Source organism: Lontra canadensis, unplaced genomic scaffold, assembly GCF_010015895.1.
Source record: "Lontra canadensis isolate GAN:19392208 unplaced genomic scaffold, GSC_riverotter_1.0 scaffold5, whole genome shotgun sequence".
NCBI classification, from domain to species: Eukaryota; Metazoa; Chordata; class Mammalia; order Carnivora; family Mustelidae; genus Lontra; species Lontra canadensis.
In genome coordinates this window covers 27,708,788-27,852,966 of record NW_022630999.1, presented here as the reverse complement: position 1 = coordinate 27,852,966, position 144,179 = coordinate 27,708,788, and the positions used below count along the sequence as shown (strand labels likewise).

At 38.4% G+C, this 144,179-nt stretch overlaps 3 long non-coding RNA genes across 5 annotated transcripts; 1 reads left to right on the top strand and 2 right to left on the bottom strand.

Annotated features, from left to right (window-relative positions):
• Positions 1–41,254: 41,254 nt before the first annotated feature.
• LOC116864278 lies at positions 41,255–76,952 on the bottom strand. Of its 3 annotated transcripts, none has more exons than XR_004381981.1 (5): positions 76,928–76,952; positions 63,045–63,121; positions 59,255–59,327; positions 45,394–45,956; positions 41,255–41,463 (listed from the first exon to the last, which is right to left on the bottom strand). It is a non-coding gene; the product is annotated as an uncharacterized LOC116864278 (long non-coding RNA). The 3 variants fall into 3 exon arrangements; XR_004381980.1 differs by having other exon boundaries at positions 59,259–59,327; XR_004381979.1 differs by lacking the exon at positions 59,255–59,327.
• LOC116864277 lies at positions 76,947–112,820 on the bottom strand. Its single transcript, XR_004381978.1, has 3 exons — positions 112,289–112,820; positions 110,762–110,808; positions 76,947–77,075 (listed from the first exon to the last, which is right to left on the bottom strand). It is a non-coding gene; the product is annotated as an uncharacterized LOC116864277 (long non-coding RNA).
• A 6,451-nt stretch (positions 112,821–119,271) lies between these two features.
• LOC116864060 lies at positions 119,272–129,960 on the top strand. The gene is made up of 3 exons (XR_004381931.1): positions 119,272–119,416; positions 123,370–123,474; positions 129,897–129,960. It is a non-coding gene; the product is annotated as an uncharacterized LOC116864060 (long non-coding RNA).
• The last annotated feature ends 14,219 nt before the right edge of the window (positions 129,961–144,179 follow it).

Below are 144,179 nucleotides of genomic sequence, written 5' to 3'. Positions count from 1 at the left end.
GAAAGACAAATCAAGAAAAAGAATTAAAAATATATGTATCAGAATTAAAGTGGGTAAATTATTACAAAATGACAGTATTTAAAAACTTTTAAATGCTATGGAAAACTATACAGCAACAAACTGAAACCTAGACAAAAATAGATTTTCGGAATATATAAAATATCAAAATAGGAAAGCTGAGCAGGCCAACAGCCATCATAAAACTTAAAAGTGGTAATTATGGCAGTTTATTTATTTATTTGTTTGTTTTTTAAGTAGGAGTCACAACCATGAGATCAGGAGTTGCAACACTCTACTGACTGAGTTAGGCAGGCACCCCATGGCAGTTTATTTTAAGTTAAGCTAAAAATGATGTGTTAAGCTAGAAATAAGATTCCCAGAATCCTCTTCCCTGAATAGTTGAGTTAAAGCTGGCCAAAAGAGAAATGTGTAAAAGATTTGGAAGGCAGAAATGAAGCAGCTGCCATTACTCTCTGAAGGTTGTCATAGTCAGATGTGGTGACAGACTAGTGGTATGCTGGAAACAGCCTGTGCCAGTTCACAGGAGCTGATTATGCATATTTCTTCACAACTTCAAGTATGAAGACTTCACATTGGTAGCTTTAAATCAAACATGGTGGCAATATTTACACCAACGAAATTGGCAAATACTTAAATCAGTAAGCTCCCCCCTCCTTTGCTCCAGCCTGTTGTTAAATATTTTCAGCACAACACTGTAACAGATAGAAAAGTGTCAATGGGTTTCCTGCTAATCAAGAGTAACCCCTGGGCCCACTGTCTGATGCTTTGAAAGCAATGATGATCTTATTCAAGAAATTCTACGAAGTAAATACCCTGCAGTGTGATCATGGGATCATAAAGTAGTTCTATTTTTAAACTTCTGAAGAACCTCCATACGGTCTTCCACAGTGGCTGAAACTAATAGAATACTTAACTACACTGGAATCAAAATAAAAAACTTATTTAAAAAAAAGAAATTCTAGAGAGTATAAAAAGAATGTAAACTCCCTGATTATACTGCAAAGCTAAGTATTTACTTTAAACCCAATCTGGATACAAGAAATGACATTATAGGATCATTTCAACATATAAACATAGATCCTAAAATCCTAAATAAGATATGAACTAACTACTCTAAGTCTATATCATGACCAAAGAGGATTTATCACAGGAATGTAGCAACTGTAACATCAGAAAATCTAATCATCATAATGTACCACATTAATGAACTAAGCCAGAAAAAAAGACCTGGTCATTCCAATAGATGCAGAAGAGGCATTACACAAATCTCAACAGTTTATAGATTATTACAAAGAAAAAAAAAGTTAGAAAACCAGAAACAGAAGAGGACTTTCTTAATTTGATAATCATCTGCCCAAATTCCACAGCAAACACATAATCAATGGCATAAATTCAGACATATTCCCTATAATATCAGAAACACCGCCACTCTTAAACATGTATTAAAGGCCATAAGCCATTAAAAAAAAGCAATAAGCCAATGTCATAAGCCAAAGAAAAGAAACAGAAGTATAAGGATTTTAAAGAAAACCAAAATCTTATTTTTACAAATAATATTATCTCTTGCACAGCCAATCCAAGAAAATCAACAAAATACTTTTTTAACTAAGAGTTGAGAAAGGGTTGCAAATAAAATATTACTATGAAAATACATAGATAGATCTGTAACAATAACAAACTAAATAAATGTAAAGAAAACAAGATATTAACAAAGCCCTTACAAAGTACCTATCAAGTATCTAGGAATTACCCTACAGTAAAAGGCCATTTGCAGGGGAAAAAACTCTATTAAAAATGTTTAGAACTGGGGCTCCTGGGTGGCTCAGTGGGTTAAGCCTCTGCCTTCGCCTCAGGTCATGATCTCAAGGTCCTGGGATTGAGCCCCTCAGCAGGGAAACTGCTTCCCCCACCACCACCCTCGCTTGCCTCTCTGCCTATTTGTGATCTCTGTCAAACAAATGAATAAAATCTTAAAAAAAAAAATGTTTAGAACTGAGTAAAAAGTCATATTATGTTCATGGATGAAACAAATAGTTAAGATACCAATGGTCTCCCAGACTACTATTCAAATTTCATGTCATTCCAAGAAATAATGAATAAAATCGATTGCAATTTAATAGGAGCTCTCTATAATTTATAATGAAAACAGAATCGTTAAGTGGGTAGACAATTTAGAAAAATAAGAAAAAAATGGAGGACTTGCTCTAGCAAATATTATAAAGCCAAAAAATAAAGATAAGTGGCAGAGAGATTAGACAGATAAGCAGACAGACAGACGGTAATTAATGAGTTCAAGAACAGACAATCAGGTCAGAGGAAAAGAACTGAGGAGCGTTGTAAAAGATATAAATCAGTAGGTTTGGGGTGCATTCTGGGGGTAATTGTATGGGACAGTGTCTCAACATAAAGAAAAAACAATAATGCAAAAACATAAAGCTAAAGAAAGAATATGTAGAAGAAGGTACTTGAGACCTTGGGGTAGAAAAGGAAATCATTTTTTAAAATAATCAAGAGTATATACCATAAGAAAAAATTAATTTTCATGTAAATTTCATAAAATGTTCCTGTTCAGTGAAGAATTTCACAAATTATGAATGACAGATTGAGGAAGGGATTCAAAATAAAGAGAGTCAAGATTAATCATAATAAGGTACATGGAATCCCTATACAAATCATCCTCCCCAAAACTGGAAATCTATAGGTAAAATGGGCAAGACTATGAATAGACAATCTGTAAAAACGAAAACCTTTAATGGCTAATAAGTGTACGATGCTTGACCTCATTAATAATCAGAGAAATGCAAATTAAAAGGACGAGATGATATTTTAGCTACATTAAAATAGCAAAATTTGAAAGATCAGATAATACCAATTGGTAAAAGCCTCATGAACTGCTGGTGGAAGAATGTTAAGTATGAATACATCCTGACACCGAACAGTTGTCGTCAAGGGGACACCTACAGAGATAATTGTTGAAGCATTATCTCTCATACCAAGATGACAGAGGCCTCTAAGTTTCCCATCAGTAAAAGAATGGGTAAATGAAATATAGTAAATGTGTGTGATAGAAACAAAAAAAAATCAAATAATATACTGTAGTAACAAAATATTTTTTAAATGGTGAAAGGGAAAATTAGCCATGCATTGTATAGCATAACACCATCTACATAAACTAGAAACACACATACACAAATAGCGGGTTTGTTAAGGAATGTGAACATAAGAAAGGCAAATGTTAAATTCAGAAAAATGGGTGCTTATAAACACAGTGAAATGACTGTTAAGTAATGAAGACAAAGGGGAGGAATCAAAAAGAAGACAAAAGATATTAAGCAGTGAGGAGACTGCCATGAACTGATTAAGATTAACTCAATTCTTACACTTGAAGTTCACACTAAGAAAAACAAAATGGTCTATGGGCCTCATCCTCAATATCATCACATATTAGAAAAGAAAGACCATCTGTGTCCTGCAACTAAATGCCAACTGACAGATTACATTCCACCCAACTGATTTCTTAGGTCCAAATGATAAACTTGCACATCCAAACAGAAGGGGAGAATGTTATTTCTCCCTTCCGCCCCACCCACCACATGCAAAGGAAGAACTGATAGTGGCTTAGAAAAAAGCTGCCATCTCTAAATAGTACGCAATTTTTCAAATCATGATTTTATTATCTCTCTACTTCTGCAAACTCCCAAATCTCCAAAGAGGAATAACTCATAGATCCCAAATTCATTCAGGGGATAAGCCTAAAACAGAAATAAAATAAGGCATAGCTTGTCTAGAGACTTTTTCCTAGAAAACATAAACTACTCTATGCAATTATGTTGAGAATTAAAAACTGCTACAGATGGCTTACTAAGACTATTAATACCCTAAGACCATTATATGCAATTCTGTCATTAATTGCTAAAATCCCATTGATTTTAATTTACAAAAGTAATAAATCCAACATACCATAACTGCTTGTATTTTTAAACCCTAAGAGATTAGACATTTTAAATCTTGTCTCTGCCCTTAACTAGGGAATTTAAATATCAGAAAATAAATTTGAAGTTTCTGCTTTCAGGATGAAAACATAAATTTTGTCAGGAAAAACATAAAACTAGATAAATTCAGCGTGCACCACTTGCCTCACTATAGGGTTTCCATAAAAACAGAGAAAACAAAACATTAGCACAATTTAACATCCTTGACTCAGAGCAAGATCAAACATGGTTCTCAGGTCAAATAATATTGCAATCTTGTTATACTTTAGAACACATTTTCTTAATTGTGATTATAGTTACATATATCTTATTGTACTTCTGTTTTAAAATATTATTTTCATAAAACTTTTCTCAAATATACAGTCACAACAACATAAAAACCTTTTAGTAGGTTTCTCTTTATAATTTAACACTAGTCAAATAAAAGTCTTAAAGGGTTCTAGAACACACTGTACAATGTTAAAGAATATATGAAAGTGGGGATTGAGAACAAAGAGCTAAACATTTTTAATCCTAAATTATCGTGAATTATGTTATTTCCATATATTTATATGTACAATTTTGAAAATCAAACAGAGAAACAAAACTGCAGTTTATAGTTGTATCTGGGAAGTAAGATTACACGAGATATTTTTTCTCCTTCATACTTTTATATATTTTTCCAATTCTCTGCCATGGAAATATACTTCTTTTTTACTTAGAGGGAGAAAAAACCTTAAAAGCAAAACAAATAGGGGATCCCTGGGTGGCTCAGTGGGTTAAAGCCTCTGCCTTCAGCTCAGGTCATGATCCCAGGGTCCTGGGATCGCTGCATTGGACTCTCTGTTCAGTGGGAGGCCTGCTTCCCCCATCCCCCTTCTGCCTGCCTCTCTTCCTACTTGTGATCTCTGTCTGTCAAATAAATAAATAAAATGTTTAAAAAAAAAAAAAAGCAAAACAAAGGACTTTCACTACCAACAATATAGCCAACCAGATATATGGTGTACAGACCACTTAAAATTCTAGGTAAAATATTTTTTTAAAGAAGATTGCTTTTTAAATCTTTCACCTTTTACTTTTAAAAAGACTGTTTGTTTGTTTTTTTAAATTTATGACTAAGAATTTTTTAAAAAGAAAATAGGGGCACCTGGGTGCTCAGTCAGTTAAACATCTGCCTTTGGCTCAAATGATGCATGATCCCAGTGTCCTGGGATCAAGCCCTATGTCCAGCTCTGTCAAATAAATACATAAAATCTTAAAAAAATTAATAAACACTTGTTCCCATCTAGTTTATCATCGTATCACCAGTCTTACTGAAAGTCTTATGATCTTTGTACCTAACTTTGTCAGGCACATTAATTTCTATAAATCTGGTAGATATGAAATGGTATCAAGCTTTTGATTTGAGTATCTCTAATGAGGTTTAACATCATTTTACATATTTATTGACCAGTCATGTTTGCACTTAAGTAAATTGCTTATTTTTATCTTTGCCCATTGCTTGATTGGGTTGTCCTTTTTGATTCATAGGAGTTTTGAAATATTCTGGATACTAATACTTCATCATTTTATATCTCAAATATCTTTCTGTTGGTCATAATTTTTCTTACCACTCTGATATATCTTAGAAGAAAGGGAGCTCATATTCATTCATCTTTTCATTTCTAATTTTTATTTCTATGATTTGTTTAAAAAAATTCTTTCCTACCCAGAAAACACAGAATTATTTTCTGGTATTTTTCCGCCAGAAGGGGTTTAATGTTTTGTCTTTAACATTTAAGTTTTTAGCAGTACCTGGGTGGCTCAGTCGGTTAAGAATCTGCCTTTGGTGCAGGTCATGATCCTGGGGTCCTGGGATAGAGCTCTGTAGGCATCAGACTCCCTGCGCAGTGGGAAGTCTGCTTTTCCTTCTGCCTCTCCCCCCCAGCTTGTGCACTCTCTCACTCCTTCCCACCCACTCTCTCTAATACATAAATGAAATCTTTTAAAAAAATTAAGTTTTTCAGTCATATTAAAATTATATATACACAAACCTACATACATTTTATTGTGGTGTAATTCACATAAAAGAAAATATACTCAATTAAAGTATGCAGTTTGGGTTTTGACAAAAGTGTACACTCACTTCACCACCACCACAATCAAGATGTAGAACATTTTCATCACCTCACAAAATTCCCTTGCATCTCTTTGCTGTTAGTACCTCCAGCTCAACCACTGATCTGTTCTATAACTAGAAAGTAGTTTTATCTTCTCTAGAATCTCCTATAAATAGAACCATACAGTATGTATAATTTTGCATCTGGCTTCTTTCACGCAGCAAAATGCATCTGAGATTTATCCGTTATTGTACGTAGTAGTAGCTGGTTTCTTTTTTCTTTTCTGCTGAGTCCTATTCCTTCTATTATGTGTATAGTCTACAATTTGGGTATCTATTTACCTATTGATGGACTGTTTCCAGTTTTTTGACCATTGTGAATAAGGCTGCTATAAATATTTGTATTTAAGTCATTTTGTGGACATAGGTTTATCTTAGGAAAATATCTAGAAGAGGTAAATTTATGTTTAACTGTATAAAAACTGCCGAACTGTTTTCTTTTTTCTTTTTTTAATTTTATTTATTTATTTGAAACAGAGAGCGAGAGATCACAAGTACGCAGAGAGGCAGGCATAGAGAGAGAGAGGAGAAAGCAGGCTCCCCGCTGAGCAGAGAGCCTGATGCGGGCCTCGATCCCAGGACCCTGAGATCATGACCTGAGCCGAAGGCAGAGGCTTTAACCCACTGAGCCACCCAGGCGCCCTGCCGAACTGTTTTCAAAGTAGTTGTATATTTTTGTGTTACCACCAACCACATGTGAGAATTTCAGTGACTTCACATTCTCACCAATATTTGGTATTGCCAGTCTTATTAATTTTACATATTGGAATATGTGCATAGTAACATCTCATTATGGTCTTAGTTTGCATGAAACTGATTTATGTGAAAGATTCAATTTGATTCCTTTTTTCCATCTGACCAACAGCAAATGGCCTTGGCACCATTTATTGAATAAGGTAAAAAATTTCCTTTTTGAGGTAAAAAATTTCCTTAGTAAATGCAGTGATAGTTCTGTCATGTTCTGAGATGATACCAAAATATCTAAAATCTGGTGTGAAAATGGGTACTCTGTTTTTTAGAGCTTTCATTAAAATATTAAAGTTTAGCATGTATATTTAACTTTATGCTTTGTCAACCAGTATTTTAATAAGCTTCCCTTCGAATTTGGAAGGCAATCAGTTATCCAACCCCACTTTACTGTTCTCTCACCCACTATCTTGTTTTCTTTAAAAAAAAAAAAAATTATTTATTTGAGACAGAGAGTACAGGCAGGGGAAGGAGCAGAGAGAGAAGCAGACTCCCCGCTAAACAGGGAACCCTGACATGGGACTTGATCCCAGGACCCCAGGATCATGACCTGAGCCAAAGATAGACGCCTAACTGACTGAGCCACCCAGGCACCCCAAAAAAGTGTTTATAAAACTATTTAGCATACCTAATAAAGTTGAGTATGTCCATACCCTGTGACTTAGCAATTCTACTCTCTCGAGTAAAATATTTTAAATTAATACAACCTAGGTAATTTGGCTACACTAAATTTACTTTAAAGCAGTAGTTCTCGATCTTAGCATGCATCAGAATCTCCTAGGGAACTTCTGAAGACACAGAGAGATCCCTGGGCTCATCCCACAGTTTCTGATCCAGCAGGTCTGGGATGGAGCCCTAGAATTCACATTTCGAACCAGACTGCAGGTGATGAAGATGTTACTGATCTGAGAACCACACTTTGAAACCACTGCTCTAAAGTAATGTGCTGTCCCAAATTTACACCTTGAACTGGCATACAGAAAAAAAAAAAAATTCTTCTTTTGCTTGAAAGAGCTCTTGTGATATTTCATGGAGAAGCATTATCTTTGAGAAATTAAAACAAAACTGAATAAACACTGACACAAGTTTACTCCAAAAAGTAGTCTATCTGAAAGGAACTGGCAGCCTCTTTGATTTTAACACACAATACATACTCCAGGTTAAGTTAGCTGCTTTAAAGTCTTAGGATCTGAAAATTAATGACACTAATACTGTATCTGCCTTAACAAACTAATCCATCACTTTCTAATTGGGAGTTTTTTCTGTCAACATTTCTAGTTTTTTACTCATCTGTATACTGTGTTTTACAGAATATTTAGTTAATTATGCAAGAGATCTAGTTATACCTATTTTTCAGGAGACGAGAGGAGTAAACCATGAACTTAAATAGCAAGAAATGAACATCTGATTTTAATTTACTTGCTCTCAATAACAGGAATATGAAGAAAATTCCAATTACAGATTACACTGACAAAATCTAGTACAGACTGACAACTAAACAATTTATTTCAAAACAATTGTTCTGCAATTCCCAAAGATATTTCCCCTGGGATTTTTCACCTCAGCTTTAAAATCATAATATTATATAAAAATTACACAAGACATATAATGTGAACCATATTTGTCATTTTAAGTTATGGCATCATCAAGCAATTTAATAGAACCTAATAACCTTCCATGACTAATAAAACAAGATACATAATTATTCAAAGAGGTTTGAGATTTTTTTATGAAGAATTATTTTATCATACATATGAACTCTTTATGTGTCTGAATATGAACAAACTCATTCATATAGGTTGCTAGGAACTATTCAATTAAAAATTAATGTAATAATTATCATCTAAACCTAATTTCCACTAAAAAGATAAATATAATTATACTAGGTTCCATGAACAAACAGTAATCATAATAATTAATAATATAATAACTGAGAAAATTATTATATGTGAATAAATCAATGAGAGAGATAAACCTGAATAAGCATACGAGAATGGGTAAACAGATAACAGGAAGGAAGCAAAACCTGATGAGGAAATAAATACAAGGAATTGTTTAGTCAATGATGAAACCTACCAAAGTTGTTACTGAATAATATCCTGTTGTCAAAAGCCAAGATATGGGGTGCCTGGGTGGCTCAGTGGGTTAAGCCGCTGCCTTCGGCTCAGGTCATGATCTCAGAGTCCTGGGATCGAATCCCGCATCGGGCTCTCTGCTCAGCAGGGAGCCTGCTTCCCTCTCTCTCTCTCTCTTTCTCTCTCTCTGCCTGCCTCTCCATCTACTTGTGATCTCTCTCTGTCAAATAAATAAATAAAATCTTAAAAAAAAAAAAAAAAAAGCCAAGATATGCCCCCAGCTATATAACCATGAATAGGTCAATTCACTCCTCAAAGGTAATGTTTTCATATCATAAAATGGGAACAGCTGACAAGGCTGCCTCATCCAGATGCAAGGTTGATGGACCCCGTAAAGGGGTTCAGTTTAGAGGGCTTTCTTTTTCTACTTCACATTAAGGCACAATATAGACTAGAAGCAGTCCTGTTGATACAATCTATCCCATCCTGTTGTTTCAAGAATTAAACTATGTATGTCAAATATATATGGAGGTTAAAAACAGTTAAATATGTCCAATAGTGTAGTAACTAGCACATTTAATAAACATTAACTATTACTATAATGTCAGCTTTCATTAAGATCTCAGGATCAGGACTATGAAAATATCATCATGGACAAAAGGATTTTAAGACTACCAGTTAAAAAACTACTCCACCTGGATCCATTAAAAAGAAACATCTCCACTTTTTTGGAATGAATAAAATGTGTCATGATTATGATGTTGATTACATGACTGTACCACTGTCAAAATTTAATTTGTACCCTTAAATTTGCTAAATTATAAGTCAATAAAGCTGATTTTTAAAAATAAAATAAAATAAGGTGTGCCTGGGTGGCACAGTCAGTTAAGTGTCTGACTCTTGGTTTCAGCTCAGGTCATGATGCACCACAAGGTGGTAAGATCAAACCTTGCATGGGGCTTCACACTCAGCATGGAGTCTGCATGAGACTCTCTCTCCCTCTCCCTCTGTCCTTCCTGCTCGTGCTAATTGTTCGGTGCCTGACAAAAAGCCAGGAGAACATAAGGCGATGTGCCTCCCTTGCCATCCTAGCAGATCTTCTTCTTCCTACCTTGAACCTGGTCATGTCAGGACCAGGTTCTATATATTTGGCACCCATTTGTGACCAGGAGGTAATACACCCCAGAAAGGAACTGGACAATTGTAGAAAAGATGCGGAAAAGATATAATGCCCCTTTAGTGACTTCACTGAGCTATCAAAGCCTCCGTGTACTTCTGTTAATGAAATAGGCAATGATGTTAAAATCTGAATATTCTGTGACTTGCAGAACAAAGCATTCCAAACTCAGAAAGAAAAATTACGTAGGGAATATCAGGTGTTGCAATGAACATAGTCTTCAAATACAGAGTAGTGGGAATTTACTGTTGTTTCTTTCTAGTACCTTTCCTTCTTCCAGAAACAACATGTCTTTGCAGACTTGGTCCTCTTCCACTGGACCAGCGCCCTCACCACTGTGTAAATTAACCATTCAACAAAGTTTTTGTATTGTTTTTACTGTACTTTAAGTTAATAGTTTATCTTAATCCCTCAAAGATAAATAGCATTTTTTTTTTTTAACCTGGAGAAACAAAAGGAACTTCCTTGGGTCATTTCCTCCTAACTATAGCTGAAGCAGGTCCCCCACCATACAAGTCTAACTAAAGCTGCCTCCCCCTGAACTTTTCAGCATTTTACTACCTATGAACTATGTGTGCAGAGCTGTATATGTGTGAGAAAGTCGGTCTGAATGCTGATACTGGCATGACAGCTAATGATTAAAGTCTGCGACATAACTTGTTGTAAACAATGTGTAATTTCAAGTTAAAATAAATAATACCATGGACAATTCCTAGTGCAAACTTCATATTTACATTTCTACTTAACTCAAATTCTTCCCATCATTCAGGATGTAGCTTGAGCCTCCTTTTTAAGGGAATTGACAAACCATATGATTTTCCCTTATCTTAAACTCTACATATATATCTGAGCTATGCATATCAGTATTTTGATCATTTCACAATTAATTTTATTTCCCAATCTCATTTCCAAATATAGCATGAAACACTTGACATATAGTAGATTCTTGGTAAATACTTGAAACTATCAGTCTATCATCTATCTAGATAATGGATAGCATGGTAAACACAGACTATTAAATTTATATTTAGTACTTAAATAAATATACCAAATAATAAATTAACTCCTCCTTTAAAATCTTTCTTTTTAAATTAAAATATCAAATCTTAGAAATAACACAGTTTAAAACTTGTAAAATATTGATCTTCCAAATAAACCAATGGGTTTCTCCAAGGCCTATGACTAACATATTAAAAAGAGACCTTTATGCATTTTAAGTATTCAAAGATTTTTTTTAATTCTGATTTCTCACATATGCTTTGAGAGACACATGAGATAGAGATTATTAAGCCCTATGACATGAGAAGATACTGAAGCTATATGAATAATAACTGGGCTTTCCTAAATCTCAGCTCTCTACCTATCTCTCTAGAGACAGAGCTATAGAAATAGGATTCTCTCATCATCCTAAAAAGGGTTATATTCTCAATAAAACACAAGGGATACAAAACTACTAGGTGCTAATAAGTTGTAATCAACCTAATGAGTTAGATAGCATGTCCCTTAAAAACTTCCAGTTCTTAAAAACCCATTTTTCAATGACAAAATATGATTAAAGTAATGTGTGAATAGAAATAGAAAAGAGAAAATCAATTCTATATATTTACAGTAAAAACAATGATACATTCAGAAATAAAGCCGCAAATTTCTACACTGGAGGTCCTATTAACAATCAAACTGTTAAAATTTTAATGTTATAGGACATACATGCCCATCAGCATTACTGAAGAAAACTGAAATGTAGGTGATGTGTTCTAGTACAAATATCTGCTATCCTCCTCATCTGGAATAATTACTGTTCAAAAATAAAAGTAACAGCCCCCAAAATGCCTATCTCAAATCTTAATTTCTCCTTAAATCCTAAACATTTCATCCAGATCTAATCTATGTTCTTCCCACTAGTCTTAGAAGAACTACCATTATTTTCTAAAAAGAGACTTAAGCTTTTTTTTCCCCCTCTCTTCCCACTTGCATATTCTCCTCTCACTCAAGTCTACTTTTCTTTTGCCTCCCTTCCTCTCTTCACCAACCAAAAGCTTAAAGAACAGCTCATACTTGCCCCTACCACTTAATCCCAGCAATGGATGGCAACTATCATCCCCAAATCACTCCCCTGAAGGTTTCTAATGACCACTTCATCACAAAGAATCCTAAATCTATTTCTCAATCCTCCTGCTCTTTGATCCCTATGCAGCCATTCATAGTCTTGATAACTCTCTTATCTCATGAGACCATTATTTTTCTGTGTGTCTAATTCAATGCAGGTCCTCCAGCAGCTCCTTCACTAAATGTGAGTTCCCACAGAAATACCTTGATGCTCTTCTCTGTTCTCTCCTCTTCTTCAACTACCTTTTTCCATTTCTTGATATTTTAATACAGTGTCATAGCTTTAAATACCATCACATGCAGAAAACTCTTTGATCCATATCTCATCTGTCTCTTTCCAGCCCAGACTCTTCTATCAAATTCTAGTCTCTTTCCTGATCTATTCAAGTTTTAAACACTTCAGTCACTATATACTATAGTAAATAAAACTCTACTTTGAGAAATATATACAATCATGTTTCTGCTTTCAAAAATCTTTATTAACATAACTACTGAATATCTTATTTTGATAAATACCGAACATGTCAACTTGGTTAAGTCTAAAGATGAAACCATCTTCCTATTGCCCAGACCTGTCACCTTTCTCTTCTCCCTCCTTCTGGGCTCATCACTTTGGTTAATGACACTGCTCTTCTTGCTAGTTTAGACTATGTGAAACAATTTCCTCTCCTCTGCTTCCTACTAATACTTAGTTTTGGAATCCACTCCTCCACTCTACTCCCACTAGAGCCTGATTCAGGTGATCACTATTTCAGGGAGGCAGTGAAGGACAGACTTTAAAAGTCTAGGTACTGCAATCAAAATGCCCAAATTCCTCACCTTACAGTGGAACAAAGCTGGAAAGCAACAGTAATGAGGAACCCACAAAAAGAGAAGGAGCAACATTCATGGCCAGTCTCTTGAAGCTTAGGACAAAGAGAAAAATGATAGGTGGAGATCATTCTTAACAGAATAAGGGCTCTGATGGGCACTAGGAAGATGTTTGGGTTGTTGTTTTTTTTTTTTTTTTTTTCCAAGATTTTATTTATTTATCTGACAGAAAGAGAGACAGTGAGAGAGCGAACACAAACAGGGGCAGTGTGAGAGGGAGAAGCAGGCTTCCCACTGAACAGGGAGCCCAACTCGGGCTAGATCCCAGAATCCTGGAATCACGACCTGAGCCAAAGGCAGATGCCTAAAGACTGAGCCGCTCAGGCGCCTCATAAGAGTGTTTCAGTTATCAGTGTACTCACCAGTGAAAAGGCAGGGAGTAGGAGAGAAAGAGATAGAAGGGAGGGCACCTACTCCAGTGACTGAGGCTCAGAGTGATACTATTTTCATCAACTTTTTTATTAGCATGCACAATACTTGCCTTCTACCATAATTTCTCTTCCCAGTACCTAGCCCATATATAATAGGTATTCAAACATCAGTTGAGTGAAAATTAGCAAACAGCAAGCATCTATTAAGCACTATCAAATTTATTAAGCACTAGTTATCAAACACTAGTCAGAAAAAGTCACTTCATATATACTGGAAATTATGTCATGCTACTTAGATTATAAAAATGAGATTCCAGTAACTAAAATATTTTGCCCAGCATCCCATATTTTGTAAATGAGTGAGAATTAAAACCCAATTCTATTCAACACGAAAGTTGTTTTCTTTCCACTGTATCATACTTAATTCTTTGAAGTATTAAGTACTTCAAAGTACTTAATACTTTGTATTAAGTATAGCCCCTAGAGGAGGGCTTTGACCATGATTTAATGTTTGCATGACACTTCATCATAAAAAATAGAATTCCTCTTGAAATACATAAAAGTGGGGCACATGGGTGGCTCGGTGGGTTAAAGCCTCTGCCTTCAGCTCAGGTCATGATCCCAGGGTCTGGGATTGAGCCCCACATCGGGCTCTCTGCTCAGCAGGGAGCCTGCTTCCCCCTTCTCTCTGCCTGCCTCTCCGCCTGCTTGTGATCTCTGTCTGTCAAATAAATAAATAAATAAATAAAATCTTAAAAAAAAAAAAAAAAGATTGGGCACCTGGGTCACTCAGTGGGTTAAGCCTCTGCCTTCGGCTCAGGTCGTGATCTCAGGGTCCTGGTATCGAGTCCTGTGTCAGGCTCTCTGCTTGGCAGGGAGCCTGCTTCCTCCAATCTCTCTCTCTGCCTGCCTCTCTGCCTACTTGTGATCTCACTCTGTCAAATAAACAAAAAAAATCTTTAAAAAAAAATTTTTTTAAAGAAATACATAAAAGTAAAGTTATTGTGTGAAAGAAATGTTAAATTTAAGTCATTTTTATTCCTTTTATTTGTAGGGGGGAAAAAAACAGAGAAAGGGTTATATGAGTAAGTAAAAAGAAGGTGAGAAGATAGAGCAAGACCGAGACTATCTAAGATTCCTACCTCAACATACTTTACAATTTTGCCTAAGGCTGGCCCTCAATTATCATCTCACATATCCTAGAAATAAGACCTAACTCAAAGAACCAGCAGCCTTCATTAAATATAGATGAATAGGAAAAGAGAGTATGTGAGAAAGGACTAACCCAAGTTCTACTTGCCCAAGGCAAAAACCTGGGAGAAAAACAATATGAGACCTTTTTTTTCTCTGACCTGTTAACATAATTCCAGATGCATGTATTTTAGCTCCAAAAAATTTAAGATCAATATGTTGAATCTTACCATTTTAAGTAGTTATGGTGAATTACTTATACCAGCTACCCCCTTCGTCTCCAATACTTCATGTAGAAAACAACACTAAAGCACAGTGGTTCTCTTTGGACTAAAAGCCTCACCATGTCTTAACTACATTCTAGCAAGTAACTTATTCTCTCTATATCTTAATTTTATTCTCTGTAAAATGTGGATAATTATAGGATTACTATTACTGAATGATTTGTTAACTGTAGTAAAAGAAGAGGGTTTAGCATATGGTAAGCATTCAATAAATATTATTTTCATTATCCCCACCCCTGCAAAGATTAGTCTCCTTTTTTGTTTTGCTTTGTTTTGTTTTAGGGAAGAGGTGACACAGGGAGAGAGAGAATCTTAACCAGGCTCAGTGGCCCATGTGGATCCCAACATGGGGCTTGATCTCACAACCCTGAGATCATGACCTACGACAAAAACCAAGAGTTAGACACTTAACCAACTGAGTCACCCAGGTACCCCATGTTAGTCTCTTATACACTGCTATGTGCCTTCAAGCCTGTAAAATGTCTGTCATAGGGAACATATCAATAAATTTGTCCATGAGTGAACTTTAAAAATAATAAAGAAAAGTGAAAGTTGAATGAACAAGTCAGTCAAGTAACCCTACTATTGCTCTACCAGATTACTGAGTACTGCTTTAAAGTCCTCTGGGGTAACAGTCCTCTGTTTCATAATTAGAAGTGTTTTCGGCAACTTCAGCCCTCCTCCTCATTTATCCTCTTGGTACTTAATACCTCCCATCTGTTCATCAAGTTCATCATATCAGCTGTGATCTCTAGGGAAAGAAAATACCTCTTTCATTTGGGGCTCTTTTATGAGGAGAATGCTGCAGGTACTAAGATAATAATAATTAATGGAGATAAGTCATCATCATTACTTGAGTTATGAATCCCTCTATCCCTGACTGGCCAGGTGTTTGATGGGCAGTCACTTCACTGCTCAAAACCCCACTGCCTGGAAACTCCTACAATGAATGCAAATATGTCTCTACCCGCCTCCTGGAGCAATAGGGAAAGCAATTAACAAATGTTCACAAAGTACTTGGAAAAAGATAATAGCACCATATAAATGTTATAGATTATTGCATCATGGAGCTTAAAATCATAATCAACTCTAAGATGGGTTAATTGGAAAGGTAACAAAAAAGTCTCTTGAGCCTCCTTTCAAAAGAATTTCAAAAAGGTATCACCTTCCTGTGGCTGAGAAATCACCTTCTGACCCTTTGCCCCTCACCCACATCCTTTACAGAAGAATGATAAGAAACTACTTGGTTATGACTGGGCTTGGCTGGGGGTGGGGGGTGATTAATAAAACCAAAACTAAACACAAATCACTTCCAATTCAGAATTAAGCAAGAGATAAAATTTGAGAGACCTGGCTTTAACCTGGGTTACAATTCTAGGGTACTGCAAACACAATTTTTTTTTTAAAGATTTTATTTATTTATTTGACAGAGAGAGATCACAAGTAGGCAGAGAGGTAGGCAGAGAGAGAGAGAGAGGGAAGCAGGCTCCCTGCTGAGCAGAGAGCCCGAAGTGGGCCTTGATCCCAGGACCCTGAGATCATGACCTGAGCCGAAGGCAGCGGCTTAACCCACTGAGCCACCCAGGCGCCCCTGCAAACACAATTTTTATTCAAGTCACAAACTGCACTTCATAGAAGACAGTGTTCACAAAAGTGGACAGAACACGCAATTTGGCTCTGATTGCTCCTAAACTTATGCCTCCAACCTGGGCCACCCATTCCCAGTATCTTGATTATCATCTCTATTGGATATCTAATGGGCAAGCACCTCAAACCCAATACATTCAAAACCAAGCTCCTGATCCTCCCCCAAAACCTGCACCCTTGACAGACACCATCCTCCTACTCTCTGCAAATAACAACTTTATCATTCCAGTTGTTCCAGGAAAAACCTTGGACTCATCCACAACTCTTTATATTATCTTACATCTTTCATTCGCCCCAACAGTAAAACCTGTTGGCTCTAATTTCAAAATATCAAGATTCAGACAACTTCTCACCGCCTTTACAGCTACTGCTCTAGTCCAAACTACCATCTCCTCTTGCCTGAATTACTGAAGCAGTCCCCTAATTGGTCTAAACTTTACTTCCTCCCTTGCTGTCCTTAGTGTGTTCTTATGAAGTCAAATCACAATATTCCTGTGGTCACAATTCTGAAAAAAACTCCTCCCTTGATTCCGACTAAAAGCCAGAGTCTTTATAATGGATTTTAACAATCTACATAATCTGGATCTCTAATCTTCTCTCAGCATATGACCTATAACTCTTCCTTTCTCTCCCCTTACTCTAGCTATGACAGTTTCCCTACTGCTCCTCGACCATGCTAAGCATGCATGAGCCTCAGGGCCTTTGTACTCGCTGCTCCCAACTACTCAGATATTCACATTGGCTTGCTACCTCACCTCCTTCCCTCTATATTAAAAAGTTACCAACTCAGTGAGATTTTTCCCAAGCCAATATTTTTAATTTCTAAAATTATAAGCCTCACCTCCCCCTGACGGTCTCTTTATCCCTTCTCTGCAATTCTTCTTAGTTATCTATCACCATCTGGCATTATTTGTTTATGGATTTTCTAACATCTCTCCCCATCTGAATGTACTCTACATGATGGCAGTAATTTCTGCCTATTTCTTTTCTCTTTTTATTTACTACTGTTTCTCCATCCCCTCAAACATCTCTGACATATAACGATGCTGAATACGTATCTGTTAATTTTTTCCCCTTTTACTTGTCCTTGAATCCCAGATGTTATATTTACCGCACTAATAATCTGTGCTAAAGAAATGGTACTGTCGGGGCACCTGGATGGCTCAGTGAGTTAAAGCCTCTGCCTTCGGCTCAGGTCGTGATCCCAGGGTCATTGGGCTCTCTGCTTGCAGGGAGCCTGCTTCCTCCTCTCTCTCTGCCTGCCTCTCTGACTACTTGTGATCTCTGTCAAATAAATAAATAAAATTAAAAAAAAAAAAAAAGAAGAAAGAAACGGTACTATCAAGTAAAGATCCCAGGAACATGGTCAACTTTCTCTCAAACTCCTAATTATACAATTTCTGGGCATGGAAATACTAATGCTGGAATTTCTTTCCATAGATATTAATATTGAACACTAGCCCTCTAATCATAAAACACAAGGCTGGTTTTTACTCATGCATCAGGCCAGAGGGGAAGAAATCAAACCAAGATGTGCATTTCATACTCTGGCACCGTCCCTTGGATATAAGAGACAGTTTTGTTCAACAACTAAAACAATGTTTTGAATGTGTAAATTCTAAAAGAAAATTAAAACTGGCAGCTACTTGATATTTAGGAGGGGAAAAAAAAAAAAGAGTTCCTGTTCAGTAATCATTAAGATCTGGAGCTGCAGTAATTCCCTCTAATAAAAAATAATTTATGATATTCTTGGAGCTGGGAAAATGATGGCACACCTGAGCCTCTGATTTATAAAAAATGCATTTCCAGCTCTTTTTTAAAACTGCATCTTTATTCCAGTTTTACAGTTCTTCAAAGCAAATCATAATAGTAAAGCCCTCTACAAGAAGGTAAAGGCCACAGAAAGAGGAAAGACAGATACTCTGAACTGCAAAAAAGGAGACTTCCAGAATTATCTTGGAAGGCCCTCTCACATGTGACAGAGGACTTTCCTGACCACTCAACCTGAAATGTGCCTCCCACCATCTACCAATCACCCAATTTTAATTGTTGGCAGGGCACTCATCTCTTTCCTGCTATGTATTACCCTTCCCCCAGTTTTAGAAGCTCCCAAAGATAAGGACCTGTCTGCTTTACTAAAGTACTCAACAGTGGCAGAAGTGACACCTGCCAAAGATTAGGTGCATAATACAAATTTGCCACATGAATGATTACATTAAACATCTGAATTTTCTCCCTCGTGCTAGATCCAAGTAGGAGGTATGATTCCAACTCTTGCCAGTTAATGAATTAATCTCAACAGCTAAGATTTGAGAGAAATACATTCTTTTATAAGGTCTAGGTCCTCCCCATAAAATTAGTGCCATATAAAAAAGGCCCATAAGAAGAAGCCCATCCCATCTCCCCTCCCTAATTCCCAATACAATAAATGAAATGTACATTTCCGTTAGCCTCTATTCGCTGGTAACATTTAGTTTTAATTTGAACTAGTCTTCATAAATTCTGGTACTGTGCACAACATCTTAAATGGCTCTATTCTTTATTCAAAATCATCCTTCTCATTCCCAGAATTGTAGTAAATAGATCTTCTAAAGGGGAAATAAAACTATTTCAACAACAGGCCTATTTCAGCAGTTTTTCAAAGGCATTTCTTTCATTCCCTTGGCTAGAGTTTTCTTTTTATGCTTGGAAAGTTGTGTTATATATACATGCAGTTTAGTCCAAATGGATGTGGCTTTTTGTTGTTGTTGTTATTGTTGTTGATTTCAGCTTTTCTATTTTCCACTTCAGTATTTTCACAAAAGCAAAACTTCATATTTCTCTTATCCCTCCATTTGTGAGTCTCCATTATTTAACCATGTTCTCTTTTAAAGAAAGAATACTCAAGATACTCTGTGATTCATATCTTCCCCAATGAAAAAAAAATCAAATTTATAGATCAAAATATTTATAGCATATAATAATCTCAAATAACCTTTCATTTTTTCTGCATTATTTTTAAGGAGTGACCTATATGCGTAAGAATCTTCCTTAACTTTTTTGTCCCATATACCCAAAATATCAATTAGGGGTCCTCTGAATTGTAATCTAGCCAGAAATGATTCCCTGCTATCCCCACACAGCTGGGAGAGATTATTAGAAGGGAAGAAAATACTTCAAGAGCCATGACTTCTGCCCTCCTCCAACCAACAGCTTCAATGTCCCCAATCCTAATCTCCAGCCCCATCCCCATGGTAACTTTAAAACTTCAGAGAAAGTTAACATACTCTTAACTCTTCCTAAGGAAACAGTAAGAGCTGTATAGAAAATGTACGTACAGAAGGGTTTATCACAGCATTATTCTATTATAGTAGTAAAAATATACACACAAGTACCCATGATGGAAAGAAAAAAAAAAGACTGGAATTAAATAAATCTATTTAACATTGACATATCTCTTAATTGGGGAACTATCGATCACTCTTGCTTTTACTTTATTTGTATTTCTAATTTTTTTTCAATCAACATGTACTGCATACAAAATTCAGAGTTTAGAAATCATTTTTTAAAAATTTCAAAAATAAGGAAACAGACTGCACAAATTACAAATAAAATTGAGATGGGGGAGGGGGGTGGAAATGTTTAAGAAAAATCTTAAAGTCCTCTGACCAAAACTGTAGCGTGCTTTTGTATCTGCCTTAAAATGATCAGATTAAAAGGAACAGGGCTTTGGCCTAAGAGAGAGTGAGAGATCCCATACCATATGAAAACATACCCCCAAAGGCCAACTACCACAAACTTGTGGATACAAACAGAAGGAAGAGGAGGAAAGCTAGAGAACAAAGCATTTTATAACCTTCACTCATTTTTTCTTTCCTTTTGTCTTAATAACCCTATGGAACAACCTGAGATTTCTGATTACATTTTAACAGTCAATATGATAAATGATTACTTTGCAGCCAAATTTTTTGATAGATAAGCACCAAATCACAGCTTTTTGGAAGCATTCAAAAAAAGATCTTACCTAAAGCCCTCTTTTCCTCCATTTTTATTTATTCTTTACTAGAAACATGCATCAATTTTACCATCTAACAAATCAACTGCTTTCAATTTTGTTTTTTTCGATCTTCATCAACCGACATTTCCATCCCATGGGGTTGTAAATATGTTAAGAGATTGTGCATTCTGTTCACCTCATTTAAATTTATAGAGGAGATTCTTACTTTAAACTACTGTATGTTTTTAATTCAAAGAGAAAATAATTCTATGAGATTTTGACTAGAGATAGATTTGACTAGAGAGATCTTCCCACCAAAGTATAAACCCTAAAAGTAAATACAGCTATTAAAATTAATTACACCAAATTGCTTGAGCAAGGTAAACAGCAAACTCAGGGCCAAGTGCTAAAAACTTGAGAGAGTCAATTATCAAGCCATCTAGTAAAAGCCTCCAAAAATCGATAATCCTCCAGCCTTACTTTTATGAGGACATTAGAAATAACATTTAATTTTTTATATATAAGGAAAGATCTCATGGAAACCAGTCTATGCTAAATCTTTTAAACCTATTACCAACATTTTATGCATCATAATCCTCACTAAACCAGAGTATATGTATCTATTTAGGTTCTCTCAACAACGCCACTTTCTAAAAGGGTCCCTGCCAGGCAGTAACACCATTCATTTACTAACTATTGCCTAGGGACCTAGCCATGCGTGACTCTTATAATGCAGATGGGAGTTTCAGTCATATCCAAGGTCTGTGGAACAAATGGAGTAACCCATTATTGGTTCTTCTCCCCTCATATCTATTTAACATGGATAATAAAAAGAATTTGGTCTGCTATGCCTTATTCAAATACCAAATACCACTAAGTTCACATTTTTAGAGTCTGTTTTCTCTTTGAACCCACGTTTCATTTATGAGTCCACAGGTGGAAGGAAATTTACACCTAAAGCCATTATCTTAAGAATATTTCTTGATCAGCTTCCTGTTGTTTTTTAATTATCTTATCAGCATAATTACAAGTATAGGACATTTGATACAGGAATTATTATATAGGATTACATATGTAGCCTAGTAACAGGAAATACTGTATATACTCACACAAAAGAGGATGACTGTTTTATAACAAAGAAAGATATCAATTTGATTTCCTAATGTTAATATTTACCTACCCAAGTAATAATGTTCATTTAGGGCATACAAACAATTAGATAAATGAAACTTTTTAAGTTTCTAAGCCTTCAACAATACGATAAAATAAAGTACAGTCTACCTATCCACCAGGATATGTCAAAGCTATCAAATATGACATATAGATCTCTATTGTCCAGGACATAATACCAATGAAAAAATAAATAACAGGTCATTATGGTATGTGATCCAATCTTATATCTTTACACATGTGTTAAAATGAATCACAGGAGAGTATACACTAAAATCTTATCAGTGGTTATTTCTGGGTGGTCAGACTGTAGATGAGATGTTTACTTCCTTTTACCTCTCAGTATTTTCTATAATGATAAATATAATTCTATATGCTAAAAGCCTTGGAAAAAGTGCTTTAAAGAGGGGAGATGGATGGGACCAATAGGCAATCAGTTTGCCCTTCAGTCTAATATCAGACATGTAAATGCTACTTCATATAAATGATAACTTCACAGATTTTTGTTATGAGTCCAGAATTGAACAATCAGTTTGCAACCACCAGGATACACACAGTTAAACCTCAGAATGCCAGAGTGTCTTTGCCATTCTTTGTCCTGTGCCGCAGTCTAGTTCAATTTCCTTACCCACATGTCCTCCATTAATTGCCTTTTCAATGGATTACTAATAAGTTTTTGATGTTAAGCAAACATCAATGCTCCTATTAAAGTGAGACCAAACACTGTGACTATTTGTTTAATAACACAGTCTGAATGAAGGACGAAGTTCAATTAGCACTGGAGCTGATACAGGCTTCATTAGGAAGGAGAGGCAATTAAAAAGTGGAAGGCTGCAGGAGGCACTGATGTGCACATCATGCAGCAAGCAGAAAAGGACAAGCAGCACAGAGTTCCTTTGAAAAAACTGTAACCTGAAGACTTCAGACAGAAAGAAGGATCATTAGCTCAAAATTAAGCACCTTAATAGGGTGATCCTTATCCCACTAACTCCAGAAGAAATATGAGGCCAAATCACGTAATCTAAATAAACTGCAGGGTGTTGGGACAATTGGAAGGAACAGGAATTATCTAGCAGGTAGAACTTGATTTAGCACAGAGCCTGGTTCAGAGACACTGTCCAATGGATGCTACTGAGCACTATTTGGGGAGTCAGAAGACCCACCTGTACCATTAACTAGCTGTGTGACCTTGAGTAAGTCACCTAATCTCTACAGACTTCTGTTTTCCTTTTTGTAAAATTAGGGGATTAAACAAATGAGATCTTCTAATTCAAAAATTCCATAATTTTACAATTCCAATTACTCACGTTATCCTTGTTATCCTAGTGACACAGGAGACAATGCAAATCACAAATTATCTGACAATTAACAGTATTCATACTATTTTCTTAAAAGGAAAATAGTAAAGATATGCAAAATACTTTAATTTTTAAAGATACATGTGGACATGGATTTTATTTTATTTTACTATTAAAATTCTAGGATATCTCTCTGATTATCCCAATTTCAATGTAAAAGAAATTTTGAAGCCATACAATAAATTGATCTTTTTTGTGACTTTCCTTTGTGGTATTGAGTATTTACAACTTAGTGCCAGACATTTGGGGAAAAATAAATGTGGCTGAAGGATGAAGAGGAAATTCTTTCATCTATTAAATTGTTTAATGACAACTCAGTCATACCCCAAGGTCACTCCTGAAATCACAGCCTTGTGAAGAGGCCCATGGGGATCAGACCAGCTGCCTAGTGCCTGCTTTTCCTCCAGAGCTCCCAGGAGGGAGAGAAAGCAGGCCAGCCTTCCACAGTAGAGATAGCAGCAACAGACCCACAGAACCACTTTGAAGAGAGGCATGAGAATACTAAAACCAATAGGCATGGGTGTGGAGGGGGGAGTCTAATAACAAAGGATTTTTTAAAAAGAAAATGTGCTCAGTGCAAAAGTAAGCAATCTCAGTTCTAGAAATTTATTATACACAAGCACTTATTCAAGTGGATAAAGATATGTTCATATAACACTCATTTGACAAATATGGTAAGAAAACATTTGAACAGACACCTAAAGGAGAAATGAAGGTGTGAATTAGATAAATATGGGGCGGGTGGGGAAAGGCCTGAAGTTTTCATGGTAGTGAAAACAAATGCAAAAAACCCTAAGGAGAAATTGTACTTATTACACTCAAGAGATAGCAAATATTTTAACATTGTTCATGTGTAGTGAATAAGGAGAGTAGTAGAGGTCAGTGTCAGAAAAGTAGTAAGATGCTGAGTCATAAGGCAGGGAGTGCTCTTAAAGACCATAGCAAATACTCTGGATTATAGTGAGTTAGAAGGGGAGTCACTGAAGAACTTTGAACAGAGGGATTTTTACCTGCGTTTTAAAACATTACTCTTACAAGTAGAGAGACTGCTAGAAGATGATGACATTAATCCAGATAAAAGGCAATGATGGTTTGGACTGATTAGTGGTGGTTGAGAGGTGCAGTGAAATGACTACTATCTGCATATACTTAAAAAATAAAATCAATATGATTTGCTGATGCATTGAACATGGGGTATTATAAAAGACAGGCATCAAGGATAACACTTAGGTTTGGTGCCTCAACTGAAAAATGAAAAATGCGATGAAAAAGACTGGGATACTCAATTCCATATAGTTTCCTATTTTCCCACAATTACAAATAATTTAAGTATCAATGATTTAAAATTATCAAGTAAATTATGGTATATTCATATTACATAGCCAGTAAAATAAATTAAGATAGACACATATCCTAGTATAAAAAGACATCCATAACACATAGTTAGGCTAGTCACAAGTTACAAAATGTGTTTTTTACTGTGATGTCACTATATATACATAATGTTATCTGAAATAATATACAACAAACTTTAATGATAGCTGTCTCTATGGAAACTGGTAGATGAGGGGAGACTATCATTATCAATTTTATCAATCTTACCATTGTTTGAGGTTCTAACAACTTAATATATCTTTGTTGTCATTAATGACTAGCAGGTATTACTTTTTTATAATTAAAAAAAAATTATTTTTTTTAGGTAAGCATAAAGAAGAGCACCTAGCCAGTGCAGGGCTATATCAAAGTCATTATAATGGATTCTGAAGTCACACTCAGAATTCAAATTCTGACTCTGCAGCTTATTAGCTATGTGACTTAGAGAAAACTGTTCAACCTCTCTGTGCCTGGTTTGTTCATCTTTAAAAAGGCGTTACACTAATACCTATCTGAGAAAGCAGTTATAAGGATTAAATGGGATAATGATTGTATTTTTTTATATTGTTTTTAAAAAAGTACTTGGCACGTGCTAAACAGAATTATGAATAAGACTCTACTCTGAGATAAATCATCATGAATTTACTGAGGGGTTTTTTTTGTTTTTCTTTTTTTTTTTTTTTTAACACTATGAAGGGGGATGTGTGTGTATCATTATGTTTGTACTTAACATTGGTGGGTTAAGATGGGAAGAAAAGGAACACTAAGAGTTTTAATTTCAGTCACAGTCTGTGTTTTGAGGAAGACATCATTGTAGACTCTAGTGCCCAAGGAAGATGTGATTTAATAACTTAAAAGGTCAAGAGAATGGGTAATGGTAAATTAAAAGGAAAAAAAAAGTCCTTGTAGGGACAAAAAGAAAAAAAAAACTGAAAGAACTATTTCAAATTATCAAGTTGATTACTTTAAAAAGATCTGGTCTTTAAAAAAATATATTGTTCGAGATATTATGACTTATTTCTTAAAACTTATTACCATGTCTATCAAAACAGATGGTGACACCACATAGAATTTTCCCCATTTTCTCAGGAAAAAGATTCATAAAATGTTTTTAGCCAATTTGAGTATATAAAGTTTTACATTAAGACAGAAGACTTAAATATTTACTTCTAATAACTGGTTTTCCAAGTTTTTATACTCAGGCTTAAAAATCACATCTTATATGAAATATATTAATTCAGAATTACTCCACCTTACTACCTTGATGTTACTTGAAATAATTTTATTCAAGTTCTTCAAATGCATCTTTGTCATCACATCTTTATTAACCATGAATTCACTCTGAGATGCCTTAACAGTCTTCCCGAGTTCATCATGTTCACTTATGCCTAAATTGTCTGAATCTGTATATATGCAATCAGTAACAATACTCTATGCCTGCAGTATTCATCAGAATTACACTAGGGCACTTCTCACCATCCTGTAGAAATATATTCCTAATGTCCACAAACCCAAATACAGAATTTTCCTTCCTTCAAGACTCTTCAAAAGTTTTGTTTACAGTGATATACAGTCAAGTTCTGAGGCCAAACCTCTGGGAACAATTCCTATGGCTGTGTTAAATTTTTCCACTTCTTTTTTAAAGCTATCATGGCAGATGATCTTTCTAAGTAACTAGCATTCACTGAGGTCGTCAGGACTTTCGTGTTTTCCACAAACTTTGACACCGCTTTAGAATGCATTCCTTATGAGAGGCTTCATAAGAACTTTTTATTAAATGCCATTCAATCTTCTAGAGAATAATATTTTGGGGAAAAGAAAGCCTTTCTTGTGTTTAAACATCAATCAGACAGTATGCAAAGAATCTTATATGCAGTGTCTTTTTTGTAAAATCCTCAGAATAACCCTGTAGGGTAGATAACATTTTTGTTGCCATTTTCCAGGTAAGAAAATTGAGGCAATTACATAACTTGCCCAAGGCAGTTACATAACTTGCCCAAGCTCACAGGTCTAAAAAGTGATGGGTATTTGAAATTCCAAATCTCGAGCTCTCAGCCACTACTTTGTGTGGCACTCCCAGTCAAGATTACTGGCATAACAAACATTTTGAAGAAAGGCTAAGAAACCTGAAAGTGAAAGAGCCAGAGAAAAGCATGAATCTTTTAATTATAAAAGACCAAGAATTCAACAGGAAAGGAAAATCTGGTCAAAGCTATGATTTTTAAAAATTAACTTAAAAATTAATCCTTCATGGACCAAAGAGAGAACAACTTTTCAGAGATAAAGACCCACAACTGTTTCAAGATATTTTTCTCCAGAGGACATTACAGAACCACAAGGGATTAAATTTGAGTGAAATTTTCCTAAAAGTGCAATTTGTTAGAGCCTGGAAGCTTTATGTAAGTATGGGAATTTATTCTTTCTGGTTTCTTTTAAAAAGATAAAGGGCAGGGCTAGGGAAGTGTGGTTTTTCCTATGACTAGAGTTGCTCCATAACAACAGTCTTTGACATCAGTAGGCAGAAAACTTCATATTGGACAGTCAGCTGTGTAAGAAGAAAAGAGGAAGCTGAATTAAACAGGCAAGTCAAGAAAATATGATTCAACTCCTTTGTAAGTTTATTCAACGGTATTTTTGTGGAATGCACTTGACTATTCAATAAAGGTACCTTGAGTATTTACTACTTGACTAGCACTTTAAGTTTATAAAAAAGTGGTCTCTGGCCTCAAGTCTATTTAAAATTTAAGAGTATATAATTATGGTTGCATGATAGGATTATGTTTTTATTTTCCCTTTTGGACTATATTTTCCAGCTATATCAACATAGGCAAATTAATCTCTCTATGGCTCCATTTCCTCATCTATAAAGCATGAATAATAATAGCAGCATCCATCTCATAAAGTTCATATGAAAAACAGATGAAATAATGATACATAGTAAATGTTTTCAATAAATATTAGCTATTATTTCATTTTTATTGTTATTTTAAATGCTTACTATTTTTTAATGGGACCTCCACAATCCAACTGTGGTTGAGGAAGACTATAATACTTATCCAATTCTAAATGTGTCTTATTTATGTAATTTATTGCTATCACAAAGCAACTGTAATTAAGTACCTAATAAATGACAAACAGAACCATAAACTGAGAGGAGAGATCACTTTTGCCTAGACTGGTCAGAAATAACTTGAAAGACAATTCAAGTTTCTATAAACGAAGAGAAAGCAGGACAGAACACAGACAACCAACATCAGAAGCCAGGAAAACATTGAAGTTCAAATCATGGAAACTGGAATAGAAGCAACCAAATGTTAATAAGGAAACAACAAAGAGCACAGAGGCCATTTGTTCATCCAAATCTAAGATCACCAAAGCCTTTCCCTTCTAAGTTTTTTCCATCCTGATAATGGAACATTCACTTTTTAGTTGAAGAGAAAAGCTATCCTCCCTTCTCTAATGGCTCATGCTCTCTTCATTCTTTTACTAGCTTCAAGTCTTCTAAGCACCAGTAAGCTCACCCATATCACTAAGTGTAGGAGCAATAGGTAATCACATCCAGCCAGAAACAAATATAAAGAAGTTTCTCTGTACCAGGTGCTACAGTAGAAAGATCATAGGTTGAAAAATCAGCCTTAAGTTCTAGTCCTGGCTTTGCTTATGTTACTTAAATTGCAGTCCTGGGTCCTTCCATCTGCAAAATGGGGTGATAACAACATGGTTGTTAAGAATATTAATTTGATAAAAGTTGGTAAGGTGCTTAGTAGAGCTGGCATACAATTAGAAGTCAATAAGAAAAAAAAAAAGAAGTCAAATAAGAGATGGGATGGTTACAAAAATAAAAGACAAAGAAGAAAAGAATAAGTAAATGTAAGGTAGAATTTCATTACAGATTTTTTTTTTTTTCTGGCAACCCTTGGTTTGAAGAAAGTCAAAAACAAATGGATCACTAGGAAACTAAAGGAGACAAAAAGTGTTTCACAATTGATATATCCTGGTTTCTGGTCTACCTAAACATTTTTGGCAGTAGATGCCTACATTATATATCACAGCTTGAAATACAGAATCTGTTAACACCTATACTAATTTAATTGCCCTTATATTTTAGTGAGAGGCTCCTATTCTCCTTATACCTAATGATATGAAAAGTGCTTGTACAACCCTTACATTTTTTTCCTGTATACAAATGTTCATAGCACCTTTATCTGTGAAAGCAAAAACTAGAAACAACCTAAATATCCATGAACCGGTGGTATGTTCATACAGTGGAATACTACTCACCAATAAAAAGAACAAAACAGTAATACTCAACACAGACAAATCTCTATAACGTAATGTTAAGTGAAAAAAGTCGAACAAAAGACTACATACAGCTGGTGTCCACTTAGTGCTCTCATTCTAAATAAAATTACAGGGATAATAATCTGATCAGTGGTTACTTGGAGTTCCAGGTCAGGGTCAACTGCAGAGTCCTAAGAAAACTAAGGGTGATGAAATGTTCCTGTATCTTGATTGTGGTTGTAGTTACACCATAGTATACAGTAACCGAAATTCAAACTCTACATTAAAATGGGTGAATTGCATTATATGAAAATTTTTTTTAAAGATTTATTTATTCATTCAAGAGAGAGAGCACAAACAGGGGGAGCGGCAGGCAGAGGGAGAGAGAAGCAGACTCCCTGCTGAGCAGGGAGCCCAAGGCGGGGCTCAGCGGGGCTCATTCCCGGGGATCAGGACCTGAGCTAAGACAGCCACTTAACCGACTGAGTCACCCAGGCGCCTCTATATTATATGAAATTATAACTCGATAGTCTGGGAAAAAAAAAAATCTGTAAGGTAAACTACTGCTTTCTAACAAGTAAAAAGAACCTTCTCATATACAGTTTTAATAAGCAATGATGCAATTCCAGCGAAACAAAATAAGGCCCTGGTACTTTTTTTTTTTTTCAGTCATTCCAAAAGTTTACACTCTATTCCAAAAAAAAAAATACTTGCATACCGCAAATGTGAGAAAAACACCCAATTCACCTGTGTCTGACTTTAAGAGCTTTTAGAGTTTCCAGGATTTGTATAAGCTCTGCTGCTTTCCATACACTGGTTTCTTCTTCTCCTAGTACCATTGACTTTGCTGCATACGTGAACTCAATGAAACGACGAAAGCCCATTTGACTAACACCTTCTAACTCTGCCAAAGTTTCCTGAGTAAACTCCTGAAAGAATTTTAGAAGTTACTGCAAGAAGCCCAAACAGCCTGATGGGCCTTAAAATGGTGTCCGTTGACAATCACAATGCTACGGTAAACGGGTCCTGCTCCCCCTGCTGACGCAGCAAACTCAGGATCATCTTAGGATCTCCAGAGAACTCCTGAAGAGACCATCGTCTCGTCGGCCTCCGCAGCAGCAGAGATGCTGCAGACACACGGCGTCACTGAGCCAAGGCCACGTAAGGCGGCCGCTTACTGGGCGAGGACAAGGAAGCGGACAGGCCACGCCCACATGCCCGCCCCTTCCTGGGGGGCTGGGCGGAGCTGACTCGGGAGTTTGGTGTTCCAGAGAACTAAGCCCAGTGCTGGGAGGAGGAAATTGGGCCACGGAGCGGTTGTGCGCACGCAGAGCCTGGCTGTTCTGGGAGTGGGGATTCTAAATTCCCACCCTTACCTTCCTCTTACCCCCACCTGACTCCAGGTGTGAGTGCTTCTGATCCGGACCTCAGAGTTGACCCTTAATTTTCATATGAAGAGGTCTAACCTTTGTGTCAGAAAGTAAAGCTTTCCTCACATTTATATTGTATCAGCCAACATATCAAATAAAACTGTCCTTATTCATTCACTATTTCGCATTGACCCGTTCATATTTGTTTATACACCTAATATTTTTGAGCAAGTTCTGAGCCAGAATCTGGGCCAGTTGCTAGGACTGCAACAAGGACCACTGGAGACGCAGGTCCTGCCCCTCCTGGCCTTACAGTGTAGTGGAATGACACATAGTGCTCTGTCTTCAGGGAGGGCAGCGAAGGGACCATCACTGAACACCTACCATGCACCAGACTGCAGGAGGCACTTAACCTGCACCCTCATTAGACCCCACAACAACCAGATGAGATAGGATTCTCATCATTGCCCAAAGATATGAACAAGGACCGTGAAGCCGGAGGTTAGGCAATTTTTTTCAATGTATGCATAGGGTGAGCCCTAGGCAAAAAAATAAAGGTGACTGTGATATAGCTGATCCATGGTACTGCCTTGCCCTCACCTCACCACAAAGAGCCTCTGACTGGCCTTTTTCTATCTTCCTTAAATGCCACTGTATGAAGGATTATCCACTCAGCCAGATTAGTGCTCATTAAAATTTTAAGCCAGTGAGCAACATTTCCCTCAAGTCCAGTGACTCTCATACTGCAGCACTAAAACTGTTTGAGTGGCTGATTAAAACACAGCTCACTGGGCTCCACCCCAGCATTTGATTTAGTAGGTCTAGGGTAAGGCCCAAGAATTGACATTTCTACCAGATTCCTCCAGGGATGCTGATACTTCTGGCTTAGGGACATTTTGAGAATCTCTACTCTAAAAGAACAAGTAGGGCTTCTAGCCCATATAGTCTAAAGAGTTCAAGGTTAACAACAAGAATAATCGACAAAACTTATCTTGTTAACTACTTAAAACATGGAGACAGGAGAATCCAAGCACATGGGAGAAGTTTTCTCACTTAAACCATTTTACAGGTGAAGCAAATGAGGTTCAAAAGAGTTAGGTGGGGGCGCCTAGGTGGCTGGCTCAGTCAGTTAAGCATCTGCCTTTGGTACAGGTCATGATCCCGGGTCCTGGGATTGAGCCTCTCATCAGGCTCCCTGCTCAACCCGGAGTCTGCTTCTCCCTCTCCCTTTGCCTCTCCCCCTGCTCATGCTCTCTCTCTTTCTCTCTCAAATGAGTACATTTTTTAAAAATCTTTAAAAAAAGAGTTATGTGAATTCCAAGGTAAACTATGGACTTTCAGTGATAATTAAATGTCGGTGCAGGTTCATCCATTGTAATAAATGTACTACTTTGGTGGTAGATGTTGGTAATGGGAAAGGCTGTGCATGTGTCCAGCAAGTCGTATGTGAGAAATCTCTGAACCTTCCCCTCAATTTTGCTGTGAACCTAAAACTGCTCTAACAACAACAACAACAAAATTTATGTGGTCCTTGATTATGCAAAAAGTGACAAGGCTGAGGCCTGAAGTCGAAGGCTTTAAGATATATAGACCAAAGAATGTGCTTACTCCCATGCCAGAGTTTTGCACATGGAGAGCAGTAAATACATTACAGTTATCAGCTATGGCTCCCTTTAGTGCCCAGAATGGCAGAGGGGGGAAAACTTAGGATAGCCTAGACCTCATGAACAGCTTCTTCCAGACAAAATTCAACTGAATCACCTGAGTTCCTCTTACACCCTGCCTCACACCTGCCATCTGCAATATGTAGATTTGATCTGGAGTAGGACCCAGAAATCTGCATTTCTCCTATTATACTGAATTTTGAGAAAAATTAGACAGCTGTGAATGCCTCCGGGAAATATTAACTATGTCCGTCCGAAACAACCCAGGGTCCTTCAGTTACTCATCCGCTTCTTTCGGTTATGTTATTTCCCTTGCTACTTTCATAATGACAGTTACTCTTCAGAGATTTATTCCTTAAGCCACGAATTCTCAGACTTTGATGAGTGTAAGAGGCCTCTTAAAAGTACATATTCCTGGGTCTTTCCCTCAAGATTCTGAATCAGTTGTCTAGAATAATATTCAGAAAACTTCATTTTTAACAAACACCTTAAATGCTTGACTATTCCCATGCCAGACTCAGAGCTTTATAAGTGGTGTTTCATTTATTGCTCAAAATAGCCCTACTTACAGATGGGGACATGAAATGCAAGAAAGTTAAATAATTTGCCCAAATTTACACAACAAGGAAGTGGCAGAATCGAGATCCTAACAGAGCTCCCAGACCCCCACACCCAAGGATTGCCCAAAGTTGGTAAGCCAAATGCCAGAGGCAATTAAATTAAAAACCAATAAAGTTTAAGGGGAAGTGGAAAGCAGTTTTAGGTTCAGAGAAGGGAAAAATAAGCAATGAAATCAAAAAGGGCTCAGAAACAGATTTTGCCCACCACTCAATTTTGCCTAGTGCCAGCTGCACTCATGCTAAGGCCACAGTAGTACCCTGACATAAACAAGGCAAAGCAACTTCTATAAATGTGTCAGAAAAAAAGCCTTGAGATTTTACATGCAATTAATTGCAAAGACATTTCTTGATGGCAGCCTTCTCTTGCCTTTCCAAATTAATGAGTCAGAAAAGTTCTGCTCTCAATAGCATCTTTAGAAGTGGGCAAGCCCCCCTCCTGGGCTCCCATTAAAACAGAACACAGGACCTTCAGCTAAATGCTGCAATGTCCTCCAATTCAGAAAGTCATCTCAAAGCTGTAAATGCCTTCACACAGATTCTTCCTCGAATTCTTTTTGGTCCCAGAAGAAAAAAGAGGTGGGGAAATGGATGAAGATGCATAACTTGGATAACATGTCATTTGTGTAAGATTTTGGACAACACTAGAGGTAGTTAACTTATGCTGAAAGATGGTTCTTTCTATAAAGGAAAATGTCCTTTTTATTGATAAATAAAAAGTTGTGGACATAAAAAGGGTGGAGATAGGGGGGAAAAAAACCAAAACAAAAAAACACCTGAACTGTCATTATGTCAGGAAGCATACTTAACAGCATTTTTAAGTCCTTTGTATTTTCGCTATAGGGATGTGTGTGTGTGTGTGTGTGTGTGTGTGTGTGTGTGTGTTTAACATGTATCAGGAGGAATTAATATTGAACACGTTTTCTTTTTATAACGTCCAATCTATGAATAGACCAGGTCTGATGGGTGCCAGCCTATTCCCAAATTAAACTCCAAGTTAAAGGCCTGGGTGGCTACCTAGTGGTTTGCATTCTGCAGAGCCTTGCCTTTTTAATGAACCAACAAGGGCCCACCTGTGTTTGCTACATGTCCCTTGGATAATTAATGCTGGTAATAACACCTAAGTGTTAGCACACAAAGCACCTGGAATGCGCCTCGCTGTACACATTCTAATCACATCAGCCATCGAACTCTCCAAATGACCTTCTTCAAAACAATGACTGTCTTTGAAACCACAGCAGCCAACCTAGGAGAAAGCAGTTTCCCAGGATTTGGCTGCGGCTGAGCAGTTCTTAAAGCTAGAGTGGCACCAAGTGGTCAGGAAGGGAATTGGCTGCCAGTTTGTATTCACGTCCTCTGGCCAGGCTGCATGCATGCCAGTCCAACACTGTTTCCAGGCAGCCAGAGGTTGCAGTCCATCTTCTCAGAGAGGTGAACGAGGCTGGGGAGAAAAATGGAGCCCCACATACCTCTGACATTTCAAAGGTGATTCTGAAATTCACATAAGCCTTGAATTATCCTAATTTTAAGAAGGCTTATGTTTTCATGAACACATAGGCCAGGGATGGGGTTGGGGATAGGGAACAGCAATGAGGACCTATTCCTTATCATTGTTTATAATATTTACATAGCATTATATTTTTAGTGAAGTGTGTTTGTGTCATTGTGCCCCACAAAGATGGTGAGAAATACTGTCTCGTATTACAGATTTAAAAGGAAGGTGACATAACAAGAACAATGGGACGATAATCACTCAGAGAACACATAAGTGTTCCATGACTTTATAGTGGCTTATTTAACTGCTAAGATAGTATCTCCTCCTGTAACTAGCTTCTGATGGCCAAAACCAATTTTTTTTCCTTTCTCATACACAGTCTTCCCCTACACCTTTATTGCTACTACATATTCTGATTTTACTCTTCTTTTCTTATATTTGTCTTACATTTTTTAACTTTTTTCCCCCCTAATGGCTTGAACTGAGATAACTTGGGTGGCTTCAAAGACCAGTATCAGAAAGGGTTTCTCCCTCCTGTGGCTTCATATAATTATAGACATATCATTTTCCCATAATGCTGCAGCATCGTTAATCACTTCAAATACAGAGAGAGTCAGGCAAGCTTTTCTGTGAACAGAGAGCTCAGGGTCCCATTTCAATTTGTGATTATATCAATAATCTTGAAACTGTTTTATATGAACTAACCCATTATTTCTGGAGAAACTGGAAGGAAACTTGAAATCATATAGGCATACCCTTGCAGAAACACAGAGTATATGTGTATATGATCCTAAAATTCCAAATGACATTTGTCAGCTGTTTTGTCCTGCATTTCTAAGTGGCAAAAAGACAAAAAAACAAAAAGACAATGTCTTTTCTGTCAGTACATTCATATAAAGAATTGTGAGAACCTTTATCGTTAAAAGCACAAATTATCTATGGATCTCTACCACACATAGCAGAGGCTAGTGTGAATTTAAACTGCTTATAGATCAGAACAAAAACAACAACAAATTAATCCCGATGTACTTTTCTAAAATATTCTGATGTAATTTTCATGCTGCAGTTCCTACACCCTGAGACCACAAGCAAATCTTGTAGCAATTTCACAGATAATCTTACATCAGATTGGAAAGATTAGAGGAAGCAAAATTTCTAAAGAAATTATTTCACAGGGGAAAAAAAAGAGCTTAACACAAATATTGTCATTTGTATTGATCATTTCTCATAAATACATCTTTAAACAGGAAATCTCCAAGTATAGAATAAATATATCACACATCATCTCCAGTCAGAACAACATTTTATTTGGGATAATAAATGGGGAATTACATATACTGCTATGGTCAAACAATAGAACCACAAGACTGCAGGAGGGAACGTTGAGATATAATTTGCCTTTAAAGAAAATATATTCATTTGTCCAAAAAAATGTTTACTGAGCACCTGCTATGTGCCAGGTACACTCCTCAGGACAGGAAACAATGCTCCTGCCCTCATGGACATTACATTCTAGTAGGGGAACTGTGAAAATTGTTCTGTGTAAAAACAAACAAATAATATAATGTCAGATAGGATAAATGAAAAAGTATGAAACAAAGTATACCATTTGAGAACTACATCAGGAAAGCTGCCACTGTAGCGTGGTTGAGGAAGGCCGCTCTAGATACATAAATTTGAGGGCAATGAAGATCTACAAACGGATGTGCACTTTGGGATTTAACCTTAGTAGCAGCCAATAGGAAGTACCAAAAGGAGAAAAGAGTGGAGACACCCAGTAGCTGGGGCATGCCTTTAATTCCTTTCGGGACTGGGGTAAAGAATAGTCAGCCATCAGGCATATTAAATGCATATTCCTAAACTTCTTAGAATCTAAGTCTTTATCCAATGTCTTCTACTTTTGCAAGGGAAAAGAACCAGGGTCACACTATAAACAAATCATCCTTGACATTTCACAGTGGTTGGAATTAATTGCCAGGGGATAATAGCATCAAGACTTAAGCTTATAACAAATGTTACTTTCAAATCAGTTATGCAAATGCAGCTTTAAGAAGCCTAATATATGTAGATTTATGACTAGTTCCTTAAAGGTAATGATCTAAAAAAAATTTTTTTAAACGCCACTAAATTCTAGAAGGAATTTATAATATAAAATAAAAATAAAAGAAAAACGAAAAATGGACCTCTCGAGTTTTTAATAAACAAAGAAATGTAGCCTCTTCTACTAGATATAATAATATAAACCCACTGATTTCTTTTCTCACATTGCATATTTTACTGAGCTTTCGCATATATCAGAAGGCAAAGGCAGCCAGCAATCTGGAGCTCTGGCACATAGATTTCATCTCATTTTGCATATATAGGGCCTCATGCTGTGGAATTAACAACTTTTAGATTGTTATAGTGTAACCATTGAGCTGTTGCATTTGAATATGATGTATATTTTTTAATTTAAATAAAATACATTTAATATTGATTTTTTCATCCATATTCAGTATGCTATCCACACTACAAAATATAAATATAAAAAGTCCCTTCCGGAGCTTAAGAAATCTTCTATGATTCTATGATTCTGTATGATGTTTCATTTATACAAATTTGCCACTCCAGAATTCCTCAACCTTCTCTAGTTCAATCAGTAACTATTGATAGTTTATAATGTGAAAAGTTTTCCTTCACATACTAGCGAATTATAGTACGGAATGTGCTTTTAGAGATTCTATAAAGATATAGAAGTAATTTATTAGATATGAGGCTATTAAATTAACAAAGCACTGGTATACTACCAAAACAGCAATTTTTACGAGGAGACACAATAAACATCATGTTAGCCTATACACTAAGCTTAATTAAAGATGAATATGTTCAAGACAGCCTTCCTCTTCACATTAAAACCATGGAATGACAATTCTCTAGAAATGCCTGAAGGACCTACTACAGTGGAAAGTTTTCATAACAACTCCTTCTGAATGATTTGGGAAAGCAACTTAAGAATCTATTAGGAGGGACGCCTGGGTGGCTCAGTTGGTTAAGCGGCTGCCTTCGGCTCAGGTCATGATCCCAGCGTCCTGGGATCGAGTCCTGCATCGGGCTCCTTGCTCGGCAGGGAGCCTGCTTCTCCCTCTGCCTCTGCCTACCACTCTGTCTGCCTGTGGTCATGCTCTCTCTCTCTCTCTCTAACAAATAAATAAATAAAATCTTTAAAAAAAAAAGAATCTATTAGAATTAGCAAAATATATTCGTTGTTGATGTTTATGGAATTTTACATAATCCCATCGAGATTACAGATGAGAAAACTGGCAGACAACTATATGAACAGCACCCCTGTGTCACATATGTCATGGGTAGGTTTTGTTTGCTTGAGGTGGTGATATTCTATACAACGACCAAGAGAAGAAAGATAAATAATTTAACAGTTACAGTTCAGTTGAGAACATCGACCATCTCTATTTTTTTGCACCAGAGATTAAAATTTTTTTCAAGTTTTTCAATTTAGTAAAAGTACAAGAAATAATGCACACACTGTTATTTATAACTATAGCTTCTTTCTGAGTTTTATGTGAGCTCAAGTGAAAACTTTTATTAAAATGCAGAAAAGTCCATTCATATAGTACAGAGAAGCAAAAAACATTTACTTTAAAATGAATCCCACAAAAAATTTATAATTTCCTGATAGATCTTCTCCCGTCATCTTCAAAGACTGTCAGTGAAAGTTTTATTTTCATCATTTTTAAGCAAAAATCCTTAATCATTATCAAAAGAATTTAAATCTGAGGTACCCATCTGTTGCATTTTTTCGAGGCTCCAAACACCCTTCGCAGAGAGAAACCTTGGTTTTGAACTTCAGTGATTAAACAGTGGTCTCCTTTGTACAATCTGTTTATACTGCTGTTAGATAGCAAGTATTTTAATGCCAACCTTCAGTCAAGAGCCTCTTGTCCTACAAGACACTCATTATTCAAGGAAAAAAATATCTTCTACATTTAAAAAGTGAAAGGAGGGAATCTGTGTTCACACAAGTGTTTTATGTTTTGGGTTTGTGTTTTGTTTTTTTTTTCTTTAATCTCCAATTCGGAGGCTTTGCAATCACCAGAATTGTGACCTTTTTTTCCTCTCTGAAATAATAAAGATACCACTTAATTATCATCTCATGGTCATTTTGCCTGCTATGTGCAGATTGCAAAACTCAATAACAAGTCTAATGAAAAGCATGTCTTCATGGCCACAACCTCTTTATACCTGGACTGAAGCTTTCAGTAGATGATTATATGGTTGCTGCAAGAAAATCACCGCACAAGGCCAGAGGAACAATCCAGATGCCTGAACTCCTCCCAACCTTACTAACACACTGCTGACTGAACGGCTCCAACTGATGGAGTGGCTTATAAAAGAGACCATTTTAAAATATACTAATAAAAATGCTTTGAAAAGACAATTTTAAATAAACTTTTTAGTACAACAAGGTTAAGATAATGGGCTGGCTTTATTTAAAAAATAACCAGCTTGTCGTTTGAATTAAGAGTAATGGCAAAAGGAGATAAAAACTGATATTTTACAGTAATTTTCATCAGATGAATGAAACAATGCTTGGATAGGAGAATCTAGGAAGAATGCAGACTCCTACCCATCAATTTGTTATAAACGACAGCATATGTTGTGTTTTATTTTGAATTCTCTGATAAATGAAGGTTTATCCTGGGATCAATGGCTCTGGGTGAATGGCAGATTGCAGTAGCAATTGCTTTCTTACCAGGAGAATTATCTTAAATCAGATCTCCTTTGTTTGATGAAACCTAAATTACAGGGGGAATATTTAAACATCTAAGGAGAAAATCCATAGATAAGCTAACACATGGCTCCGAGATGCATTTAGCAGAACTAATTGTCTCTATTATTCCTTTATTTTAAATGCTACAGATAGAATGTACAAGTCAAATACAAAATACTGCATCATTATAGGTGCCCTGATAAGGGACCATAGGCCACCAAAATAGTATACTTATTGCAAGTGATATTGGAAGGTTGGAACAAATTAGACAATTCTGTGATAATAAGTCTAGCTTAATGAGTGGATTAAGAACATAAACTCCTTCCCTGTGTTGTCACATATTTTTGTGAAGCAAGTAAAACATGGCAGCTATCTCTTCTGTACAGCATCTGTGGCCACAAATGTGCTCAACATGCCCTGGGACCAAAAAGACTCTCTATTCCAGGGTAACCACATACCCATGGCCCTGAGGAACGTGGTAGAAAAATTAACTGCAGTTAAGAGTTCAGTACTGCAGGGAAGACATTTATATGTTTGAATCCTGTGTCTGCCACTTATTGGATGTATAATCCCATTTAAAGTACTGAACCTTGGGGAGCCTGGGTGGCTCAGTTAGTTAAATGTCTGCCTTCAGCTCAGGTCATGATCCCAGGGTCCTGGGATCCAGTCCCGCACTGGGCTCCTTGTTCAGCGGGGAACCTGCTTCTCCCTCTCCCTCTCCCTCTGCCCCTACCTCTGCTTATACGCTCTCTCTCTCTCTCTCTCTCTCTCTCTCTTTCTTAAATAAATAAATAAATAAATAAAGTGCTGAGCTTTTCTGAAGCTCTTTTAACCTAGTTGGTTAGCTATGGGATAATAAGAATATGTAAAGCAGGGGTGCCTGGGTGGCTCAGTGGGTTAAAGCCTCTGCCTTTGGCTGGGGACATGATCTCAGGGTCCTGGGATTGAACCCCGTATCGGGCTCTCTGCTCAGCCTGCTTCCTCCCTCTCTCTGCCTGCCTCTCTGCCTACTTGTGATCTCTGTCAAATAAATAAATAAATAAATAAATCTTTAAAAAAAAAAATAATATGTAAAGTATCAAATAGTCATCTCACCACCGTATTCTTGCCCCTCACACACTTATCGACCCACTCCATCATGGCTTATTGCCTCCCCATTCCACTGAAACAGCTCTCCTTAAGGTCACCGAGCCCAAAGGCCAGGTACACATCCCTTATCACTAAGCCCAAAGGCCATTTACACATTCCCTATTGTTGTTCTACGATGCCTCAGAAGCATTCTCCATTCTTGAAACACCCCCTTCTCTCTGTGGGGAGAGAGAGACAGGCAGACACACAGAAGAGAAGCCACCGTGATCAGAGAGACAGAAGCAACCTGTGCTTCTTGTGGCTCTTGGAACCTGACCTTCCTAAGTTTGAGTTCTGTGACACTGCCATGAATTTCCACTATGAATTTCCTTTCGGGGCACCTTAAAAGACCAAGGACACTATGCAAATGGAAGACAGGATCACCTTTAAATCTATTTTAAGTTATTCTCTTCAATATCCAGCACTGTGTGCCTTCCCCACCTTGATTTCTGGCAACAGATAAGCATACAACACACGCATTTGACAGGTACTGAGGAGCAGTGAAAAGAAACATGAAAGTCCATGGCTCAATGTGATCCATTCTTAAGCCCCTTCACCAATTAAGTGGTGTCCCTGGAGGGCTCTTCCAGGTCAGGTGTTGGAAAGGTTTCCTTGAATTTAGAAGAAGCTAAGGTAGGACGGCCCCAGGTCTGTGATTTTTCTTTACCCCTTAAGAGACTTATTTAAAATAAATAGCCAAGGCTTTGTCTCTTTGCCATAGCCTTCCTTGTTATGAGCTGAGGTCAGGACAAATAGCTCATGTCCCTGACTCACAGCTGAGGATGAGATGGCTCCTTTGAGGAATCACTAAATCACACAATCCTCCTGGCAAAGGACAAATGAAGTTTGCCATTCGCCACCAGCTCAAACAGGTATCAACAGGACTTGGAACCAGGTCTCTTATGTTGCTGCTTTGCTTGAGGCCCTTCTAACTGCCCCTTGAATGGGTCAGTCCATCTCTCCTCCATCCCAGCAGTACATGGGTAGAGAGACTCAGGGCTGTATTACTGTCAGTGTTCTGTGACTGTCAGTGATGCGTTTGCTAAGACAAAGACTGACAAATTGCACTCCTCACATTAATTTTCAAGTACATTTTTAAAGCACATGCCTCTGATGAAGTATTTTGAATAGTTCTGTGGATGTCAAGGAGACATTTAAAATATCTCACTCATAATTTTTGAAAATCTTCCTCATTCAAAGTTGTCACAGCTTGACAGCTCAGCTCTGTTTTGAGTATATTCTTTTACAATGTACTACAAACTGATTGAAGAGCTGACAAATCTGACTTAACCCAAACAAGAATCTTTAGTATATCTGATTGAAAAGAATGTTTAATGAAAATGCATATACAGACATTACATCTAGCATCCTATTTTTAAAAAGTCAAATTACACAATTAAAATCTTTACTGAAAATATGCCTCTACCTCCCCCTCTGGAAAAAAGAAAATCACTCCACCATCTATTGAGACAAAATGCTGAAATTATTAGAAATCACCGTGATTGAATATTCATGTATTTTTTTGTCTAAAGAAAATCTAAGATTTTATTTCCTGCATGCACATTTAAACAAAGTTTAATAAAGTTATTTTCCAATTATCCATTCCTTTGAATCCAAGGATTGATCCTGGTTTGTACACACAACCTATGAGAAAGAGAGTAAAACACTGAAATAGTGTCATATATATATATATATATATATATATATATATATATATATATGCATCTATAATTCTTCTCTAATTCAGGCTGGAAAAATTACCTTATGATTATTAAATACAAAAAAAGGAAGAGAAGAACAAAAGGGATCTGTTGCTAGATAAAGGGAGAAATTGGTTGTGTAATATAGGAGGCAACCATGAGTTAATATTCTTAGTGCAGTGACGATTCTACCCAAACATCCATAAGCAAGGCAAGTCCATAAAATGCCACTGGCAGCAGTAGAATAAGAAACAGCCATAAGATTACCTCCCTAAATATTTTTTTGGTTTTGCTAAAATACACTTGGTTTCCTGCATCCTTTTCTTGCACTAAAATTGAGTCCCTAATAAGAAATAGAAAAAGAATACACTACAACATAAGGCAAAAATTCCTGCCAGACAGAAGGATGAAGAAAGAACCTTTTCAGTGCTGAGAAGAGAGGAAGAAATAAAGGAACAAAAGAGAAAGATGGGAGCTTCCCAGCTTCCTACAGTCTTCAGAGTGAAAAAGGCACAGAAATATCCACCTAGTGTTGTTGAAGTTTAAGAACACTGGGAGTGGGTGCCCCATTTCCACAGGTATCGCTGAGGAAGCCAGAAGCATCTCAGAGAAGCCCAAGTAAGTGCACATCACAGCACTACATTCCAGGTGGCATGAAAGTCACAGAGCGACATCACGCCCTCTGAGCCTGGCAGACATTTAAACAGGGTACTTCTGTGGGCATTTCAGAGCCTCCTTCCCTTCTGGGCAGTTCCAATGACACGGATGAGATTTCTCATTCAGTGTGGTTCTCCAGTGGCCACTCTATACATAGACTTTCACAGCTGGAAGCCCTTTGCCCTCCTCCTGGGTAGAAATGAAAGCAGTTCAGAGATAGGTCTGATCTGGATGTGGCCCACATTTCCTCCATGGGAAAGATGCATTATCTGTTTGGTTATTAGTGGACATGTAGTTTTCCCTAAACGCAGGCTTCTAGCTTTTACTTAGGCTTCTATAGCTCTTTCTGACATGAGTGAGTTCCCAAAGTCCACAGAGGTCCCCACCCGAGGCTCTCCTAGCAACCCTCCCACCTGCATGAGCCAATTTCTTAAAATAAATCCCTTCACACACACACACACACACACACACACACATCCTATTGGTTTTGTTTCCCTGGAGAAACCTGACTAAAACAGGGTTTAGCATAACATTCTCTAAAGTAAATCTCCTCACCAAATCCTCTCCTGTCAGGATTTTGACCCCTTTCTACAATTTCTATTTGACTGAGTAATTCCTGTCCTTTAAATAGCTGTTTTAATCTGGCACCTTACTTAGTTAAGGAGCATCTATAACATCCTTGTGCCTTCGAAAAATCCTATTGCAGAGTTCTCTTATAGGTATTAATAGGTCTAGCAGAACAGAAGAAGAGCTGTGCTCAGGACAAGGAGACTTCACAGAGGAGGGACCTCACAACCAGAGACAAGGATAGGATCCATGGCGATCCGAGGCCGATGTTAGCATTTGGGGGACCAAAGCAGCAATTCAACAACATGGGTATCAACCCGGGACAAACAGCCCTGAGAGGTTAGTGCCAACCCTGAACTGACTGCTTTGTAGCTACAAGAGATGGTTTCAAACTAGAAGAGTCCCAGTTGAAGTGTGAGTGACAGTTTGTGAGGGTTTTTTTCTTCTACTAAAGGGAATAACTAAAAGAAAAACATGAGAGCAATATGAAATTGGTTTTGGAAAACAAAAAAAGCTATATGTTTATTCACATCTGAGTCATAATTAGAATTTTGGCTTTTCTGATTTTATTTCAGAGGGAAGGTTGAGTAACTGCAGGCTACTTGATAGTTTTGACTGTCATAAAACAACCACGATATAAGTTATGCATGAGTGTATCATGAATTCGCATAGAATGTGGAAAAGCATGGAACACAAAGATAATCAGCACCCAAAGGTGAAGCAGGACAGAAAATAATAACTACAAAATGATGAGGACTCAGGCATTTCCATTAACTTATTCTTGGATTACCTGGAAATGCCCAAATCTTTGGAGAGGACAAATTTTAAGGAAATCCTGGAACAATAACATAGTTAGAACTGCATTTTTATTGTAGTGTGTGTGTGTGTGTGTGTGTGACATGCATAAATGCATACTTATAAAATATTCATTATATATTCCTGAGGTAAGAGAGATAGGTCATAAAATTCATTTATTTCCAGATATTAATAGCCCCAAACAGTGATGGGTCCTGGAAGTTGACATTTTGAACGCTTCTGTCTTTCATGCAACCAAGACTGACAGCGTAGTATAATAGTTGAAAGCACATAATCTGGGTGTTTCAAATCACAATTCTTTCATTTAATAGTATTGTGACCTTGGGAAAGCTACATAACTTCTCTAAGTCTCATTTCCTGATGGGTAAAAGAGGAATAACAGTAACTACTTCATAGGGGTGTTACAAGGATTAATGAAGACATAATATCCATAGGCAGCCTTAAAATAGTGCCTGGAATATAGTGAGCTCTACATAAAGATTTGCTAAATAAAACTAGGATGGTCACACATATAAAGATCATAATAAAAATTGTGTAAATTGTGTTTTTTGTTTTATTTTGATATTTCACTTGCTTTTGCTCTTCTTTAAAGATTTTATTTATTTATTTGACAGAGAGAGATCACAAGCAGACAGAGAGGCAGGCAGAGAGAGAGAGAGAGGGAAGCAGGCTCCCTGCTGAGCAGAGAGCCCGATGTGGGACTCGATCCCAGGACCCTGAGATCATGACCTGAGCCAAAGGCAGCGGCTTAACCCACTGAGCCACTCAGGCGCCCCTGCTTTTGCTCTTCTAAACCAATCTTTTTTCTTTATCACATTCAAAAAGGGGGGGGAGGAATCTCCATTTTAAAGTTGCTTAAATAAAATGTCACAACTATAATTAAAGTTGAGGGTCCAGTACTCTTTTAGAAGTTTGGGAACAACACTAACATCAAGGTATTGTAAGATTGTGGAGATATTAAATTGATATTTAAAAAGAAAATAAGGGAACTGAGAAATGTCAGTCTTTCATAGAGAAAATATAAAAATATAGTGGAGTTTTGAAATTCAAACTACCAAACTTTCCAATCACTAGTGTTTTCCCATTTGACTGAAAGATTCCTCTCCTTTAAATAGGCTTTTTTATTTGGGCACCTTACTTGTTAAGGAGCATTTATCACATGCTTTGAAAAATCCTATTTATAAAGGTGATTTTTTTTCTTAATTCTAGATATGGTTTGTGATCCAAGGTTTGGTCAATCTTCTATCTACAATAATCAATGAAAATTGATAAATTGGAAGGGTTTACCTAGTACACTATTGGGTTTTTAATTAAAAGTGGGTATCATTAGGTTTAATATACTGTTTTTAATGACAGGGGAGTGAACTCAAACATTATTCAAGACTTCCAGAGTTGGGAGGGCCGTAGAAGTTGCCTCTCAGCTAACCAAAACTTTAAAAAAATTTAATTATGCAGGATACCCCAGCATTCAAGTTTATCCACGTTTTATTACTATGTCCTGATTTTGCTTTTGCCATATTGCTTATCATGTCCTCCATTCTAATTTTTATGCTGGCAAAATCAGTGAAAATGAGTGTAATTCAGTAATGTGCTTGTTAACAAAAACAAGACACATTTCAGCTACTGGTAACACAAAAAATAACCACCCAAGGGCATACTCATAATAAAAGTTCACAAAGAAGTTCAATAGCTTAGTTCTTTCTGTGAGGAGAGTGTGGTTTTCCATACAAACTAACCCAGAATTGAGAAATGAGAATATAACGGCCTTCACCAAAAGCATTCAAAATGAGGTAGATCAGGACATGTGCGAAAAGATATCACGACATCTGCACACCTGGCTTGAGGGACCTGGAGTCTGTGGTCATCACCACTTGTAAACTTTGGGATTTCCCACAGTTATTTATACAAACAGGGCCTTACATCATTATATCCTCATCAGTGCTGCTACTCTCTGCCTCTGGCCACCCAGAATGCTAAATACGGAAATGGTGTTTCAGAGCTTCATCTTCAGGAGACTGAAAAGTTATAATTTTCCTTCCTAGGGAACCCTGGCTAGAGGCTGAGAATCTCCTGGAAATTTGTCTTCAGTTTCTCTTGTTTGTCCTTTGTCCGGAAAGGTCATCTGCTCCTCAGAAGCATCATGCTAAGTCTCTTCTTTGAGACATACACATATAAATTCTCTTGTGAAACCCGCAAAGGAGGCAACCTTGAGCATAAATGCTTGGAGAATATTCTTGTCTTAGGTTGGTTTCTACAACAGAATACAATAAACCAGGTGGCTTCAACAACAAACAGTACTGGAAGCTGTTCTGGAGGCTGGAAAATCCAAGATCATGGTACAGGCAGGTTTAGTTCCTGGTGAAAGCCCTCTTGCAGATTGCTATCTTCTTGCTTTGTCTTCACATTGGAGAGAGAAAGAGAGAGAGAGAGAAATTACTCTCTTTGGTTTCTTCTTATAGGAGGTCTTAATCTCATGTAAGAACTCTACCCTCCTGATCTCATCTAAACCTAAGCACCTCCCAAAAGCCCTACCTCCTACTATTGTCATATCAGAGTTAGGGTTTCAACATAGTTATTTTGACAGGACACAAATTTAGTCCATAACAATTTTTCTATCTGTTCCTACTTCCAGTATCACTAGATGCTATCCATACTATCACTCTTCTTTTTATATTATACTCTCTGGCCTGGCAAAGGGACAGTTTTGATAACACAGGTAAGTAGTAGTTTCTGATCTTTCTCTTTAGCATATATGATTCAGAGAAAATCAAAGATTAAAATGGGACAAAATGATTTAAGTAAAAAGATCAGATTTTGAAATCAGTATCTTCTTTATTTTGTGTAAATTGCTTAATCTTGTTTCCTCCTCTGTCAAATGAAGTAACAATAACACCTACTTCTCAAACTGTGCTTTGGATATTAAATAAGATCCATTTGGTGATTCCTCCCAGTACTTCTTGAGTGCCTACTCTGTGCAAATACCGTAATACACACTCAGGATAGCACAGTGAAGAAGACTGTCAAAATCTCCACATCACTGAGCTTCCATTCTAATTGGTGTGATAAACAAATACGTGCACTTCACAGTTAGGCAGTGCAGAAATTTTGTAGAGAAACAAAAGCAGTGTGGAAAGCTAGAGAGTGACAAAATGTACTATTAGGGATAGGGTGGTCAGGCAAGACCTCTTTTTGGAGAGGAATTTGAGTAGAGACCTTAAAATGACAGAATAAGCCATGCACAGACATGAAGCGATTTCTAGACAGAGAATAGGAAGAGCAAATTCCAGAGAGATGGCAACTTCTTGGGGTCTTCGAGGAATTAATGAGGAGGTCATTATGGCTCATGTACAGTGGTCAGTGGGGAGACAAGGGGAAAATGAGATCTGTGAAATAAGGGGAAAGGAATCGAGACAGATCATAGAGAGTCTGGCACAGAGTGAATAATCAAAGCATAGCTATTCCTGACACATTGCGTCCCTGTATTATTGATGAAGGTTGGGATTAGATGATTTCCCTTCATATTGTCAATGAGTCCTCTTTCAAAAGAAGAGGCGATGGTCCTGTCACTTTCCCCCAATACTATCAGTACCGCATTTGGGTTCTCACTGACCCTGGGCTTTCAGCAAATGATAATTTCTTTTCCTCTATCCAAAGTCATGTTCATCCTAATGAAGATGCATCATTGGCACTTGCTTTCTGCAGGGCTGGGAAAGAGCAGTAGAACCAAAAGGCCCCATCCAGATGGAGGAGCTCAGTAGAACATCTGCCTTGCGTGTCTGTCACCTCCCTACCTTCTGCTGCTGTGTTAGCTGCCAGCCATTGCAGCAGTTCCTGAATCAGGGGACCCTCCTCTTCTGGTGCTTTCTTAGAGCTTTGTCAGATTATTCTGTACTGTTATTTCCAACAGCATCACGCTATCTTTCTTAAAACTATAGGAAGATCCTGATGGAAATCTGTGCTTTAAAAAAACTACACTATTTGATCTCCAAAACAGATCCATTAAGGCATAGCCACACCTGCAAATGTCCTATCAGCGGACATCAGGCTTAATCCATTGCATCAATTACATGGATGACCTATACTGGTCCATATGAGACTGAAGAAACAAAACAGCTATGGAGAACCCATTTGTCCCTCTCCAACTCCTTGTGCTTCTCAGGTGCACCACTCTCTAATCCTTGCTATAGCTCCTTTTACTCTACTTTTGAAGCTCTTCTAATTCGTAGTTACATGTCACTGAGATTGGTTATTTTATTAAATACCTATCTCCCTCCACTAAGCTGTACTAACTAGGAAGCAAGGGAATCTGTTTTCCTTATTTCTTGAATCCTAGCACTTTCTATTCCAAAGCTAATGCTTATTCTACTGCTTTCTGGACCAACTTGTCAAAGAGAAGATAACCATTTAAACCTAAACTCTCTTAATATAAAGACGCCTATATGGGTTTTTTAAACCTATGCCATTTGCTTCTTTTTATATAGGAGAAGTAGTAACATCAGTTCTTTCAAGCATGAGTTTGAGCTAAGAACAGAAAGAAGGGCTGAGACACCCATTATACATGTTTTGCACAACACTTTGCAAAACCAAAAACTTTGATCTTTTCTTCTCATTGAAGGTATATCCAAAAAGCTTGACTGTGGACATAAACAAAAGGTAAAAATGGACCTAGTCGATCTACTGCTTCTATGAGCCTACCTAATTTGTTCAGTGAAAATGAATATCTACTTGTTTACTTATGATAGGTTCTACTTGAGTTCCTTGGTACCAGTTCCAAATTTTAAGTGAATAAAAAGACAAAACCTTTCTCTATTGCAACATCATCCCTTCCTACAAAAAAAAAAAAAACTATTTTTATAAATGCACTTAATAACACTACCATAAATTCATGACTTTTTTAAAAAGCATTACTTCATACTTGAGGAAAAAGAATAAAAGAATATCACTAATCTACCCAAATTATAAATTCCCATGAAAAAATAACAAGAAAGAAGGAAAGACAGAAAGATATAGAAAGCAAAAAGGGAAATAAAAAGAGAAGTAGAAAAGACATAGAAAGATAAGGCACCATTGAGAAAGCAGAGTACTCAGTCATAAGTCTTAGACTTACAAGTAGGGATTCTGTGTGAAATCATCACATCATTCTAATGCAGATTCAGGAAAATGTAATAGTATTAGCCCCTACAACTAACCTCTAAATTAGTAAGGATTTAAAACACATAAAAGTGATGTTTGATATTCGGATCACAGTAGAAAAATTCTATCAAATGGTGGGCAGCAACTTTATTTCTTTAATAAAAGTAATACATATTTTTAATCCACTGTATGTAAGCCACTGGAATCCCTGTCTCCATAAAATTTCGATATTAGCAGAGAAAGGCAATCAACAACTAACAAATATAATCAGTACATTATATAATCTGTTGGAAGATGACAAATGCTTGAAAAAGTAAAACAGAAAGGAGTTAAGAATGCAGGGACAGACAATTGCAATTTAAACATGATGGAGATAGCAACCCTCATTAGGGTGGTGACATTTAGCAAAGTTTGAAAAAGTGGAGAAAGCTAGCGTGAATATTTGGGGAAGTACATTTTGAGTAGAAGTCGGGACTGTCTGGGACATTCTAGAAACAGCAAAGATATGTGTGTGGTTTGATGTGGACCAAGTGAGGCAGGAAAACATGGGAGAGGAACTCAGAGAAATATTAAGGGTCCAGACCACATATTTTCATTTCCCTGCTGGTTAATGGTGTCAAACATCTTTTCATGTGCCATTTGTATATATTCTTTGTGAAGTACCTGTCTAAGTATTTCCCAATTTTGGAATTAGTTTGCTTGTTTCTTCACTATGGAGTTTTAAGAGTTTTTATATTTTTTGGATACAAGTCGTTTGTTGGACATGTGGTTTGCAAATGTTTTCTCCCAGTCTGTAGTTTGTCTTTTTATTCTCTAAATAGTCTGTTGCAAGGCAAAGGTATTCAATTTTGATGAATTCCAATTTATCAACTTCTTTTATGGATCTTGCTTTTGGAGTTCCATCTGAAAATACTTTGCTTAATCCCAGGTCATAAATACTTTCTTCTAGCAGTCTAATCATTTTAAAATTAGATTGGCAATTCATTTTGAGTTGATTTTTATATAAGGTATAAGTATAAGATTGAGTGTCATGTTTTGTAAATGGGTTCAAATAGTTCCAACTTTGTCAAAATAACTATACTTTTCCTATTGAACCACTCAGGTGCCTTTGTAAAAACCAAATGGCAATTATACGATGGAATATTATTTAGGAGGAAAAAAGAAATGAGCTATGAAGTCATGAAAAGACATGGATGGATCATAAATACATATCTCTAAGTGAAAGAAACCAGTCTGAAAAGACTACATACTCTCCAATTATATGGCAGTCTGGAAAAGGCAAAACTATAGACACAGTAAAAAGTTCAGGGGTTGCCAGGGGTTCAGAAGGGAGAGTTGATGCATGGGTGATTTTTAGGGAGAAGTATAACTATGCTGTATGATACATAATTCCTGACATATGACACTATGCATCTGTCAAAGCCATTCAATATAGAAAACTTTACAATGGACCTTAATTTATACAAAATTTTAAAAATTACTTAGGATGACAGGGGATCCCAGGAGAGAATATAGAATGTGACTGTATTACAAATATATAAAACACCTCACTGGAAGAGGAGATGCTGACCTAAGAGGCTTTGGAAATTAGTGGAGTTTGTAAAATTAAATGTAAAAGAAACTTTATTGAAATGCTATGCTCAATCACTTCTAAGTGATTTTGGCTAAGATGGTGTGTAAACACTATGCTCTGGTTGATAAAGTTTTTCCCATGCCAGGAAAGATTAACAAATCCAACTCAGCTATACATGTATCTTGGAATTAAACAATTAAGTATATAAATGGTGAATGATGGGAGCCAGAGTTCCCATTGTTGGAGTGGGAGTTTACAGATAAGCAAGAGACAGAGCTAGAATGATCCATATGGTAATGGAAATAGAGTTGGAGACATCATTATTAACTCATGTTTAGCTTAAAATAAATTAAAGTGATTTAATTTGCTGAAATAATGCTGAAATATCTATAGACAGATGTAGACACTGTAGACACACATATTTCTATGATCCATCAACTGAGAAGGCCTAGAGTCCGTGACATCTCAGTAGCCGTGAACAAACCTAATGCCCATGTCTTGGTTTCTAATACTATTATCCAAGAAAAAGAACCAGGTCTTTTTGGAAAATGGGGAAATAGGGGATTTTAGGACTGGGATAGAATATACAGAAGAGGTGCCTAACAGGAAATACACGAGATATGCCAGGAGCATCTTGTAGTGCCAAAAATTAAGGAAATACTTTTAAAAACAAAAAACACCATCAGGGCACATGAAAGTGAAACAGGAGCCAACTGAAAGAGAGCCCAATGTTCCAACTTGAAAGAATTTGAGCAACAAAATAAAATAGTATTAGATTATAACCCATAAAATAAATATCCATAGGCCCATACTGATCGAAATAAATTAATTAATAAATAAATAGGGAGAAGAGCTAAGTCTTCCACACAGAATAGATCCAAATGATTTGCATACTCTTCCTTCAAGGAGGGGGAACATAACTCCCTACTCCTTAAGTGTAGACTAGTATAGTGAGTTGCTTCTAAATAGTAAGGTATGGAAAAGAAGGGAAATGAGCTACTTCTCAGTTGAGAAATGACAAAACACAATTTCAGCCAGAGGATCGAAGTCAACAACAACAATGATAAGCCAATTAGGAGTATGTTCTCTTGGTGATGAACATGATGAAAAAGGCACATTACCTCTATGGTCTTCCTCCCCAAAAAACCTAACTCCAGTCTACGATAGAAGCATCAGGAAAATCCCAGTTGGGGGGAATCTACGAAAGATCTAATAGTACTCTTCAAGACTGTCAAGTTCAATGAAAACAAGGTAAGTCTGAGAAACTGCCACAACCAAGAGAACCCAAAGTACACATGACAAATAAATGTAATGTGTATATAGGATAATGTGTATCCTATATGGAACCCAGGAAGAGAAAAAGAACTGAAGAAAATCTTTTTTAAAAGTTGCGGGGGGTGGACATCTGGGTGGCTCAGTCAGTTAAGCATCTGCCTTGGGCCCAGGTCATGATCCCGGGGTCCTGGGAATCAAGTTCTGCATTGGGCTTTCTGTTTAGTGAGGAGTTTACTTCTCCCTCTACCCCCATCCCTGCTCATGATCTCTCTCTCTCCCAAATAAATAAAATCTTTTTTTTTAAATGCATGAACTTTAGTTAATAATGATGTATCGATATTGGATCATTAATTGTAACAAATGTACCATATTAATGTGAAATGTTAATAATAGGAGAAACTGTGGGTATGGGGTGTATAGGAACTCTTTTATCTTCTCAGTTTTTCTGTAGGTCTAAAATTGTTCTGAAAATAATTTATCATTAAAATAAATAAGATGCCCAAGTGCAAATAAAATCAATTGGTCATACTTGTGTTGATCTATTTCCGGACTCTCTTCCAGTCCATTGATCTATGTATTTATACATTTGGCAAAGGAAAAAGAAACTATATAAAATTTATGTTAATTCTTCTTTACATGTTTACTAGTGAAACTACCTGGGCTATAGATTTCTTTTACAGCTTTTTTTTTTTTTTAAGATTTTATTTATTTATTTGACAGACAGAGATTATAAGTAGGCAGAGAGGCAGGCAGGCAGAGAGAGACAAGGAAGCAGGCTCCCTGGAGCAGAGAGCCCAATGCAGGGGCTCAATCCCAGGACCCTGGGATCATGACCTGAGCTGAAGGCAGAGGCTTCAACCCATTAAGCCACCCACGCGCCCCACTTTTACAGCTTTTTAACAATGTATTCAGCTTTTTTTTTTTTTTTTAGATTATTTATTTGACAGACAGAAATCAGAAGTAGGCAGAGAGGGAGGAGGAAGCAGTCTCCCCGCTGAGCAGAGAGTCTGATGAGGGGCTTGATCCCAGGACCCTGGGATCATGAGCTGAGCCGAAGGCAGAGGCTTTAACCCACTGAGCCACCCAGGTGCCCCTGTATTCAGCTTTTTAATAGTGAAAGGACTATTCAAGTTACCCATTTCATCTTCAATGAGTTTAGGTAATTTGTATTTTTTAAGGAATTAGTACATTTTACCTCTTTTTGAATATTGAATTTGTGTGCATAGAGTTGTATGTGGGATTTCTTTAATGTCCTTTTAATGTCTGAGGGTCTGTAGTGATACCTACTTTTTTTTAGTTCCAGAGGTAGAACTTAGTGATTCATTAGTTGCCTACAACACCCAGTGCTCATTACTTCACAGGCCCTCCTTAATGTCCATCTCCCCATCAGTCTCCCCTCCAGCTACCCTGTTTGTTTCCTATAGTTAAGTCTCTTATGATTTGCCTCCCTCTCTGTTTTCATCTTTATTTTTCCTTCCCTTCCCCTATGTCCATCTGTGATACCCACTTATTTTATTCCTAATATTGGTAATTGGTGTCTTTTCCATATTTTTGTTTGGTCAGTCTTACTAACAATATCTGTATACTTTTGACACTTCAGAGATTTCCTACAATAAACATTTGTCATTTTATAATTAGAAAACATACCATTTAAAAATTGCTTGTTTCTTCATTTAAATTGCAGATAACATTTACAACATGGGGTAGATACATGAGTTAAAAGTGGTAATGCATATAAAAGTTCTGCGCAATTTATAGACAGATGCTCTTCTGATTATAAGTAAAGGAAGAGAGTTGAATAACTAAATTAGAAGAATATTATTATCCAACTTAGGAATAGATGGCAATATTTATATTATGACTTTATGGGTTTAAGAGAAAAACCTACATTTTCAAACATGGTTTCCCACAACATTTCGAATAAGGTTGTTCACAATTATATGCATGACATTTATTTACTTGAAATTCTTAATCACTTTTGAAAGTGACTAGTCACAACTAAAAATTCAAAAATCTTTGTAAATAAGTATAAAAGAACAGTAGAAGATAGCCAATTGTCTCATTAATTCTGAAATAGCCAATGTATTTCTTTGAAGACCAGTCACCTAAACTAAACCCTACTACGTAGTTAAATTATTTATATTATTTAGGTCCCCAGGTAGATTACCTGTGGGCCTAGAGCATGCTGGCTTATTCATCCTATGTTTCAGATTAAAAAATAAAATAAAATAAAACTAATACAATCCTGCCCTGAAAAAAAAAAAAACTAGTTCAAATAATATAATACTTCTAAACCTCACCTTTTATATTAGTATAGATTTTAGAGGCAAATAGGAGGGTAGAGCGAGAGGAATTATACCTTCCTTTAAAGCATTTAAGGTGAGATGGTACAAATACTCTATCCCCAAAAAAGATTTGCTAAATTCCCCACACTGTGAAGTCCAGAAACACTCTATCTGGCATTTGGAAGATGCCACTCTATGAAGAAGTGATCTCCTAAATACTGAGCTCTCAGAGCCCCATGAATTTGCAGGTAAGAATGAGGAGAGAGAAATGACAAGATAAGAAGGATTCCAATTGTAGGAGAAAGAAGAGCATTAGATGAAGCCAACACATTCAGCTATGATTTATGTAATACCCAAGCACTAACTCAAGCCAACAGCATACTTCCAGGCTATATGTAACTACCAAATTACCATAAATTAAGCTCAGGCAAAAAATAAGGCCATAAAATGGACATTTTGCAGTGGCTATTGACTACGATGTTCTGTTTTCATTAAATCTTCTGAAACATTGTTACTTTGTCAACTGAATTGGTAATTGGTGTCTTCTTGGGAGGGAAATATATAATACTTCAAACTTTGTATATATTACTCACCACAATTAAAGTCACTCGCTGTAAGAAGCTGCTATCTATATGCATCAGACTAATTATTTTGTGCTTTTTTACTAAGATAATGGGACACTACGGCCAGTGGGCAAATCCTGATCATATATTATACCACACTTCTTAGCAATTTTTGATGAAAACTACAGGTGGAGACAGATTATAATGGGAACATCTAATTGAAATTCATCTCCATTTTGCTTCAGATGGAAGACATGCTGCTTGAGCCCTGAAACGTATTCAATTTCATTCAAATTGGATGCAGATTTTTCCGGCAAAACTAAATTCAAAAAACATATATTTCAAAAGGTCCTGGAAGAGAGAGAGGAGTACCACAAATGTTGACCACTCAGGTTCATTAAGCTACTGCTTTCCAAGGTAGGAATAGAAAACTGAACTTCTGAAAAAAAGCTATTATCTTTGTCATACCGCATTGCACTGGCAGTTAGGAAGTCCAAGGCTTCACAAAGACCATGAGGAATACTGTCCAACCCTTTAATAAATTTCTCTAACAGTCCACAGTCAGGTCTCTTCATTCATGTGCATGGCCTCACTGTCTCCTTTTTCCAGGTCCACCTCTGGCACTGACTCCTAGGGTAGAAGACGGAGATTCTCCAGTGAGATAATGAGTAGGAAGACATCTCCTTCCTGGGCCAAAAAAAATTTATGTACAAACACACTCATACTCGTACACACACACATACACACATTCTTCCACACACTCATACATTCATACATATATGGACATACACATTCGTATAGAACATATACACATGTGTATATATATATGTAGGGGAGTGTGTATGTATAATATGCGTATTTCCTTCCTTTGCAGTAAACCAAAACATCCCTCATTGGCAATAAGGTTGATAAGATGCTTATCAGATGAGTACTCAATACAATGTTACTTAAGATGAAACTTTTCTGAGTTATTTTTGCTAAATGCTAGATCATATTCTTCTTGAGAATAACTGATATACTCATAAATCCATGCATTCACTTCACCAATATTTGATGAGCACCATCTATGTGCCATGTACTAAAACACAGGCCAGAGATAGAGCAGTGAACTCCACAGTCTTGGTCTTTAAGAAGTTTTCATTCTTGTGGGGATGACACAAGCAGGTAAATATGTCTGATTGTGATACGCACTAAGAGGAAAAATAACGCAGTGAAGAGTGATTCAGGTGGGCGCTCTATATATGGTAGTCAGTGTAGTCTTCTCTTACAGGGTCATATTTTAAGAGATCTAGATGAAATGAGAGAGTAAGCCAGGCAAAAAACTGGAGGGAGAACACAGTAAGAAGAAGGAATGGCATATGTAAAGACTGGGAAGCAGGAGCATGCTGTCGCTGGAATATAGTGAGGGAAGGCGAGAGTGAAAGCAGATGAGGTCAGAGAGACAGCTGAGGAAAAATGAGGGTTCAGCCTTATAAAGCTTTGGTAACGCCTTTGGCTTTTCTTCTGAGCGAGATAGGAGCCACTGGAGGGTATAAATAGAGGAACTACATGATAATCTTTACAGGGCTTCCTCTGCTTGCTCTCTAGGAAAAAGATGGAAGGGAGAAGGAAGAGACAGACAAAACATTTAGGATGTGACTAACTAATCCAGGGGAGAGATGATGGTGATTTGAACAAATGCCCTGCACTGCATGTGGTGAGAAATGACCAGATTCTGGACATATTTTGAAAGTAGTGGCTTCTGGAATTGTTGACAGATTTATGTAGATAGATATGTGGTGGGAAAGGACCCAAAGTTTATTCCAAGCTTTCTGCCTAAGCAACTGGAAGGACTAAATGGCATGTAAAGTGCCTAGGATGCAGTAGGTACTTAGAAGATGTTGACAACTGGTATGCATATTATTCCCTTGGTGGGAGACCAGGACATGCCCAGGTGGCCTAATGAATTGCTGTAATACAAGTTTTTGTTTTTGAGTGGTGGTTAGTTCCCATCAGGAAAGGGGACTCTAAATGCCCAAAACTTCCTCATTGGGGGAAGGGGCTGGAGTCTTAAAACAGAAGCTACAGAAAAAATCTCCAGGAGATTCCATGGAGAGTTTCTATAAAGTTTCTTTCACTGCTGTATTTTAGAATGTGCTCAAATCTTCATAGACAACATACTAAAATCAAAATCAACCCAATCCTTCTGATGTGGAGTTATAATTACTAATGAGCATTAAATGTATGCTTCAAACACAGTGAAATGAATGTTTAACATAAAACCAAAAGAAAGCAATACCACTGAATGCAATCTTTTAAGAAGTATAATAACGTGGTTTCTTTAAGGAGACATTCAGCATGAAGATCCTGTTGGTTACAAATACAAACAGTTTCCTCCAGAGTAAAAGTCACCTCAAGAATATAGAATGATGGGGCACCTGGGTGGCTCAGTGGGTTAAGCCGCTGCCTTCGCCTCGGGTCATGATCTCGGGGTCCTGGGATCGAGCCCCGCATCGGGCTCTCTGCTCAGCAGGGAGCCTGCTTCCTCTTCTCTCTCTTCCTGCCTCTCTGCCTGCTTGTGATCTCTCTCTGTCAAATAAATAAAATCTTAAAAAAAAAAAAAAAAAAAAAGAATATAGAATGATACAGGGGTGCCTGGGTGGCTCAGTGGGTTAAGCCTCTGCCTTCGGCTCAGGTCATGATCTCAGGGTTCTGGGATTGAGTCCCACATCGGGCTCTCTGCTCAGCAGGGAGCCTGCTTCCTCTCTCTCTCTGCCTGTCTCTCTGCCTACTTGTGATCTCTCTCTCTCTGTCAAATAAATAAATAAAATCTTAAAAAAAAAAAAAAGAGGGGCACCTGGGTGGCTCAGTGGGTTAAAGCCCCTGCCTTCAGCTCTGGTCATGATCTCAGGGTCCTGGGATCAAGCCCCACATGGGGCTCTCCGCCCAGCGGGGAGCCTGCTTCCCCCTCTCTCTGCCTGCCTCTCTGCCTACTTGTGATCTCTCTGTCAAATAAAGAAATATAATCTTTAAAAAAAAAAGAATATGGAATGATACAGATTCACAATTACTTAATAAGAGAGAATAGAACATCCTAAAAATATATTACTAAATGTAAAGTTGACAACCAGGTAGACAGTTATGATCTTCCAAAAGATTCTCCTTAAAGCCCTTTCAAAAGAAGGAATATGAACTGGCTGAACCATGGGCAGAGTACAGGAAGCCAATTCTAAAGATGTCACCTCTGTTCTTTAAAAGTTTCCAGTCTCTATGATGAAATTGTGGAGGAGGCAATTTTATACCAAGAAAAAAAGCATGTCTGTAAAACAAAACATACCTGCCTATTTGTCATTCACATATTGACACAAATGTGTGACTAGAAAATGTCATCTATACCAACATGAGCTAGTTATTCTTTATTTACCCCTCCAGGTCCACTCTCTAGTTTCTCCATCTTGTTTGGTGTCTCAAGAGTCTGACTTCTATAGACCGCATTGCCAGGACTGTCTGGTCCTTTTGGTTTGGCCAAAAGCACCAGGAAGAGATCAAGGGGCAAAAGGTGGAGAGGTTTTTTCTCCCTGCTGGACCATGGATTGACAATGGCTGTCCATTGTTCCCCTCCACCAGTCCTCTTTTACACCTACAAATTTCACCAGGGTCTGATAACTACTTCTCCCCCTTGCGCCTATTTCCCATGACTACTGGCTATGGATGCCTCGTTATCCCTTAAAAGTTCCTCTTAAACTTGGCCACACACTTGTATTAACATTTCTTTAATAATCCCTTTGAGTTTGCTGTTCCCCTGCTACCCAACTGACATACTGATCTCTAAACTTAATTCACAATTATTTGTAGAGCTAGGAAGAAACACAGATTCCCAGAGCCTATCCAAGACCTAATGAATCAGAATCTCTATGCTTGGAGCTAAAGAGCAAATAGCTTCAATAAACAACGTAGGTGATTTTGATGCAGCCAACTTGGCAACCATCACCAGACCAGCATGTGGGAAACCCTGCTCTGAGGACCCTTCCATGCCAAACTGAGGCATTTGAAAACAAATGTGATGCTTCCAGAATACAACCTTAGCCACACTTCCTTCTCACACCAGAGCAATCATTACACAGAAAAAGTGGATTTTCTGTGGGGACATCAAAAGCCAAGGAAAACAAGTATATGGTCTAAAGTGAAAGGAGATACTCATGAGCACATTCAGTAAATGCTCAACTACCCCCTTCACATTTTATTAGATTCTCAATTGAAAATCACTTTTCAACCATTTTACAGGAAATGAAATGCATTTACACTTCCATCCGGTGCCAAAGTGAACAAAGTGGAAAATGCCAACTAGTTTAGGCCTGCCCAACTTTAGTTTAGAGTGGACACTGGAGCACCTAGTGCCCTTCAGCTTTGGGGAAATGGGGCCTGTTTATTCCTGAACACCATGATCCTCTGGTAGGACCGGCAGATAAATAGAATCAAGAGCCTAACCTGCTCTGGTCTCATGAGATCTACTCTCCATTCTGAAGCCAAAAGCACCAGGAGATGGGCTAAGCTGACCATCTGCTCTTCTCTCTGATAATATGTAATTAAGTAATTTATTTATTCAGCACTTGAACCCCTTCCTCTCACCTCCCATTAGTCAGGACTGATTATGCCAGACCCAGCTGTAGGTAACATATTGCACACTCAGACGAGCTCTGTGCTACAAAGCACTCTGCTAGCCTCCTGGCTATCGCCACCTCTCAGACCTGACCATAGGAGTGACTGCATGAGGCTTGCTGCTCTGCTAGCTTTGCTTTCTTCCCCAATGCTTAGGCACCAATTTCCTGCTGTGCAATAAACCATTTACTGTGCATATTTAATTCATTTGTTCAAAGATGAATTTACCCACATCCTCTGATCTCTTCCACCAGGCCAGCTAGGCAACACCAATGGATTTCTCCCATCTGGTAAATTTTATCTAAAATACAAACAAACACAAATGTACACAGAGCCTGACACACAGCTATAGAGCACTGGGATTGATTCCATAGCCTCCAGCAAAACATACAGCTGAAACTATGATTACATATATCATATGCAATGTTTTGCATATTACATGTGATGTTTTACATAGCACATCTGTTTTTGTAGCCTGACCAACAAGTATTTCCTGTTTGCTGATAGTGGCTTTTTTAATATTTCATGGGAGACTCCTTACTCTACGTCCCTGCAGTATCATTGGGGCTGGCTTGATTCAAGTTTAGGCCAGCCCACTGAATGCAAATTCTAGAAATTTTTTTAATAGAGCTCTTTCCACGGATGTCTAAGATAGCAAGGTTGCCCGGGTCACTGGTGATCATCCTGTCATCCTAGAATTAGCTTACTAAATAAAATCAATTCAACAAAACTGAAACTAATATATGGAGTGACCAACTTCTAAGCAACCAAGACACCATCTGAGTACCCGGATCCAGCTGAAGCTACACTTATTCTGGGATTTCTCTGGTATATAAGCCAATAAATTCCTATCACTGATTTAATCACAGAGTTATTTTTTTTAACACTTGCAAACATAAAATTTTTATTAATATACTTTCCTTATTTTAAATGTAATAGGTCACTATGAAACCTCAATAACTTCTCAGACATGGATTGGGTAAATTCACCTGAACTTAGCACATTATTTTTTTTATATAGATTGCACAAATGGAAAGTAAGTCAATATAAATGAGATTGCAAAAGGAACTTAAAAACAAAAACTTCAAAACCATAGATTCTTGGAAATAGGAAAGGGTTAAAAGATATTTAAGTACAATCTAATGACTGTTGATATTAGTTCTCTAACACTGACATTACTCAAGAGAGGCTAGAGGACACTTGCCCAAGATATTGTAGAAAGTGTTCTTAGAGCAAAGAAGATAGTTTGATATTCACAAAGCTTGCTGTTATAGGCTGAATAACAGACCTCCAAAGATAACCATGTCTTAATCCCTGGAATCTGTGAATATTACCTTATATGGGAAAAAAATAACTTTGCAGGATATGATTACATCCTTACAGGATAAGGATCTTGAGATAGTGAGATTGTCCTGGATTATCCAGGTGGGTCCTAAATGCAATCACAAGTATCCTTATAAGAGGATGTTTTGCCATGCTAACTGTCCCTGTCATAACACACCACAAGTCTATTATTCTGGAAAGTGAAGTATCTAGAACACAATGCCATGTTCTAGTTAGGTCTTATCCTCACAGAATAGAAACTATTACCTCTGCTAGTTCAGTCTCAAACTCCTTTAGGCCACTTTAAAAATACATTCTTAAACAAGAAAAGGCGCTCAATATCACTAATCATCACAGAAATACAAATGAAATACCATCTCACACCTGTTAGAATGGCTATCCTCAAAACAAGACAGAACAAGTGTTGGCAAGGATGTGGAGAAAAGGGAATTTCTGAACACTGTTGGTGGAAATGTAAATTGGTGCAACCACTATAGAAAACAATATGAAGATTCCTCGGAAATATTTGAAAATGTAACTACGATGTGATCAAGCAATCTCATTCTAAGTATTTCTCCAAAAGAATTGAAGAGATATCTGCCCTCCCATGATCAATGCAGCATTATTCACAATAGGCAAGATATGGAAACATCCTAAATATCTATCAATGAATGAATGGATAAAAAGATATGGTACATATACAATGGAGTATTATTCACCCATGAGAAAGAAGGAAATGCTGCCTTTTGTAACAATTTATGCTAAGTGTAATAAATCACACATAAAAATATAAATATTATATATTACTTATATGTGGAGTCTAAAAAAGGTAAACTCACAGAAACAGAGACTATAATGGTGGTTACCAGAGGCTGGGTGGTAGGCAATGGGGAGATGTTGGTAAAAAGCATAAACTTCAAGTTATAAGGGGCACCTGGGTGGCTCAGTCATTAAGCATCTGACTTCAGATCAGGTCATGATCCCAGGATTGAGCCCTTCATCAGGCTCCCTGTTCAGCTTCTACTTCTTCCACTTCCCCTGCTTGTGTTCCCTCTCTTGCTGTGTCTCTTATTGCCAAATAAATTAAATCTTAAAAAAAAAAAAACACTTCACGTTATAAGGTAAGTAAGTTCTGAGGATCTAATGTCTATCATAGTGATTATAGTTAATAATACTATATTATATACTTGAAATTTGCCAAGAGAGTAGATCTTAAATGTTCTCACCACAAAAAGACACGGTAATTATGTGATGTGATGGGTGTGTTAGCTAACACTTATGGTGGTTGGTGATCACATAAATGCATATAAATGCATCAATTTGACACGTATGTACCTTAAATTTACACAATGTTATATGTCAGTTATATCCCAATAAAGCTGGGGAAAAATACTTTCCTTGACTTAGCAGCGATGTCATGGAAAAAAATCACACATACTTTCAAAGTGAGGATAACATTCATGGGGTATACATGAAATAATTCAACAAGAAAAGTTAATTTTAGGAACTGCAGACAACAATAGCAAATCAAATAACACAAAACCTTTTTCTATAAAACATATAGATATTCTGGTTAAAATATCACAAGTATCCTTTTAAATACATATCTGCACTCAAATAAAAGTAAGAGAAATCCCCAGGGGTAAAAAATGAAGATAAAGGAAACTCAGTGATATATTATCATGTTGTCCTGGTTTGATGATTGGGGAAGGGATTGGTCTGGTTTCAGTTAGCCCAAGAGCTTTGATTTTAATAGCTACACACATAGTACATAAGACCTGGAAACTATGAGATGAGGAGAGTTGGAAATGAGACCCTCATCCTTAATCCAGAATCTTTGGAGTACTGTTTTTTCAGTGAAATGGTGTTCTATATGCTCACTGGCACAGAAAAGGAACATGGAGGCTGGTGCAGTTCTAAATTTCAGGCACGAGGAGTGGGAGGAACCTCCCCTAAAAATTCTTAACCAAAGCTCATCTTCCCTTGAGCTTCAGTTTTATTTCACACTCTCTTTGCAGAGTCCTGTATTCCTAAGGCATGAAATTAACATAAAAAGACATCCTGGAGCACCTGGCAGGAGAAAATGAGAAACATCTAGATGGAGAAAAACTCAGCCCAAACCACACAGAAACCCCTTAGATAAAGCTTCCACTGAGGATATACATGCAAGACAAAATTATAGAGCTGAATAGGAAAATTTTAGTATTCATGTTAAACCAGCAGATAGATGGAAGGAAGACCTCCAAGAACTTCTCATAACAGATGATAGATAGATGATAGATAGATAGATAGATAGATATGCTTAAAATGATTAAACAGGCAGTGTATCGAAAGCATGCATTTAGTTCTGATTCTTCCCAAACCCCTACTAAAATGATAGTAAACCTTTTACCTCCCTAAGGCATAAACTCACAGGTGTAAAAAGGGAAAAAAAATGAGAACAAAAACAGAAAAAAATGTGGATGATAAAAAGCTAATGGACTAGTGATAACTGATTAGCAGACAAAAGAAAGCTAGCAAGAGAAATTAACAATGAGAAAAGCCAAGAAGTACCCAATTTACCCCACAGATGACAGCCACACAGTCAACAAGTCCCACCCATATGATCAGAATATTCACAACCCCACTGGTACATAGAAGCAGATAACCCAGGGATGAGCTATTTGAGAAAGAGGATGTAGAAGTCAAACTATACCTGAATTCCAACTCTGCAATTTTATACTATGTAACTTTAAGGCAAGTTACTTACTTCTTTATCGCCCAGCTTCTCATCTGTAAAATGGAAGAAATGACAGCAGTCACCTGTGATATTTAATGTGAGAAGAATGAAATAAGTTAATATATATTAAATACGTTAATATGTATAATCCACTAGAAGAGTGATGACCACATAGTAGATGCTCAATAAATGTTTGCTACTAGAGTTGCCATTATTGTCTGAAGAGAGTTCTAACATAGAAGAGAGGACAAAACGAAGAAGTTAAACCAAATTGGAAGAAACAGAGATAATATAGGGCAAAAATTTTTTTAACTTTTAATAATATCTTCAGAGAGAGAAAATATCCCAGCTATTATGTCCAAGAAACAAGAGCAGACACTTACTTAATAATAATAATAATAATACAGAATAAATTTTGCCAAAAGAAAGAATGGAAAATAGACTTCAAGAAATCTCTGAAGGCACTTCTGTAATAGTGGCAAAAGGATACCTGATAATCTTCTCCCCCATAAAGATTAATGGAATACTAGCAAAAATTGTCAAAATGAACTTATTCTGAACTTTGGAAATTAACCAATGACATAAAACTATTTGAGCGGTGTTTATTCAGGAAAAACACTGAGTTTAATTGGATAATGAGGTTTGTGGTATTCTAACTTGGCCTATTCCCAACATTCTACCTAGTTCTGGAATAGCTTTGAAAACCAGTAGTCTAACAAAGATAGTAACCTAGGGAGTTCATAATGGTATAGTAGGAAATACCTAATTAACACAAAGCAAAACAGCAGTGGAGGAATAGGGAAACAAAAAGACAAAAAGCATAAGAGATATAAATAGCAAACTTGTAGACATAAATCACTTGGCAGGGATTGCATTAAATGTAAATGTATTAAACACTCCAATCAAAAGTTAGAGAGTGACAGATGAAGAGATACAAGAGATACACTTCAGAGTCAAAGACACAAATAGGTGGAAAGTAATAGGACAGTAAAAGATATACCAGGCAAAGAGTAACCAAAAGAAGTTAGAGTGATACTCATATCAAATAAAATAAAACTTAGGACAAAATTGTTACTAAAGACAAAGACATTTTATAATGATAAAAAGTAAATCTATCAAGAAGCCCTGATTATAAACATATCAACTAACAAACCCCCAAATAAATGTAATCAAAACTGACATAATTAAAGTGAGAAATACACAATTCAACAAAAATGCTTGCGACTTGAAAACCCCACTTTTAATATTGGATAGGATAACTAAACAAAATATCAACAAGAAAACAGAAGAGGTGAACAACACTACAAACCAGCTAGACCTCCTGGAGATCTATAGAACTCTCCACCAATGAGAGAAAAATATAATTATTGGGGGCACATGGAACATTCTCCAGGATATTCCAGGTGTTAGGCCATAAAACAAGTTTCAGTATGTGTATAAGGATTTATATCATACAAAATATGTTCTCCAGGAACAATGAAATGTAATTAGAAATCAATAACAGAAGGACATTAAAGAAATTCACAAATATGTGGAAATCACACAATAAAGTCCTAAATAACAAATGGGTCAAGAGAAATCACAAGAAAAATTAGAAAATATATTAAAATGAATGAAAACAAAAACACAACATACTAAAATTTATGGGATGAAGCTAAAATATTCTTAAGAAGGAAATTTATAACTATAAAAATCTAGACTAAAATGGAAGAAAGATCTTAAGTCAGCAACCTAACTTTCCACTTTAAGAAACTGGAAAATAAAAGAGCAAACTAAACCCAAAGTAGTCATGAGAGAAGAGAAGGGAAGGAAAGAGTAAAGAAGAGACTTCTCAGAAAATCAGAACATAAAGATGCAAAAACTGAAAAGAGGAAATTAAAGATAATAACATTAAAGATATAGTCCAGGAGATCCAACATCATAAAATGAATTAGAGAGTGAAGGAAATAGGTATAAATGAACCATCCAAACAAGAACCTATATTATTATTAGTAGTAGTAGTATTATTATTCAAGAAAATCCCCATAATGGAAGGATATAGGCTCCAAATTTATTTTTTTAAAGAGGTATGTGAATTTTTTTTTTTTAATATTGTATTTATTTACCTAGACAGAGCAAGTAAGAGACAGAGAACATGGGCGGGGGAGGGGAAGAGGAAGAGGGAGAAGCAGACATCCCCCCCTGAGCAGGGTGCCCAATCCCAGTACCCTGAGATCATGACCTGAGCCAAAGGCAGACGTTTAACTGACTGAGCCACCCAGTTGCCCCATAAGCTCCAAATTTAAAAGGCACATTAAGCTACCAGCAAAGTGGATGAAAATAAATGTACACCAAGACACATCAATGTGAAATTTCAGAACAGTAGAAAAAATACATCATAGCATAATTCATGACTTGATTGTGAATAGTGATTATAGAGCCATAATAATATAGTCATTGACCATAGGAATACCAATATAACAAATTTCAATTAATTCTACTGAAAAAATAGGGAAATGGGAAGATTTTGTTTTGTGGTAGGGATCAAGCATGAAATAGAGCTAAATCCTTTCTTATTTGAAATTGCATAGATAACACTTAAAATTTAAAAATCAACAAAGTGCAGTGAAAGCATGCTATGTAGAAGCATGCTGTTAAATTCTAAAATAAGTTCAAATAATTAAAGTGGTTTTTCTGGCAGAGCAAAACAAGGAGAGAAGAAAAGAGGGAAGCAGGACAGAGTAAAAGAACACGCCCCACTTTAAAAGGGCAGGACATTTTGAAAAATCCAGGGACAAGAAATATCCTTGCAGTGGTAAAGTCAACATATCTACAATGAAAGGTGAGGCATGATCATTGAAGAACAGACATTTAAGCCTTAGCAATATCCTAGAAGACATTCTTTTTTTCTACATAGAAATCATGGAGGCTCATTAAATCTATCTCTTCAAGGGAATGCCAAATGAGGACATTTAGAGACATTCAAACATTGACAGTGAGGGGGCTTTACCTCCCTACATCACATCCTCAAATAGCTGCTAGGAACAAAATTTGTTAAAACAATAAAAATTCAGCTAAGCTCTGTGCAGATGCAAACTTCAAGAGATGCAGCAGAAAGATAGAGTTTTCTGTAGTTATCATAACACTTATGTCAAAAGAGAGACTAGACTACCTTGGCCACTGAAAAAGACAACACAGGCTGGTGACCTGGATCAGGATAACAATAGATAGGGCCAAGAGGAAGAATAAGAGACTACTCTAGCTGCTTCTGACAAAGGGCATGATCTACATACTAATAATGGGCAACTAGCAATTAACAGCAAAGCTATATGTGGTTACATATGTATGTTATTTGTAATTTCTTGTGGGAGAGTGCATATATTTACATAAGATACTTAGAAATTGTGGATAGTTGAGTATGCAGCATTAGTTCACAACTCAATAAATGCTTTTGCTATTTTCATGAAGTTCTAGATTAGAACTTCTTATCAACTGGAATAAAATAGTAACCGTATTCATTCACTAGCTGGGCTCCACACTGAATAGTAAATTGGTAACTACTTCTTAACAAGTATTATCCATAAACATTTTACATACCAACAAAAGAGTGAACTATTAATGATAGCTCTCTAAATTTTTCTTGACAGGCAGTATTTTACTTCATTTGGGATTATAATACATACTTGGGGAAAAAGAGCTGCTACTCTTTTAAACTATTCTTTAATACAATAGCTAGAAACCTTCCCTTTGTAGCCTAAATTTGGCCCACAGACCTATATTTACTTTTTAAGTGTTATTATTAAATTGGGTGCCAAAATATAAAACTTGGAAGATTTTGCAATCCCCTCCAAAAAAATCCAAATTTATGGATTCTCTGATTCTAAAAATGTTGTTTAATAGTTAGCTAGAGGTAAGTAGAGGCTGCCCCCTTCTTTACTCTACCCCCATCCCCAGCATCCTCCCTTGTCTACCTGGCCCATGGGCATCTAAGATTGGGAGCTTGGCTCTAACTGCAGGTACAGCCCATTCTCATGAAATCAGCTTTAGGCCAGACGGACCTTGTTTAGAACCACAGGTCTAGCTGACTCTACTGATGATGGGCAATTCACTTACTATTTTAAGCCTCAGTTAGTCCATTTTTGGCAAAATGGGAATAATTTTGTCTTTATCATAGGACTATTGTGAGGATTAACAGGAAAATTGCAAGTATTTCAAATGGTTGACAAATTTATTCAGTAAGTGATAGTTCTTCCCCTCTAACTGAACTCTTAACCAATTCAAAGACATTCATCATCTTCAATGTTTTGGCACACTTCTGAGTGACTTTACATGCAAGTGAATACACAAGGAGTGGTTGAGGGTAAAAAGCTGTGCATGACCCTTGCCTTCAAGAAGCATGTAAGCTAGAAGAGAAGGTAAAACCTAAGAGCAAAATGAGGTGGAACATGATACCACCATACACCTATTTAACAATGGCCAAAATCTAGAACACTGGCAACACCAAGTGCTGACAAGGTTGTGAATCAATAGGAACTCTCATTTGTTGCTGGTGGGAATATAAAATGGTACAGACACTTTGGAAGATAGCTGGTGGTTTCTTACAAAACTAAACACCATTCAGCAATTGCTCTCCTTGGTACTTACCCAAAGGAATTGAAACTTATGTCCACACAAACACCTACACATGAATGGTTATAGAAACTTTATTCATAATTGCCAAGACTTGCAAGCAACCAAGATGTCCCTCAGTGGCATATACTGGCTGCCTCATATACTGGCTCATATACTGAGGCAATGGGGTATTACACAGTGACAAAAAGAAATGAGCTATCAAGCCATGAAAAAACACAGAGATACCTTAAGTACCTATTACTAAGTGAAAGAAGCCAATCTGAAAATGCTACATACTCTGTAATTCTAACTGTATGACATTCTGGAAAAGGCAAAACTACATACACAGTAAAAAGATCAGCAGTTGTCAGGCTTAAGGTGGGCATGGAGGAATGAATAGATAGAACACAGATTCTTAGGGCAGTGAAAATATTCTGCATGATACCATAATGAACATGTCACCATACACATCCAAACCCATAGAATGAACCCCAAGGTAAACTATGGGCTTTGGGCAGTCAATCAGTTAGGTTCATCAATTATAACAAATGTAGCAACTCACAGGAGATGCTGATAATTAGGAGGCTATGCAGGTTTGGGGAAGGAAGTATATGGGAAACTTCTGTATCTTCCCCCTCTGTTTCGCAGTGAACCTTAACTGCTCTAAAAAAAAAAAAAAAAAAAAAGAAAGAAAGAAAAAAAAAGTCAATTAAAAAAAAACAATAAAGGTGACAAGCAGGAGGGAAAATAAAAGGATAGAACATGATGAATGCAGAAGTAAAAACAAAATGAAATGACTGTACTGAGATCACATGTGATTAAACAAGTGTTACTGTATTTTGTACAAACCTTGGTGGTACCTTTCCTTGTGTTACCACCTTCCTCACCCTTACTTCCATCTCTGCCAGTACAGTGCAGAGAGGGGGTGGAGAATAAAGTCAAGGCTTCGCTTAAAAAACTGAAAAATCACCAGTCTTCACAGATTCACTCACTATATATCCAGCCATGTTCTCTACAAAGAGAAACAGCAGCTATTGCTGCTGTTTTAAGATAGGATGGCATACCTAGCTGTGGAATAACATTTAGAAGACTCTACTTTAGATCTGAGTATACATGGGGGGAAGAAGAAGGAGGCCAATTTTTAAGAACAATCTTACTTGTCTGATGGGACTCACACTTCATCTCAAACACAAATGTGCTATTAAGTGAATCTAAAATAACTGATACAAATCTCTCCACTGAGCCAGTGGGAAATTCCAACCTTTATAAGTTGGGAAGTGCTAAAACAGCAACCTTTTAGAAAAGAGTATCTATCTTTTTGAGCTGTTTCTGGGGAATTGCATATAAAGCATTCTGAAAACAAAAATACTTTCCTATTTTTCCAAGATCTGTTTTGCCAGCTTGATATGAGGCTGCCCAGGACAGATATTGCCATGGCTCAAAGTGTTTTCAGAATTATATTCACAGTTTAAATGTTTTCCAATATGGTGTTTGAACATCAAAACCAAAATGGGGGGGGGAGCATTCCTTAATTCTTTAGTTCCTATAAGATGTCTAAAGGAATTGATTTTCTCTACCAACATTCCTATCACTTAATAACTTGACAGAACTTTCTGAAAAATGTCTTTAGAAGATTTACATTTAGAAGAATGATACACAACATTTTGATTGACTATAGTAAGCCACAAAGTGACATATTCTGATTGATTTTAAACAGAAAAGAAAAACCATATGCTAAATGTTTCTGTCTTCTTATGGATGGAAAGAGTAGTTATTGGTCAGGACCTAGGACTTTCAGAAATGGTTAAGCACCCAAGCTTCATTTTCTAGTTAAATCTTTGAGTTATTTGTCTGATGATTAATTCAGTTCTGTAAAATGATATTCTGGGGACAACTAACTTAGAATAAGAAGCCAATAACAAAATTTTAACTTTATTGGGTTTATATTTTGGCATGACTGTCAAAAGATAACATTTAGAAGACTGTACTTTAGATCTGAATATATATGGGGGGAGGGAGAATTAAGAACATTTGGTGCAGGGGTACCTGGGTGGCTCAGTGAGTTAAGCTTCTGCCTTTGGCTCAGGTCATGATCTCAGGGTCCTGGGATCGAGCCCCACATCGGGTTCTCTGCTCAGCAATGAACTGGCTTCCCTCTCTCTCTGTGGCCTCTCTGCCTACTTGTGATATCTCTCTCTCTGTCAAATAAATAAATAAAATCTAAAAAAAAAAAAAAAAAAGAACATTTGGTGCAGGGGTACCTGGGTGGCTCAGTGAGTTAAGCCTTTGCCTTTGGCTCAGGTCATGGTCTCAGGGTCCTAGGATCGAGCCCCACATTGGGCTCTCTGCTCAGCAGGGAGCCAGAGCGCCTGCTTCCCCTCTCTCTCTCTGCCTGCCTCTCTGCCTACTTGGGCTCTCTCTCTCTCTGTCAAATAAATAAATAAAAATCTTAAAAAAAAAAAAAAGCCTCAAAAAAAAAAAAAAAAAAAGAATGTTTGGTGCATATCCCTAATATTTGGGGCTGTTATGGACTGAATGCTTTTGTCCCTTCTAAATTCATATGTTGAAGCCCTAACCCCTAATGGTATTTGAAGATGGGGAGGTAATCAGAATCGGATGAGGTCATGAGGGTAGGGCCCTCATGATAGGATTTTAAGGAGGAGACATCAGAAAGCAAGCCTTCGGGACACCTGGGTGGCTCAGGGGGTTAAAGCCTCTGCCTTTGGCTCAGGTCATGATCCCAGGTCCTGGGATAGAGCCCTGCATTGGGCTCTCTGCTCAGCAGGAAGCCTGCTTCTCTTTCTCTCTCTCTGCCTGCCTCTCTGCCTACTTGTGATCTCTGTCTGTCAAATAAATTAAAAAAAAAAAAAAATCTTAAAAAAAAAAAAAAAGAAAGAAAGCATGCCTTCTCTGTCTCGCACCCCCACCCCTCCTCTGTGTGCATTTTCACACAGAAGGAAAACGATGTGAGCACACAGTGAGAAGGCAGTCCTCTGTAGGCCAGGAAGACAGTCTCTCCCAGAATCTGATCATGTTGGCACCCTGATCTCAGAATTCTAACTAGCCTATGGTATTTTGCTATGGCAAATTCCTAACACAGAGTCCCAGAAGAAAGTATCATGCTCTAACATCCTTTAGAGACATCTTTTGTGATATGCGTGCCTGGCCCACATCCCTACTGCTGACAAGTGACTCCTCCACCCACAGAGTATTGATGGGACACACTTCCCTGTTCATAACTGACTGGCCTACAGGTAGACACCTCGTGAACCACGCTGCTCTGAGCCATACTGGAGCTTGAGGCAAAAGGAAAAATCAGTAACAGTGATCCTGTCTACACTTACAATTACAGAATTTGTTTACCATGGAATTTTTGCATTAATTTTTATTTTGTTAGAACATTTGCACTGAAATAGTATTATCTGGATTATTGATCTTTTTAGGCATTGCCTTAAATTTTGCACCTGCGGCTTTATCACCTCACCTTAGTCTCATCCCTGCTGAAAAGCTAGGTGACCCCAGAATTTGGGAAATGGTCTAAGAAAGACTGACAAGGGATCTTAAACTGGCAGCCTTAAAACTACATTTGACCATAGCACTGTATGGGTATGTTTAGTTTTGCCATTAATCATGTTTAATTTAAATGTTTTTAAGCCAGAAATGCATTCTGCATGTTGGCACTCCCTCACTCACTGTTAATCAAAAGGAGGCCCAGCTCCTGAAGGCCTTTGGGCCTCACTCTGGCTAGTGAGTGGGAATGGTCACTGGGATCGAGAATGTGCAGTCTGGGACCCACGGATGCCACCGTATTCTGCACAAGGGCAAAGAGGCAGGGAAAAAAGCCAACTATAGAAAGAAAAATGAAGCAGATGTGCAGAGAGGAGCAAAAAAGAGACCTTTTAAGAGAGATTGGAGCGTAAGCTTGACTGTGCTGACTTTGAACTTCCTACTCCCATCACCCACGGGCAGCTCTAATTCTACCTTTAGTCTGAACCAAAAATCCACATCCCCTCTCAGTCCCCCACCACTCCCGCCTCCTTCCTTCATGATGGCTCCTGGCTTGTGGGAGCTACCAATCCAAATCAAGTCTCCTAATGAGGAGAAAGCATTTTCCTTTCTTACCTACCATATATTTACTCTGAAATGAGTAAATAACCAATTCACCAAGCAAATTCTGACCTGCACAGAGTCCCCAACCTGTAAAAACAGCAGCCATTTGGGAGGAGGAATGATTCTCCACTCCAAGTCTTTGTTGTGCAGTTCATAACCCTGTTGCACAGTGAATATAGTTAACGCTGAAAAACTGGCAAGCACAGAGAGGCTGGATGATGACAGCCTCCAGGAGCTAGAAAGAAGGCTGCCCAGGCTCCTGCTGTGAATTACTGTTGTTATAATTATTCAGAATCAATTTTAATCAGGAAACAACACACCCATTTAAATAAAATGAAAATAAAAGCACCAGGAAGAAAACCAAAGTTTGATTCCAAGCAAAACTGAAGACTTCAGCCTCTACAAAGAAAACCTAATTCTGCCAAAATTTCATACATTTTACATTTAATTTTGCTCTGATTTAAGACTGAATCTCCTGGGTACCAATGGTATGTAAAACACTGTTAATTCTGTGGAGGCAATTGTTAGTTTTTATAATAAAAAATGCATACTGCTTATACCATTATTGCTTGGGAAATTAGGGAACAGAGTTCTAATACCCTGAGCGTGGAATACTGTAGCAAACCACTTAACTTGCAATAATAGAGTATTGACTAGGTACAGTGATCTGTGAGACATGGCCACGGTCAGATTAAGCTACTATCACACTGGGCTCAGTAGAGCTTCTCCTAGAATACATTTATTCCACCTTAGCCAAAGAATTCCCAACAAATTCGCTATGAAAAAGCTTTCCAAACGGCTTTTCCTATAAACTATATATCATGTTCCCTTTTTCACTTTGTTTTCAAATACTTAATTTAAACACTGACTTCTTTTCCCCTCCTACTTACAAAATCTTTCAGACTTTGTAATTCTAAGCCCTTGACTTAAACGATATCTGAATTAAGAGGAGGTGTTTCTAAGGCTAATTTCATGTTTACCAAAGAAAATCACCATACAAAATGCATGGGTTAGCATTTGCAGGTCTTGAAAGTATGAAAGAATAAGTTTAAGAGCTTTACGAGCCTTTCTCGTGAACTACACTAGCCCAGTGGTGTCGGAACACACAAGTGCACAAACTCTTTCTGCATACAGGCTGCAATCTATACCCGTCTCCCTCTCCATCTCTTTTCTCCTCTCCCCCTCTCCACCTCTCCTTTCTTCCATCTCCTCCTCACACACACATCACATACAGTCACTCACTGACATGCAGACTTTTCCTTATTCTCCAGTTAGTCGGCTGAAACGATCTAGCATATTATACAGTGACAGGTAAAATATCTTCTGGTCCCTGTCGCTACTCTTTAATGGACACTGGTATATTTAATCTGAAGACTCTCCTTTGCATTCCAATGCTGAAACCTGTTAGTGCTGTGGGCAGATCCTGAGCACTTGTGCCAGGTGAGTTTAGGTAACAAGAAAAGAGATATCTCCCTGGAAAATGTGTCCGAGTTACAGGTCACAGGAGGAAAAGCATCAGTAGATATAACTTAGGAAACAAAAACAGGGTGCTGGGTGGCTCAGCCCATTAGGCGTCTGCCTTTGACTCAGGTCATGATCCAACCTGGGATTGAGCCCCATGTCCGGCTCCCTGCTCAGTGGGGAGCCTCCTTCTCCCTCTGCTCCTCCCCCTGCTTATGCTCTTTCACTTGCTCACTCTCTCAAATAAATAAATAAAATCTTATTAAAAAGGGGGGGGGACAAAAAACTAGCATGCCCCCAAAACATTCCTCTTGTTTTATTCCTTTGACTTCAGGCATTATCTACCTTCAAAAATTATAAAAAATGTGAATCTTTGAAACATATTATTTGGGGAGAACTCTTCATGAGTCTCTCACATTCCTGCAAGTTTTCTGAGCAGAGGCACTGACAGTTTTTTCCCTAGACTATCTTGTCATGGATGTTTGAATAGCAAACAGCCTTGGAAGGTGAGCTCTGTGTTCCTCTGGGTCAGAAAACATATCTGTTTCCTGACCACTTTAAGAAAGAACGTCTCCCTCTAAGGCAAAGGTTAATCAGGTTTCCCAACAGCCCTTTTAAACAATTGGGGTTATCCTAAGCTTGGCATTCCTCAACTGTGACCTAAGCCCAGTGCAAGGATAACATTTCCCTAAGCTGTCCTCTGCATCATCCTCTTGGATGTGGGGTCTCCAGGAACCAATAAGATCCTGGTGCTCTGCCTGATGAGCTATAAATAATAAAGTCTTTTGTCTCCACCCAGGAGTCTCACATTTTCAGCTAACATCTACGAAACTGTGATGGGCTGACTTGTTACTTTGCCAAGAGGGTAAAACTTCAGACCATCACAGTTCTTTGTGAATTAACATGTCACTTGAGTATAACCAACTCTACCCTCACAAGATTAACAAATTGCTTGACTCCTAAATTTTAATGGGTCTAAGGTGCTTAAAATACTCCCCAAGCACTGTCACCACCAAGGAAATGACTCGCACGTGTCCATGAGCTGATCCGTCAACTGCAGCGCTTACACAGAATTGCCATGTTCTCCCTCTCTGTGCCAAGGTGTTTTGGGCTTCCCTTCTTCGACTGGTGCCCACATCCACCCTGTGAGTGGCCATGTCCATGCAAGGGCATCTCCAGAGAATTCTCCAAGATGCCAATTCCAAAGGTGCCACAACAGTGCTTAGAGACTTCCCTCGCTTCTATTCTGTGCCATACTCTGACATGTAGGCATGAAGTACCACTGCTGGGCATGGAATCCCTGAAGCCTCTCATTAGGGGGGAAAAAAAATACAGCAACTTCTGACCATTGACCCATTAACCAGTGAACTCAAACACATTCTGTTGTATAAGGCAGAAAGGCAAAACAACACCCTCATCATTTTGCCTCTCCTCCCTTCAATCAAACTAACAATCCAATGTTCTTAAATCAAAGGGTAAAGACAGATTCTGGGCAAGTATCTAAAACCTCCATTCATCCTATTAATAGTCCTATTACAAACCCATTTAGTTCATAAAAATATCTGCCAACCAAGGAGCAGAGAATTATACCATTGAAAATGAGGGTGCCTGGCTGGCTCAGCTAGTAGAGCATGTGACTCTTGATCTCAGGGTCATGAGTTCAAGCACCACGTTCGGTGTGGAACCTACTGAAAAAAAAAAAAATTAAGAAAAAGAAAATGGAACACGAGTTGGATAACACTGTAAAAGAAAGCAGAAAGGGGGAGAAAAGGACAAAAAGAAATGGTCCAGACTTTATAGATACATGGAAAGAATGCACCTATGCACTGAATGAGCTCCTGGCAGAAAGGACAACATTGTCAAGGTCATCTTCAGCCTTCAGCACCTATCGAGGGCAATAGTTTTTTGCACATGTACCCCAAGCTTTGAAACTGATCACGTTTTTATTTAAGTGATAATGCTCATTTGTATATTCAAATATGCTAACCAGCAGTACATGTGAAACATCGGTGGAATAGAGTAATTGCTCAACATGAAGCTAACCCAAACCCGAGTTTTGTTATCTCTTGTTTTCTGTCTTCTTCCTTAGGAAAAGAAGAAAATGTAGATTTTCGAGGAAACAAGAGAACCATCTGGATCAGAATACCTCCCAACCTTCACATTCAGTTCTGCCATCCAAACAAGGATTTAGAAGCACTTTTCCTAAATCAGTGATTGAATGGTGCTTACCAATTTCTCCCAGAACTTGGCTTTTCTTAACAAGCCATTCTCCCACCTTTGTCCCTTTTGTTTTTTCCAATGAGAATAAGAGAAAATGGATGAATTGTACACAATCACCAGGATATCATGGGGGTAAAAATGTGTGTAATGAAGTATAAAAAATAAAAAATAAAATACTGCTCAAGTCATGGGGTTTTCTGAGAAAAATCCACAAATAAAAAAACACCATCTAGAAAGCTGACAGTTTTATAAATTGGTCCATAAGACAGTAATGCTCAATATTTTTTACTAGCCTAGAAATTGTTTAATTTTGACAGAAATGACCCAAGTAGCAAGGACTATATTTCTATAAGGAAAGTGATAAATATGGAAAAGTCAGCCAGGATGAATTTTTACCAAAAAAAATCAAAGGAACTAAGTTACTTCCAGAGAATGAACTGACATCTAACACAACTTAACAGTGATTTCTTGACAGAGATTTCTCAGGAAGGAGGTACCATCACCTAGACTTCTGGATCTTTCCACTACCCTGGTCCATTTCTGTTAACTCCCAGTTTGAGCCTAGAGCAGTCACTGAAACAATGTTCAGAATATACGCTCTTTGAGAAGATCTAAGAATATGAAAATTTCCATCTGAATCTTAATCCTGAAAGAGGAGTTTTGAGAAAATCTCTCATCCTGATAAAACAGATTCTCCCAAGGCTGAATCTTCTTCCTGGGAGTAAGTTAAACGACTACGGAAATGCTGAGTACTCTGCAGGACTATGTATCATGAAGTCAACAGCACAGTTTGGGAGAGGCCAGTCTCAGATGCAACCCCAGCTCTGCCGTTACTGCCCAGGTGGCCTTGGGAAAGTTGTAAGATAGCCCTAAAGCCTACTTTTGCTATCTCCAAAAGTATGAATAATATTACCAAACATGTTCTCCATGAAATAAAACTGGAATGATCAACCATAATATATGAACTAGAACTTAGCTATATGGCAGAATTGTCACAGGTCTCAAACAACTTTAAGACCAGCAGAAAGACCACCAGCGTGGAATAACAGCTACTTTATGACGAGATAAAAAAAAAATCCTTGCAGAAGAAAAAAAGGCATTAAAGAAGAAAACAATTATTCACAACTACTCCTTCTGGATCTGTTTTACTTCTCCAATCTCTAGAAGCTGTTGAGGCTTCAACTCCTACAAACAGGAGCTGACAGGTGATGAAAACAGGCTCAAAGCAGCAGCTGCGGGTCATGTAATCAGCACCGGCTGAGAAGACCTAAAACCTTGCCCTGGCTCCCTGATGATCGGCTGTGCCTGGGGCACCCACTTAACCTCCCTGAGACCCTGAATCCTCAATTGCAAAATCAGAGATTGAATGGCATAGGTTCTAGAAGGTACATTGGAGCTGATGAAAAACATTCTCAATTTCCACAATTCTACTAAATTAAACACACAGATGATCCAAAAAAGATTGCAAGTCAGGTTACCTTTCCCCAGAGAAATCGAGCTTGCATTGCAGAGAGCTCATGCCTTGTTTGGTAATGAGCGTCCAGATCCACAGGGCTGGGCATCCAGGTGACCCACGTTTCTGTATAAATGCTTCAGCCGGTGCCAAGGGCTGCATGCAGCCTGGAACTAGAAAGGAAGAGATTAAACTGAAGGCACAAACACCTGCCTCAAAGCCTATAGGGAGCTCTAACCATCCTGACAGGCCAGTTGTGGTAATTGTCCTGTCTTATCCAATAAACCAGCTATTCAACCACTGAAAGGTTGATGCCTCCTGTCAGTTGACCATAATTCCAATCACCTCCATTGCACATATATGTTTTATTTGCATCACACCTGTGCCACCACAGAACAGGAGAGACCAATTAAACTATGATTAGCACATATGCCACCTAAATCTGACAAAGGGCTGTTCTCAATGAAATCAAAGAACTGTGTTAGGGAAAGCCAGATGATCACTTAGGTGTGAGAGGGTAGTACCGATGACATTGAGAATATGACACATACAGAAATAAATCTAAAAGAAATCAGACTTGTTGGTTATGTTTTCTATTTTAGTTGTATTTTTTTCTATTCTCTATTTTAGTTATATTAGTTATATACGTTATTCTATTTAGTTATATTTTCTAGTTATGATTACTATTGATATTGATGAAGAACTTTGATGGTGCACGTTCAAAGGAGAACATTTCATTTTTTTAAATCCTTGTTAGTAAATAAAGTGGCAAAGGAAGAGGATCATGTAGTTTCACTTATATATCAAGTGACGGGTCATCTGGACATTAGTTTCTGGATACAACATCATCTGGACCACCAAAGGCAAAACACAAATATAGGCAAGGTCTTTACCCTGACTGATACATTGTTCCAACTCGCCTCCCCAGCTGTGTTAGTTAGGGCAATGCTACTTGCTCTTAAAAAATACAACCCTTATATCCAGTGAAAGTGTTCTTGCTGAGTAAGACACTCTCCTCCACGTGGAGAATTAGAAAACCAGGGTCTTTTCATCTTGTGACTCTATCAACTTCTAGGCCTCTGGAGTCTCCTGTATCCAGGCAGACAGAGGCAAGGAGATTAAAAGAGACACTGATATCTTAAAACTCTGGCTCAGGCAATAATACTTCTGCTCCTTTGCCTAAACAGTAACATGGCCACAACTTCATGCAAGGAGGACCAGGAAATGTAATCCCCTAGGCGGGAAATTTCCTCCCAAGGTTGATCCTATACCATGCAAAGCACAGAACTAAATTTTGGTGGAGAGCTCTTCTCTCCTATAATCACAAATTCTCTTATGTAAATGGTTCTATTTAAGGGCTGTTTTTAGATCCCCATTATTTCAGCTTATACTTTATCATTGACTAGAAGTGTTACATCATTATCTTCCTGCTTCATCATCATCCCTTATTTTATGTAGTATCGTGCTGAATGTGTTTTTTCTTTTTTTTTTTTTAAGATTTTATTTATTTACCTGACAGACAGAGATCACAAGTAGGCAGAGAGGCAGGCAGAGAGAGAGGGGAAAGCAAGCTCCCTGCTGAGCAGAAGGCCCGATGCGGGGCTCGATCCCAGGACCGTGAGATCCCGACCTGAGCCGAAGGCAGCGGCCCAACCCACTTAGCCACCCCGGCGCCCCTGAATGTGTTTTTTCAAGATATTGAAGTTTATCCAACCAGATAATAAAGATACCTCACAGGTGTACCATTAGGTCCAGGTGTTACTATTAGGAGCAGGAATACAGTACCGTTGCCTTTCTCATGAGGAAAGAGAAACTACTGATTTGTCTTCACTTTTTTGGTTACCCTAGCTTTACATAGTATGGTGACAGACTGGTTAAAGTGTCTAACTTTGCCTCAGGAACTTAGATCATCATATGGGTCCAGACCAACTCTGCCATCAACATCAAGGGGTGGTTCACTCTCGTGCCAAACTCAGGGTTATGACTCATGGCTATGTTAACTGTGGGGGAGGGGGGAGTGTAGATGATACTCAGAGACTGTGGTCCAAGATGATAGATGGCATGTGAAAGAAGAAAGAGATGGATTGAGAATGCCTTACTCAGCATATCACTTAAAACCTCAAACTCCTGGGGTACATGGGTGACTCAGTGGGATGAGCATCTGACTCTTGATTTCAGCTCAGGTCATGATCTCAGGGTCTTAAGATCAAGTCCCAGGTCAGGCTCTGAGTTTGGTACAAAATCTCCTTGTCCCTCTCCCTCTGCTCCTCACCTTCCACCTCGTGCTCTCACTTTCTCCCTTTCTCTATCTCTCTCTCAATCAAATAAATAAATAAAATCTAAAAAAAAAAAAAAGTCAAACACCTGCTTGGCTTACATTTCTTATTCAAAGTCCATCTTTTGTATCACCTTGATGAGTGATGGAGCACCCAGCAATGGCTAGACTTTAAGGGAAAAAGACCACAGACTGATAAATGTAAAAACAAATCCCAGGGGCACCTGGGTGTCTCAGTGGGTTGGGCCTCTGCCTTCAGCTCAGGTCATGATCTCAGGGTCCTGGGATCGAGCCCCGAATCAGGCTTTCTGCTCAGCGCGAAGCCTGCTTCCCCTTCCCCCTCTGCCTGCCTCTCTGCCTACTTGTGATCTCTCTCTGTCTCTCTCTCTCTCTCTCTGTCTCTCTCTCTCTATGTCAAATAAATATAATAAAATAACTTTAAAAATATATAAAAAAAAATCCTGAAACTTGTCATTCATAGGCACAGCACTGAAGGAAGCAAGAGAATGTACACAGACTAGGTGCTAAGAACCACCACACCCCAGTTTATTAACACATTGTAATGGCAGTGTCCCTTTTGACTCTGAGTATAGCTAAGATCACCACCAAGAGGCGTCTCGTGAACAGCATGCTGAAGTAGCTTATGTCGCAGGGAAGCAGGGAAGACGTAGGGAAGCAGGGAAGAAGCAGGGAAGATGAGACCATGTGACATTCAGCAGAGAGGGAGAAAGTCAGATCCTGCAATCATAAGTCATTACAATTAAAAAAAAAAACTATTTAAAAGGAGTATTCTGATAACATTTGTTTTGATGAGGTCATAATATTTGTGCCATAAAGGACAGACTCTGAGCTGCAGCTTTTGTCCAGGGTAGTAAATCATTAAGGATCTCTGAGCTTAGATTTTAACTTCTAAAATGCATAATGTAAAGTTCTGTTGATTATAGAGAATCTGATTTTCTAGTCAGCATCCACCAAAAGCAGCAACAGAAAATGCCTCTCTAGCACAGTTCTGCTGACTTATGATCCCTACTTCGCCGACTCTCATCTGCTTCTAGGCACAGCTGTTTCCAAATGGAACAGCACTTTATGCAAACAGTACCAGCCTGGCCTCAGAACAAGAAAGCCCAGAGAACAGGAGTTGGGGAAATGAGTATTTTATAGTTGGAGCCAAGAATTTGGACCATCACCTGCGACTTCAGATACCTGTGATCTTCCACGGCTTGCTCTTTGCTGAAATGCACTGCCTAAAGCTGATCTTAGAGAGCTGTTATGGTAACTCAGTTCTCTGGATCCTTGCAAACTTCTCTGAGCATGCCAAGGAGATGAGCAAACCGAAGGATAATGAAGAAGGCTATGGCATGCACAGCACCTCCTCTATCTTTGCTCAACCTCACGGAAAAAACTACACCCAAGTTGATAATTACAAGATTAGAATCCACGGGAGTTTTGTTTTTCTATAGAGTTCAACAGAGCAACAACAACTAAACTAAACCCAATGAATCCACTCTGTAGGATACTTGGAAAACAGTAGAATGTCAGAGCCAACAAGATATGAGTCATCAACCAGAGTAGAACCTTTGGAAAACTAAGAGATGCAGACCCCTTAAAGAACAACACTCCCTTTGGGACCCAACAGAATGTTTCATAGTCGCCAACCTCCTCCATTCAGCTCCTGGTTGCTGGCTCCAAACTGCCACAATCCTACATCTTCCAAGACTTCCTAAGGCCAGGATTTGATCCATAAGGCAAAGTATAAACTGTAATGTTTAAGAGCAAAGGCTTTGGAATAAGTTTGCCTTGTTCCATAACATGGCTTCACCACTTACTGTGTGATTGTCAATAAGTAACCTAATTTCTATTTTTTCTTTTTTTTTTTTTAAGATTTTATTTATTTATTTGACAGACAGCGATCACAAGTAGGCAGAGAGGCAGGCAGAGAGAGAGGGGGAAGCAGGCTCCCCACCAAGCAGAGAGCCCGATGCGGGGCTCGATCCCAGGACCCCAGGATCACGACCCGAGCTGAAGGCAGAGGCTTAACCCACTGAGCCACCCAGGCGCCCCAGTAACCTAATTTCTATTAAGCCTAATTCACACATGGGAGAAAAAGAGCTGAAGATATACATTTTTTTAAAGATTTTATTTATTTATTTGACAGAGATCACTAGTAGGCAGAGAGGCACGCAGAGAGAGAGGAAGGGAAGCAGGCTCCCCGCTGAGCAGAGAGCCTGACATGGGGCTCGATCTGGGGGATCCTGAGACTATGACCTGAGCCAAAGGCAGAGGCTTTAACCCACTAAACCACCCAGGCACCCCAAGATATACATATTTTTTAAGTTAACAGTAGTTATCTCTGGATAGAGGGATTAAGCATTAAATTAGCTTTATTTAGGGGCACCAGGGCGGCTCAGTCCATTAAGGGTCTGTCTTCGGCTCAAGTCATGATCCCAAGATCCTCGGATCGAACCCCGCATCAGGCTCCCTGCTTGGTGGGAAGCCTGCTTCTCCCTCTTCCAATCCCTCTGCTTGTGTTCCCTCTCTCACTGTCTCTTTCTCTGTCAGATAAATAAATAAAATCTTTAAAAAAAGTGTTATGTATCTGCATTTTCTAAAAATGTTTATTATTGAACATATATTATCTTTATAACAAGAAAAAGCAAACATTATATAATAGTAAAGTTAACTAAGGAAATTAGAACTTGAGTGAAATAATAGTTTTAATAGAGTAATTCTCAATGAATCCAAACAACAGTCAGATTCCAATTTTGTTCCTCTAAATGTTATAAAAAATTCCAAAAGTGAATTCAAAAATCAGTAAATAAATGCAAACAAAACCACAGCAGCAAAGTAATAAATTAATAATAATTCCCAAAGAAGAGAATCAGCTTAAGTGGGCAATCTCTGGCAGACACAACATATCTTGTGATTGTCCATGAGAAAATTAATTAAGCGCTGGAAAACAACTGCGTCAGTCCCTGCTTTCAAGGTGACTTCAATATATTTTGAATGACAAGGCTCAAATATATCATTCTAAATAAAGTGGAGGATATGCCTCCAAAGACAACTTAACTGAGCATGGGAACAATGGCAGTGTTGCATGAAAATAATACTAATTCAACTAAAGAAAATGTTCCACAGCCAAATGTTGCTCTGTTCTTCTGCCCTGCATAGCTGTAGAGCCACTCATCCCATAATCATAACTCAATTATCTACCAGAGGAGTTATTATATTCACTGTGTTGAAGAAATCCATTCCAACTACTAGTGTTTCTCAATCTAAACTCCAAATTAGGGGTGCTTGGGTGGTTCAGTTGGTTGGGCTTCTGACTCTTGGTTTCAGCTCAGATCATGATCTCAGGTTCGTTGGATCAAGCCCCCTGCTCCTGTCAGACTCCCTGCTGAGTGAGGAGTCTGCTTCTCTCCCTCTGTCCCTTAATCTGCTCATGTGCTTTCTCACTCTCTCTCTCTCTCTCTCTCTCTAAAACAAATAGATCATTTTTAAAAAGTTAACTCCAAATTATAAATATAAGCAAGAATACCAAATAACAAAACTTATGAGGAAAACTAACAAATGAGACACTAGGTTGAAAGTCAAAATAGCCAATCCCTGTAAACAGAGCATATGAACAATACTGAATAGAAATTTAAATATATAATAGTTATCACTAAGAGATTTGATGTATCAAAAGAGCTCTGTGAAAAGTAATCATCAGTCTGAAAATTTAAAATATGATTTTTAAGATTTTTTTAAACTAAATCAGCCAAATACCAAAATGGAGATCAACTAAAACTGAATTAACAACTGAAAATCTACCAAAGAGACAGAAATTATGAGACAAATAACAAGAGTCATAATAGAATTTAGATCTCACTTCTTTCAAGATAGACCTTAGAAAGACAATATCTGTCTACCATGAATTCTAGAAGAATGACAAACATGGAGAGGGAATATAATGAAAGAAATAAAAGTCCGTATTCCTTGACCTAAGGAAATTTTCCACAGGACATGGCCCACTGTGAAAAGACAGCTAGTTGTCTACCAATACCCATTCTCCTTGTCTTCTTTTAATAGAACCCCTGAGAATTTTAGCTAATCACGGAAGACCTGGTGAAATAATTTTTCACCCTCTCTTGCAAACTGGTCTTGTGACAAAATTCTAACCAATAAGATGTGGATTAAAGTGATAATATGCAATTATAAGGCATTCTCTTAAAGAAAAGAAGAATGCCACTTTGCCACCCCTCTATCTATTAGCTTAAATATAAATATAATGGACATGGTTGTTTTAGACCAAAGATCACCAAAAATAGCCATGCCCATTTGTTTACTTATTGTCAACAGCTGATTTTCCAGTTCAGTGGTAGAGCTGCAAGGTTGCAAAAGAAGCCCTATGGGCAATTAAGTCTAAAGTACTAACTATCTGTCCAGTTACAGAAAAAATTTGCCAACACCTGGTTAAAATTCAAAGATTGACAACGTATGTGTTGGTAAAGGACAAGAAACAACTAGAATGCTCAGGCATTGCCCGTTGGAGTGTAAAGTATTACATAACTTTCTAATACTGTTGAAACACAATGTTAATAAAGTTAAATATATAGCTACCTTGTTTTTTTTTTTTTTAAGATTTTTTTATTTATTTATTCGACAGAGAGAGATCACAAGTAGGCAGAGAGGCAGGCAGAGAGAGAGAAGAGGAAGTAGGCTCCCCACCAAGGAGAGAGCCCGATGCGGGGCTCGATCCCAGGACTCTGGGATCATGACCTGAGCCGAAGGCAGAGGCTTTAACCCTCTGAGCCACCCAGGCACCCCACCTTGGTTTTTTTTTTAAGATTTTATTTATTTATTTCAGAGAGAGAGTGTGTGTGAGAGAGAGAGCATGAGAGCGGAGAGGGTCAGAGGGAGAAACAGACTTCCCACTGAGCAGGGAGCCTGATGTGGGACTTGATACCAAGAGTCTAGGATCATGACCTGAGCCAAAGGCAGTTGCCCAACCAACTGAGGCACCCATGTGCCCACAGCAACCTTATTATACAGCAATTCCACACATCTGTATATTCTCAAGATAACTGAGAAAAAAAAAAAAAATATATATATATATATATCCACAAAAGACATGTTCAAGACTGCTCAGAGCAGTTTTATTCATTATAATCAAGAGTGAATAAATAAACTGTGATATATTCATGCAATGAAAAACTACATAGCAATAAAAAGGAAGAAATTACTGCTACACCAATGACACAAATGGAACCTAAAACATACTGATGAGTAGAGGATGGACACCAAACAGAATTTACTGCCTGCTTTCACTTATATGAAGTTCAAGAAAAGGAAAAATTAATTAATGAGGCTAGAAATCAGAATGGTCAATATCCGCAGTTCATGTGTATTGACTGGAAAGGGCACAAGGAAGCTTTTGTGGTGTTAAGAAGCTCTATAACTTGAGCCTGGTGGCGCTTACAAGCATCTACATTTGTAAAAATTCAGCAAGCTATGCATTTAAAATTTGTGTACTTTACTGCATACATGTTATAACTGAATAAAAATAAAATTTAAAAAGCTGAGGTAAACAAACAAGAAAGAATCAATGTATCTTTTGCTTAATACAAGAGAGTTATTGTTGATGAATTTTTTCAAAGCAACAGACCAAAGCAGTAGATTGAATATATTTTCTGAAAATGTAGACTTAAAAATATAATAGGTCACAGCTACTTTCAAGATATGTCTCCAAAGACAAAGGAAAAAAAGTAAAAATGAACTTTTGGGACTTCATCAAGATCAAAAGCTTCCGCACAGCAAAGGAAACAGTCAACAAAACAAAGAGGAAACCCATGGAATGGGAGAAGATATTCACAAATGACACTACAGACAAAGGGCTTAAATCCAAGATCTATAAAGAACTCCTCAAACTCAACACACACAAAACAGATAATCATGTCAAAAAATGAGAAGACATGAATAGACACTTCTCCAAAGAAGACATACAAATGGCTAACAGAAACGTGAAAAAATGTTCATCATCATTAGCCATCAGGGAGATTCAAATCAAAACCACATTGAGATACCACCTTACACCAGTTAGAATGGCCAAAATCAACAAGACAGTAAACAACAAGTGTTGGAGAGGATGTGGAGAAAGGGGAACCCTCTTACACTGTTGGTGGGAATGCAAGTTGGTGCAGCCACTTTGGAAAACAGTGTGGAGATTCCTTAAGAAATTAAAAATAGGGGCACCTGGGTGGCTCAGTGGGTTAAGAAATTAAAAATAGAGCTACCCTATGACCCTGCAATTGCACTACCGGGTATTTACCCCCAAAGACACAGATGTAGTGAAAAAAAAGGGCCATCTGTACCTCAATGTTCATAGCAGCAATGCCCAGTCACCAAACTGTGAAAAGAACCAAAATGCCCTTCAACAGATGGATTGATATAGAAGATATGGTCCATATATACAATGGAGTATTACGCCTCCATCAGAAAGGAAGAATACCCAACTTTTATATCAACAGGGACAGGACTGGAAGAGATTATGCTGCGTGAAATAAGTCAAGCAGAGAGAGTCAAGTATCATATGTTTCACTTACTTGTGGAGCATAAGGAATTACACGTAAGATATTGGGAGATGGAGAGGAGAAGTGAGTTGGGGGAAATTGGAGGGGGAGACAAACCATGAGAGACTGTGGACTCTGAGAAACAAACTGAGGGTTTTGGAGGGGAGAGGGTGGGGGGTTGGGTGAGCCTGGTGGTGGGTATTATGGAGGACACGTATTGCATGGATCACTGGGTGTGGTGCATAATCAATGAATTCCGGAACACTGAAAAGAAATAAAATAAAATGAAAAAAAAATAACAGGCTAGAATAAGAGATGAGCACTTCTAACTCATGAATAAAAATAAATCCACCACAGCAATATTCAACACATATTACAAAGTTTAGTGAAAAGAATAAGACACCAAAAATGCACACAGAATGAGTCCATTCATATAACATTCAAGAACAAACAGATTTTAAGTATGGATATCAGGAATGCATGCTTAGATGATAAAGACGTGGGAAAACAGGGAAGCAAGTCTTATTAATTCAGGAGAGTAATTACCTTAGGCAGTAATAAAATAAAACTTCCCTGTGATAAGGAGGTGATGGAGGAGAGGGGCTTCTGGCATGCTGGTAATGTTATTTCTCCATCTACATGAAGAGGACACCGATGTTCATGTTATTACTATGTTAAATGGTACATGTATTTAAACATATCTCTCAATGTATGCCCTATTTCACATAATCGAAGGGTTTAAAACAAAGTAAAGATATAGAGGATTAGAATGGCAAAACGGTTCGTTTGCTATTACTTGTATGTTATTTCTTTATATGTAAGTATGAATATTATATTCATAGACACAGTATTAGAGATATGTTACATATGAATTGCATAATACACATTTTATATATATGTATGTATGTGTATGTGTGTACATGCCAAACAGAGAAGACGTAATGTATTCAAACGCCTATAAAACCTGTTTTCAAAAGTCCATCACATACTTGACTAGAGACAATTTCATCTTTGCTGCGGATTAGTGATGGTTGTGAGTTTCCCATGTTTTCAGTTTCCAAGATGAAGTTTGCGTGTGTATGTGGTTATACTGTCATTATTGGGTGTATGGTAAGGGGTGGGGAAGACAAACCAGCTTTCGGATGGATTCACATCCATCCACACCTGACATAGGACAGCACCTTACCCTGAAAGCCTAGACTTTGACCTGGATTCAGTAAGTGAATGGAACTCTGGATTGTCTTTCTTACGGAACAGTATGAGAAGAAGGGTGCTCTGAAATGTTTGGTAGCCAGTGGATGAAGTAGGGCAAAAATGGCTAGCAGACCACCGTTTTACACTTCCTCCCTAGTGTGGAGTTATCTCAGAGAACTGGTTGGTCAGCCAGGGACTACATTTCCCAGTTCCTCTTACCCTTAGTGGTAGTCATGTGACTAAGCTCTAGTCAATTAAATGTGAACAAAATTGATCACCATAACTTCCAGACCCGACACATGGAGACCCACACACAGTACTCTAACCATATTCTTTTCACTTCTCAGCTGGCTGGAATGGAGGTGATCCATCAGGGTGACCTTGAAAACTATTTGTTGAAGAGAGCAAAGCTCCCAATAGCCCAGGTCTCTGAATAACCGTATGGATGCAGGTGACCCCTCCTTGAAACTTTTCAGCCACACAGTATTCTTATGTGAGCAAGGATGAACTTCTATAGTATCTGAGCCATTTTGGGTCTATTTGTTAGGCTACACTAATCAACACAGGGAATAGTAATAGTAATAGTATCTACCCCACAGTGTGGTTGTAGAGCTTAGATGAAATCATGAAAACAAGAAACTTAGCCAGTGCCTCACACATCATAAGTGCTGTGTGTGTATTAGCTTAGTAAGTACCCAGGAAATTATGACAAGGATTTTCGTCTTCGAAATGATTAAGTTTAAGGAGATGAGCTGTTGAAAATAAAGGCAAGTGATTGATGACAGTCTACTCAGCCCATTTCTTCCAGTTAATCACTCCTTCCTCCAAAGAATCCTCTGGGCTTGGGCATATGAGTAGCACAGTAGGCAACCCAAGCACATTTGAGCAATAAAGCTGTGGAACAAGCTCAATATGCTAACCATCAGGGACACTAAGGAACCAGCTGGAGGCTCTGAGATTAACCCCTAACATGAGTGAACAGAAAGAAGGGACTCCTACCTACGTAAATACGTGTGCAAAGGTGAAGTTATTTTCTGCATTCTGCTTTCCTGCTTGCAGTGAGCACATGGGGGGGTACACATGTGCACACCCAAATACACACACTGACACACAGATAGATGGCTGCACTGCCAAGAGTATTGGTGATGTTATTGATGGGTCTCTCAAATCATCACTAAAACAAAAATAAGCTGTTCACTTCACAGCTGGAGTCAAATGGAGTGATGACAGTTGTCTCACCCTTCTTTGATGATAAATGAGCCTTCCCCTGCTTACTCGGGTCCTTGACCCAAATTCACAGTTATTCCAGTGACCCAGGCAGACCTTTGAGAAGAAAAAAAGCCACACTCACAAATGCTTAATGAAGCTTGTCCCAACTATTACTATTGTACCCTGTCATTCTAACTATAATTGATTTGCTAAGGTAGCTTTTTTTTTTTAATAATCAGGCTAGCAGACAAAAATACCTAATATAAATTAAACACATTTCTCTCTCTCTTTCTCATTTCACCAGCCCTACTACCCCATGTTTCTTTTAAACTTTCTATGAGAGTACATTCTCCTCTTTTATCTTGGAGGTAAGCAAATAAGCGTCTGGCCTTTAAGAAGCTCTTTGGTAGAATCACGTAGAGAGGACTTCATCCCATTGACAATCTTTGTCTTAAGGCACAAATTTTGGTAGACCGAAGGTGACCGTCTAGAAAACGGTTTGGAAACCGCATCAGAGCTTAGCAGGAGAGAACGCCATGATCAAGTAGCAATGCCTACACAGAGTGCGGCGGCGTGTAAGACTATATTCCATGCATTTATCCTCCTTAGGAGTTAAAGTAGACTAATACATCAAAAATTTCCAGAAATAAGGGGCGCCTGGGTGGCTCAGTGGGTTAAGCCGCTGCCTTCGGCTCAGGTCATGATCTCAGAGTCCTGGGATCGAGCCCCGCATCGGGCTCTCTGCTCGGCGGGGAGCCTGCTTCCTCCTCTCTCTCTGCCTGCCTCTCTGCCTGCTTGTGATCTCTCTCTGTCAAATAAATAAATAAAATCTTTAAAAAAAAAAAAAAATTTCCAGAAAGCAAGATACCTAGCCTATTGTGTAGGTACAGATACAGGTATAGGCAACAGATATTAAAATCTGAATCCTTTGAGGAAGATAATAACAACCACATTTCAAAGCACATTCCCTGAAACTGCTTATACTTGTTGGTTGTTCCCCACAACCATCTACTTTAAACTCCTTGTGCTGCAAGACACGGGGATAAAATTCAACAACTTACTCAGGGAAAAAGGGCTCTGAGAAGTAAGGGCCCGAGATTTCTATGTTCCTTTCAAGAGCCAAACTCCCTGAGAGATCCTCGAGCCTGAGATTCTCCTGGAAGCCATGTGCTTTGTGGTTGCCTGGATGTCTGTCTTCAACAATGGAAGGGTATATGTTAACAGCCTGTAGTAACAAGACTCCATTATTGCCAGAACATAACACCTCAAAAGGACTCCCAGCTACCCAGAGGTTGCAGAGAGTTCCATTTAGCACCATCTTTGTGAGGCGTGAACACCTGACACAGGATGAAAGTGGAGGAGCCGGCCCTGGGGAGGAAGGGCTATTTCCCTTTCAAGTTTCTGAACTCTTCTAGGTCTGTGGAGGTCCAAACCACAGAACCAAGGAAACTCAAAAGGAGAGCAACAAAAGGAGATAAAATCAAAAGCGCCCTCTCCAATGTACAGCTCCCGCTGTTCTGCTTTCATTACGCACCGGCGTCGTCTGAATGGATAGCAGCACCTCAGCCTCCTCGTACAAAGTCAACACACTGTATTGAGGAGTGTGTACAACTTGCAAAGGAGCAGACTGGCTGCTGGGTAAATTCTCCAGGCCTTTTCAATCTCCCTCCGAGCTTTTTTCCCTCTGTGACGCTGGGAGCCAGGGCGTTTTCTTTGTCCGGTGACTATTAGGTTCCTTTGGGATCTTTAGGAATACCATAGACCCAATCGCCACCTCCACCCATCCCCATATGGCTGTGCTCTCCCTGAGAACTGTCCTATAATTGGGACCTTTCTTTGCCCACCTAGCACACATATCCTCTTCTTTCCTCTGGGTCCCATTCTACCTCTAATTCTTTAAAGGTATTTATGTTAGCCAAAGCTCTCTGGGCTGTAGAAAACAGAAACTCACTCCAAACTAATGGAAAGGAACTTCCAGACATCATGGAACTAAGTTAGCTCACAAAAATAAAGCAAGGTCCAGGTTTTCCGGGGTCCACAGATTTAATAGTAGAGAAAGGGTGTCTTTTCAATTTAAAATGCAAAATTAGGCATGAAAGTGAGTATCAAAAAGAGAAATCATAGCAAACTGCAAATTTTTAAATGTTGACAAATGTCACAAATACAACAAAACCCAGAAGAATATCCTAATGTTTTCGTTAATTAACCGGCTTTTAACACTTCTGTAATAACTTTGTCCTACTCCTTTCATCTGCTTGCTCTTTGATCACCTCTCCATATGACAATAATTTTTTACTATAACTTTCAAGGGAGTTAAAAAGGTAGTTCAGTTTTTCTTCTAGCATAGTGATCAAAATTCATTACTGAAGGGGGGATGCAGAAAACATGCAACAACACACACAGGTGTACTCCTGTCTGTCCTGACTCTTTTAAGACAGACACTCTGACAAATCATAGTTTGCATGATTCACAAAAGGAAAAAAATATATGGTGCATTTAAATTGTCTAAATTACATAATCAAACATGTTCCTCCATATTTCCATTTTGACTAAACATCAGTAAGTACTGAATCTTCCTTCTATAATTTTCTATTTCTGATCACTAAAATGTACAAAATTCTTTCAAGTCTTCCTTCTTCATTCCCCACATACACTGGATGCTAGGAGCTATCCAGTATGTTTCTGTAATAACCAGATCACATTCCCCCCCCGGCCGTGTCTTCCCTGCAGGAAATTATGGACTGAGGGGAGGGGAGGAGAGGTGCAGACTGGAAGCAGAGAGAGCAGCATGGAGGCTCTTGAAACCATCTATGCAGTAGGTGATGTGATTTAGACTGAGGCAGCGGTGGTAGAGACTGTAAATGATCAGACTCAGACTTACTTTGACAGTAGAGCCAGTATGATTTTCCACTCTGATATGGGAGACAAGAAAATGAAGGTCAGGGGCACCTGGCAAACTCAGTCAGTGGAGAATGTGACTTTTGATCTCAGGGTTGTGAGTCTGAGCCACACGTATAGTTTGGAGAGATTACTTAAAAATAAAATCTCCAGTGGGATGCCTGGGTAGCTCAGTCTGTTGGGCGACCCACTCTTGGTCTTGGCTCGGGTCATGATCTCAGCGTCCTGGAATGGAGCCCTGTGGTGGGTTTCATGCTCAGTGCAGATTCTGCTTGGGATTTTCTCATTCCCTCTCCCTCTGCGCCTCTCCCTTCTTATGTGATCTCTCTCTCTCAAATAAATAAATGAATAAAGCCTTTTTTAAAAATAAATAAGTAAGTAAAGTCTTCAAGAAAAGAAAAGAAAATGAAGTTTAGGACAATGCCCAGTAGATACATGACCACTTCCACGCAGGGTTATTCTGAGCACTAACTGAATGAAGGCTTGTAATCATACCTAGCTTGATGCATGGAACAAAACTGGAGCTCAATAAACATTAGTTAAATCTGAACCTTGTTTAGATTACTTAAATTAAAAAAAAAAAAAAAAACCTTGAGGAGGGACGCCTGGGTGGCTCAGTTGGTTGGACAACTGCCTTCAGCTCAGGTCATGATCCCGGAGTCCCAGGGTCGAGTCCCGCATCGGGCTCCCAGCTCCATGGGGAGTCTGCTTCTCCCTCTGACCTTCTCCTCGCTCATGCTCTCTCTCACTGTCTCTCTCTCAAATAAATAAATAAAATCTTAAAAAAAAAAATTTTTTTTAAACCCTGAGGAGAATAAATTGTACAGCAGGCCCTGTATCATTACTAACTTGACTATTAATGATGACAGCAAGGATCTCTGAAAATTTCTCTCACTGACCCCTGCAAATCTGCTTAAGACGAGATAGGATAACAATGCAGGCAAATATTTAAAATACGATATTGCCCAAAAAAATCATGGAGAACATAATTCTATATTTACCTAGGTAAACACAACTCACACAGGGGCACCTGGGTGACTCAGTGGGTTAAAGCTTCTGCCTTCAGCTCAGATCATGGTCTCAGGGTCCTAGGATCCAGCCCCGCATCAGGGTCTCTGCTAAGCAGGGAGCCTGCTTCCTCCTCTTTCTCTCTCTCTCTTTCTACTTGTGAACTGTCAAATAAATAAATAAACACCTTAAAAAAAAAACACACAACTCACACAAAAGGAGATATCTAGGGTGGCCACTTCAATGCAAATGAGGAGCTACCAAAGTCTAATTCTGATGAAACACGCTGGAGATTTTGGATTACCAACCACGGTGACCTCAACCCTCATCCCTAAACCTTTTTTAATTCCTATTGACTATCCAGCTTTGAAATTATACCCTTGTAGACAATAATTTTTAATTTGAGAAATTATTTTTCATTACTTTATTATATTTTCATTCTTTTTTTTTTAAGTAGGCTTCATGCAAAACATGGGACTTGAACTCATGACCCTGTAATTAAGAGTTGTATGATCTACTGACTGAACCAGTCACTAATTTGAGAAATTCTTATTTCAAATCCATACATTAAATGAAACATTAATGGGGCACCTGGGGAGCATCTGGGTGGCTCAGTACATTAGGCATCTGCCTCCCATTCAGGTCATGATCTCAGGGTTCTGGATCAAGCCTGGTGCCGGGCTCCCTGATCAGCGGAGAGTCTGCTTCTCCATCTGCTCCTCCCCTACCCCCTGCTCATATTTTCTCTCTTTTTCTCTCTCAAATAAATAAATAAATAATGTTTCAAAATTAAAAATAAATAAATTAATAAATAGGGTGGCACCTCGTTGGCTCAGTTGGTTAAGCATCTGACTTGATCTCAACTCAGGTCATAATCTCAGTGTTGTGAGGTCCAGCCCCACACTGAGCCCCACATCAGGCTCCACACTGGGCATGGAGGCTGCTTAAGACTCTCTCTCCCTCTGCCCTTCCCCACTGCCCGCCTCTAAAAAAATAAATAAATAAATCGTGCAACATTAATATTTGCACTGTATCATTTCACCATTTACTTAAATTTGCACAATATAGGGTCTTATTATACAAGAAAATATTTCAAGCATGTAAGGATTTGAATATTTCCTCTTTTTTAAATCTATATTTTGTAAAATTTTTATAATGGCCATACATTACTTTGAGGTAAGAAGAAAGTAAATATTTTTAAAATATTAAGGGAAAAAACGTCTAAGAAAAACTCAACTGGAAATGTTACTTGATAACATCTCAATAATAATAGCCTCTTAGTAAATATATATAAAGTTGAGCCTAAAACTTCAATTAACCAGAATAATTGTGATAATTAAGGACTGGAACATTCTAATGGTACAGTATAATATTTTTCTTAGTTATATGTAAATAAACACCACTTTCGGTTCCTGCCTTCCACCTCTCTTCCTAATTCTTCCCTTTTCTATTTCTTTCTCCCAAGAATGCAGCATAATTTATCAAGAGTTTCCAATATGCCATATGCAAGGCTTGTAGAACACTGGGCCTAAGGAAATCTTAAAGGGCTCTTATTCTGGTAGGAAAAATTCATGTCAGTATTTACTACAAAATAAGGAAATTTCCTTAAAGAATATGGCAAATATTGTAGGTTGGCTCATGCAATACTTATTCAAATTTCCTTTCTTTTCCTTCTGCTAGAGAGACAAGAGAGATACAAACCCACCTTTCTGGAGGCCCCTGCAACTAAGGTACCCTTGTGACACATTTATGACCAATGAGAAGTAAGTGAATGTCTCCTAGGAATTTCTTGGAGATACTACCGCTATCTGCTGGCTCCTGTCTAGAATGCGAACAATGGTTGGAGTGGCAGCAGCCATCTTGGAACCTAAGAGAAAAAGTAAAAGAATCACAGAGCCTTTGGATCTCACATCCTCATACCACTGATCTAATACCAAACATCACATACCTCCAGAAAGAAGTCTTTATTTTTCTTAATTTTTTTTTTATTTATTCGACAGAGAAATCACAAGTAGGCAGAGAGGCAGGCAGAGACAGAGGGGGAAGCAGGCTCCCTGCTGAGCAAAGAGCCCACGGGGCTCTATCCCAGGACTCTGAAATCATGACCCGAACTGAAGGCAGAGGCTTAACTCACTGAGCCACCCAGGTGTCCCAAGAAGTCTTTATATATTTATGCCTATTACGAGTCTATTTCTGCTACAGAAAAAGGCAAGTCCTAACGGGCCTGTAGCCCACTCCCTAAAGTAACTTAATGCCTTTAGCTAAATCTCTACTACCTTATGTTCCTAAATTAGCCACTTTCTCCTGATACCACAATTTAGGAAAATACCAATCACCTCATGGTTCTGGGAAATTAAAATTATTTAATGGGGGAAAAAAAAGGATCATATTAGGCTTCTTAGATCCAATGCTCCAGTTAATATATTATGCATTTGTAGAACAGAGAAATGCAAAAGAGGCAATGAAATAAAATCACAAACCTAAGGAATTTCATAAATATTAATTGGTGGGAGAGTCAATAGTCTTCACATTGTACCAGACTTTTGTTGTTAACAAACCTGTGTCAACCAACCAGCTTTGCCATAATAGAGGTTACTGAGTGTTTGGAACATGAAAAGGCCACTAATTCCTAACTTAGGGGGTTTTTCATCTAGTCCATGACCAAGAAAGTATCTGTACCTCCCAAAAAAGAAGAGTACAGGAGAGATTGAGCCAATGAAAAGGTAATGGGCAGAAGACGATCTTACCAAGATTACATTCCATAAAACAGAATTGGCAACATCTGCTCAATCTACTGTAGATAAACAGTGAACTATTTTCCATCTCATTAACTAAGAGGATGAGATATTAAATAAACCCCAGGGGCCTCATGCTTTGTTATCACATTTAAGGTTTGGCCCAGACTTGCTGCATTAGCTAATCCTTATAATGGTTCACAATCTAAAATCCTACACAATTTCTCTCTCTCCTTCTCTCTCTCTCAGACACAGACACAGACACAGACACACACACACACACACACACACACACACACAAATTCCCAAATGGCTTAAAACCAAAATTTCCTGCTTAATCTGACTGTCTAATTACTAGTCACTTAGCTTAAATTATTAACCATGTCTTCAACTGTGATATATGATACCTGTAGGTCTCCAAACAGGATTCTAATAGAATTATCTAATTCTATTAAACTGCAAACAACTGCCCATTAAATATTTATTAGCCAGCTTGCATTCATTGAAGATAGATTGGAGTGTCAGCAAACCTCTGGGTTCCCTTTTCCCAGAGCTTTGTCACACCAAAGGCTCAGCCAAACCAGCTCATCAGAATCATGCCTATTGATCAACTGCCAATTACCTATTTAATCAAAATCAATGGGGAAAAAAGCTTAGAAGAACTTACAAGGTATGGTATGGATTTTTTTTTAATACTTGGTTAAATAAGTAAATTGGTTAAAATCTAGCTAACTTGATTGTAAACATTTAAGGGTTATTTTACCATGGGGAAAATGGCTAGCAGTTAAATAATTAGATTTTCTTTTTCAGGCTGGTGAATTGTATTTTTAATAAAGGAGTTGAAGAACTGTCAATTTTAGCCACCCAGGAGAGATGCTTTTTGATGCCATGCTTTCAGGCTAAAATGTCTTCTTTCTTAAAGCTGTATGAAAGATAACCTGACACCTTTGGCAGACAGCACTCCTTCAGATGGTAAGCATGTGGGCAGTTTTAGACAATTAGATTATGCAAGATGGCAAGTGTTCATTCACTAAAAATGCAAGAACCATCTGGATTCTCCCAGAGGATCTGGAGAAAATGAACAAGGAAAGTCATTCCTCTAAACAAACCACTTTAACATGAATTGTTCAAAACCCAAACTGTAAATCAATTCTTAATAGCAAAGGCCATCATAAAGAATAAGAAAGAAGGAGAGGAATGTCATCTGACTCCTTTTCAACTAACTTCTGAATAGAGAAAGTCAAGCCAAAGAAAAACAGGACTTGCTGTAGCAAATAATCAGTAGTGGTATATATTTTTGCTTCCTGGTTGCTGTAATTAAGGATTTGACTTCAGACAACCGCCCTACAGGTTGATTTTGAGAAAATACTACTGTCCGGAAGCAAAATAATTAATACAGACATGAAAATCAGCACTAGGAACCTCTAGTCATTAAAAACAAAGCAATGGGGAAAAAATAAATTGTGTTATATTCACACACTGGTATAAAGTATTGCAATGCAAATGGACAGACTATAGCAACATAGAAAATGGATTAATTTTGTAGACATCATGTTGATGAAGGAGCCAGACCAAAAAAAAAAAAAAAGAGGAACAGAGTCTGTATGATTAAATTTACATAAAATTTAAAAACAGGCACATTAAGCTATGTTTTAAGTTGAATAATAGTTATATTTTGCAGTAGGGAAAGGGGGAGTGATTAGGAAAAATTCTGGAGTGCTTTCTATACTCGATCTACAAGCTAGTTACAGAAATCTAGTCCCTTGGGGAAAATGTTTGCACTTTTCTTAATGTATGTTATTCTTCAACAAAAAGTTTACTTTTGTAAAGTAAAGCAACAGGGCAATTTATTTGTATGTCCTTAGGCAAGTCACTTATCTCTGAAACTCCAAGTTTCCGTCATGTGTAAAATAAGCAGTTGGACAAGATAGTCTTCAGATTTCTTTAGATTGCAAAAATGCTTTGATACTACAAAAAATCACTTGTCTCACAAGGACAAACTGGATCGATAGATAAGTCTATACTGATACCAACCTCATTTTGGCGGTCAAATATATCCCTCTCCCTTTACCCAGTTCTTCAATCCTTACTTAAATAGTAAAAAGCAAGTTTTTTGGTAGCATATGTACATAGAGAATCCTCCCTCCAGATAAGTAGATTGATATATATATAATGAGAGAGAATTTTTTTTTCAATGATTCATTAGTTCCCTATAGCACCAGGTGCTCATCACCACAGGCGCCCTCTTTTTTTTTTTTTACATTTTTAAAGTATTTTTATTTAGATACTTCATGAGGTACATAGGAATAATTTAAATTTTTTTAATCATTTTTTTTTAATTTTCAGCATAATAGTATTCATTGTTTTTGTACCGCACCCAGTGCTCTTTGCAGTCCGTGCCCTCTCTAATACCCACCACCTGGTTCCCCCAAACTCCCACCCCCCCACCTCTTCAAACCCTTCAGATTGTTTTTCAGAGTCCATAGTCTCTCATTGTTCACCTCCCCTTCCAAATTCCCCCAACTCCCTTCTCCTAACTCCCCATGTCCTCCATGCTATTTGTTATGATCCACAAATAAGTGAAACCATATGATAATTGACTCTCTCTGCTTGACTTATTTCACTCAGCATAATCTCTTCCAGTCCCGTCCATGTTGCTACAAAAGTTGGGTATTCATCCTTTCTGATGGAGGCATAATACTCCATAGTGTATATGGACCACATCTTCCTTATCCATTCGTCCGTTGAAGGGCATCTTGGTTCTTTCCACAGTTTGGCGACCGTGGCCATTGCTGCTATAAACATTGGGGTACAGATGGCCCTTCTTTTCACTACATCTGTATCTTTGGGGTAAATACCCAGTAGTGCAATTGCAGGGTCATAGGGAAGTTCTATTTTTAATTTCTTGAGGAATCGCCACACTGTTCTCCAAAGTGGCTGCACCAACTTGCATTCCCACCAACAGTGTAAGAGGGTTCCCCTTTCTCCACATCCCCTCCAACACATGTTGTTTCCTGTCTTGCTCATTTTGGCCATTCTAAGTGGTGTAAGGTGATATCTTAATGTGGTTTTAATTTGAATCTCCCTGATGGCTAGTGATGATGAACATTTTTTCATGTGTCTGATAGCCATTTGTATGTCTTCATTGGAGAAGTGTCTGTTCATATCTTCTGCCCATTTTTTGATATGATTATCTGTTTTGTGTGTGTTGAGTTTGAGGAGTTCGTTATAGATCCTGGATATCGATCTTTTGTCTGTACTGTCATTTGCAAATATCTTCTCCCATTCCGTGGGTTGCCTCTTTGTTTTCTTGACTGTTTCCTTTGCTGTGCAGAAGCTTTTGATTTTGATGAAGTCCCAAAAGTTTATTTTGGCTTTTGTTTCCTTTGCCTTTGGAGACATATCTTGAAAGAAGTTGCTGTGGCTGATATCAAAGAGATTACTGCCTATGTTCTCCTCTATGATTCTGATGGATTCCTGTCTCACATTGAGGTCTTTTATCCATTTTGAGTTTATCTTTGTGTACGGACCGATATCTAGTAACGAGATTGAAGCAGTGATCAAAAACCTCCCAAAAAACAAGAGCCCAGGACCTGATGGATTCCCTGGGGAATTCTACCAAACTTTCAAAGAAGAAATAACACCTATTCTCCTGAAGCTGTTTCAAAAAATTGAAGCAGAAGGAAAACTTCCAGACTCTTTTTATGAAGCCATCATTACCCTGATCCCCAAACCAGGCAAAGACCCTACCAAAAAGGAGAATTTCAGACCAATATCACTGATGAATATGGATGCTAAGATTCTAGCAAACAGGATCCAACAGCACATTAAAAAGATTATCCACCATGACCAGGTGGGATTAATTCCTGGGCTACAAGGATGGTTCAACATTCGCAAATCAATCAATGTGATAGAACAAATTAATAAGAAAAGAGAGAAGAACCACATGGTCCTCTCAATTGATGCTGAAAAAGCATTTGACAAAATCCAGCATCCGTTCCTGATTAAAATGCTTCAAAGTATAGGGATAGAGGGAACATTCCTGAACTTCATCAAATCTATCTATGAAAAACCCACAGCAAATATCATCCTCAATGGGAAAAAGCTTGCAGCCTTCCCATTGAGATCAGGAACACGACAAGGATGCCCACTCTCACCACTCTTGTTCAACATAGTATTAGAAGTCCTAGCAACAGCAATCAGACAACAAAGAGAAATAAAAGGTATCCAAATTGACAATGAAGAAGTCAAACTCTCTCTCTTTGCAGATGACATGATTCTTTATATGGAAAATCCAAAAGACTCCACCCCCAAACTACTAGAACTCATACAGCAATTCAGTAACGTGGCAGGATACAAAGTCAATGTACAGAAATCAGTGGCTTTCTTATACACTAACAATGAAAATACAGAAAGGGAAATTAGAGAATCGATTCCATTTACTATAGCACCAAGAACCATAAGATACCTGGGAATAAACCTAACCAAAGAGGTAAAGGATCTGTACTCGAGGAACTACAGAACATTCATGAAAGAAATTGAAGAAGACACAAAAAGATGGAAGACCATTCCATGCTCTTGGATCGGAAGAATAAACATTGTTAAAATGTCTATACTGCCTAGAGCAATCTATACTTTTCATGCCATTCCAATCAAAATTCCACCGGTATTCTTCAAAGAGCTGGAGCAAATAATCCAAAAATTTGTATGGAACCAGAAGAGACCCCGAATTGCTAAGGAAATGTTGAAAAACAAAAATAAAACTGGGGGCATCATGTTACCTGATTTCAAGCCTTACTACAAAGCTGTGATCACCAAGACAGCATGGTACTGGCATAAAAACAGACACATAGACCAGTGAAACAGAGTAGAGAGCCCAGATATGGACCCTCAACTCTATGGTCAGTTAATCTTCGACAAAACAGGAAAAAATATACAGTGGAAAAAAGACAGTCTCTTCAATAAATGGTGCTGGGAAAACTGGGTAGCTATATGTAGAAGAGAGAGAATTTTTTTAATAAAATAAAGCCAAACAAAAAAGAGGGATAGGGAACCATCTCACTCTCAAAATCCTGCCCCTTGAGTTTCTTTCAGATCCTCATTCATGAAGAAATATTTAATCTTTGAGTTATTTTATCCCAAATGAATCTATGGTTCTGAAATCAGACAGGAATGGGCTTCATAGGAATGTAAACAAAACAAAACAAAATAAAACTGCCCTAAAATATGTCTTCAGCACAACTACCTAAGCACCCAATGTTCCCACCATTAGAGGATCTTCTTAGGTTGATCAGCCCTTTACCTTACAGAGAACTGGCTTTTGAAGACATGAGGCATAGGAAATAAGCTTTGTGCACATGGAAGAGAATGGTAGAGATCAAAGCCTAGTGCATCTCTAGAAGAGGAGGCTGACATTTGGTACCAAGATGGCACCTGATGACAAAATGACCAGCCCAGAACCAAAAATCAAGAAAACATTGTAAGGGAATGGGAGTCAGGTATCCTCCCACTACTCATTTTCCAACTAACACCAACTTATTTCTGATTCTCCTCATGTTTCTACACAAACACACACACACACACACACACACACACACCTTTGTGAATTTCACCACATAATAAGAAAATAAAATTCCATGAATGGCCTCCTTTCCCTAAACGACCATAAGACAACCAGATGAACTGTTTACTTTGTAAACTATTAGTTATATATAGAAATCTATAGGCGGACTGCTCAAAACTGCCCTCCACTCACTGTAGAAACCAAAGCATAGATCTCTCTGCTTATGGAGCTCTATAAGGAAATACTGGAGATTCATTGGGGAATGAGCAAACGTCACCAATTCACAACCAAAATAATGGGCAGAAAAAAAAACTTAACCTCTCATGTATGAAATATTACAACTCTTAAATTCCCTAGTAGTGTATCTCTTAAAAGGACAAAATAAAATACAAATCAAGAATTGTTCTTGGAGGAATACTCCTAGATCATGTTGTCAGGAAACAGATAATATGTCATTTCTCCTTAGCTCTCAGGGAGAATAGAAGTGTCTAGAGAATATGCAATGAGCAAGTTACCTGCTGCTGTCTTTTACAAATTTTAAACAGAGACCAAAAGCAGTTTGGTTGGTTTTTCTTAATAAGGCACATGCATCTCCAGAGAACACATCCTCACTAAGCAAAAGCTGCCTCTAAATGTCTTTTCATGCCTTCCCAGCTGGGACCAGGGTTTTGCTCTCTCCTTTAGAGGCAAAGGGCTCTGCTACACAACTGGGAAAAAGATAGGGCAGAATTATATTTTGAAGGCGGTAGTTTAGGTGTCAGTCTGCTTCTCCAAACTGTAAAAACATAAGCAACTGTGCAAATACTACTTCATTTGTAAAAACAACGACAACAACAATCCACTGACCTCAGCCCAGTATACAAAGATGCTGCAGTAAAATGGCTTTTCCACCACTACAAGGAAGGGGCAGGTTGGGAGAAGAGACGAGAACACAAAGAAGGAAGTATGAAAGCAGAACTAGAGCTGTGACCACGGCCAGAATCATTCCCTAACAAATTCAGAGCTGCCCAGATGCTGGGGCTCACCAAGAAGCCACCCCTGCAGCCATCCCTGAGGACTACTGTGCCTGAGATTTCTAGTCTCCCAACCCACATCTATTTTGCTGTAAAAATACAAGTCTTTTCAGCATATATGAATGCCACGTTAAAGACCACATTTCTCCATTCTCCTTAAAGTTAGAGGTGGAACATAACCAGGTACCAGCCAATGGGAAATACAAATACAAGTGACTTGTGCAACTTTCTGGTCACATCCTTTACAAAGAAGACACATGAAGTTCTACTATTCTTTCTTTCTTCCTGTTTGCTGGAAATCAGACATAGTAGAGGCACGTGTGAAAAATGGAAGATCTGCAGAAGGTGCTCAGAAGCTGCTGGGTCCCCACACCATGGATCCACTGTATAAGTTCTTACACTCACTCAGCAGCCATACCAATGTCCTAAAATTCACAACCACCAATTGCTATTGATCAGTTCTTCACCACCTTCTGTCCCATCAGAGTGATGATTATCTCTGCTTTCCAGAGGTTGCCCAGTGCCCCCATCAAGCATGGATGATCCCCCACTTTACAACCTGGCACAATGGCAATCCCACCCCATCATTACTACCAAGAATGTTGGGTTAGCACAAACGGACAACTTGCAAGGTCATGGTAGTTTGAATCAAGAGCCCTGTCCTAATCAAAGTGGGGCCACGATGAACCAGTTTCCAATCAGCAGTGGCTATAATATCTCTGATGACAGCTCAATAGCCTTTTTTCTCCAGCCAGGAAATTTGAGGGGTGAGTCTGAGCAGGGTCACCTAAATAGATTGCATCTGCCAAGACCGGGTGATGGAATAAATGAGTGCATGTGGAATGGAAATTAGGGGGCTAGACCTAAAATAAATTTAACAGATTGTCTCCTCTTTAAGTGCTCCTTTTAATCAGCTGATTTCATGAGACTTTGCTTTGCAGAGGAGATGTGACTCATGAGCATGCTTGCCAGAGACAGATGCTTGTGGGTTTTGTTGTTTTTTGTTTTTTGTTTTTTAAAATTCTATCAGACAGGGATCTGCAAGAAATTTGGATGAAGAGAAAGGCCAATGATAAATATGATTTGAATCAAAGCAGATTTGGGGGTAAGACATGCAAAATTTTTATAGACTCACAGTTCCTGAAACTATGTTCAAAGACATAAAAATAAAAGGCGAATCAGAGTTTTACAAATAAAGGACCTTAGAGATCACTTAGTTCAACTCTGTTTTTCCAAATAAACACTTGACATAGTATATAACACACAGTTGGCAATCAAATATATTTTTTTCTAGCTGTTGAGTGAATGATTGCCTGACTAGAAAATAAGAGAAAAGAGTGATTCCTCCAAAATTACACAAGAAATATTCAGGTAAACTAAGATGTCTCAACTCCAAGCTCAACACGTTTTCTATGCTGCTTTCTCTAATCATGTAACATAGTCCTTCTCATTTTTTAAATGAACCTCAAATTTCATGCACACACTTTCCTTTTCCTGATGTCTCTGTCAATTAGGATGGTTTTAGCTGCAGGTAACAGAAAACTTAGCAAAAGTAGCTGAAGTTAGAAGAGTATTTTGCTTTACAGAAACCTAGAGGTGAGTTGTCCCAGGGTTGATTTTGATGGCTCAGCATCATCAAGGACCTAAGAATTTTTCATATTTCCACTTTCCCATGCTCATGTGTTGCCCTTATTTGGGGTCCTATTTTCTCATGGTTGTCAAATAGTTGTAGCATTTCTTTTTATCTCTATGAAAGCATCCAAGCAAAAAACAAGGGACACAGGTAAAAAATGTCTTCCTTTTCACACCACTCTATTAATAAAAAGGAAAATTGTTTCTGGGGCACCTGGGTGGTTCAGTTGATTAAGCATCTGCCTTCGGCTCAGTCATGATCCCAGGGACCTGGGATCAAGCCCCACATCAGGCTCCCTGTTCAGTGAAGAACTTGCTTCTCCCACTCCCTCTGTTGCTTGCCCTGCCTTGGTGTTCTCTCTCTCTCTCTCTCTCTCTGTGTGTGTGTGTGTCAAATAAATAAATAAAATCTCTAAAAAAAAAAAAAGAAAGAAAGAAAGAAAGACAGAAAATTATTCCCCAAATCTTCAACATACTTCCCTTTACAACTCACTACCAGAAATGTGTCACATGCTCACCAATCATTGGCATAAAAAAGTGAGGTAGAGATAACTGGCTTAGGCCGATCATGATTCACCTATGGGAGCTGGGCACATTCTATGCCAAACAAATGTATTCACAAGGAAGAAGAGGAGGAGGCTCTCCGAAGACGTCTATGAGATTCTGCTGCATCCACAGGTTGCCTTAACAGGTCTACTCAAACCTAAGCCTGAAAGTATTATATCTCACCAATGTTAGATATAGGAGTATGAATTCAACTCAACAAACATTTGTCAATCATTTTCTATTTACCAGTTTCCACACAGACCCTGCCATTAAAACAACAAGTGGAACTGATACTTTTCTTACCCTCAGAGAGCCCACTGAACAATGGTAGATGAAGACCACTAAGTAGGCTATTACAATCCAAAATATGATGTGTGTTCTTATGGGGAGAGTGCCCACACACATGGGATAATAAGGAAGCCATAACAAGCCCACATACGGATGGTCAGGGAAGACTTCCAAGAGCAGGTGTCATCAACAGAATAAGTAGAAGCTAGCATGGAGATGTTATGGGACAAGCAGAGTGTGTTCCAGATAGAAGTTTCAGCATAAGCCAAGTGCAAGAGACAAGTGAGAATATGATGAATCTGAAGGCTGGAGGAAAAAAACAATTCAGTATGACTAAACCGCTGAACATAAGGCAGGGAGATCAACTGAGACTAAAGAGGTAAGAGCTGGTATTCGAATTAGCCTATTTCAAGTTTTTGCCAGTTTGATAAAGGATTCGCCATGACAGCCGTAGGTGGAGTCACAGGTATGAAAACAACGAAAAGGCAGCAAGCACACAGGCGTCCTCCCCAGAGGAAATGGATCACGACACTGCTACATGGTGACTCGCAATTCCCTTTGCCCACTCTCCATCTATTGAGGCTATTACAGACCAGGCTTGAAAATAATGGACCAGTTCAGAGTGTCAACAGCTCCCCAGCAGAAGGACTAGTGTGGGTAATGAGTGTGATTTGACAGCCCAAGGTCAGATATTTAACAATATTCCAGAGTTTAAGTATGATACACTGAGCGCTGTTTTAGCTCCTAACTTGAAAGGCTCACAGCTGCTAATATTTACAGAAATAGGAAGCAATTACAGTTCGCTGCCACAGGAGGAACTTAAATAATTTAAGACTCATAATGCCTCTGATTCTTTTCAAGCCATCTTTTCTCCAGAACCAGCTGCTTCTAGCTCTCAGAAAGCCCTCTGTTCGGAAGGCAGAATCGCCCTGATGCACAGCACTGCTTTTGCTTGCCCAGAAACCCAAGCACACAGCTTTTTGGCAACCACAACTTTTCTCCCACATTTGTACTTCATCTCTGGAAAGGGCCCCTTTTCTCACCAGCAATGAAACCCCACAGCCATCTGCCCAGGCTAATCTGGGTAAACTGGCATGAGCAGAGAGAACCATAATGTAATTTCACAAATTAAACTAATTTATTTCAGTAGCCATTTTCATGACACGGATGTGGTAGGACAAGAATAGCGAAGAAAGGGGAATGGGGCGGGGGGGAAAATTGATGGTGTTCAATGCCAAACAGAAGAAAGTCAAATTTTAAGTGCCTAGAGTTAACATGTGAACTAACCCCAAGAGTCTGTTCTTACGATTCTCTTGTGAATTCAGCACTTTCCCCCAGGGGTCAACAAGCTGACGAGTGGGATAAGAAAATGTAGACAGTTATAAAATTTTTTTAGTTGAAGTTTAAATTTAAGAGCTTCTAATACCAGCCTATAGAACGATCTTTGCAAGAATTAGAGAACACGGAGGTATCTGCTCTCATTATAAAGTTCTAAAATATGACCAAGAACATAACTGATAAAGTTACCTCACCTGGGGATAAACACTTTTTATATGAAAAGTGTTCTAGGATCTTTGGGTTCCACTATCTCACATTTATTGTCACAGCTTTTCTTGGGAGGACATCAGACTAGAAGGGAAGGAATATGTTTTCTGGCACCCAATATATTAGCTCTTAAATCCCAGCACTACCCATTTATGGCTCCCAACTCTGGCTGGTTATTCCATGTTTCTGTGCCTCAGTTTCTGCATCTGCAACATGGAGACGATCTTATAAATAAGTTTTAATCAGGATTAAGTTATGGTAAATGAAATAACTTGGACAAGAACCTAATAGTGTCTAGGCTATAGAAAGCATACAATGAAGCTTGGCACTATCGCTTCTCTCCCAAGACTTGCTCTTCCATTTTTCTCATCAGGATAATATATATACCTTTCCAGTGTCTGTAGTGTTTGGGAGAAATGTTAATCAGTTGCTCCTGTCTGTTCCTTGAAATATACTATAAAGAAACATTTTTTTTAATGTGTTGAATTGTGTTCCCCACAAAATTCGTGTTTTAAAAAGTCTCCACCTCAGTACCTCACGATGTGACCTTATTTGGAAGTAGAGTTGTTGCAAATGTACTTAGTTAATATAAGGTCATTCCAGAGTAGGATAGGCCCCTAACCAATACACCTGGTATCCTTCCTTTTTTTTTTTTTTAAGATTTATTTGTTTATTTGAGGGGGGAAGGGGCGGAGGTAGAGAGAATCTTGAAGCAAACTCCCTGCGGAGCATGGACCCGCCTCACCCACCTCGGGGCTTGATCCCAGGACTCTGAGATCATGACCTGAGCTGAAATCAAGACGACACCCCATCCTGTGTCCTTATAAAGAGAACACCATGTGAAGAGATAGGCAGCCCCCCAAGGAGAACATCATGTGAAGATGTAGGCAGAGATCTCAGTGATGCAGCAAAAGCCAAGAAATGTGAAAGATTGCCAGCAAACTACCAGAAGTTAGGAGAATGGTATGGAATAGATCCTTCCTCATGGCACTCAGAAGGAATCAGCCCTGCTTTGACCTCAGATTTCTAACCTCTAGAACTGTGAGATAATGAGTTTCTGTCATTTAAGCTGCCCAGTTGGTGGTATTTTTGTTACAACAGCCTGTACCAATACAGACCTACTGCTAAAGTTATTTTCTGCACAGTGTACACATTAATAGCTTTCACCACCACAACATTTTTTATAGGTTGTCAATGGCTTTAGGTCTTTTTGGTAAACATCCAATTAGACACTGTGCAAATAACATGGCTGACTTGGACAATTCTGGCTGTCCAAGAACACAGAGGTCCTTAGAACATTGGCCCCTTAGTCCTAAAGCACTTTGAATAAGAGGTTTCATTGGCTCTATCTACCTATTTTCCTTTCCCCTAGATGTCAAGCTCCTTGAAAGCAGAAGCTGTGTCTCATTCACCTTCATATCCCCAGCATAAAGATGTGCAAGAGGCATTAACATTCACTGAAAACCTTACTTTTTGCTAAGTACTAAAAAATTACCACAAACTGGTCTGAGTGCCTGCCATGTGCCAGACCACTTTCCCAGGAGAGAAAGGCATCAATGTCCCATCTTATAAAAGAAGAAATATAGTTCAGAAAATTAAGATTAGGGACACCTGCATGGGCAGTCACTTAGCCTCCAACTCTTGGTTTTGACTCAGGTTGTGATCTCAGGCTTATGAGACTGAGCCCTGTGTCAGGCTCTGCCCTGAGCAGAGACTCTGCAAAAGTTTCTCTCTCCCTCTCCTCCTCCTGGCCTTATGTACTCTCTCTCTCTCTCTCTAAAATAAGTAAGTAAGGGGCGCCTGAGTGGCTCAGTGGGTTAAAGCCTCTGCCTTCGGCTCAGGTCATGATCCCAGAGTCCTGGGATCAAGCCCCGAATCAGGCTCTCCGCTCAGCAGGGAGCCTGCCTCCTCCTCTCTCTCTGCCTGCCTCTCTGCCTACTTGACAGATCTGTCTGTCAAATAAATAAAAATAAAATCTTTAAAATAAATAAGTAAATAAATCCTTAAAAAAGGAAAGAAAGAAAAAAAATTAAGATTAAAAAATAGAAAAAATTAAAAATTAAGATGAAAATAGCAAAACTTTTTTTTTCTTTTTTATTGTGTTTTGTAACATGATTTCAAAAAATCCAAAATATGAATCCAATGTATATGATTTCTTGGAGCTGGACTCAGAGAAGGCAAGAAAGAATGAAAGTGTCATCTTCCCAATAAATTTATTGTTGTCATCTCCCCAGTAAATTCCCATAAATAAACCATACATTGTAAATAAAACACAGTGATGACACAGTACTGACCCTGAGAAAATGTGAGTAAAATCTAAAATATAGTCATTTCTTAGAAGAAAAGTCTAACCCAGAAAGACTCAATCCCCTTCTTAATTATTTAACACTTATTAATTAGTATCCTGTGAATTAAAATGCTAAGTTAAAATCATGCCCTACTTTCTCGTCTTTAACATATTAAGTGTAGCAGAAAACTACACTAAAACGAAACGGCGGGATCAAATTCATATGTGTATACAGATCAAATCCAGATAGATGATAGAAAGATCAAATCTATATATGAGGGCACATATTGCATGGAGCACTGGGTGTGGTGCAAAAACAATGAATTCTGGTATACTGAAAAGAAATTTTAAAAAATTAAAAATTTAAAAATATAATACTTACCATAAATTTTGAATTTAAAAAAAGATCTATATTTGAATGCAGATATTATGGGAAAATATTAAGTTCCTTCAAATATTTGAATACTGGGGTGCCTGGGTGGCTCAGTGGGTTAAGCCTCTGCCTTCAATTCAGGCCATGGTCTCAGAGGTTCTGCAAACGAGCCCTGCATTGGGCTCTCTGCTCAGCAGGGAGCCTGCTTCCCCCCCCACCCCACCCCCACTGTGTGCCTCTCTGCCTACTTGTGATCTCTCTTTCTGTCAAATAAATAAATAAAATCTTTTTTTAAAAATCTGAATACTTTCTCTCAAAACAGCAGTATTAAGGGAAAGCATTTTTCTCTACCTTACAGGTTTCTGGCACAGATTTTTTTTTTCCTTCTTTTTTAAAATTTGGTGTTCTGATATCTTGCCTATCAAGACAACAAACACACAACAAACATATTTGCTATAAGAAATAAGAAGCAACCCTGAGTATCACGACTACATGCATCCCCCCCCCACCCTTACTAATTTCCTGATCCACAAAGATCCAACCCTTTCTGATAGCTTGGGACCAGTATGGATTCATGAGTGTCTAATGGCTATGGTGTAAATATTCGTGTCCCCCCAAAATTCATATGCTGAAGTCCGAACTCCCAAAGATGTTATTATGAGGTGGAGCTTCCAGAGGTGCTTAAACCATAAGGTTGGAGAACGCATGAATAGGATCAATGCTTTATAAAATAGGCTCCAGAGAGATCCCTGACCCCTTCCATGAAAGAGAACAGGAAGAAGACACTGGCTATAAACCAGGAAGGGGGGCTCTCACCAGAGTATGACCATGCTGGTGCTTGGATCTTGAACTTCTTAGCCTCCAGATCTTTGAAAAATAACTTTCTGTTGTTTAAACTACCCAATCTGCATTACTTTGTGATAGCAGCCCAAATGAACTAAAACACTGACAAACCTTGACAAATGCCCTCTGAGTTTGACATTTCTTTCACTCATTTCCCTGCCTATTAGTTGGTTTTTAATCTCTTCCAAGCTCCTCTTTTAAGGTATTATTCCATGAAGAGAGACAAAGAACCAACTCCACAGGATCCCACAGAAACCTTAAAAAGGTCCCTCAATATCAGGCCCTTGAACTAAATCAAACACTTTGGCTCTTGCCTCCAGATTTCTAAATCCATTCTCAAGGAACTCAAAGAAAATCTCAACTCTGAACATTCATGGAGAATTGTTGCTTAATTGGCACCAAAATAGATGTTTAATGATTAACTACATGCTCTTGATAAAATACTCAATCACCGCATCACTTGGCACTTATGCCTTGTTTTAGAACACCTCTCAGAAGGGATGGCAAAGCAAAACCAATTTTAGGAACTCTCTTTCTCTATTGGAAAATACATGTAACCAATGAAATTCAATATTTATGCTGGATTCTTTTTCAAAGACATGAGCTTCTTGAGGAACCTTTTATTTTTTATCCTAAACACCCATCACAAGGTTTAGCACACCACAGACTTCCAACAGATGTTGGTCAAGACTGATTGACAGAGAAGGTGCTAAGATAAGACTAAGGCTGACATCACAGGTAAGCAAAAGTCATCACAAGCATATCTGTTTGCATATCAATTCCCAAAGCTAGTGGAAGTGTTTTTTAATCCTTGCCTTGAATAATAAACTCTTAGAATATGAAAGTAGTGACTTACCAAGACCAATTCCTGCTACCAAGATGTAAGGACCTCAGCCATCGCTGCAAAACACAAGCACAGTTTAATTTAAAGCGACAAGAACTTAAAGCTTAACCATGTCAACTGAATAATTAACTTCTTTATTTGAAACATATAACATATTTGAATTATTTGCTAATCACTCAATCCTCTTGCATTTTAGAAGCTTTTGAGTTATGCCTGCATCATGAATAGTGCCTGTGCTTTTAAACTTTTCTAAATATGAAAAAAATTACATATGTACTAGTACAGGGAGGAAAGACAGAAAGTCCTTGTGACCCAGATTATCTCCACAGCTCTCTGATACTTTTTATTCTGTATCTTTTTCATTCAAGATCATATATAACTTGGTTCAAAAATAAGAATCTATATACTGTTTTATAGTTTTTTCCCCTTTCTTTGTCTTTTTTTAATGCCTATAGTTTTTAAAATCAGATTAAAATGTTAAGTGATTAGCTAGCAAACATATACTGACAATCACATACTACTTATTTTTCATAAGTAAGGAACAAATACATGATTTGTACATTTCAACACCCCAGTCAAGCTAAGGCAATGTAAGTAGAGACCAGTCTCTGCTAGGAAATATATCAAAACTTAAAAGTCAGGTATTATACCAGAGCTCAAGAGATTGTCAACAAGAAATTTCTAATATAGGCTGACTCTGGGTGACTCTGATTAACCAAAACCTTTAGCTTACAAGATAAGGAAGAATCTCTATTACCATATCAGCTCAACCAGTTGGGATGTTGACTATCTGACATCAGGGGTAAGAGTTGGGGGGAGGAATGAAAGAAAACACTACGCATTCAGACACTGTTGTATATCACCAGCAGATTCCCAGACATACTACAGCATACAAGCCCATCAATTATATAAACTCCCAGCAAGTTCAAATAAAACAATAAACAAAGAAAAGGTCATCATATAACAGCAAAGCAAGTCAGGGAAAACAACCACCAGTGTCAGCCAATGCTTGCTCCAATCTAAGGCAGAAAATATCAGGAGAGATGAAGATTGCTTACTGGCTTTAAATCTTCAGATGGTACATTTCCTCTGATAGGTGCAATGCCTAGAAAGACAGTAATCAAAAGCAGTCACACAGTGGCCATTTCAACCATGGCTTTCCCTCCCCAAAATGGGTTGTCAATTCCTATAATGTGGGCTCAGAAGCCTGGAGTTTGTGTTATGGTCTACGAAACATTAGATTGGGCTCCTAAAACACACACTAAACCTAAATCTTGATTTACAAATTCTCCATGCAGCCCTCTTTTAGGATAAAGCAATTTGATCTAAACCTCAGATCCAGAATGAGTCTCTATCTCAGGTGACATGGCCTGTCTGAAACTCAGGTAAATGATCAAGGCATTTGCAGATTTCAGTTCCAGGGACCAGTCTAACCTCTACATTAGAAGAGCTTTGACTAGAAAGAAGGCAAGGCTTTAAAAGTTGAAGTTATCACATCTTATAATATTGAGATAAATAATGTATGCTATTAAAATGCTTTTAAGTTGAGGTTGTCAAACTGCTGCTACTAACATATTTTGAGGGCTTTAACTCATATCCCTGAAACCTAGACTTTCCCTAATTTCCTGTGTATACCTTAGTGACGAAAAGTGATGAGATCATCTCATTCCCCTATTTAAAATCCTTCAGTGACACCAAATCTAAACTTACCCTGTCCAAATAGGTCCTTCCTGATCTGGGAGACCCTCCCCAACAACCCTCAATACACAAGGCACATTCAGCCATTTGTTGCTACTTACAAATCTCCAATATATGCCCCCACTGTTTCTCACCTCTTTGACTTGGTATATACCGTTCCCTTGGCTACGTAAAAACCTTCTGAAGTTCCAAATTTCCCTTTACCCCAACCCGACCTCTTCTGGGAAAACCCTTACTCAGCACTGCTTCAGTAAAACAGAACCACAAAATGGGGTTGGCCTTGAAGCTAGCCAACTTGGATTTGCATTCTCCTTCCTACTATCCAGTAGTCACTTAACTCTCTGTGCCTGTGTTTCCTCATCACCAAGATGTGAAAAGGAATAATGCCTAGAGATTTTGAGAGGTTTAAATGAAGTAAGACTTTAATCAGGTTGCCTTGAGAACATACTAAGTATTCAAAACTATTTGCAATTATCACCATTATCACTATCCTTTAAGACTCCCATTAAAGCTCTTTTTATTATTAATTTTTTTTTTTTTTTGTAAAAACCCTTTGCCAAATACAACCTCTCCTCACAAACATATCGATTACTTGCTTTTTTTTTTGTTTCACCCATGAAACTTGAACATACAGTAGTCTGCCCTTACCTGTGGGGGTTACATTCCAAGACCTCCAGTGGATGCCTGAAACCACAGAGAGTACCAAACCATATATATATACTTTTTTTTTTCCAATACATACATAACTATGACAAAGTTTAATTTCTAAGTTAGGCATAGTAAGAGATTAACAATAATAACTAATAATAAAATAGGACAATTATACTGTAATAAAAGTAATGTGAATATGGTGTCTCTCTCAAAGTACTTCTTTGTTCTGTAATCACCCTTCTTCTTCTTGTGATGATGCGAGATGATAAAATCCCGATATGATAAGACGAAGTACAGTGAATGACATAGGCATTGTGATGCAGTGTTCATCTATGGTATGTCAGGAGAATTATCTGCTTCCAGACCATGGCTGAGCATAGGGAACTGAAACCCTGTAAGCAAAACCACAGATGGGGGGCAGGAGGGGCACTACTTTACCTCTAACCTGGCTCTCATACTGGATCATAAGTATGGGGTTTTTTGCATATCTGTTCCCTCCCTGAAAGCGTCTCAGGAACAGGAGCCACATCTCATTAATCTTGTATTCTCAGTGCCCAGCAGTGCCTGACACACGGGAGATACGAAAATAAATATTAGCTGAATGAATCAGTAATTGAATGAGTTCCTAAAAAACCAAGTGGAAACCAAATACTGATCAATCAAATCATGTTTAACTGCACTATGGAAATCTGATATTCAGAGAAATAAGAAAACTTCAAGAACCAGGTAAAATAATGGAAAGCAAGTGGACTTAGGAGCCAGGCCTAGCTGAACTAGAATCACAATGGCTCTTCCTACAAGCTTTTTGACACAGGAGAAGTTATTTAACCCCTGAGAGCCTCTGCTTCCTCATCTTGAAGAAAATAATATCAAGGGACACCTGGCTGGCTCACTCAGAAGAGTATAAGACTATTCATCTTGGGGTTGTGAGTTATTAATAAAGTTATTAAGGGGCTCTTGGGTGGCTCAGTGGGTTAAGCCTCTGCCTTCAGCTCAGGTCATGATCTCAGAGTCCTGGGATCGAGTCCCGCATCGGGCTCTCTGCTCAGCAGGGAGCCTGCTTCCTCCCCTCTCTCTCTCTGCTTGCCTCTCTGCCCACTTGTGATCTCTCTCTGTCAAATAAATAAAGTCTTTAAAAAAAAGTTATTAATATCTACATTATTAGGTAAACATTAAACAAGAAGATATAAAGCAAAGTAGCAGGACCAATAAGCAAGCATTCATTAATTCATTATTTCCCTTGGTCTTTTATGAAGAACTATTGTAAATATAATTATGACTCCATTAATCTTTGTGTTAAATGTGTATCTGCTAAAATACATCACACAATGATACCATCATAGGAGTCAAGTTTTTATTTTCTTGTTCTATATTATGTTCTTAAACACCTGGACATACATACTCCATCTGCTGTCTACCAGAGGGCCAAGTTCATGTATGCGTCTACTATGGGCAAATGTTCTTTGCTTCATGGCAATTGCTGTATTTGGTTTCTGCTCAAACCATTAATTTTAATCTTACAATTTAAAGAATATATTAGTTATCATTATCTGAGGTTCTAGGAACCTTAGTTCGACACAGACCCGAGAGTCCTAATTAATATATTCTTTAACATTGCATTACAAATAAATTTGCCAGCTCCATGTATCTAGGAAGATAGAGCTCCAAAAAGAGAAGATGGAGCTAAAGGAAATACACTAGACAAATCTCAACTCTTTTCGTTAATTCAAGTAGGTCTGACCATGATGATATAAGCTTTCCAGTCATTCGGTTAAAAAAAAAAAAAAAGTAGGGGCGCCTGGGAGGCTCAGTGGGTTGAGTCTCTGCCTCTGGCTCAGGTCAGGATCCTGGGATCCAGCCCTACATCAGGCTCTCTGCTCAGCGGGAAGCCTGCTTCCCCCCTCTCTCTCGCTCTGTCTGCCTCTCTGCCTGTTTGTGATTTCTGCCTGTCAAATAAATAAATAAAATCTTTTAAAAAAAAAAAAAAAAAAAGACTGATCATTTTTCCTACTAATCAACCTAGAAAATTTACATATAAATGTCAAGAGCAGCAGATAATCCTATTTATTCCTATAGAAAGAGCATAAATTACTCATGAATTCCAACCAAGTGCGTTTGGTGGGAAAGATTAAAAAAAGAGAGAGAGAGAGAGAGAGAAGATATGGTAGGAAATAACAGAGTTTCTGATTTCACAAGTCCAGAGCAGCATTCCTAGTTTATCCCTAAGTATTCTTATCTTTCATTCTTGGCACAAGAACAAAGGGAGAAAGTAGAAAATGATATCAGTGTTACTATTCATAAGCAGAGAAATTGAATTAAAACCACCCCAAATCTTGAGACCTACTGGACAGACCTGAATCACATGTAGATATCAATCTTCTCTTTTAACCCCTAAAACCAAATTTTAATAGAACTGCGGGGGTAGCAGGATGGGAGACCATTAAGTTGATAATGGACACAGAGTGTCCTCTACCTTGTGATGTCATGTAGCAGCATCCAATGTGTCCATCACAGATGGAGATGTCATTAAAATTAGAAAACACACAATCCTCTGTTAGCATCCCCCAAACTTAAAAAATTCATGATTACTTAGAGTGAACAGCCTATTTTTATTATATTCCCCCTTATGAGGGCACCAAGAGACACACAGGCTAAGATCTGTGTTTGGCTCATGGGAGGCACAAAAAGGAGGAAAAACAACTTTGCAGAAGTATCTAAAACTAACAGTAGTGTGGCTATTAACAAACACCCCCAAAATAGAACTTAGGTCCAAAGAAATGCAAATTTATTTAAAGCATAAGCCACAAAATGAAAGAGTTGGCATGTCAACACTATAGACTGAAATTTAATCAAACTGAAAAGAACAGTTGATCTGTCTGCAAGAGAAAAGGAGGGGGTAGTGTGTAATATCTTTAATATATGGATGGCTGGGTAGAGTAAATGACTGTCGCACAGAAGGTTTATCTGTAAACACTGCAGTGAGTCTGGGGTTTTTAAGCACAATAAATGGCTGGTTTCAATCAGCTGCTGCTAGCAGGAAATCCATGGCCCATAGGAGCAATTACCCATCTCTTGACTGAAGCACAGGGCAATTACAAGCTACCAAAGTACACTCACAGTACTGGAGCACTTGACTGTTTGGTGCTAATGGAACCGGGACAAGAAACAGTAGTGTGTGGCTACATATCTCAGCTTTCAGCCCCTCGCCAACCCTTTCATACTTCTATTATCTCACAACACGGCAGCTGAGACGGAGACTGTGGTCTGCAAAAGCAGTATCATCTATACCCAAAACACAGACATCAGGGTTTGCTCTGCCCTGTATCCCCTATAAGCCCCTCAATTTATTACATTCATCCTGACTTTTCAAAAAGCATCACACCTTCGTCTGTGGTTTTGTAGATGACGCCTTACCTGAGTCTCCTAGTCAGCATTTGGTGCTCGTTACCGACTAGAGCAGTTAGCCAAATTAGGACTTCTCATCTCAAGGAAGTAAAGAGGAACCTGTCAGGGAAATAAATGGGGAAATAATTACTCTTTTATTTCACCGTGTAAAATATGTCAACTAGGTATCCTTTAGAGAAGTAACCTCTGTATGATTAGAGAAAGAAAAACAAAAAGATAGTAAGTGGTCTATCAAGATACCTTTCAGTCTCATTAAATTTATTTCTAACAGGTAACATTTACCGAAGACCTAATGTGCCAAGCATTGTATCATGTGCACTGTCACATTTAAGCCTCAAAGTAACTCAAGGTGAATACTATGATCACCCTCTCTTACAGAATAAGACACTGGAGACTCAGTTTGAGTAATTTCCTCAAGACTTCCTAGTTAAACACAATGTGGATTCAGGACCTGAACCTGGGCTCTAGCGGTCCAAACCTATCCCTTAAATAGCCTATCATCCCACCCTTGATGCTGGGTGACTCTGGGAGAGAAGGTGAATAATTGTAAAAGCCACCCTGTTATGCTCCCCAGATAGACATTAACAATGGATCCCAACATCCTTTCCCAGTGAGTGCGGACAAGACCACAGAATCTCTCTCATCACAGTATTTCAGAACACCAACTCAGTTTGAGGCCAACTCCATGTCAGAGTTTCCCAGCATAGCAGCCTTGTCACAGTGCTTGAACCATCAGTAGACATTCAATAAATTCAATAAATGTTAGATTTTAAGAGATCATTGCGTAAAAGGAATATAGATACTTCCTTTAGCCCCAGACAGAGCAGTAATTTAACTTTGGGCTCCACCATTTACTAATTACATGATGTAAGCAACTTACCTAACACTGAATCTTACTTTCCTCAGAGTAAAATAAGGTCATACCAACCCCCTTGCCAAGCTGAAGGATAAAATAAGATGATCTCTGGAGTTGGGAAGTACTCATCCTCCAGGAATACCAGGCCTCTTAATAATCATCATTAGTGGGGCGCCTGGGTGGCTCAGTGGGTTAAAGCCTCTGCCTTCAGCTTAGGTCATGAGTCCAGTGGTCCTGCGATTGAGCCCCGCATCAAACTCTCTGCTCAGTGGGGAGCTGCTTCCTCCTCTCTCTCTCTCTCTGCCTGCTTCTCTGCCTATTTGTGATCTCTGTCAAATAAAAAAAAAAAAATTTTTAATAATCATCATTACTTTTGCATAAAACTGCCAGAATCCCCAAAGACTGAAATACATAGGGCCATGCTCCTCAGAAGGAAAAGTGGGATTACAAGTGGTAATCCTGGAAATGGGTCTCAGGATGAAACAGACCCTATATCCCAGAAAGGACAGATAACATGAAATAACAAATTAAGAGAAATAAAAAAGACAGATGAGGTCCTGAATTAATACAGAAAAGCAAAAAAGACCACACGATGGGAATAGGTGATGGGTTGCGATACCTGTATTTTAACAGGACAAGAAACCCAGAGGAAGAAAACCCAAGGAAAATAATCAGTTTCTTGCTTCTATGTCTTGAACCCAGCTAGCAAAACTGAATCTTTGTCCTCGTCCATTGGGAAACTCCTAAGGAAACATAATAATATATGGCATAAATAATAATAAATAAATAACAGATAACATAAACTGTGGCTTTAATTTTAAGATACCTCATCTTCCCCAGAATATTGGTGACTGTGTCTTACTGGGAAATGGGATGTAGGCCCACCACATACTATAAGGAGCATCAAGCACAATGCTTGACTCATAGCAAGTGCTCAATGCAATGTAATGTAATTCTCATCCTTGTTTTCCCTAAAAAAAAGAAGAAAACTTGGACTTCAGTTTGCTTCTCCAAATGTAGGTTCTTGTCTACATAGAAATGCACTGCTTCCACCCTGGTGCTCAATAGCGAAGTAGCCTCAAGGCAGGTGGAAAGAACAGTGCACCCGATAGTTTCCAAGGAGTACCTAGTACTGCAACAGAGGCTTGGTGTTCCCCTTCTCCCTCTTTTTTATTCATGTATTTTCTATTTTCTCAAACAATTAGAAAAGCAGAGAAGAAGCTCTATTAGACAAATCTTCATTCATCCAACAGGTCAAATCTGGACAGAAGGGGGCAGCACAGAGTTGCTTAATCCCATAAACTCTGCAAAGTGTGTGGCACAGGCCTCTTCTGGGCTTTAGTGAATGCAGAGAAAAGTAGATCCAAGGAAGCCAAAAACATCTATACAACTGAGTCATAAAAGAACTGGCAGACTACGCTTACCTTCACAGAACTGGTTTGGGGGGAAAAATGACAGGTATATATGGGATAAAAACAGACACTATAATGTAAGGAGCCTAAAAATATTAGGTTTACTGTGATGGTCAATACCTGTTTCTCTTTCATGTCCTCTTTTCCCTTTACTATCTTTCCTTTTCCCTAGTTTGTGATTCAAAACTTAAATGTGGGTGTTAGAAGGACATACCATCCTACTTTGCAGATACGAATTTTCACAAATGCCTACACTCCCCATCCCACCATTGAAGGTCCTCCTTTGCTGAGATCACCTATTTCTACTCCCCATTAAGTTTATTTCATAAATCAGAAATGTTTCCTACCAAAGAATCCAAAGACAGATTTTACAGAAATTTGAAGACATTCTTACTCCAACAAGATCTGGGATCTTTAAGACACTAAACTGCCAGAAAGGCATTCAACTATGGTATGACTTCACTTGAGTTATTGAAAACAAAACAAATAGAAATGGCTCTGGTGGATTTAAAAAGGTCAAATACCTATGATGACACTAGATATTCAACAGTGTAACAGTTAACCTTATTTTTATGAGGTTAGTTTTTTTCCCTTGGTTCACAGAGGCTCTCTTTATCATACCCTCACAAGGCATTGTGTTATGACATTCACTCTGGTCTCCTTTGCCTCCTGGCTTCCTACCCCTTCCCATTTTCTTCCAAAAAAAGTAGCCATAAAATGAAGGGAAAATATCCAGCTTAAAGGGCAAAGATTTCTAGTAGAGGAAAAGGAGCGGGAAATGAATTATTTCAGACCAAAAGCAATTATATTTTGAAGGCAGAAGCAGACATCTTCTGGCACAACTGTCAAGATGTTACAAAAAGATTAAAAGAGAGGTTTTTTTTTGTCATTTAAAATCTGTTTCTGGTTCGCAAAAAATAAAGGGGGTCTGCTGTTCAGTTTGTGATTTTTAATAAGATTTCTCAATAGTCTCCCTGCTTTTTAAAAAAAAAGTATAAGGGAGAAAGAAGCAAAAAAATTGAAGGCAATGTAACAAATACAGCCATGACTTTGATGCAGTATCATTCATTTTCACCATTTTGGTGGATTTAGACAAGATTTTTGTGGGAGGTTATATCGTATACAACAACCTGTCAACAAAATATACTTATTGCAGAGACTTTACAGAATTTAGGCTTCTATTGGGGTTAAAGTAGAAACATCAGATTAATTGCTTTCAAAACTCAGGGAGCTACTGCTCAAGGAGGCAAAGGACAGTATTTTCCACTGCTAACAGAGTACAAATCTTTCCCTAAGCTTCAAATGTCTGCTCCTATCTTGTCCCTATTCTTCAGGGTATGGGCTTGCTCAGTTCTCCATTAAGTAGTGCTTATCAAGCTCCTGCTTGAGAGACACAAGAGATTATGTTGAAGCCCTAACTAAAGTTATTCAGACAAAGGGGTCATGATTTTTAATATATCCTCTACCTTGTTCCCCACCTTTATGACATGGAAGCTGTGTTGGAACTTGTTCACAATCCAAATTCTCACCACGGCAGCTGAGCAATCACCAGTTTTCTTCCATCTCTCACATTCCCTCCATCTGCAATTCATTCTTCATCTCTTTCCATTGTTGGAGTTCAACATATTCATTTCATAGTCTTCTCTTCTGGACTTCATCTCTTCCTCCCTCCTGTACGACCATTTCTGTTGGTGAGCATGGTGGCTCATAACCTTGGCCTTCACACACTCATAAAGTAAGGGGTACTGCAGATGGAAGACAGGTTCATGGCTTCATTTTCTCTCATTCTGCCTTCAGTTTGCAAAGATTCCTTTCTTGCTCAACACATATATAGGAGAGGCTAGAAGCTGTGGGAAGCCACATCAAGTACTTGAGGTGATCCAATCCCTCAAATATTCTGCAATATTTTGGAAAAAAAACAAAAACAAAAACAAAAAAACAAAAAAGACAAAATAAGACTTTTACTTGGAAAACAGAGGACAGTGTGTGATGCTAATCAATGAAGGCTAAGTCACCTGCCAAATGGTATGATACATGTAATGAAATCTATAGGCTTTCAGGAATCAGGAGGAGGGAAAGAAGTGCCTCTACTTGGTCTAGTCCTTGCATTCATTTCTCATCATATGAACTTATTCAGATGTCAACCTGCTATGACAAATTTAACTTTGAAAAGGAATAACTTCCTAACTCTCTTCCTCTGATTTACAACACTGGTGACCTTTCTTCTTCTATTTCCCCTTAAAACTTTCTTTTGAGCACTACTGTTGTATTTCATACAGAATCCATTTTAAGTATACATCTCAGCTTCCCCTAAAATATTTGCAGACTCGAGAGTGCCTTAACTTCCTACTTTTCTCTTAAAAAAAAAAATGTGGAAGTTAAACCTTCCAAGTTAGGTCAGCAAATTAAAATTTTTAACATGAAATTTTATCAGTATATTTTTCTTATTTTGATGCTTCCCAAATGGAAAAGCTAAAATCTGAAAGAGGTTATTTTTGGTTTTTGGTTTCTGTTTTTGTTTGTTTTTAAGATTTTATTTGTTTATTTGACAGAGAGAGTACAAGTAGGCAGAGTGGCAGGCAGAGGGAGAAGGAGAAACAGACTCCACACTGAGCAGGGAGCCCGACGTGGGGCTCGATCCCAGGATCCTGGGATCATGACCTAAGCCGAAGTCAGACGATCAACTGACTGAACCACCCAGGCATCCCTGAAAGAGGCTATTTTTGAAGCGATGAAATACAGCGATGCTTCCAGGAATTTAGGATTCAAAAAATACTTTCTCATTTAACTCAATTTATGCCTTTGTCCAGTCACCTTTACCAGATATTGATAGGGGAGGGGAGAGAAAATGAAACTTAAATGGGCATTTACTAATTGCTAGAATGTGTCCATTAAAAAGAAACGTTGTAGGGAAAGAGTTTGAAAGCACTGAGTAATTTCCCTAAAATTTTAAAATATTTTACATTTTCTGATATCAGATTACAAAATACAATAAAACAGAAAGAAAAGGAAAAGGAAGACTAAGATGAGGAAGGGGAGGAACTTAAAAAGGAAAGGAAGGACACAATTCCTGGGCCCCAACAATGGACCAGATACTCATCTAGGTCTTCACTATACCTTGTCTTATGTAATCCTCATAATAACACTCACACACAGAGTTATTACCATCTTTGTTGTGCAGATGAAACACTTGGGGATGAGGGAGGTTAAGTAACTTGGTCAAGACCACACATCTAAAATCATTGTTTAGATCTAACCTTAGATCTAACACAGACTCTTGCTTGCTCTCCACTGCACTGCCCCTGCATACGACCAGCCATTCTTCTGGGGGTCTTTCCAGAGTAATCACACCCAACATATTTTGCAGACAATCTTCTAATGGAGAATTTGTAGGCTCAACTAACCGGGATTGCAATGAACAGAGGGAAATGTATTTGACTTCCCCCACCACGTCTCATTGCTTCTGTGGTCTCATTGCACATCCACAGGCAAAAGCCTAACCACCTGGAACATCCAGGAAAGTGAAAGCCTAACCCTACAAGGTGGATAGAGACCAGGAGGAAAAGCATAGGCTCATCAATCAATCTCCAATTCCGCACAAACCTATCATGATCCAGTAACCATGTGACAGAGAGAATTCCCAGCAGAAGCCTGACCACAAAACCACAAAAACCAAACGGTCATAATTTCCCAGGGCAAACATACCTGCTCAGTTTATCTAATTGAAAGGAAAGGTTGACAAAGGTACTAGCGAGAGAAAAAATGTGCTCAGAGTACTTTGTATTTGTCAGTGTGCAGTTGGCATCGGGGTGACCTGCTATATTGAAATGGGACTGGATGGGGGGGTGCGGGGAGCTGCTGAAAAGAGAGGAGAATGCGGGGGATGAAAATGAGACAGACAACTCAGAATTTTTTCCTTTTGAATTTCAACCTGTTGGATAAAAACAATAGCAAATGAGGCACTGAATATGCATGAGGAAGGGAAGGTATTTTAAGTTTTTCAGGAGACAGCTCGCTGAACGGAATTGCTAATTATGTCTCACATTGCTCTGTCCAATTCAGTTAGCTTGGTTATGGCTGAGTTGTCAACTCCCCTGCACTTGAGGTTCCACAGTTGCAGCCCATTCTGAGGCTTAATACAAAATTAGAAGTATCTTTTTCCCAAAAAAAAATGTTTTCCCTCACTGAAGAGCTAGCTTTACCCATTGTGACAACATAACCTTTCTCAACAAAAATAAAATTAAAACCACTGAGGGTTCAGATTCAAGGGTTTTTGGAGTTGGTGGAACATCGGGAATGCAATCGCAGCTGTGACAATTGCAAATTAAGATTGAACAATGAGCCAAATTAAAAGGGTGAGAAAGAGCAGAACACCATATGGAGTATCTCGTTGCTACCCCCACAGGATATCTTTGATTTCTTAGGACAAGGAGGATTTGCCAGCTGAGGAACGGACTAAATAGAGCCCTGGAATCTTGCTTTTTCTTCCCCCTAGCCTACGGAGGCTACCTGAGTCAAGGGAGTTGAATTTCCGATTTCCTTGACTTAGTTTTTTCACCTCTAAAATGGGACAGACCTCATTTGACAATGGTGTTCGTTCAAGAGAGGGATGATGGGGATGGGGGGGTGGTCCTCACTGGACAGGAAGATGGCTATCTAGGAAGTCAGGGCCTTGAGAGAATTCACCCTAAAAATAGAAAGAATGGGACATGATAGACTTAATCAAATAAAATGCCGTTAGATTAATTCAGTATTGTGTCCTGGTCCAATCCATTTATTCCCAGCCAACCCCATGCTGGATTCATGTCCAAATAGAGGAAGAACAACAGAAGATGGAGAAAGGTGGACCCAAGAGTCCTACTTGGGGCCCCTCTAAAATAGTAGCCCAGAGGGGAAAGAAGCATTGTTCCCACCTTATCCTAGACAGCCACACTGCTTTGGGGACACAAGGGTCCAATGCGTGGATGAAGGTATGCAGTAAGAGAAGGATGCAATGGCAACTGGGCCATGCTGAAATGCACACATGGAGGGACAGGCAAAACTGAAGCAGCTGGCAGAGCAGGTCAGTTTCAGTGGAAGGGTCTTTTCTGAAAATGTTTGTGACACATCCCCCAAGAAATACAGGAAATGGTCTGGGGAAGTGGGTGAACTATTTTGTAAGGGGGTTGAGTTTTATGCTATGCAGTTGTCAAGTTGTTAACACAATGAGGAAGCCCAGGGTATCTTGCTAAGGAGTCATGCAAAGGAGAACCAAGGCCCCCAGCCAATTGCTGGGCATGTCAAAGAGGTAGTGGGAACCATCCAGTTGACCACAAGAAGCAGAAGAAGCAGAGATGAGCCAGCCCAGCTGAGCCCGACCCAAATGGCAAAAGCAGGAATAAAAGAGCGGGTGTGGTGGAAGCCATTATGTCATAGAGCATTAGATGGCTGATACCATCTGTGTATACCATATAGTTCCTTCTAGTATCCTCCATTTTCAAGAAAGAAACAATTTCTTTATTTCTTCCCCTGTGTCATTTGCCCACAAAAGCTGTCTTAGTTCCCAAGTAATGTCTGCTGCTGACCTTAATCAGAGGCATTAGAGAAGTAACAATTATCCTACTTGCTAAAATTAAAGTTTTAGCTACAGTACATTGTTCTGCAGGAGCAGAAAAATCTTTCACTAACAACAGCTTTGCTGCCCACATCTGCACGCCCTGAACAGTATCAGAACCAGGTGAAGTACATGCACTTCAGCCTCAGCAACACAGTGAGGCCCCAGTGGGTTGGGAGTTCATGAAATCACTGCAGTACCACTGGCTTGGTTATTTGCCCTACAGAGTTGCTTTCATAACTGTTCCCTTGGTCCTCCAAACACCACCATTAGGAAGAGAGAAGATAAAAATCACGTCTATAAATAAAGCAGCCAAGCTCCAGAGAGAAGGGAAGGCCAGTCAGCTGCAAAAAGGCATGGCGAACAAAAATATATAATATTATTGATCGACACTACTTTCCAGTGTGGCAGATATCTCCATTATTCGCTGGCTTCGAGAACATAACCAGAAGATTTCCTGATGAACACGCAGGATTACTTTATATTAAACCTAATCGAGTACAGAAGTTATGGGGGGAGGCAACTTTTTTTTTTTTTTAATGTTTGAAAGGTTCCTTTTTTCTTTCTCATCTCCTATCCTCCTTCCTCCTATACTCAAGTGTCTTTTGGTGGGGCAAAGACTTTCTGAAGCAGAATTTCCTTTCTGATTAAATCTGCTCTGTTTTCACGCAGCTCCATTGCTTCAGCTCTGATAAGCCTCAGGTCAGTTCTATCTAAGTTTACAATCCAATTTGAACTTTCAGTGATCATGGAAATATAGATATTTCTTATTTTCAGTCATATCAGATCAAGCTGTTATCCTTAAGCAGCCAAGGTGGAGGAATTAAAATCACATCATGAAATGCAGGAACTATTTATTCACTTGGACTCTTTCTCATCGATGTTAGAGAGACAAGTACATCAAAATGTTGTTTATAATCAAGGAAAATTACCCCCAAAGTACATCGTGGTGCACATGATTTTTTATGTGCTCCTGATGTCTGTCTTTAAGAAAAAATTGGGTTTATTTCAAAAGATTTGCCTGCTTGCTGTGATGATCTATGCCAGTTGGAAACCTCAGCTCTAAGTTGATGGTGCTTAAATAAGAAGTGTTTTCATGGCTCTAAGTCAAAAGGTTCCACCTTTTTTTTTTTTAGCCTCAACAATGCAACACATACAAGGAAGCTAAACTAAATTCCATTTTTCCCATTATGTATTAATATGGTGCTCTATCTGTATGTGACCAGAGTCAGACTAAAGGAAAAAGTCAAGACTAAGCTAAATCCAAGTCTGAGGAGATGAAAGGGAAAAAATGTAGGGATAACACACTAACCAACAGAAAGGAAAAACAAACAAACAAAAAAACAGAGGAGCCAGAAATCTCATGGTACTTTAATCATGTTTAAACCTGACTATTTGACTCTGAAGAGAGGATGGGAATGGCAGTGGAGACTCAAGGCTAGTATATACTTACAGGTCCCACTGAAAATGAGCACTTATTATGAGGAACCACCCATCAGAAAAGACAGGCTTCTTCCCCCTGTTCTTAGCCCCGGGGCCTTGCCTGGGCTCATTTCTGTGAAGAGTCATGATGGCTACCTTTCCATTTCCCTCTTATCACATGACCTCCTACATCTCTTTCCTAGATGTTTGCACTAAACCTAGCCAAAGGTGGTTTAACCGCAACAGTTCAGGTGACTGATATCTACAAGATACCTAGAAATAAGTATCCTTCCAGTGAATAATAATACTAGTAAAAGCTGAGTTTTTCCTTTCTTTCTTTCTTTCTTTTTATATCAATGGTACCAAAATTTCTATCATTAAATTCTTACAACAGCCCAATGAGGAAACTACTAGACATTGGTTATTTTTGTGTTTTAACACACCCTACATAACCCCTTTCCTCTGGGGAACTACTTCTCCCATTCTCCAACCATATGATGACAGTGGGGCTGACAGTCCTAGAACCCTACATGGCCACACCCATAATAGGGCAAGGAAACCAGATCTAAACAACCAAAGCAACCCCTTCACCAGACCACATGGTGAGTTCAGGGTGAGACTATGACTGAAGTAGAACCAATTAAGACTATTTTATGGGGCACCTGGGTGGCTCAGTTGGTTAAGCATTCGATTCTTGATTTCAGCTCAGGTCATGATCTCAGGGTTGTGAGATGGAGCCCTGTGTTGGCCCTGTGTTGGGGTCCATGCTGGGCACGGAGCCTCCTTAAGATTCTCTCTCTGCCTCACCCCTCTCTCCCCAGCTTGCATGTGCGCATCCTCTCACTCCCTGTCTCAAAAAAGATTATTTTATTACAATTTTTAAAAATCTGTGAATAGTTTAAATTTCAAGTTGGAGAACATGATACATTTATTTAATGTTAATTAGGGGCTATGACACCTTCTCTGCTGTGTAGACAAATCCTATTTGCAAAAAAAAAGAAAAAAGAAGCCTGAGGCTAAAAGAAAAAGCAAATCAAAAGAGAATAACAAGATTGTATCTTAACTAACCACTCCTGGAGAGTATAGCTAGATAGACAGAGACAGAGACACATAAACATACACATGCACATATACATACAGATTAGCTACTGTATTCCCTTTATTGCTTCAAAAACCATAGTTTGGATTAGTGACATAACCAGAGCCTTAACATACCAAGACAGGTACTACATTTATCCTCTTTTCAAAGACGGGAAAACTGAAACATAGAGAGATTATGTAACTTGCCCAAGGTCACACCAGTACAAATGACAGGACCTGGATTCAAACCAAGCTCAGTAGGACTCCAGTCCGAGCTCTTCATCATTGCAGAATATGATCTTTAAGGAAAGCCATCATGCCAGGCATTTTCAGAGTGCAGAGAGGAACAAACTTGCTCTTAAAGATATACTTTTGCAGGAAAAATAGATTGGAACATAAAGAACAGCAATATAAAACACACTGTGCTATTATCACATACAGCACTCTTCAGTAATAGTGCCCGTTTACAGTACCTGATTTGAACTCCCCAACAACTCTGTGAAGTGGACAGAACAGAGACTTTTGTTATTCACTTTACAGATAAAGAGAATGTCTAAGAAAAAGCTCTCCCCAGATGACCGAACTATGTGATGAGTAATGAGATACAGCCAGGACTCTCTGCCTTCTAACTGCAGGTGATGGCAGGGCCTTTCTCCACCACACGATTTACTTACCCTGGCTTCATTTAACAGAAATGCTGTGGAGCTCGAAAAAAGGTACTTGGTATTTAGAGACCAAGGTTAGACTCTCCCTCTCAACACTGTACTACTTGGGAGATCTCCGATCAAAATTTCTAGCCAAAACTTTTAACAAGAAATTATTTTTCATCCAAAGTAATTCTTATGCCCTGATAAATTTGAGTACACAAATAAGACAGATAAGTGGTACTCACACTATTTTCTTCCAATTATTTTATAATTTTAAAAATTGATTTGAATCCATCTGGAGAATACTTTCATATAAGATGTTAAATGAGACTAACTTTTTCCCTTCTGTATAACTGATCAATTCACCAGCTTCATTTATAGATTAATCCAGTCCTCTCCCTCTATATACTCACATATACACATATCTTGTTTTTTTCACAGCTATTATTTCTCTGAGTGTGGAGAAAGCTTTATAAGGATAAAAAACAACAACAACAAAGGGAAAAGATGGAAAGTTTTGCATCTGTGCAAATAAACACACATCAATTGATAGATTAAAAAAAAGATTTATATCAACAGACAGACTATGTGATAGATGGCCAAGAATTCAGATTAGGAATAGTCCATTTCCAGGAAAAAGAAATTAGAAAAGAAAATTAGAAAAGAAAAAAATTAAAGGGGTGGCTGGGTGGCTCAGTCTGTTAAGCGTCTGCCTTCAGCTCAGGTCATGATCCCGGAGTCCTGGAATCCAGCCCTGCAATCCAGCTCCCAGCTCAGTGGGGAGTCTGCTTCTCCCTCTTCCTCTGCCCGCCCCCCTTCTCATGCTCTCTAGCATAAGTGTTCTCTCTCTATCTCAAATAAATAAAGTTTAAAAAAAGAAGAAGAAGAAAAATGAAAGTATGACAATATGTAGAAATAAGCATTCTTTTCTCCTATTAGAGACTGTAATAATTGACATGTTTCTAGTAGTATGTATCTAAGGCACTAAAGTGTCCCATACTCTCTAGTCTTGTAATTCTACTCCTAGGAATCTTTCTAAAGAAATAACTATTTCTAAAGAAACAGGGGCACCTGAGTGGCTCAGCTGCTTAAAAAGCCAACACTTGGGTTCGGCTCAGGTTTTATATCAGGGTCTAAATCTCAGGGTGATTTAAAGGATTGAGTCCCATATTGGGCTCTGAGCTCAGCATGGAGTCTGCTTGAGATTCTCTCTCCTACCCCCTTTGTTCCTCCCCCTGATTACTCTCTCTCAAATAAATAAATAAAATCTTTTTTTATTTTTCTTAAAGATTTTATTTATTTACTTGACAGAGAAAGAGATCACAAGTAGGCAGAGAGGCAGGCAGAGAGAGATAGGGGGAAGCAGGCTCCCCGCTGAGCAGAGAGCCCCATGCAGGGCTCGATCCCAGGACCCTGAGATCATGACCTGAGCCAAAGGCAAAGGCTTAACCCAGTGAGCCACCCAGGTGCCCCTAAAATCTTTTTTTAAGAAAAAGGAAATAACTAAGGACATGGGCAATGACATCATATAATGACACCTATTTTCCCATTTAAAATAGCCAATAAACAACCTCAAAATTAAATGATAGCTGGAGAAGTATGGAGTATCTGAAAACTTACCATTCATTCATCCAAACCAAAGTTCTAGAAGCATCTACTGTGTGTCCAGCACTGTGCTGGGCCTTGAGAATACACAACCCCAACCCTTATGAGGCTTAAAGTCTAGTGGAAGAGAGAAAACAATCAAAAATCACACAGGAATAAAAAAATTACAACTGTAATCAGCACCCACAAGAAGACCACTAAGCAAAGAAAACATCCAGTGGGGGAATAGATAGGTCAGAAAGATCAAAAATAGCTCTCAAGGTTAAGATGATTCAGAGTGGAGGTCTGAAGGAAGAGGAGTTCTTTGGGTAAAAGAAGGACATGGCGGGCAAAGGAAAGAGCACACACAAAGTTATCCTTCACACAAAGAAAGTATATGGATGTGAAAAAGGGAATGTCTATAAAACTGTATACTGTATACAATATACTCTATACAAACTGTATACAAAGCACTTCATACTTTTTAGTACACACATACACATACACACAAAGCATAAGGACTATCACATTATTAATAGTGGTTATCTAAGACTGTGTGATATTTGTCACTACCAACCCTGCCTCCTTGTTTTCCTGTTTTCTCTTTTCTTTTTGTATTAATTTTGTAAATAGAAATATGTATGACGGGCACCTGGGTGGCTCAGTTGTTTAAGCATCTACCTTCAGCTCAGGTCATGATCCTGGGGTCCTGGGATGGAGCCCTGCACTGGGTTCCCTGCTCAGTGGAGAGCCTGTGTCTTCCTCTCATTCTGCCCCTCCCCCCACCATGCTCATTCCCTCTCTCTTTCTCTCCTTCTCCCTCTCGTTCTCTCTATCTCAAATAAATAAAAATCTTTATATTAAAAAAAAAAGAAATACAAAGTATGAATAGTACAGAAAGCTGTATGGTTGCTTACTGATACTACCCCATTTCCATGTGTACAATGTTGTGTTATCCAAGCCGAACCTGACTCGCAGCCAGCTCTAAATTGTCCTTTTAACCAGAGAAAAAGTTAAGAGAAGCTATCAACTCCAGTGTAAGCCATGTTTTCTCACTTGCATATCTTTAGTTACAAATGACTATTTACCTGTCAGTTGGGTTGAGAACACCCATAGGTTTTCCTTTGAAGTGAACCTCTTGGATTTAAAGAGATTTTTTTAAGCTGTTGAAGGTTTGCTTGATCTAAAGTCTCAGAGACGTTTGAAGTTGTGACTTAATGGAAGATTATTTTTATTCATAGTGATCAAGCAGTTAATGAGATAAAGTAGTGAGGAGACAAGCTTAATAGAATATGTGGTTGCACCGCATGTTAATCTTTATAAAGGCAGAATGAAAATAACAGGAAACCAGGAAGAAATTGGGACAGATGGCTGAACAGCTCAAAGATAGGAAAAACAACCCGTCCCTGCACAGGGCTTTCAAAAACAAACCCCTGTCACGTTGAGTTCAGTAGATAAAAAGGTGATGGAGAATAAGAAGATGGAAAGCCAGGGCTAAAATTTTTCTGGTGGCTCTTCTCTTGAGATTTTCCCCTAACCCTTCTTCAATCCCTTCCCCAACCCTCCACCAAAAGGCAAAATGCATTGGGAGCAGCTACAACTTTTCAATATGGGAGGAACACAAACAGTAAAGAAAGTCACCATCTGCCTCAGTGGCCCACTATGCACCATTTTAACCTCCCTAAGCTATAACAAGATGAGGGGCATTGCCAGCCAGCTCAGCAACAGTGCACTAGAGAGGCCATTAGGGAAGCAGATGGCAAAAGAGGGGAAGAGAATGTCATTTCCATTTACTCTCCATGTTAGTTCAGTACCATCATTTGTTGTCAATTGCTTGTTTTTCAGGCCAGAGGAGAAAAATTCTGACTACCTAATTATCCATTTAAGTCAGAAGACTGATAAAGCCTGATTAGCCATAGAGGAGAAAAGGAAATTTGTCATTAAAAGGTATTCCTTTTGAGGCACTTGGGTGGCTCAGTTGGTTAAGCATCTGCCTTTGACTCAGGTTGTGATCCCAGGACCCACATTGGGCTCCCTGCTCAGAGGGGAGCCTGCTTCTCCCTCTCCCTCTGCCTGCAACTCCCCCTGCTTGTGCTCTCTCTCTCTCTCTCTCTGTCAAATAAATAAATAAAATATATATACATTTTTAAATCCTATTCCTTTTAACCCACTAACAATGGAGGTGGAACCACGTGCAAATATTTTAGTACTTGAAGTGGTCAGCGGAATACGTTTTGGGAAACTAGCATAGCTACATTTCCCAGAAGGTATCTTCTGAAAGATAACCTGCATCTTACACTTTGCAGATGCCTTCTTAAAGTGAATATTCTTAGGCCCACCCCAGCAACTGATTCATTGGGACCCAGGAATCTGCACTTTTCAAACATTTTAGACATACTTACATTCTATACCTTACATCTGATGTCTGAAGTCCTTGGGTGTCTATATTTCTGCAAGGTCTTATTACAATGGGATTTGGGAACTGGAGTTAATGTTAGACTGGGCTTTACTTCTAGAATTCATAGACCCTTGGGCAGAGGGAACATACCAGCAGGGAAAAACACCTGGGCTTCTGCTCCCTGTGCATTGGTTCCACCAACCCAGAAGCTTAGAGTTAGTGTCAGGACTGGGGTCTTTGTAAACCTCTAGAAGAGATAGACTCCTTCCCCTCCTTTTGTCAATGGTAGATTGGTCTTTTAGTCTGCCTTTTAATGAGGAAAAACACTCTTTAGGAGAGATGGATATACGGGAGGTCTCAATTCTCACTCCACACCGTGGGTAAGCCTCCGACCTTGTCCTCTGCCCTCCTCTAGCCTAAAATATACTACTATGATTATTGTCCCTCAAGGCAGCTGTGCCTTTAGCACCCAATTACCTCTCTGAGTCACTTCTTCCCCTTCCAGTTTCTGGCCCTAGAAATTTTCCTTTCTTGATCACAAGCCCAGTTATGCATTTATAATGATGTTAGATATACTTTATCCAACATTTCTAGGAGTTGTGTAGTGGGAGAGTTTTTTGGGCTCTGTTGCCTTATGTATTGCTGGAAATAGAAGTTCTCGAAACTGCATTCTTAGCAAGCAACGCAAATGACTCTTATCTACACACTAAAATTTGAGGATATTGTAATCTCGGCAAGTAATGAGACTTTATAGTTGTATAACAGTAGTTTATAAAATGTCTTCACATTTATTTATTTCATTTCATCCTTGCAACAGCCTTGCAAAATAAGCAGGACTGGTATTTTTACTCCCAACTTCCTGATGATAAAGCCTAATCAGGCTAAGTTTCTTGCCCAAAGACATAAAAGTAGTTAAAGAGCAAAAATGAGGACTAGACCCCAGATATTCTAGTCAATCTATTATTTCATACTACAATGTTCCCAAGGTGATAAATTTAAAGTGATCGTTATCTATCACACGACACAAACCACATCTTTTCACATCAACAGGAAGGAAGTAGGATCAAATATTCTTTGGAGAATATGTTTTCCTTTTCTGTGTATGTCAAACACTGAAGATCTACTCTGTGGCAACAGACTTCTTTAAGAGCAATTTCTCCAATTAAAAACATGGCACCTGAGACTAATATAACATGTGTCAGTTTTACTCCAGTAATAAATTTTAAAAATAAGTTAAAAACAAGAACAACAGGGCACCTGGGTGGTTCAGTGAGTTAAGCCTCTGCCTTTGGCTTGGGTTATGGTCTCAGGGTCCTAGGATCAAGCCCCACATCGGGCTCTCTGTTCAGCAGGGAGCCTACTTCTCCCTTCCCCTTTGCCTGCCTCTCTGCCTACCTGTGACCTCTGTCTGTCAAATAAATAAATAAAATCTTTAAAAAAAAATAGATGGAAATTACTTTTTTAAATGATCTCTATAGTAGATTGATATTATTTATAAGAGCATCCATTATTTTTAATAATCATCCTTCAACTTTGTAAGAAACTTAGCTTGTTGTATCAATGCATGACCCCTAGAAGACTTCTTCTGCAGTGAGAGCCTCTCTTAACTTCTGCTGGCTCCTAAGGGGTTGAGGAGCCTGGTTGAAATACTTTTCCAATTCTCCACTCTCCAGATCATGGGAATTGGTTGAATTTTAGTATTAATTTTCTGGCCTTCAGAGAGAATCAGTGGGGGGCCCATCGTCCATGCAGTGGTGGGCCCACCACAAGACCTCAGTCACATCACTGTTTCTGGGTCTGCATTTGGTCATTCCTCTCACAATCACATTCATTCCACAAATATATGAGCACCTGCAGTGTGCCTGAAAATAAACTAGAAACTGTCTCATACCAGCATACTTTGTAATACTCTGTGGGGATATTTTACTATGGAATTAACAGTGCAATTCCAGATTGCTTCAAAGGGCCTTTTAAAAGTCATACAACTAAATATTTTTTGGCTTTGTCCGGTGTTAACAGAGTCTTCCCTTTCTACTTGGAGTTATGCCCCTTTTCTCCTATCTTTAGGGTTTACAGAGAATGAGTGTCTTCCCTATAGAAGACATGCCAAGAATTTTTTCACAAGCACAAATTGCCATGAAAACTTAAAAGAATTTGTTTAAAGGGAAGTTAATTAATTTTATTTTAGAGTTGTTGTTCAAATGTCTTTGAAATTGCTGCCTTTTTCCCTTTAGGGCCAAGCTGATTTTCTTTAGTCCCTTCAGCCATGGTAATTTGTATGCATGTGAAAAAATTTTATCTGCATTAATATTCTAGAACATGACTAGTCTGTATAGTCAGGAAGACAATTGGGTTGACCGGGAAGCCCACATATCTATCAGTGAGAGGGTAGGAGAACCCACAACTGTGCATCTATTCAATAGAAAATACAACTACTGTCCAAAAAAATGAGGTGAACTTATGTTGACTATACCAAATGGAAGACTCAAGTTGTATCATTAAATGGAAAAAGTTTAATTAGAGAACAAGCCATAAGTTTTTATCCCATTCATATGACTGCTTAGAAAGAGGTTAATTCTGAGAAAGGAAAAGGAAAATCAAGAATTCAGGCATAATATTTTTTTTAATTTATTTATTTGACAGCGAGAGAGAGAAAGAGAGAATCAGAGAGCGCATGCCTGCAAGGGGGAGGGGACAGAGAGACAGGAAGAGAAGCTCAAGCAGACTCCCCCTACTGAGCAGAGCCTGATGTGGGGCTCAATTTCACAACTCAGGAATATTTTTCCCAATTATATCTAAGCCACCAAATACTCCCTAAGTGATTATCATTGTGATTGCCCTCTAAAATTACCAGATAAGGAGACAATTCCACAATTTTCTTTGTAAAAATGCTTGAGTTGTCTTTTTCCACGTACAGAAATCAAAGAATAATTTTAGTAATTGTTAAACTGTATTGAGCTCTTACAATGATCCAATCACAGTGCTAGCTGTAAAAGTGTTAGCCAAAAAGAGAAGGAATAAGAAGAGCACTAAAATGCAAAATCTGTAGGTCATAACTCTTCCAGAACTTCTATATAGACAGGAAGGCAGCAAGCAATCTGAAAGAGCGCTGGACTTGAGCTCTATTTGCATAGAATGTATAAATCAAGAAAATGCCAATGGACCATATTTTTAAATGGGTGAGAGGGTGAAAAACTAATTGAATTGAGATAGACCAACCCTCTTGATACTTCTGATGTCCTGAGGTAAGAAAATCCCCAACGGAAAAGAAATTACCTCTGGCTCCAGCTCTGAAAGAGAAAACTGGATTTTGTCTGATGGAAAAATTCTAGTAACTGAACAAGGTTTTAAAAATTCTATGGAAGCATTTTCAGTGGTACAAGAGTTTCAATGTCTTTGGATATAGCAACAAGATGAATGTTTCCTTTTAAAAGTGTGTGTGTGTGTGTGTGTGTGTGTGTGTGTGTGTGTATATATATGTATTTATCATTATCTATGGAAGACCAAGAGTTTAATTATCTTCTACCACATTACTTCTCAACCTATCTGTGGTAAAGGACAAGTTTTGTTTTGTTTCTTTATTAACATCCATTTCATTGGAGGTTGATGACAATAAGTAGCTTGAACTACATGTAATTCATCACATGGGTGTGACAATCACCCAACTGGACCAGACACTGATTAACAAAAAGAATCCACTGATCATCTGATTGGATGTCATAGCAGTGACAAATTGCTGTAAAAATTTCGAAATACTAATTCCCAATTTCTATTCTTTTCTTGACTGAGACCAGTAACAAACAGTGCTAGTCTACACACAATTTAAGAAGCAGTGGTAAAAAACATATGGATCCTATCTCAATCCATAGCACAAAATATCTTTAAATCAGGCCCTGATCAGAAAAGAGACATATTTAAACAAAAGACATAAACAATTTAAGCACAAACAATAAAACACATACAGTTGAAGCAAAAATCTCCTATTGTTCCTCTTTTACACTTTTTGCTCAGTTTAGTTGACAAGAATCTTGACACAGCAAAGCAATCTGTTTCCAAATACTGCCACCCTTTGCGACTACTTATCTTCGTGAATTATAATTTTCTCAATATTGTGCTATCAAAATAAGATAAATTGGATACTGAGACTGAAAAAATACTAGCCAACACTCCTGGAGAGACGCTCTTTGGAAAAATTTTAATTCCACTATAAAACACGTGACCCCGATAGAGATTCACAATATACAATGGACCTGAAACATCTTGCAGAAATAAGTTGAATTAACCTTTCAAGGGGTCATGAGTTATTTAAACCACAAAATCCATTCTTTACATTATATCAAGGAATATGCTGATTTACCTATTTTGAAAAATGCTGGAGAAGACCACCTGTAAAGTCCCTTGTCATTTCTAAAGCCTCAAACTTCCTGAATCTCTATATTGCTAAGTAAGATGCCTTAACATTTCATTATCTATCCCCTCCCTCCTGAACACGCACACCTTTTTTTAGAGAGAGAGGGATCGAGAGAGAGAGAGCATGAGCAGGGACAGAGAAAATGGGCAGAGGGAGAGGGAGAAGCAGACTCCCCGCTGAGCAGGGAACCCAATGCAGGGCTCCATTCCAGGACCCTGGGATTATGACCTGAGCAGAAGGCAGACGCTTAACCAACTGAACCACCCAGGCATCCTACACACTTTTTAAATGCATCCAAAATCTTTATTTTAGGCCTGGAAATGAAAGACATCTAAGGCCTTCCCTTTCCACTATTAACTCTCAGAGCTTTATTTGGAGCATAATTTATCAGTTCCAAGACAACTAGCCATTGTGCTCACAAGTAAAAAAACATAAAACCTATTTTAAGATATGGATGCTGGAGAGGTTCCTGGATGGCTCAGTGGGTTAAGCCTCTGCCTTCGGCTCAGGTCATGATCTCAGGGTCCTGGGATCGAGTCCCACATCAGTCTCTCTGCTCAACAGGGAGCCTGCTTCTCCCTCTCTCTCTGCCTACTTGTGATCTCTTTCTCTGTCCAAAAAATAAACTCTTAAAAAAAAAAAAAAAAAAAAGATATGGATGCTGGAGAGTTTGACTAGAATCACACATTAGCTGAGGGACTCAGTCTTATACCCAATGACCCAGTGAGCAGAATTCGAGTCTATACTTCAGCCAAATTGTAGTGCATTATGGGCTCATATGATCTCGAGAGGATACTGAAAGCACTGTTAAATCTATCATTGCCAAGGTTCTATGGAACGATGGTGAACTCACTCCCTCCTGCCCAAAGACCTATGTAACAACACTAAAGCTCAAAGCAAATTGGGTGAAGCTCATGAAAACCATCTGATCCAGTCAAACAGGGTTTCTCAACTTGAGAGCTCAGACTATTTCATGGGAAGTCCCTTGTCAAAAATGCAGTTTCCTTTGGATTGTAGTGATAATAAGGCAACCGTATAAATGACTAAAAAAATTGTTGAAATGTACACTTTCACTGAATTAACTAAATGGTCTGTAAATTATACTTTAATGAATAGGTTAAAAGTAAGAAAAAATTTTTTTAAGAATTTATTTATTTATTTGATAGACAAGAGATCACAAGTAGGCAGAGAGGCAGGCAGAGAGGCAGAGAGAGGGGGAAGCAGGTTCCCCGCTGAGCAGCAAGCCCCATGCAGGGCTCGATCCCAGGACCCTGGGATCATGATATGAGCCGAAGGCAGAAGCTTTAACCCACTGAGCCACCCAGGTGCCCCAAGAGAAAAATTTTTAAACTCAGCTCCTGAGTCTCATCCTTAGAGATTCAGGGGTAGTAGATGTGTGACAAAGTTTAGGCATTCACACTTTTTTGCAAAGAACCTAGTAATTATGAGAACCAATGTTTAGGCTACATATTCTGAATTGTATCTTGGAGTTAAGCTGGCCATCAGAAAGCAGCATCTGCCTGGATTACATATGAAATTATTTGAGTTGCTGTCGTCAAGGAATGCCACCAGAAGAGAATGTTATTCATTTGCTTTAGGATGTTACAGTATCATTCAATACACCTCATAAGAAGGAAGAGGAATTATGTCATCTTATAATAGCTCTCAATCAGCTCTCAACTGATAGCAGTAAGACAGTTAAAAAACCCCTATGAAAATACATCTTAAATATGACTAAAAAAGACATCGAAAATATAAATAGAATAATAGCATTTTAAAAATCAAATCACTATACACACACACACAGAAACTGTAAGCCAAGACTGGTTAAAAGGAAGATTCTCCAAAATTTTAAGGAATAAATAACCCTAATCTCATACAAACTATTGCAGAGAATTGAGAAAGGCTGCAAACTTCCTATTCACTTTATGAGCCTAGAACAACCATATCTCAAAGAAATAAAGAATGTGTGTGAAGGAAAAAAAAAAAAAAAAACCTGCTAAAAAATACTGCTAATTCACCTGAGCTTTGTTGTAAAAATAACTTTTAAAAAAGAGTTCACAAACTAAATCCAGTAACATCAGCTCCCTACTTCACACAATACAAAAATAGTAACTCAAAACAGATCATAGAACTATATATAAAACTTAAAATTATGAAGCTTCTAGGAGAAAATAAGAGAAAATCTCTACAACCACAAGGTGGACAGAAGTGTTTAGATAGATAGAACATATAAGACATCAGTCATAAAAGCACACAAAAAAATGATAAACTGAACTTCAGAATTAGACAACTTTGCTTCCAAAGACGTTTTTAAAAGTTAAAAGAAAGTCACATACTAAGAGAGAATATTCCAAAAATATGTATCATATAAAGGACTTGGTAGCCAGAATATACATAAACACCACAACTCAATTATAAGAAAAGAACACAATTTTTTAAAATATGCCAAAACTCTAAACACACACTTCATAAAAAAAGATGTACAAATAGCTGAGAAGCATAAAAAAGATGGAAAACATCATTACTCATCAGGAAAATGCTAATTAAAACCATAATGCACTATCACTGTACATAGATTAGAATGGCTAAAATTCCAAAATAATCATAATCATACCAAGTAGAGGCAAGGATGTGGAGCAACTGGAACTCTCTAAGATTTCTGGCAGGAATAGAAAACAGTACATCCACTTTAGAAAAGATCTTGGCAGTTTTGGGGGTTTTGTTGTTGTTTGGGTTTTTTGTTTCTGTTTTTAATTAAGCATTCACCTATCCAGCCATGGACAGGAGAAGGGAGAAAGGCAAACACATCTCCTATGACCCAGCCATTCTATTCCTAGGTAGTCACTCAAGAAAAATAAAAATATGAGTCCCTTCAAAGATTTGTACATCGGTATTCATAACAGCTTATTTTTAGTAGCCAAGTGCAACAACCCAAATGTCCACCAACAAGTAAGTAGAGAGACAAACCGTAATATGACTATAAATGGAATATGACTCAGCCATAAGAAGGAGGGAAAGGTGGTTTTAACTATAGAAACCTATCCTTCATCATAGAAATAATTAAAGAAGAAGATTATGATCTCAGTTAATGCAGAAAAATATCCTTCTAAAATTCAGTATCCATTCAGGCATTAAAAATAAAGCAAACAAGGAAAGAAAAAGATACTGTCTCAAGCTGATAAATAGGATCTTCAAACAAAAACCTATGGCAAAGAGAATACTTAATGATGAGAAGTCAGAAATGTTTCCTTTCAAGTCAGAAACTAGCCAAGGCTGTCCAACCACTGTTCTATTTAACATTGAACTAGAGGACAGACAACTCAATAAGAAATAAAATGCACAACACTGGAAAGGGAAAAATAACTGTAAGTCACAGGCAATGACATTGTGAACCTAGAAAATTAAAAAAAAAACAGATTATTCTATGGAAAAATTATTAGAACAAATTAAAACAATCAGAAACTTGTCAGATCAATTTCTTTTAAAGTTGTGTCCCAATACATCACTAAACAATTAAAAAAAATGTTTTTGATGGTAAGAGGGGCAGAGGGGGAGAGATAATCTTTTTTTTTTTTTTTAAAGATTATTTATTTATTTGACAGACAGAGATCACAAGTAGGCAGAGAGGCAGGCAGAGAGAGAGGAAGGGAAGCAGGCTCCCCGCTGACCAGAGAGCCTGACGCAGGGCTCAAGCCCAGGACCCTGGGATCATGACCTGAGCTGAAGGCAGAGGCTTTAACCCACTGAGCCACCCAGGTGCCCCTTAGATAGAGAGAATCTTAAGCAGACTCCACACCCAGGGCAGAACCTGACATGGAGCTCAGTCTCCCAACCCTGAGATCATGACCTGAGCTGAAAACAAGAGTCAAACGCTTAACCGGCTGACCCATGCAGGCGTCCCAGCAATTAAAAAAAATTTTAAAAGGAAACTGCTGGTTTGAAAGCTCAGGAGCTTCCCCAGTGAAATCTGAAATTGACCCCAGAACGCAGAGGGCAAGGAGACACAGAAGGAAGAAGCAGGCCACTCCAGATCGGTGGGTGACAGTTTTATCAGGCAAGGGAACTTACTTATGGGGCTTGTCTTGGGCAGCTGCAAGATGAGTAGATCTCTGCACCTGCCTGCCGGAATCTTGAAAGTGTATCTAGAGGCCTTAACAAGGTTCAGTCATGTACACAGTCCAGACCGTCTCAAAAACACATTGCTCTCTCAAGGCTACATCCTTGAAACGGCTCCTAGTGTTAGAATGGAGGGCAGAGTGCACATTCCAAGGACAGGGGAGAGGTGAAGAGCCTCTGACTGCCTAGGTCCACTAGCGGGGCCAACCGCTCATCACGTCCTCTCAGTGACTTCTTCCAACAGAAATATGTTCTTGCCTACTAAAAGAGGGAGGAGGAGAAGGAGGAGGGGAGAAGGAGAGGGAGAAGGAAGAGGAAGACAAGGAGAAAAAGAGGAAGAGAGAACAAGAGTGTAGTCAGGAGAGATAGGTATGAAAAACCTTGTAAGATTTTCATGCATAAAATTCAGACTTTTTCCTGAGGACAACATCTTAGGACTGCGAAGAGTTTTATGCAGGGGGAACAACAACCAGATCTGTGTTGTGGGAAGTTCGCTCTAGCTAGGTCGACAAGAGCAAGCAAGGCCACAGACTCCATGTGAACGACAAATACACTCTTCAAACATCTTAAAGGTAGCTACCACCAGAACAAAAACCAATTCAAACCAAGAAATTTAACCGATGAAATTTCCATGAACAAAAAATCAAATTCTGCCTTTTGATGAGAAAAGGAATTTATACAAATACGAAACCTGATAACAGTTTGTGAAATAAAGATTTGAAGGGTCTAGTGAATGATGAATTTATTAGGAGCCTGTAGTGGGTAACAGCTATTAGAAAATCTATTATAAAATCATAAATTGAAAAATAAATAAATAAATAAATAAAATCTTGTGGCCTGATTACATTCTTGATTATTTTGTCCTGTTTTGAACACCGCAGCTGTGTTAAGAGGTGACATTTGACATTAGCACCAGGACAGCTGAGAGTGGAGGGGCAGATGGCCATCAATTTAGATTCTCCTGCCATTGAGAGGCAAAATCTATGTCCCTTCTCCTTTCATCTGAGCAGGCTCTGAGACTTTGATCATCAAATAGGACATAGCTGACTCTCTAACAGTTTTTAGACCCAGACTATAATGCACCCAGCAACCTCTACTTCTTCCATCTTGGTGCACAGAGCTGCCATGTAAAGTGTCTGCCTTGCCCTGTGGCTACCATTACTGTTAGGAAGCCCAAGCTAGCCCAAAAGAATGGCCTTCTGGAGAGAAGCCCAGCCACTCTCAAGCCCTTCCAGGCCCCAGCCATTCAAATCATCCCAGACCAGAACCAGATTTATGAGTGATAAATCCATTTTAGACAGTCGGCCCAAGCCAAGCCAACCCCACTTACAATTTGATTGCATCCACTTGAGAGATTTAAGCAAGAACCAACCGCCTGAGATATAATAAAACATAATCATCATTTTATATATTATTATATCATATGTAAGTACTACTATAATAAAAAGTGGTTTCCCTCATTAAGTTTGTTACACAGTAAAGACCTGAAATGTGAGGCTCCTCTCTCACCAGCCATTCCCTGCTACAGGAGGGATGACTAAAGGAGCAACAAAAATGTAGCCTGGAGAAGGAAATACTTCAGAAAAGTATAATAATCACCCAAACAAAGATTTGAAACCCTGGCAAGTGAGCTGGAGAACTGGCTTCATTCTCCAAAGGACAGAGCTAAGACCAAGACCAGATATCAAGTGAAGGGGCACACAACAAGGTTTCTAGAAGGAAGAACGTCCCAATAATCAGTGTGGAATAAAACAGAATAAAAACAGAATCATTGTGATGTCAGAAACGATTTCTCTGGACAGGCTCCAAGGGGCACATGGGATGTCTGGTCAGGCAGGGTGTTAGAAAGGAGCCTAAAATAAAAGACTAGAAGTATGGTCAGGTTGCTGTGATCCTACTGTGTGTCTCAGAAAGATAACAACTGATTTTGCAAGCGTGGGTCTGAACTAAAAGCAGCCAAGCTGTGCTCAATTTCTGCTCTGAAACTACTGACTCAGGAGGCGATCAAATTCAAGGCCTTGACTCCAATTTACACTATGTTTTGACAAAACGAATTTCTTAGGAATTATACATGTATTGTATTTGTGAGATGTTCGTGGCGCAAATGCTGCTAGAAACCTCTTCCGACATTTAAAAAAACAACTTTGCAGAAAGGCTTTGAGACTGGCAGAGATGATGTCCGTGACCACTGCTGCCTCCTACATTTGATAACTTCTTCCCTGCATTTGATGATCCAGAAACTGCGCCTGTCATTTTACAGTATTTTTTTATGCCACTCTATAAGATAAAGTCTTATCATTGTTTCACAAATGAAGAAACTGAGGTGAGAGCTTAAGTCAATTGCCCAAACACAATCAATCCTAAACTCTTACCCAGCTGGGCAGGTGCTAGGTAGATTGAAGAATCCTTCCTTTTGTATGTGTGTTTGTTTTTCATTGGGTTTGTTTTAAGTGAGAAGTTCTTTGGAAGCTCCAGCCACACCTGTTTCTTTGTTTCCAGGAATGCCCTTGCTTGATTATCAAATGGGATGTCAATTTGTTCTGTCAGAGAAACCAGAAAAGAAAACCCATTTCGGATAAGGTAGCTCTCTTTATGCAGAGACGTCGTTATTTGGGGGCTCCTGGGTAGAATTTAAGAAAAAAATGCTCACCACCTTCCCAGGTCTTTTTCCCCCAAAATATAGGTTACTTCACAAATCAGACAAATACTTTATAGCACAGTGCCACCTCAGTGAAAACTAGAAAATAAATGGTGTTAACCCAAGAAGAACAAAGAATGATTAGAGTTAATCACTATTGTTCCTCTCCATTAAAAAAATAAAAATAACAAGAGTGATAACTTTAAAAAGAACCTTCCCTAGAAATCAGATAAATAAAATACACTGTTGCTCCCTGATATGAGGAAGTAGAGATGCAACATGGGAGATTTGGGGGGTAGGAAAAGAAAAAATGAAAGAAGATGGGATCGAGAGGGAGACAGACCATAAAAGACTCAATCTCAAAAAACAGACTGAGGGTTGCTGAGGGCAGGGGGGTGGGGAGAGGGGGGTGGGGAGAGGGTGGTGGGGATATGCACATTGGGGAGGGTATGTGCTACGGTGAGTGCTGTGAAACGTGTAAATCTGGAGATTCACAGACCTGTACCCCTGGGGATAAAAATACATTATATGTCTATTTTAAAAATTTAAAAATTAATTTTAAAAAATTACATTGTTGCTATTTTCAAGAGTCAGCCTACCAAATAAGGCAGCCTCTGCAAATCTGTTCAGAAAATATAAAAGTTCATTCACTTGGGGCCCCAGTGTAGGCTTATCATCACCATACTGATATTAAAAAAGTACTAAGAGAGCAATAAATTGGAATGCTTCATGTATTTATTTACACACCGTCTCTGGATCTTTCTTTATTTTGGGGGGCATGGGAGTAGGGGAAAGGTTGGTGGATGGATAAATAGTTATTTGTGGGGGTATCTTCTGGAGGGGCTTGGACCAAATGACCCTTCAAGGTGGTTCGGTGTCTTTAGAGTCCATGAGCTGTGTTCATATCCAATCCCAGATCAGACAAGCTTCACTAACCACAGAAGTTTGGGACAAAAGCCAGTTGCAACCCACACATCCCTGTGGTCCTCCTGCCTTCTGGCAAACTCCAGGACCAGATTGGAAAATCTGTGCCCGGTTTGGAGGCCAAGTTTGGTATGATCTGGGGATGATTTATATGGCTTTGGTTGGAGTCCACATGATATGTGCTACTTTGGCCAAGTTTAGCTTTGGGGTTTCTGACTCATTTGAAATAAAATGTATCAGGTAGAGACAGATGGGCTCCCCAACAGGGATCAGAAGGGTCTCCTCCAAATCCTGTGGGACACGAAGACAACCAAATTTCCCACCTCCCTACTTAAAAGTCCAAAACAACATGCAATACAGGTGGAGTCAGGGTGAAGGAGTTGGATGTACAAGTGTTTCCTAAGATTTGCCAAAAATAAAAATAAATTGCTTTTAATTTCTGAAGGGAGAAAGGCTGGATTGATTTTACAGACTCTCCTCTAAACAGCAATTTACATGCTGAAACTGTAAAACTGAAGGTAAAATATCCCTTCCCGGTGATTTGAAATCCGTTGATTAATTTCAAGTTGATGACCTTGTTCCCCTACAACAATAGAACTTTAATTCATCTCACTCAGGCTGCCTCTAACTAGTTTTCAACAATCACGAAACCAGCAAGTAGTAGCTGTTTGGTGGATAGAATCCCTATTAATAAATACAAATTAAATGAAGCATATCAAAAGAACCCGATCCCAACACCAGACCAAATAGGATTTTCTCTGAATTTAAGAGCAAAATATGTCCCCATAGGAAGAATCTCAGATACTCTAAGTGAACTGTGTCCAATAAAAACAAAATGCAAGCCACAAATTCAAACCACTAAGTCATTTTTAAATTTTAAAGTAGCCACATTAAAACATAAGAACAGGTGAAATTAATTTTTAGACTTTTTTATTTAAGGCGACCTAGCAAAAATATTACTACTTTGACATGCAATCAGTATAAAAGGACAGATGAGATTTTTTTTTTTTTTTACGCTCTTTTTCCATCTAAGTCTTTGAATTCCGGTGTGTATTTTACACTTAACAGCATCTCAGTTTGGACTTTCCACATTTCAAGAGCTCAATCGGCTTATGTGACTAGGGGCTACCAGTAATGGATAGTGCATCTGGAAGGTAACAGCCACACTACATATCTTTCAGTAAGCAAATGTTATAGCTAGTTCTGACATCGGCTCAGGAAGATGAAGCCTGGCTTTGATCTCACAGAAATGGCAACATGTGGGAAGTGTATTGTAGCAGGCTATCAGGACTCTGGGGAAAACCTGCCCAAGCTTTCACCACCACTTGCCTCAGTTTCCCCATCTGTAAAATCTAGCTAGCTCATGTGTTTTAGCAGGTGAAATTAGTGAATACAAGCTGATACTTGGAATTACATCTACAGTGTCATACTAATCAACAAATCAGAAGAGGCTGATCAGAAATACCGTAAAGCAAGGACTGACTGTTCCTCATGCATCACTGTTAGTCCCAGGACCTAGCACAGCTCTGGGACACAGAAGGTGGTCAACGCACATTTTCCTTTAAGAGTGGTGGACACTGTGATATGCGCCCAGATCCAACTTTCAGAAATAAAAGGAATTTTACCCAGGCTGCTGGG